We start from the raw sequence: 128,114 nt of genomic DNA on the forward strand, positions 1-128,114 counted from the left end.
TACCGTCCAACCATCGTCTAGTAATCTGATCATCTAATCCTGTAATGCTAATCATCAGACGTGAGCGGTCAGGTCGGAGTAATGATTCCTTTTGGATGGAGAGACCGGGAAGTGCTGGACTCCTCCGGGCTAAAGCTCAGCCAGCGGGAAAGCCCCAGAGGCTTCTGAGCTCACACTTGAGCTACTGCAGCAGTGGCTGTGAATGACGGAGCAGGAACCGAGCGATGGTGGTGGCAGCGCCGTGCCCACAGTGCCCAAAAATAAACCCTGTCATGATGTGAGGGGTTGGGGGGGGGGGGGGGTTGAGGTGGGGGGGGGGGCGAAGGTTTTTGAGAGAGAAAAAACAGAAAGGCAAAGAAAAAAAGCACAGAAAAGAGAGGAGTACCTGCAGTAATTTCCTGAGGGGTTCTATTTCCACCCTCTGAGTCAACAGTGGCGCACTAAATGAGGGCTGTGATCTGCTCTCACTGCTTCCTTTCAGCGTGCTGCGGGCGGCACTGGCGGGGTGGGTGGGTGTTGTGGGGGAGCGTTTGATGGGCACCCCTGCGGCCGCCCCTGTTTACCCCAACGTGCTAAAAATACCAGGCTAGACCCCCGCACTTCAGCACCGCGCTCCCTGGGCCCAGGCGCAACGGTGGAGACGTTTCCCCTCCCCCCCTGAACCCCCATCCCCCTCTCCACCCCTCCGCCCCGCTCTCTCTCCCTCCCTCACTTTTGGGTGACGTGGCTCCTCCGCTCCTGCTCCAGGCAGGAAGCAACAGGTGGCAGTGGGCTGCTCTGGCGGGGTGGCACACCCATAGCCCTACTGTACTCGCCCACCCCACACAGGCCTGCAGTGGCAGACACGTCTACCGGAGGCATCAGAGAAGGCTGTGGGCTTGAGAAGGAAAACTTGGGAATAAGAAATCTGACGTGTCCAGGGTCCACGTGGCTTGTGCTTCATGTCCAATCTTCAGCTCATTTTGAATTACAGTAGGATACTACAAACTGTAAACATCACAATTTGTCTACCAGGAGAAAATAGGTCAGAAAATATTCAGAGCGCTGTGTCGAAAACTAGTTCTGCTCGACACCCATATGTAACGGGCTTGAAAAGACATTTCATAGCATTGAAAATCATTCAAACGTAACAGAAAAGATTCTAATCAACAAATATGCATTCATTACACTGTTGTTTTGCATTCCGTGTGTACATCCCCGGCTGTCTGGACGCCTCGCGTCGACGTGCTGGCGTGCTGGCGTGCGTTTTAATGAACCTTATCCCGGCTCTTATCTCCGCCCCAGTGTAACTTTAGCCCACCTGAGCAGGCGCCCACGTGCCCTCTTGCACAACCTGACAAGGGGCAATGGCCCGTGCCCAAACACAGCGCTGCGGTGAGGAGTGACGGGTGCCACGGCGCCCGGGCCGGGAGCGAGCAGGGGGAATTCACTTCGCCGAGGCAGCTGTTTCCTGTAAATGGTAATGCATGGGTTGGGCATCGAGCGGAGAACATGTTTCTGATCGTGTGATTAAGAAAGGTTCTTCCTGTTTGTCTGGCCCGTGGCCTCAGGAGTAGGGGAATGCCAGACGTGGATTCAGTGACAGCAGCACACCTGAGAAATCTGTGTTGGTAAAAACGCAGATTTTTTTTTTCTTTCAGCAAAGGCCAGATTTCTTCCATGAATGCTTTAGAGTTCAAACACACTGCGTCTAAAACCCGACAGGAAAAGAAAAAAAAAATTGCACCGCTGGCTCCACATCTGTAGAGCAACAGAGACATTCCCCCGTTCGCAGTTTCCAAGAGGCGCTTTCGACGACAACAATAAACAAAAATGTTGCGGCGTCAGCATGTGGAGTTCCTATATTTGGAAAGGAGGCGTTCAGAGGCCCCGAGCGTGTCTCACTTCTCCCTTCCCTCCCAGACAGCTGAGCGCCACGGAGCCACGGGGCAGGAGAGGGCGGCGCTAGCGGATTTAACACTTCATACCGCACTGCCATCTGCTGTGACTGTGGATGTGGGAGATGAGGGTGGGGGGTGGCTCGGATGATGATGGTCAGAGGAGGAGGTGGAGGAGGTGGGGGTGGCTGGGATGATGGTCGGAGGAGGTGAAGGTTGGGGTGGGGGTGGCTGGGATGCTGGTCAGAGGAGGACATGGAGGAGGTGAGGGTGGGGGCGGCTGGGCTGATGATCGGAGGAGGAGGAGGTGGAGGTGGCAAGGGCGGAGCAGGGGAACTCGCTACCCTTCGCCACTCTTGGAATGCCAGAGATAAGTAGGCAGACAGCTGATAGGAACGCGGCCGCCAGGTCTTGTCGCAGTGCGCAGACATGGTGCAGCCAGTGAGGCCCCCTTGGCCACACACGTACACACACACACACACACACACACACACACACACACACACACACACACACACACACACACACACACACACACATGTAGGTCTGGGGCCTCAGGGCAAGAGGGGAGGTTATCAGCGATCCCTAAGCAGCAGATAATGGGGCCTGGGTTGAGAATCTCAAGAAAAACTTTGGGTTGTTCAGCTTGGCCAAAGTCTTCGCGAATAAACCAATCAATCATACTGTAGTAGTACTAGTAGTGGTAGTGAGAAATGACTGCAGTGCTGGCTTTAACCTTCCTTGTTTCTTCCTCATTTTTGCGATTCAGTCAAGGTCACTCGGTGAAGGTCATGGTCATCCATACCCTGGACACCGCAGCGCTCCCAGTCAGAGCAGCCCCATGGCCTTGTGTGGCGCTGGGGGTTTATAAGTGGGAGCAGCTGCTGGCCAAAGCCCTGGTTGGGCTGACTGGCCCGTTGACTCGCTGGGCCACTCAGCGCGGCCTCTCGGCCTCCTGGCCTCACAGACGAGAAGCATTTGTTCCCCTCCTGTCATGTTTATATGACACCTGTGGGCACGACGTGTGTGGGTTTAGGGTTTGCCGTTTGGGCGTGTCTGTCTGGACAGCCACAGACTGCTCTGGTCACTCCTGTGTATGGGCAGTTGCGCGAGATTATTTTTTTTTGTGTGCCCATTTGTGTGTGTGCGTGTGTGTGTGTGTGGCTGAGTGCGAGCATTGTCTAGTACATGCTTTTTTTAAAAGAGCGGTTGTCTGATTCAGTGCTGACTCGAAGGTGACTCAACAATTGGGACAAAGCGCAACAGCAGCTAAAAAGGAGGAAGTGATTTTTCACACCTTTGCCTGATGACGCAAAGCGCCCGAGCCAGACTCTCTTGACATGAAGCCTGTCTGAGGGGAAGAGCACGCACACACACACCTCTCGTGACCTGTGCACACACTCCTGCCAGCATGCGCTAAAGGCCCTTACTCCTGTTATCATGATGACGTCATGGCAGCTGAAGTCAAGCCATGTAGTGTAAACACACGCTCCTCAATGTCCCGGATGCTTGGAAGCGGCTGGGTTAGGCTGAACTGTTAGGGAGTTTACCAACAGCCAAAACACTATGACAGCTTTTGACACAAGTTTTTTTGTATAAATGTACACAAAAATAAATATATAAATAAATAAAATGGGTATACCTGAAAAAGGCTGTATATTTTGATATGTGTCTGTGTGAGTAAGTCTGTGTGTATGTGTGTGTGTGTGTGTGTTGGGGGGTTGGGGGCGTGTTAGTGCTTGTGTATGAGGGAGTGTCTGCGTGAGTGAAAGGGGGGCTTGTTGCCACCCCTGTTCACTTGGCCACCACAGGGGACCAGTGAAGAGAGACAGGCTCCCAGCTGTCACCCTGCACAAATGTCCACAATGGCAACTGGCTGAATGTTTATGGAGCCCTGGCTAAATAATAAAAAAAAGACGCAGTGTTGATGAAACTGATGCGGCCTGCAGTCACGATGCCACCAAACACCAAGAGTCGCAACCAGACGTGAAGCGCTACTGAGTCACTTGCCCACAGACACATTCATAAATTGTTATGGTCGCATTAATGGCAACAAAGGACACCGTGCTCTATATGATGTCAGTTCATTGCCAGTTATGGGGGCCTTTTGAGGATCTGTTTTATGCGTTGACGGGGGACCCTTGTCCCCTCACAAGAGATGATTGACCACCTGCTGCTAATGCTTTTACTCTTCGCCAGACTGAAGGAGCCCGTAGACGACAGTTCCCCGTAGACGACATTACGGGCGTCTTTCGCACGCCTTATTTATCTCAAGATTTATCCCGGGCTGAAGACTGTCTGTCTTGTCAAAGCCCCTGCTTTTAGCGGTGTCATTTTTCATGATTTGCTTTTTTTTTATTGGCTGGCATGAAATATGGGGGGATGCCTCGCCTTGACATCAAAGGCCGTCTGGGACGGTTCTCCTATTTGAAAATTTATGGGGCCTGCCTCCCTATGTGAAAAGCATCAGTGTTTCCCACGTACGCCCACACACCACGCTCACGCATGTTGCTCCCTCAGTGGAGCGCACACAGGCCCGGCCTGTCAACTCGCTCGCCCGGTGCCCCAAATCTCACGAACCAGTTCCTGGGGACCTGAAGCTTAGGCCCCCAGAGCACAATAGCAAGAGCAGAGGAGACCCAGAGAGAGAGAGAGAGAGAGAGAGAGAGAGAGAGAGATGAAGAAAAGGAGGGAAGGTTGTAGCACCAGGAGATTGTTCCTTCTCTCAGGAGCTGCTCTGAAACAAAAGCTGCTTTGAGCGCGTGTTCCCCCGCCACCACCACCCCCCCCCCCTCAGAAAGAGATTAGCCCACCTCCACCCAGCCACGCCACCCGACCCAGCCCACCACTCTCACTACCACTACACACACACACACACACACACACACTCACACACTCACACACACACGCACACGCGCCCTCCCCGGAAAGGCTTTGGCTACAGTTTGATGGCACGTGGCACAGGCCTCGATACTTATCATACACATCAGGTGCTCTCACTTGGTTTCCTGTTCTTTTAAACAGACCAGCCCCTGCCCCTCTCCCTGCCCCCACCGCAGCACCAGCTCCCGCACCACCACCACTGCCAGCGACCTCCTTCTCCTCCCCTTTAGCCAAATCCCTCAGCCCCACCCTTCTCTCTCCCTCCCTCCACCCTCCTTTCTCTTCTCCTTCTTTTTTTTCAAATACAAAGAACATATTGTATCTGCCAATGTTAAACTGAATCCATTCATCTTGGCAAAAGGGCAACTGGGCGAACCTGAGCCCTGCTCCACACACACACACACACACACACACACACACACACACACGCACACACACACACACGCACACACACACACACACACACACACACACACACACACACGCTCTGCTCCTCTTCCAATTGGCTGTGGCCAGACACAACTCTAGCTGCCCAGGCAAATTGATTCAGGATCCTTGCTTGTTTTTTTTTTAATTATTATTTTATTTTTCTCTTGGTCTCTCCACCTCCTTTGCTCTCTCCTCTGACATTGTTATCACATGGTGACACACACACACACACTGGCCTTGAACACAGGCTGGAGTCGGTTGCACAAACACACTGTACACACACACACACGGACCTGCATCTTTCAAAACAGCTCGCCTCCCAACCCCAGCCTCTGGCTCGGCTTCCGCCTCTGTGCAGCCCTGAAGCCCAGTTAGTATTAAACTCTGTCTGACACACACACACACACACACACACACGCACACACACACACACACGCACACACACACAGGCCTCCAGCTTGGGCTCACATCAACAACAGACATGACCTCAAATCTGGGCCTGCCCCAGAGGTTCCCAGCGGCTCCCAGCGGACTCCACGCTAGGCTAGCGTTACCCCAGATAACCCCGAGGAGCCCGTGCCGTCAAGCACGGCACATCCCACTCCTGCACTGGTACTCTCCCCTCCGCGCCGCTCCTCTCTCTGGTGATAAACACAGTGTCAGGAGGGCTCAGAGTGGGCTGGTTGTGCCCAGTGAGTTCCTCTTGTTCGTCTCTCCCGGCATCCCTCCCCAGACAGCCCACAGGCGGGACTCATTTTGGAGAGAGGGAAAGAGGAGACAGCCACTCTGTTCCAAGAATAATAGCGAGCTGTTGAAGTGAAATTGGCCTTTGAAGTGTGTGCCGGCTGTCCGGCCGCCTGCCTTGCCTTGCCTGGCCTGGCCTGCGCTTCTCTGATGCCGGTCCCGTGTTCCAGTTGAAGAGAGGCCACGAGGCTGTTCCTGTCTGTGCACCTCCACTCAGACACACTCTGTCTCTCGCTCCCTCTCGCTCTCTCTCTCTGTCTCTCTTGCTCACTCTCTCTATCTTTCTCTCGTTCTCTATCTCTCTCTGTCTCACTCTCTGTCTACTGTATCTTCTCCAGCTGTTTTTCAGAGAGATTGTTGTGTCTTACATGTACAACTTTCGATCACCTGTGTGTGTGTGTGTGTGTGTGTGTGTGTATGTGTGTGGGAGAGATAAAAAGCAGAGACAGAAGAATAAAATCTGCCTAAAATCATTCTGTTTTTTTGTTCAGGGGCCACTTGGTGTGAACTTTATGTTATCCATTGTGCTGAAAGAAACATGGAACAGAACTTCCTTTCCTATGTCTTAATCACCCCTGTCTCTCTCCCCCTTTCTCTCTCTCCCTATCTCTGTCTCTCTCTCTCTCTCGTGCTTTCCTCCTCGCTCTGTCATTTTTATTTTGTTCTAAAGCCAAACCTTCCATTTCTATTGTTCACTCAGGGAGATCTTGGAAGTTGTAATCTCTCTCCCTCCACACACTCACTTTTTCTGTCTTTTTTCCACCTCTTTTGTTGTCCCCTCTCTCACAATCATATTTTTTGTCTTTAGCCCCTCCCTCTCTCTTCCTCTCCTGTTTTCTCCAAGAGAGGAACAGAGAGAGAGAGAGAGAGAGCGAGGGAGGGAGGGAAGGAATGAGAGAAAGAGAGAGAGAGAGGGAGAGAGGGAGGGGAAGATAGAGAGAGACAGAGGGAGGGAGAGAGGAAAATGGAACACAATAATGCAGAGGCAGTGAGGGCCAGAGCAGGCCCAGGGCCCCAGCGCTCACCTGACCTGACCCTGAGTGTGTTGTTCTGCACAGAGACAGGAAGCCTCACACACTTGGTCAGCGCTCAGCACCTCATGCACAGAGAATCCGTGTGTGTGTGTGTGTCAATGAGTGCACATTCAAAACTGTGTTTGCATAGTGTTTAACGTAAGTGGTGTATAGTTCAGTGAGTATATATGTAGCGTGTATATGCGGTGTGTGTGTATGTTAAAGAGTGCACATGCAGAAGTGAATTTGAATTTGCATAGTGTACTTTGTCCAGTGTGTTCATGTATGCAGCATTTGTGTGTGTGTGTGTGTGTGTGTGTACACATGCATGTGTATGCCGACAGTATGAGTGTGCTGGGGGAGGTCAGGGCAGGACGCTGCGTGGCCATCTGCATCACAGATCACATTGCTGCTCACTGAGGGCTCAGTCACACGTTGCCCTCGTGCGCCCTCCAACTCTATTGTTGCTGTGTGATGGCCAACTACCGTCCCCAGCTTGTTCTCCATATAGTTTTACCGTGAACTGCGGCCAAGACATCCCGCTAGCTGGTAGTTTGTCTTTTCTGGGAGGCAACCTGTCATGCCAAACGTGACACGGAGAGAGAAAATGAGAGCATGCGAGCGTGGAGGAGAGAGCCTGCAACTGTGTGTGTGTGTGTGTGTGTGCGTGTGTGTGTGTGTGTGTGTGTGTGTGTGTGTGCGTGCGTGTATGTGAGAGAGACAGTGTTTATGTGTCTGTGAGAAACTGAGAGAGAAAGAGAGCGAGAGAAAGAGAGAGATTGAACGTGCGGTGGTTCAATCATCTGGTATCTATTCAGGGCTACTTCTCTGTTTACTTGGGGCAAGCCACATAAAAATGCACTGCACATGCTTGCTGTGTGAATGTCATAGAGTGTCTGTCCGTCACCTGAGTCCTGCTGGAAGAGTAACGCGTGTGCTTGGCCACAGATAGAGCTTTCACCTGCAACAGATCAGTGCAGTCGCTTTATCTCCAACAACAGCCTCACCGTGCCATTAACACCTTCGGCATACATTAGTTATGTCACACACTGTATGTACACAATTGAGTTATGGTCTCTAGAGACTCTAGAGACTGTCTCTTTCTCTGTCTCTATCTCACAGATACACCCCCACTCTCTCTTGCTTTCCCTCTCTCTCACACGCACACACGAGCTACCAGTACACATCCAGCTCATCTATCTTTTCCGTCTTCCAACAGATGGCAGTGTGAAACACAAGACTGCATGAGTTTTTACAATCCGCTATTTTTCACAGTCCCAATCACTGCAAGAGATCAGGGGAGACGTCCTCATTGATGATATCATGATAAGCAGTCTAGTAAACGCGAGGGCCTGGTCAGACTCCCTTTGACCTGACCTACAGTACACATACTGGTGCTGCAGTGATGATAAGATTTGGAATTTCAGTTTGCTACTGTACAGTGTGTATCATCATTATGTGCAAAATGATACAATGGGATGGGAAATGGCAACACCTTATCAGACTGAGGAAGAATGAGCTGCCCTAATGTTGATGTCAAGGTAACCAGTCATAGCTTGGGTAAAAAAAGAACAGAACTGTAGTGTTACACAGCAGCAGGCCAGTTGTAATTCCTTTCTCTTTCATACACACACACGCGTCGCGTCGCACGCCACACACATACACATAATGAGAGAGAAAGTGAAAAACGTTTTCTTAGAAATATCATCTGATTGATTGTGTGTGATAAGACCATGTCTCACCATGACTCAGCAACATTTGGTGACACCACGGGTACACCTATTCAGAAGAATGCAAAGCTGGGGACTTCACACGTGCATGAAAAGCGTTCCATGAAAATGGGAGTTCCATTTTCAACCATTCCTTTTTCACCTCCTTATATGTTTATCATCCACAGTGTGGGGAATCTTAGGTGTGTCCTAGGCAAAAAAAACAGCTGCTGGGAACATGTTGACCTATTCGACATTGTCAACAGACTCACAAACAAGCAGTGGGAGGGGTCAGCACATTCTGCAGGCAGGGGACGTTTTTGTTTTGTTGGGATACTCCGGAGGGTGGAGGGGGGCAGGAAGGGTGTTGTCCTGAGAACGCCACCATTGTCTGGCCAGTTGTTGTCCTCCTGGTTGTCGTCCCCGTTAAGCATCACCTGACCTGCTCTGTCCCCAGGAGAGCAGGCAGGCAGGCAAGGACAAGATGATGGTGGAGGAGGCTTCATCGCCAATGCCTCTCTCACCGATGCCAAAGACACCCAGGCCCCCGATCACGTCTGCTCAGGGGTCAGTCCCAGAATGAGCTCAGTTCACGTCGACAGAGGAATATGTCCGCACCTTAGAACACACTTTCTCCCATTCCTCTGTGGGCAGTGGTTGGTCTGTTTGGTTCTCGTTGGTTTGTCAGTGTGGCTAGATAGCGCCTGTGGCATAGCCAAATGAGTAAGAGGCGTGGGTGGAGGGGTGGAGGGGTGGGGCTGGGGGCAGGGCCTTTGGTGTACCCTCTGTGCCATGTGTCCCGGACAGCTGAGGAGTCACCTGTCCCTGTATCACATGTCCCCAAGCTGAAGACGAGGAGCCGGACAGCCTCGTCCCCCACAGACCCCCCCGTCCCCTGGGCACTCCCTCTCTAACGGCCCACTGACCACACTGGTGATGGGGAGACAGAGAGATTATTAATTAATTAATTTAGATGTTTAATCATAAAAACAGCTTAAAAAAAAAAATGTCTGGGTGTACATGTATTTTTGGAGCCCGACGCTTGGTGATAAAGAGTCGGAGGCGTGGGCTCGCACTGGGCATTTTTTGTTTTGTTTTGTTTTCCAGAGGTCTCCGAGGGTCAGGCCGTTCGGCGCGAGCACACGCAGGAATTTTCGGAGCCGTGCAAAAAGCCATGCTGCTGGAATGTTGATAACACTTCAGATTACTACAGACATGTTTATGATACAGATTTATATTTCCACCCAGACTGGGTAGTGAACGTTCTCCCGTTTTTGTGAAAATATATTTATGTCAGCTCTCTGGTAAGCCGCGGGGTCAAATGCAGTGCTTGGTGAACTCTCCGTCTCTGGGTCTTGGTTAGTTTTACTTGGTACTCATTTCTTTTGTTTATATCGCCTGTGTGCCAATTCTTTGACTGATGGCAAAGGGAGTTCACTCGTGTTATAAGAGGGCTCACAGTGTTATAAGAAGGCTCTTCAGAGTCTCGTATATCCTCTCCAATAAATATCCCGTGCAAACAGTAATATAAGTAAATGATAATATACATGCCACAAATCAGTCCCATTTAAACAAAGCGGCGCAGTGCGCATGGCGTTTCGTGGTTCCCTGCCTTTTAGAGATCCGTTTCAGCTGTGGGTTGAGATGGGAAGGCTGAGAATCGAGAGGGACTTTTTCACCGCTTGAGTGCAATGCCTCTCTCTGGCAAGCATCTGGCTCTTTTTACCCACCATTACCCAAGAGACCTCTATGGTGACCCCAGTGTTGTTCGAGTGGCAACTCGAACCAAGACCCTTTGACCCTGCTGCTGATATATTTATTTAATTTATTTCCATATATCTGTGTGTTGGTTTAGTCAATTTTTCATTTTTACTCGAGTGCGACCTTGGCATCGAATCAGGACATTTTTATTACATTTGTTTGAAAACTCTCCAGCTTCAGAGGTGAAATGAACGCCAGCAATTAATTTTGGAATTGTTCAGGAGGCATTTCGTTGAAGCTTTGAGTGTTTATTTTCAAACTGTGTATTTTTATCACAGACATACTGATCGTTGGGATATCTATAAACACTGCTGTGGGTGTGTTTGTGTCTACAGTATGTATGTGTGTGTGTGTGTGTGTGTGTGTGTGTGTGTGTGTGTGTGTGTGCATGTGTGCGCGTGCATGTGTTAGCGTGCTGCTCTCAGAGTTTTCGCTGTTTTATGGCCACCACAGGCTCTCAGTGTTATTGTCCTGTAATGAAAGCTCTGTGTAGATTGGGCTTGAGCAGAAACATGTCATTATCCAGGGTCAATCTGTCAGGCATTGGGGACTCACCGAGACAGACCAAAGCATAAACATGATGACATATTTACTGAGCTATCGTGTAAATCACTTCTCACGTTTTCAGATGTGGAGATACCAAAAGTGCCTCTGGTCCACTAGGGGGTTTTGTTTGTCTCACAGAGCCGGAGGAAGCCAGTTTAATTTCCGCCTCCCTTGTGTGCAGGTGCTGGACATGAACCAGAAGATGGAGGACATCCTGACGATCCTGGTGGAGCACTTCAAGCCCAAGCCTGAGCTCCTGCAGAAGCCGCCACACTACAGCTCCCGCGTCACCGTCATGAAACATATGGGCGTCAGCATGGACGAGGGCCACTGACCACCCCACCCAAGAAAAAAAAACCATCACCCGCACCGGAGATGGACGTGACGCCCTCAGCAGATTGTGGGAGGAGTAGCTGGAGGAGGGAGCCCACCTCCCAAAACCTTGAATCTTCAACCCCCCCCCCCCCCCCCCCCTACTCAATATCAACAATGACCCTTGACCTGGGAAGAGAAAGCCACCAACTGGACTCTGTGACTCTAACCATTCTCTTCCAGATTAGCAGAGGAGCTCAGGTGAAGTGTTCACCTCCACACCTTTTCAGAGGGCAGGTCAAAAGAGCAGAGGTGTTCATGTTCATAACAGAAAGAGGTTACAAGAGGTTGAATGGCAGGATGTGGTTTTCTCTCACACCTCCTTATGTTCTCTGCCACACAGCTCAGAGCACAGAGTTTTAGCACAACAAATAGTGAGACAAACACAATCTGGATCAGCTGAGTTCTTCTATTGTCTTTCAATGGGGATTTCTTCGAGGATTGAAACAGCCATACTAGTGATTGTAAACTCAAGTCTGTATATTCTACTGATGGTTTTGGCACCACTCGGGCAGATGTAAACAGCATAGCACTGGATAGTCTCCCCACATCCACATAGCCCATTATTGTGGATGTCCGCCGTGAGTTTGTTGCTACAGCTCAGGTGACATGGAGACAGAACAGTAAAGAATGTCCTCAGCCTCAGCCCCGACTGCAGGGGTGAAAATGGGCTCCAGCAAGTAATCTTCCCCTAATTTATGGCTACGGTTAAGCTAATAAAAATAGGAAAAAAGCCGTGACAGGGTTTAATGGAGTATTACAGGAATACAAGAGAGGAAGACTGAGACTTATGGTGTGTTGTGCAGTTTGTCCAGAGCCGAGTGCCAAGATTTTCACTAGGATATTCATTTAACGTTCCCCAAAGCTAAAACACTCTTATTTTCCTTCCTAGGTCCACACTAGCAGTGTGCAATTTGAAATAAATTTGCCCCATTAAATCCATGATTATTTTTCTCACTCTTGGTAATTAAAGTGGTGAATTCCTGGCAAGGCTAGATTACTGCGCGAGTGAGTAACCGAGTAGGCCTAATGAAAAGAAAAGTTGGAAAAATGTGTACAATTTAAACAGTAGGCAGCAGGAGCCTGGCCTCATCATGAGGTAAAAAAAACTGACTGAAATATCAATTCGCCAAAAAGAACAACTCTCTGTGCGTGAGGTTGTGGTCCACAGCTTCAGTTAATGTGTTTATCTTCTGTTGGTGTACTGCCAGCGACAAAAAAGCACCAACAATCACAAAGCCCCACTTTTTTTTTTTTTTTTTTTGCAATGTGTATTTAAGTCTTGCCATAATTATGGACTGTACAATCTCGAAGGCTGACAACCCAAAGAAAGGGGATGATTGAGGAAGAGGAGAGGATTTCAACTTACCATTTTCCTGCTTTTTCTTTTTGCTGTGGTTAATCCCAAGGTTAGTCGTAAATGTACCGAAAGGCAGTTTGAAGGAACCTGGGTTATTGTTTGAGAGGGGGTGGAATCATTTAAAGCTCACTCCTCTAACCATATATTTGTACAGTTTTGTAAGAAATGTAAATAGAATTGCCTTATATTCATTATTACCATGTGTTCAAGCTGTGATGGTCTATTGGGTTGTCTAAAAATATTTTAAAGATATATTTATTACGCTGTCAAAGGTTGTAAATAAAATCTACATTTAATCCTGTTGTTCATTTTCCCTACACTAACTCTTTAGCTGTCTTTATCTGAATGTTGCTTCATTCATTGTGAGTCACTTTTTCTAAGGAAATTCAGCCTATCAAGTCTTAAGGTAAGCACAACACACAGAGCCCACAAGGTTTATGTGTCTTTAGATTTCTTTCCATCCTGCCAAAGTTTTGTTAAAAACATAAATATATAATATAACAGTCTGCTCACTTCTAGATTTTAATATTCCATAAGTGACGAACAAAGAATGGAAGAAGTAGAGAGAAAGAGAGAGAGAGAGAGAGAGAATCCATCTCAAATTACCACTCAATTATATCGGCCTTCAAAGGCCAAAAACTCTGCTGGATGTCCCAAGAACAACAAGGGCTGAGCAGGAGTGAGATCCCAGGGGAGGGAGAGGGCGAGAGACGAGGCCACTGCTGAGGAGCCATGTTCAATTACAGAGGGCCAGGCTCCACACACACACACACACACACACACACACACACACACACACACACACACACAAACACACACAGGCACAGACACACACACACATACACACTCACACACACACATGATGTTATTCTGCTTTTGTCTCTCCTCTGTTTTATGTCACTAACGGGAGACCTTGAGACAGAACCGTGGCCCGCTGTTTACAGAGGCCGCTCTATGCGACCGAGACACTGTGCCGCTTTCATGTGGAGACTTGAGAGAGCCTCCCTACTTCAAAGGGGGTTTTTGATGTTGGAAACACTGGATCACAACCTAGCCGGGGGAAGAGAAGGAAAAAAAATATCAACCTCTTGAATAAAGTGCCAGATTGAAATAAATGCAAATAAATAATCATTAAATGAGACGTCGGTGGAGGTCAGTGAGAAGTTGCGTCCATGGGATTCATGTTGAGGACCGGTTCCCTTACAACTGCTGGAGCGCTCTCAATGGGTACTGTGTGATGTAGACTCTGGCCATGCCTGCTCTGAGTCCAAGAACCTTCTGCAAACTCACACAAAATCCTCCAGGCTCTTCACAGACCTGAGCCCTCCTAGCTTTGGCATAGTGTGCCATTAGAAGCGGAAGCCAATCCATTCACGGCTCCACCGACTACCATCCGATGCCTGTAAGGTTAAGGCTCTGACCTGATGACAAGCCCTGCCAGCCGGTGGCCCATTACGAGGGCCACGTTTAGCCCACTCCGGCCACCCCATGGGGCCACCTGTGCCACAGGGCTCCCATAGTGGCCCACTGGGCTCCTATGAAAGCAGATATGTGTGTGAACAGGTGTGGGGAGGGGGGAGTGGACGCAAACAGTGTTGTGGCCAGCAGCTGACACACAGCGCTCATTCTGAGGTCCCTAAATAGCGGAGGGCTTGTGACAGTTGGAGCAAAGCGGCTGTTGTTGTTTGCCATCTCTCTGGTCCCTCCGTGCGTCCGAAATTGTTTACCCTTATACGGTGTTTCTCACATGGAGGAGAATAGCACGGTGTATTTTTGGGTGGGGAGGGGAGACTTGCAGGCACAATACAATGGGTCTCCCCAGAGCACGGTGACTGCCAACCTAATCCTTTTTTGGATCCATTCAACAAAAAGGAGATACAGTGCCTGACCTCTGCCCTGGACCGTGGTCAGTTGGCTGTAGCGCTGTGTCACCCCAGGGAGACAAACAGCCATGAGGTTAGAAGGTTAGCTTGACCTCTCCCCTCCCCAACCCTGTTGACTTACTTCGGCCATATGCCCTCTCGTCTGCGAGTGAGGCCGCAAGCTCACGAGTCCACCACAACAACAATAAAAACGAGGCAAGCGAGGGCACACGGCGCAGGGCCCATTCAATCTTCAGCTACACCTCCAAGTCTAAGCGTGTGCGGGTGGAGTCCTTGGCCAGGATTGACTTGGCCTCTGGACAGCTGTAGAAGAGAGAGAGGTTTGGGGTCCATATGTTATATAAAAAAAAGAGAAGTGGTGGTGGAGGCGGGTGGTGGTGGTGGTGGTGGAGGCGGTGTGCTGAACTAGGTCACACTGCCGGGGACCTTACTCCCAGACAGTCTGAGAATTCCGGGCTGGAACTGGAAGGACTTCAGTGGTGCAGTTTGGTTTGGCCAGTTGGAGCAGTATGTGAGGCATGGGGGACAGCTGCGGGCCCGGCTACTGTAAAGCAGCGGATGACCACGCCAGGCACCGGGTGGGCTCTCTCACTGGCCATCCGCGGAACTACATACTGATGCCTGTATACATTAACACCCACATCTGAGGACACTCTCCCTGTGAGAGCTAGAAGAACATGACTTCTGACTAGCATTTGAGGTCAAGCATTAAATGTGAATGGGAACCTGTAGATGCATAGAACAACCTGATGTGTTATGAAAATGAGAAATACAAAAGGTTGTCCTGACCATGCATGCAAAAACCTGTAAAGATGGCACACAGGCATATTTGTCATAAAAAAATTAACTGACTTCAGTTGACTTAACAGGAGATCAAATACATTCAGGAAATCTTGACTGAATATTGACTGTTTATCATCAGACACGTTGGAATTCATTTTGTGAAAGGCAGGAAGTGTAACTTTCATGAAATGTTAGGCTTTGGTCTCAAATGTAACACACATGGCAATTTGTGGGTTGTGACTCTGGACATCTGACCCTGTGCAGTCCCTTTATCCATACGAACATGTTGGGTCTTTTTGATCAAGTCATCTTCATATTTGTAGTTGTTGAATGGAATTATGTTATTCCACCAGACACAGGGAAGTGCAATCAGTTTTAATTGTCTCGCAAGAGATTTGTCTTGTTCAATCTTCAAAGTGGAACGTAGGCTATATACTACAAAGCCAATGCTATCAGCGCAGCCAAGCTCAAGTGTTTGTGGGTCACAGATGAAAAATCCCCTCTTGGCTGCTGGACCGTTTCCATCCCTGACCCGTGCACCACTGTCCAACTTCTCAGACTTGTAGCCAGAGTTAGAACAGTAAGTTCTGGGCATGCAGCGTTTTCCTCATCAGGTTTTTTGTCCAGTTGCACAAAGATTTAGCTGTGTTGTTGTGATCAGATCAAGTCCTGATCGGAACTCCCACACATAGCAAAGTGAACTTTAGTATGGATGGATAGTATTGAGTATGGATGACTGGACATTTTGTTTTAGAGTGAAAGCTACAGTGGTGATATGTAAGAAAGAAGAAAATATAAGCAACCTAAAAAAAGATATCTGTAATAGTGCCATTTTAAGTTTGTGACTATTCTAGCCAACACTTTACTTGAATAGTCCGTAGAGACTTATCTGAGATAATCTGAGATTCAAGTTCAGTGTGTAAAAATGTTGTTAAACACTAACTGAACATCACCTTAACCAAGACCTTATTTTGACCATACATTTTAGTTAAAAGTTTGTCAACAGATGTTTAATTGATAATCTTCTGCATCTGTAGATCTTAAGGGGTCTATGCAAGCAAATTCTGATACATAAGTCTGTCTATGAATGAAGCCACTATAATTGATATACATTTTTGATAACAGTTTGTTTGTTGTACTTGCACTTTTTCAATAAGACTGGGGTAAATTATATTTATAATATATATTTATGGATATTTATGGATGGATATATTGAACTAAAACAAGCCATTTCTTAAACAGAAACAAGGATGTTAAATGTACTACAATGTGGAAATTTCATGAAATCCGCCTGTTTCATAATGGAATCTGTCATCAGGATGTGAATGACGCTCTTACGAGCTGAGTGCTAGGCGACTCTTATTGTCACATGAAACGTGTGTGTCACCAGATCTTTCCTACAACTTGGGACACTTTCAAGTGACAAGTCATGACACGCCATGTCCTGTGTCAGCAGCTTGGGAAATGGAGAAATGCATTAGCCGAAAGAAAATTGCAAAATCCTGCAAGCTTTGGAAAATGTAAAAACTTGATGCTTGCGTGCGAGTGGAATCCTCATGTACCAAATCAAAAATAACGTTGCTGAAGTGGCTACTATTTAATGGCATGGTAACATGCTATCAAAATGACATTAAATAAATGGGACATTTTTACTACCAGAGAAAAATAATAGTAGCACACCACATAAAGAAAGCTAACCATTTATTGCTACATGTATTTATGCATCTATTTATTTACATAGCATATATACATCATCACATGAGAAAACATAAGATTCATAAATCTATGCACATTTATAAATAGCCTAGCATTTATATCTTATATAAATATAAGAATAGCTTATTTATCCAAATACACACACACACACACACACACACACACACACACACACATAATAAATGTGGGGCCACTACACATAACTGACACAATTCAACAGTAATGTCTATGCAGGTTGAGCAGAAATCTAATGTGTGTGAATTTATATTATAGTTCAAATCACATCACTTGCAAACTTGAAACATCCTTTGGTGTGTATTTTCCTCTGTCTTGTTTATATTCATCCATTCAAACAGTTAAATCCCCACATATTTCCAAAGTGATAGCTCAAAATACGTGGAGAAAAGTCTCACACACCCGAGATAGACTGAACAGTAGCAGAACAGAACAAAAACCCTCAGTCTCTATTCGCCTTCCTTCGACTTCTCTGCTAAATGTGGGCCCATAATATTTTCCAACATAGATATTGTGGATTTAGCTAGGTAGAGGATAGGAGAAGAAGAGGGGGGGGGGGGGGGGAAAGCCAGAAATCCAAAACAAGACCCTGAAACGTCTCTCACTCTAAATGCATCCAGAGGCTTCCTCTGGCCCATCTGGAAGTCATCACTCCAGTCACGTCTCTTCACTCGAGATGACAGGGCGGCTCCGCACGACAGCGTCATCGAGGAGCACGACAGGATAAGCCTCGGCCGAGCCCTGCCCCTGCCCCTGCCGCATCCTCACGCAGCGCTGCGAAGACTGCAGCAGGTAGGGCTCAAGAGGAGCCGGGGCACTTGGGCTACGCCTATGCCGCGAGAGGGGCTTGTTTTCCTGCATGCTTAGGCAGATTTGCAGGCGATAACAGATAGAGGGCCTTTGACGGGGCTGCAGGTGCGCTCATCTAATGAGCGTTGACCATCAAACCCCCCCCCCCCCCTCCTCCTCAAAAAAAAAAGACAGTTTGTCATGCAGGCAGAGGCCCAAAAGAGATGTCTCAAGGCCTCATCACACTGCACACCACTTGTAACACAAAAGTCAAGGAGCTCTCGCCTCTTCACACCAACTCTGCTCTGTGGTTTACAGCCAAACATTTGCATATACTGTAACATACTACATTTGCATATGTTCCTTGGTAGATGGGTTGATGGTGTTAGATTTGGCTATTTATGGAATTCAAAAGAAAAGAATGCCGTGCCAAGGGGATTACTCATGACGTACGTTGTGGTTAGCGGAGGAAATATGTGGAGGAACTGCAGGGTTTCTATTAACTGCACGGGTTGCCCTTTACAGGAAAAAGCGTAACCTGCTGTGGTTGAACTCACAGTAAATTGTCAATTTGGGACAAGATAGTTAGGGAGAAAAAGTGTTTTATTACTCCTGTGCTCACCACACACACACACACACACACACACACACACACACACACACACACACACACACACACACACACACACACACACACACACACACACACACACACACACACACACACACACACACACACATATTAAATAAATAATCAGATAGCAAATACACAAAAAATAATCAATCAAAATACAACTGTAATCTAAATTGGTTGTTGCAACTATTTGAAAACCGAATCTATACACAATCAACCATTCATATCTGACTATCTGCATGTTTTCCACAGAATTGTAATAGTGACATGACAATGAACACAAAGATGACAACACACAGCAAACCAATTCTTGGAAGACTAATGCAGAAGTCCATTTCCTGAAAGGTCTGATTCTTGTCACATCTTGTGTGTGAAAGATATACTGTATATGCAAGCCTGTACTAATTCTGCAACATATCCTTCAATATCATGCAACATGCCCTGTGCTACAAAAGCGTGGGTCACAACAACACATTTCATTCTGTTCAAATTTTGTCAATGTCTGATAACAAACACAGTTACACTTCATTATACTTGCATCATGTGAAACATATAATAAAGTAAAATGCCTCTGCAAAAAGTCTGCATGGGTTCTGCAGGTAATTTAAGGAGATTGATAGTCCAAGGTCAATCCGAGATCACTCTATTAAGGAACACGGGCCGAACCACCTCCCCCCATGACCTATGTGAACACAGTCAGTGTGCTTAGCCTCTGGAGTGGTGACTTCTGCTGAAGCTCACAGGGGGTGCTTTATGAGGGTCTGTCCATTAGGGGCCACTGGTTTTGGAGAAAGGTGGGGGGTGGAGGGTAGAGAGGGGGGGGGGGATCCACCCAAACACGGTCCTCTCCTCTTTTCGAGCGGACTTCTCACTCTTTGGCCTCTTCTCTGTTTTCTGCTGGGTGGAGACTGGTAGACGCGGGCCTTTGTCTGCGGCGGAGGGCCAGACACAACAGTGCGCCGCTGCAGAGCCACACAATGGTGCGCAGCACAAAGCCACACACAGGAACAATGCGCTCGGCTCTGAGAAAGCACGGCACCGAGGAGCAGCCAGGGGGAGAGAGCGCTCTGAGGTCACACACCTGCACCCCAACAGCCCTCAAAGACATGCTGCAGGTGTCTTCCTGTTGCCCTTTTTCTTTTTCATTTGGAGGGGTGTGTGGGGGGCTCAGGAGCGAGACTCAATGTGTGCTATACTACACTTTATAAAATAAGTGCCCAAAACGATTAGAAAGAAAAACAGACACTAACTAATTTAGGTATATTTGTCAAGCAATATTTGTCTAACATAAGTGTTCCTTACTTTCACACTTGTGATATTTCACATTTCACTCAGACTAAAATCAGTCAGCAAGTGGAAAATTTGTCTATAGCTGTGGACAGAAAATGTGTCAACATAAGGTCCATTAATTACTAAAAATGACTCATTGCTGGATAATTAACCCTTTATAACAGGTTGTTAACTCGTATGATATCATCACACTAAAATGTGATAATAAAGATAATCAAATTCTACAACTCTAGTATTCTCAATCTGAGTTATCATGACAACACAGTCATGAACATCTAATAGATTTGTTATACATAAAGACAAGCCTATTTTCCTGATATGAAATTAACATAACAAGCAAGGGCAGAGGGATACTAAAATAAGAATACAATTTACACTGCCTACACTGCTTACACTGGTGGAGAGATCTGTGTTTTAAAGCTGTGCCAACAAACAAATGTCCTAACTCAAATATCCCCCCATTTGCATTAGCTGTGCCATCTGGTACTGTCTGATGTGCATTCTCCAAACATGGGTGGAAGTGATAAGAACCTGATTTTGACCTACTTTGCAGCATGGAAGCCTAATTACAAAGTGTTGTGATATCAGCCTGTGGCGAGTTCTAGTGTAGCTGGTTATTGTTGAGAAAAACACAATATCTTTGAAAATAAAAAAACAAGCATCTCGAAGGCATAAGCTTCCACCCTCAGTCACAGAGATTTTTAAACCCTGGGTGTGACATGAAACCCAGATGGTCAAGTCACCTTTTACACTTTATGCATTGTACATTAAAGTTTCTTTACCATAACACTATGTGTTATGCTTTATTTTAAACTATCATAATAATCACTTAGCACCACTTTCAGACCCTTTGTAAAATGGCTAATTCAAAGAGTAAAAATAGATAAAACTGAAATAGGGCCTCCAGTTTTTTTTAAGGGAACAAAAGTGTTTATGTAGGCTATAAATATATTATGTATTATAACATTAATTCATTTAGTCAAAAATAATAATAAAACCAGGCAATACATGCTATTACAATTATTTTCTATTTTTCTGAGATCTTTAGGCCTATCACAACAGTGATATTGACAAATCATCAATCGGTGTGCTGCTCAAATAATATAATAATTTTAAAAAATGTAAAAAAAAGTTAAATGAACCAAAATAACACAAACTGGAAATCAAGAGAAATACCAGACCAGAAGGAAGTAGCCTAGTAGCCCACATTTTAGGTCCAATGCCAAAACTTGGCACACCTGGCACATTCCACATCCACTCAATTTAATTTGCTGAAAACACTGAACAAATACAATATATTTAGTGGCCACAATAAGACAGTCATGACTGTATGGCTACATTAGATTTGGCTAATACTTATTCTAGGAAGAGATGTCCTGATGTGTGCTGTGTGTGTGTGTGTGTGTGTGTGTGTGTGTGTGTGTGTGTGTGTGTGTGTGTGTGTGTGTGTGTGTCTGTCTGTCTGTCTGTCTGTCTGTCTCTTTCTCTCACTCACTCACTCACTCTCTCACACACACACACACGCACAGGCACACGCACACGCACACACACACACACACACACACACACACACACACACACACACACACACACACACACACACACACACACACACACTTTCCTCTGTGAAATACAGGTTGACATCACAAACTGAGGATTTCATGTCAAGTTAAAAAGAGCGCTTCATATATGTTATTAGGGTATGCATAATTTGCTCTGATATAGGCTCATTATTCTTGTGACCGCCTACTCTTTTTGCTACATAGTGTTCAAAGCACTTCTCTCCACATTTGCCACATCAGTTTAAATGTAACATAACATGCGCTTCAGAGATCAAAGTTATGGACACTTGGGTTGTCGTTTACTCACCGAATTTCCACGCTTCACTCTTCACATGAAGATAGCCTACTTTTACCCAAAGAACACGGTAGAAAAACGATTTTGTTAGTCTACTCTTATAAATGACATCCCAACAAAGTAGCCTCAAAGATACAGCTTAACTCAGACGAACCACAACTGGCTTAGACCTCGGTTTTGTGAGGGATAATATCTTGCAGGAAAATGGCAATGCCACGGGTTTCACTTTTATTCATTCTCAACGGCAAAAATACAAACAAAACAAATGCAGTGAAGGGCAGAATCCTGCTTTGCGACATCTAGCTGTCTGATTTCAAATCTCCCGTCAGAATATGCCATTGGTTGCTAGAAGTAGTTTGCTCTCACTCATGAGTATATGATTGGACAATCTCAACGTCACTCAATGCGTCTGTTTTCATGCGACTAAAGGGTTCATCATGCGCGGTCTTTCCGTGCGAAACGTTAGGCTTTCAGATACAACTACAACCATATTTCCAATGTATCTGTGAGGCACGCATCTACAATCACCTGACGTTAATGTTGTTTTGCAGTAAACAGCATAAAACGGATTTGAGATTTAGCCTGGAAGGGGAAAAAACACACCGAATTGGAATAATAGGACTGAACAGCGTCGTTCTGCAGTAGGCTGAGACCAAAGCCAAAGGTACTGTAGTAGTATCTAGGCTGAACTCGGACCTGAAAATAATAGGTCTAGATACGTCTCAAAGTCCGAGAGGTATTTCAAACTATTTGTGAATGGTGTAACAGTTACCATGCTTGCATACATGAACATGACAATCTTTTCATAATTTAACTCTGTTTTAATTGATTGCAGCATATTTTAATACCACACATTACAAAATGCACATATCAAATATTTTGTCAGGCTCAGTTTGCAACCGTATGCAATTGTTTACAAAAAAAACTACCAAAAATAAGCATTTACAAAAAAATAATGACTCAATGCCACTTTGGATAACCATGATCAAACCCCATTTTTTTCTAGATAAAAGCTTGACATAAATAAGTTAGTTTAATTTCTCAGTGTTTTTACAAAGTTATGTACACAGGTACACTTCAATGTTTACACAAAATACACAGGCAGTGTTTTAATATAAGATGAACGTACTTTTGATAAATACAGTTAACTTGCAGAAAATAAATTCCATTTTATGAAACACTGCAGTTGCACACAGGTCAATTGATTGCTTCTGTAAGGGCAGCCCATTTTCAATGCAGTACATGCAGAACCTACAGCATGGTGGAAGTAGTGAAAATAACTATTTGATGTTCATGCTGTCAATAGGGCGCAAAGCCACCAATAACATGTAAAGGAATAGAAACAGACAAAACCGGTGCCCAATCCTGTGACTAATTAATACTGTTAAGACTATGGATTTTGACCTTGACTCTTAGACAGGAATCCCTATTCGAACAACCATTGTTTTTAAAGAGCTGACTGATGAATCTAAATGTTGGAGGAAAAAGTAGGTTTAACCATACTGAAGTCATGACAGTGTTTAAACATCTAAGGCCTCGTTACTGTTAAGTTCACCTCAATAAATTGTACATCACAGGGCCACCATTGTGTGCAGGGTCAACCTGCCTCTGTTTTGAAGGCCACAAATGTACCATGCTTTACCTGAACAATTTTAAGAGATGCAAAAATGCGCAAGTGATATTGCTCTTCTGAGAATTTATATTTAAATAAATAATACAAATAATAGGAATGTGGTTACTTTATGGCCATCAAAAAAAGTATGATGTGGGACACTGCCTTTCAAATAATAATAAAAAAAAAATAATAAAAAAATAAAACAAAACAGCATTTTGGAAACACTTAGGAAAAACTACACTGCAATTCAAGTCAAATCAAATTCACACCTTTTCCATAAAGGATTCTTTTTCATCATAATACGCATTATGTGCTACATATGAAAAGGAAATATATACACAGGTAGTAAGAGAATGAGCAACAAAGGAAATGAAACCTAATTGCACACTGCTACATTGACTGCTTTAGAGGCAGTTACTTTTTGAGTGCCAGAACTTAGTGTTTGTGTCAGTGCTTGAAGTGTCCCCTTCCTTAGGAGAGTTGATATGTTTTGCCTTTCTTCCTTCCATCTTTCTGTCTTTCTTGCAGATCTTCTTTGATTAGCCAAGCACTGAGGTTTTCGTGACTGGGTGGGGGTGTCTTCAGCTCTGTTTGGAAGATTCAAATGAAGTAATTAGGGCAAGTGTGTGATGTTCATTAAATAAGGTGAGAGAAAAAGTATCACAAGACAGTCATTCTGGAATGCAACACAGCTGTTTTCATTAAAGGTGGTGACATTTTTCTTTGTACAATGCACAGTGAACTTGGTGGACAGATGAATAATATCTCGTTTTAGTCTTTTTCTGATTTGTCTCACTTCTTCTGTCAACGCTTTCATTTCATAAAAACAAAAACATCGCATATGCACCGCTTGTGAATGCGGTAGGCTATATCTCGGCAGTTCCAGAGCGAGCGTAAAACATACCAGGGAACTGAACCCTCACAGAGGGTGCATTTGCTGACGTGTTACTTGACTGTTGTTCTCTCGACGCATGTTTTCAGTTGGTTGGAAATGTTAGCTTGCCTGCGTAAGGTGGTTGTAGTAAAACTTGTCGCGCGTGTGAATTTCATTTAAGGTTAACCCTTTCTACACAACGTTGTAAACCGTTTTAATCGCTGCCTATAGCCGTAGGCTAACCCTACTTCGAAGCAAGTCCTGACAACAGCGTTTACGCTTTCTTTGGACATAGGCACGTCGTGGTCTTAAGCTTGGGTCAGATAATTATTCGAAAACTTCTGGTGCGATTTAGAGCAGTTGCAAATCTAATCTACCCCCATATAACTCGTACTAGCATTACGTTTAAGAACACAACAGTAGCCTAATTGCAGTTACGGTTTAATAATCTGCTTGATGATTAAACGGCACACTAGCCTACATTCACGTCTGCTGTTCAATAAACACAGAGAACGACCTACTTTACAGCAGGTTAACGCGATATGACAATTAACCTGATTTCAGAATATTACACCACATCACCACCATAGGCTATATGTGTGAGAGAGTTTTCCTGATATGATATTAGGCTACATAGATCAAATCGCTTACCTTCATGTTCACGTTTGGTCGGGGATTGGTCTTCCTGGGTGTGTTTTCTACAGCTTGTGTCAGACCTGGACAACGAGAAACGTCATCCAAACTGTTGTGTGGCCTTTTATTCTGAGACGATGAATCTAATAAACAAAGAGAAAACTTTGTCAGAAACATAGATAATAGACCAAACTAGGCCTACACATCGGCTGATTCGCCGAGCAAATGTAAAGACATTTACGACTGGCAAAAGTAACAAGTTAACGCACTACGATAAACTGCAACAATGTAAACATGCTACCACGCTCATAGACCGAATCAGGCAAGTAGTTCCGATAGCCTCGTACTGGCTACAACGTTGCAATATCGGAACATGCAACGTAGCCTCATTTTGGACGTAGGCTACTCACTCTCAAATAAATGACATTTGCTGGGAAAAGCTAACAATCTCTAACTGAAATGTCCGTACCGTGACATGCTGGCCTTTTCCTCTGTCCATTGCATTGGTCTCTTAAATCCATTTGATTTTCAGACCTGTCAGTCTTCTCCTCAGAATGCTTGCAGGGTGTCACCACCACACAGTTATGATTCCCATTCAAATCCACATTTGTATTCCCTGAGGGGCAACTGTCCGTAACGTCACTCGTTTGTGATCTGTAAAAAATCGGACTGTCATCCACTGTCATCCAACTGTATCTCCCGTTAGGGAGCGGTCTGTGACTTGAAAAATCGAAATTCCATTTTGCCGAAGCCGCCTCTTCCATCTCTTGCAAACGTCCCTTTAAATCCTTCTTTAACTCTTCGTGATCCACCGGACCGAAAAGGTTTCTGCAGGCTGTAGATTTCGGGTTATCCGATAACCTAGCATCCATCCGTCCCAAAGTTGGACTCCCATTTGAAAGGCGAACATTGGACATTTTTCCTTCTTGAGAAAAATAGACAATACGATGATTTAACCTCAGCCCCACGCAAGTCCTCCGGGTTCACGTTCCAAAACAGGCGTAAAATAAGTGATCATCCAAAACACATGCATGCCATGCAAAAACCCAAATCGCTAGTAATAACGGCCAATGTGGAAACGCCAGAAGAAGTAATCTCCACGGATCATCAAAACAAAGTGCAGTTGCAAGAGCCACTCCTGTCAATTTCGTGTCGTAGTAAGAGGGGAGAGGGAAATAACAGACAAGCCTTTTCAGTGCCCAATATGGCGATTGAAGGAAAGGCTTACTGGAGAGAAAATGATTGACATGGCTATTTAAACCAAAGAAAGACGTTCATTGGGTGAAGTCTAAAAGCCCGCCCACAACAACTCTTAAGGTGTTACTTAACACATTCATTCCGTATGTATAACCGCGACAAGAAAGATGACCTTTGACTGTAAAGCCTTTTACGCTGAAAAGGATATATATATATACACACACACAAACAAATACTGGCGATAAAAATCGGAGAAAACAGGGTTACATTGGCTGAAGAATGGCGCAACTCTACAGTTGACACTGATTATACCCTCAAATAATAATCTTCTATTATTGCTCATTAATTATGTTTTAGGCTAGGGGCCTATATGAACCAAATGATCATCTGAGTCATTGTACTGTCCTTAACGCATGGCGAGAATTGTCTCATCTATCTTACAAAGTATACATTCAGTCAAAATTCCACCTTAATAGCCTATCCTATTTTGGAAAAATAAACTGAATGAGCTGCGACTCCAACCAACAGTGATGAAAAGTGTTTTGTTTACAAATGATCATGCGCTAGGGCGCCAATCGACGCTCAAGTGTGGACAATTTCTTACAGAATTAATACTGGGAAATTATCAATTCAAGTATAAAGGTGAAAAAACCAAATGCGACATGTAGGCAACACTTTGCTTAGGCCAGAAGATAATGCTTGTCAACACTGAAAACTACCCGCTGCAGTTGGTTAATAAAGTCCCGTAGAAGCGTGACATCACTCTGAACAAATTCTCTGCCAAGCTACTGATGATGTGACGATATGTCACTCTCAGACAAATAAGACCATATACCAAGTTATTTAACAATACAGGTGTGGTGAAACACATGCCAATAAAAACGAGCCCGGTAGCATCTGGTCAAGATTGTAAGCTCATTTGAGTTGGCAAGAGGCCTATCGTATTCCATTTCTATTATATGTGTCTATCTGTGCTCCGTGCCACTTGCATGTATGCCATTTCTATTATATGTGCCTATCTGTGCTCCGTGCCACTTGCATCCTCCATTAATGTTCATACTTCGTAATATAGGCTATTTATAAAACACATCCACAACAAATGTCATAAAATTGACAGAATTTGAACATATATGACTGTTATAGAGATGGATACCAAAACCTCAACTGTACGGCATATTGCAGCCAGTCCCTAAGCTCTCAATGTATTATCTTCTGGTGGAGAATTACAATTATAAAGGCTAGGCCTGCTGGAACAGGAAGACATGTCTAACATTAAATGCGAACTTAATGTGCAGTAAAACTGACTTAATATCAGGCCCTGGCGATATTTTGCTGTATTTAACTATAAGAAAATATGCAAAGGTGCGTCTCCATCCACTATTTTTTTTAACATTCGGCTAATCAAGGGAGAAGCTCTATGGGATCAATACGTAAAGTCAGGACAACGGCAAACATGCAATAAATGCAAATATGTGAATAAACCAAACACCAGTTTCCATCAATTTCATCCACGTTATTGCATATTCCATCCACCTCAAACGAATATTTTTTTTTGCGCATCAGATTATGCAAATTTCATGCGTTTCCAGTCAGGATTTCTATTTTGAATGGTCGACATGCGAATTTAAAAGTTTAATGATACTGATTGATTCTATTGTGGTGGTCATGGTTATTATGGTCACCAGACATATAACTGACAGCCTCGCACTTGAAGAGACTGAAGATACATACCAAATTCCCTCCAAAACAATGAAAATACATTATCAAAAAATAAAGAAATATATGTTTGAATTTGTAGACTTTTTGAAAAATAAAAAATAAAAGCAAAAGATTCCTAAAATTACTACTTCACTGCAAATGTCTTTTCCCTCCAAAAGTCTCATGACAAATAGGTTCAAGAGCCAATGAAAGGCCTCCACTGACTCCTGCTGGTAAAATGATTAAACTACAGAAATCTTCTTCTGTCATTGCTCCCAATTTATTTCCAGTCAGGTGCAGTCAAAGTACATTTAAACAGTACATATTGTCAACTGTAGGCACATTGTAACCTCTCATCACCACACAGTATATTTTAAACCTGAACAGCATTTTCTACCACTGACTGAAGCAAGTCCTCATTCAAGGTGTTTTCTGTATCTATGGCAAACATAATTCAGATAAAGGGTGTGGGTTGCTGTTTCACCTCAGGGTTTCATCAAAAGGGCTTTTACATCCCAGGGATGGCTGGTGGCTGCGTTTGGTTTCAAAGGTTTAGCCACTTGAGGATGTAGAAGTTTTTCTTGCCTACTCGGATGAGTGTAAGGCCGTTGGTCAGGATGTGGAGGCCTGGAGTGAGCACCTGCTCTGGACTGTCAGTGCGTTGATGGTTGATCCATACACCTCCATCTCGAACCATGCGATACCTGCTCAGAAGACAGACAAAAACAGGATATTAGGCTATTGAAACTTGGGGCTCATTGTCTGCAATTGATTTATCGGTGAAACACACATTTGAAAAACTTAGGCAATGCAGTGTAGAAAACACTCCAAAAATTCACTTTTCACTTTCATACATAAAGTACTGTTCCAAATGGCTGAACCCATAGCATTGGTGTTCTGTGATCCTTGCTCAAGCAGCTGAGCTATATATTTTAGTGTACACAGTATTTATATGTTTAAATGACTTCATTGTTAATGTTGTCTCTCTATATAATCAATCAACATAGATTGGAACCCTCCTCAATGGGGAAGCTGTCTTGGAGGAGACATACATATCTGCATGTTACAAAACCATGCATATCATATGCATGGCGATATGCAGCAGCTTGTGTAGGTGGGCAGGAAGTGGTCATGTACCCCAAGTGCTGAACAGAGTGATTACAAAAACAGATGTAGGAGAAAGAACAAACGTTCAGTTTCCATTTCGGGGGACACAACCTCCGTGCGTATCCACCTACCTTGTGTCTACAGGTGCGCAGGTTAAGAGGTGTAATGTAGGCTTTGGTAAATAATACCCAATTTTAGTGGATGTAGCCTAGTTATTTTAGATTTTCTAAAGTATGTTTCAGCAATTAAGTTACAAGGGAGTGTTTTTCTATGTAGCCTACAGAACAAGCTGTGCATGTTTATTTTAACAGTTTGAACATATGAGGGGAGGGTGGGTGGGGGTGTTGATGTACCTCGAGATACCATCAATAACCCACTCCCACTAGAAATGCACCTGCATTACAGAAATAAACAATCAAAGGAGGCCACAACTGAATTCAGAGCAACCTGTGCAAGAATGGAAACTTGATTCAGATTGCTGTGATAGCAATGATTAACTGTTACTTTACCAAAGCCATAGGAAGAATGAGCAGGCCGAGATGCATCATGGCCATATACTGTGCAGTCTGTTTTTGCTTTTTGGTCATATACTTTATTTTCCAGACTTGTAATTTTTAAGCTCCTAGGCAGTGCTTTTACTTATAAACTAAAGTGGCATATTTATCTATTACTCTTTTTCAGTAACACCCTCTTTCCTGTGATAATAACTTTTTTAAAAACTATTTCTAGTTCTAGTTATTTCTGTGACATCCTGAGGTTGTTTGTGAGAACTTGGTGATAATGACATTTTAATTAATTTCAAGGTCAAGAAATAATGTCTGTCTATAAACAGCTGTCTACAGCATCTTCCTGCTAAAGTTAAGTGTGCATCTCACAAGTATATACAGAAAGCTTTGATTCAATATTTTGATAGCATCCTAATCAATAGGGTTGAAAAGTTTAATTTAAGTTTAATGACAAAGGGTGCTTGAAACAAAAATATGAGCAGATAATTATGAATAAATCAATCAATACATATTTGTTTGGGTGGAAATAATACTAGACATTTTGTGAAATCTATACATAAACACACATCCGGAAAACCTTAGGCCATTGCTCATGAATGGGTGGAAGCATGGTGAAACTGCTTTCCTATGCTAATTTTAGACTATGACAGAATTTGTGGGCTTCATAGTCCTTAGCCTATTAGCCTGTTTGATGCTCATTGAGCTCAATGCAAATCAAACCAGCTAATAGGCTAACTGAACAAAACCGAACAAAACGCCATGCTTATCTCTAGGTATGGTGAAGGGTGTGTGATGATGTGCGCTATTTTAGTTCCAAAGGTCAAAGGAACTTTATCAGGATGCATAAAATGGATGCATGAATCCATGAAATAAGTGGCCTTTAAAAATAAAAAAACGGCCTGCCCCTATGTTAACCCTATGTGTTGAATTCCCATAGGGTTACATAGGGGTGCCAATATTTTTGACCCTAGTAATTTGGGAAGAACATTTATTCATTTATGATTAAATTGGTGTCCTTAAAGGTTGGATGTTTCCTCATTTTATTACTTAAGCCATTAAAATCAATTTCCAAAAGATGATTTTATATTCCTCTTTTCAGTCAACTTTAGCATGGGTGGCAACAATTTCAGCCATGGCTGTATATGAACACAATTACCTAATCACCAAAGTAAAAAATAATCTTGTTTATTTTGTCACATTTATGACTTTTATATTCATGTCATCCTCCTTGACTGTGCCACTTCTGGTTGGTGGGTGTGCCTAACGTGAGAGGTAGATACATTCTGATTGGAGAGCTTCGGGGTGCATCTTGTGCACTGGGTGTGCTCACCCATCAAGGGTGGCACAAATTAAAGAGACATTTGGAATAATTAACTCAATCAATTCACTGACATTAAAAAATCATATTGCAAAGTGCAATATCAGTCAGAAAAATTGTGATTCCCCAAAACCATACAGCTCTACCTGTATTTAGGGTAGCTTTGTGTGTTTTATTACCCTGTTTATGTTTATTATATATCTATGCAGGGATATATTACAGGTGAATAGGCTAAAAAACTCAGCTATATCACCAAAATGTCATTCAATGAATGAAACCCCCCCCCCCCAAAAAAATGTTGAAATGGTCACCTGCCTTGACCCACATATGAACTTCAGTCACATCCTATTGTTTATCTATAGGGCTTAATATGACATTGATCCACCCTTTGCAGCTATAACAGCTTCAACTCCTTTGGGTAGGCTTTCCACAAGGTTTAGGAGCGTGTTTATGGGCATTTTTGACCATTCTTTCAGAAGCGCATTTGTGAAGTCACACCCTGATGTTGGACGAGGAGACTGGCTCTAAGTCTCTGCTTTAATTCATCCCAAAGGTGTTCTGTTGGGTTGAGGTCATGACTCTGTGCAGGCCAGTCAAGTGCATCCACACCAAACTCTGTCATCCATGTCTGTATGGACCTTGCTTGATGCACTGGTCATTTTGGAACAGGAAGTAGCCATCCCCAAACTGTTCTACAAAGTTGGGAGCATGGAATTGTCCAAAATCTCTTGGTTAATGCTGAAGCATTCAGAGTTCCTTTCACCAGAACTAAGAGACCAAGCCCAGCTCGGGGATGTCCCCTTCCTGTTCAAACATGACAGTGCACCAGTGCACAATGCAAGGTCCATAAAGACATCTGGATGACAGAATTTGTTGTGGAGGAGCATGACTGGCCTGCACAGAGTCCTGACTTCAACCCAACAGAACACCTTTGAGATGAATTAGAGCGCAGACTGAGAGCCAGTCTCCTCGTCCAACATCAGTGTGTTACCTCACAAATGCGCTTCTGAAAGAATGCTCAAAGATTCACAAAACGTTACCAATGCAAAGCTATCACTTATTTTCTAACTCTAGGGCGGTATACCTTGGCAAAAATCACTGAAACTCTTTCCCCTCAAATGGTACCGGCCAACGCCTCTGGCTCGAGGACTACCACAGTCATTAGCGCTTACCCTCTGGGTCCATCTGGAATGGCTTGCATGTGGCGACAGGCATCTAGCACAGTGGTGCCTGGTTCCAGAAGCAGCTCCATGAATGGGGCTTCTCTAAAGAGCTCCTGCAGCTCCGAATCACTCATCTGCTCCAGTGCCTGCAGGTTGCTATGGTACAGAGCATTGGTGCACCTGCCAAACATACAAGCAGCCTGGAGTCAAAAAACAGCACCAAGGCTATCTGCTACTGAAAATAAAAACAATCTCCTATTTGTATCAAGATATTTAAATTGCATCCCCATGGTTAAATAGCACTTAAATATGTAACAGGCCTCTGCATTTAGCATTCTTCTTAGCCTGGCTAGCGCCTACCACTTCTCAAATGAGATGTGGTCTGGCAACCAGACGATCATTTTCTTGTATTTGCCGTTCATTGGGCGCCACGGATGTTTATCAAATGCGTCTGCATAGTAGTGCTGCCGCGATTAATCGACATAATCAAACTAATCGATTATGAGAATTAGTCAATGCCAATTTTTTTAGTCGACTAATCGTTTTGCTATTGACCCCCCTATTTATTTTTAGTCTCCTGTCTTTAACGGCTGTAATGTTATTAATTCTGTTATTAACTCTACAAAAGTAGGCTGATATTGATATGAGCATATCTATATCTATGGCTACATGTCATGTTTTGGCCCTTCAGTTGAGTTAAAAAAATAAAATGGATACAACAAAATAATGAAAACTTTTTTTTTTTTTTTTAAATAGTCGTTTAGATTAGTCGACTAATCAAAAAATTAGTCGAAAGATTAATTGTTTGAAAATTAGTCGTTAGTGGCAGCACTACTGCATAGCTCATCATGGTCTTGCTTTCTTCCCTGTTCTATGATTGGTCGCCAACATCAGGCGAAAATTTGTGTGTTAGTTTCCAGACTTTACCTTTTTGCACTCTCGAGGCCGTCTTTACCATGGACCAGCTTGGTGACCTCTGCAGCCAGACGTTTCTGAGCAGTCCTCTTTCCAGGGTCCTGCAAATGCACCTCCATCACCTTATCCACCTCTGCCAGGGGAAGAAAGGTGAAAAGTCTTAGATACCTGCAAGGCAAAAAGAGATACATTTAGAGCATTTGCTTAACCAATCAGATGAGACATCTGCATGTATGGAAAAGGAGGCATTTGAAATACCGTTCCAAACTGCTGTCTGGCTGTCTCAGGAAATACTGGTACAGTTCATAGGGGGATGTTCGGTTCCTGTTCAACCATACTGCATTTCCTGCACTCTTCCCCAGCTTGTCTCCCATAGATGTGGTTATGAGTGGAATAGTCAGTCCATATACATCTTCATTAGTCTTTCTACATGGGGAAAGATAGAAAGATATAGACATGTGTTTAGAAAGTTAGGATACTGTCTAGTCACTATCTACGCAGTGTTATTTGAATCAAGACAAAGGTTTTGCCATTTTACAGTGTGAAATACTCTGACTTAGTTACTTTTGGATAAACTCATAACCAGTCATCAAGTTGCCCAATTGGTCTGTTCCTCCAAGTTGAATCTTACAGTTGCATAGCTGGTGCAGATGAAAAAAATCGTAGGCTTGGAAAAGCTGATAAGAGAACTCTGTGAAACTCATCCCTTCCGCACTTTTGATTCGAGACTGCACGCTGTGTCTGCTTAGCATGGTGCCCATTCGAAAGTGTCTGCCTATCTCTGACAAAAACGTAACCACATTCCACCCTTTATACCACTTCGTATTGTTCATGATCGATATCGTGCCCAGTTTCTTGGGGTCGCTGCAATAGTACAGTTCATGGTTGGCAAATATTCTGTGCAAGCTCTCCCTTATGCCATTTTCATTGTGTTTAACCACATCACTAGACAGAGCTTCTCTTTCCGTCGTTTTGCCGCTCGGGTCCCCAATTTGAGCTGTCGCTCCACCGATAAGAGCGATGACATTGTGTCCAGCATTTCTGAAGTGAAGGAGGCCGATGATTGCGAGTAAATTCCCCGCGTGGAGGCTATCTGCTGTGGGGTCAAAGCCACAGTAAACAGTCTGAGACCCCGACTGGAGGAGCTGAGGAAGTTGAACCTGGCCGGCACCCTCAGGGAAGCAATCCTTTAAGACGCCGCGTTTGTTAAGTGATGTAAGAAGCCCGTTGTTATAGACTACTGAAAGATGAAAGTTAGCGCGGTTTGAATAACATTTCTTAAACGGATAACAGCTAAGTTTCCAGACGCGAGGACATCCCCTGACTATGGGGGTCGCCATCTTGGAACACAAGACATAAACGTCACATTTTCCCAACAGTCATCGAAGAAAACAGCGCCCTCTCTTGTTGAAGTGGGAAAATGTGAACGAATAGCCAGCCTGAGCATATTCATAATATAATAAAGATATATTCCGGAGGTAATCCATGTTATAGCAAGGCTATAGTCACGATATGTGTTCAGATATTTTGAAAGTAGGCCTATGTTGAATACAGCACATATATGTACAGTATATATTATGTCCACGACATATAGCCATTGACCATAAGTGCCAATGCGTAATGTGGCCAACAGATGGGGCTACAAGTACACATCTGAAATGCCTGTGAATTAAAAAGGACCTAGATATGAAGTTTGGGGATTTCCTTGGACTTAAGAAATATACAAAACAAAACAAACAAACAACAAAAATAGCACCAACTGGCATCTTTTCTTAAAATAATTAGCAATGTCAAGCTGTGAAAACTTTTGTTATAGTTTTGACCTAAGTCAACAGTGTGACTGACAGTGTGTAGCCTACTGTGTAGGTCTGTTCTTCATAAGACCACATAATCAGAAATACATTTGAGGACAACTAGTTAAAACATACTTCAAAAAGTGTTGCATGATTTAGAGAGAGAGAAACACATACATTTTGGACATTTTATTTTGAAATCCAGTTAAGGTCAGATTATTTAAAGTTTAAATGACTAGACATTACATTTGCCAAACATTTATTGTATGGTTACAAAACCATTACTATACATGAACATTACACTAATTGTGCAGTAGTTCTAACATGACAAGAGCTAGACAACCACCCAACCTGAAAGGGGATAATAAGAAAAAATATTAGGGATCATTCAGGAAAGAATATTGCTGGACTACAAGTCAGCATGAATTCATCAAAGGTAAAACAGTACCTCAATGTGACCTGAGCTAGTGCAAACTAGGGAAGACTGGTATATATTCCCTGATAATAATTATAATCCCTTCTAAATTCTTAAAATATAACCTACAATTCTAACTGAGAACTGTCTGCTCCCTGGATTTTGGCTCAACTTATTCAAACAACTTGACCCCCCCCCCCCCCCCCTTCCCCACATGCATGACTTTGCATCAGAAAATATGTGGGGATGACATTAACTTTATCACTACAGGCTGCAGAGTCAGCATTCCACTGAGACATAAATGTTGTAATATTTTGTTAAGAACAAATGTTCAACATGCAGTCTCAACTGTTTTATTGATCAGAATCCATCCTTGTGCCTTCTTAATGGTAAGGGAGACTGTTAAGGCACAGGCTGTGTTGAATCTCTCACATTAGCTGGAGAGGTTCACTTGTACTGCATTTTCTGGAGACTTCTGATATTTTCAATGAAATTAATGGGTTTCGGTAATGTGCAGCATTGGGTAAAATGATAAATATGTACTGTAAGTCAACACTCTACACTAAATCTTGTTTTCGGGTTCTTCTAGATCAGGGCCAGGTGTAGGACAGAAAACCATGTGTTGATCCATGTGATGTGTTGATCTGTGACTGATCTATAAGGGAGCACCCAGAGAGATGAGAACCATGCATCTGGCTCGACATGGCAGTTATGGTCAGTCCTCGGGAATCTCAGTGGTAACTTTAGGCATGAACCATCCCCTTCATAGCATGATCTTTTACCTGAGACCACAGCAGGGACAAAGGCCGCTATGCCCTGTGAGAGGACTTGGATAGCCAAGACAGACCGGTTTCTTTCAGATAACTAAGGAAAATGGTTAACCCTGACAAGTCCATTTGGTGGGACTGGCCCCAGGTCAAGTATGAATGGCAGCTAGGAGTATCTGTTATGTATGTCAAGGCAAGAACCTCTAGGCACAGAGCACATGGCTTAATCCCTCCTCTACAATGTGGAAATCACAAAAGGAATGTCCTCATGCCAATTCAACTCTAAGGTCATACAATCTGTTACAGAGTTAACCATGATTCTATTTACATTGCACTAACATCTCAGATAATCAAAACAAATGATATATTTATATATATTTTTTAGCTTTAGTATAAAAATATGATTCAACTCAATTAACAGCACAATCACAAAATTATGCATAAAGTGACAAAAACAAGACATACTTTAGCTAAATGTTTGTACAGTCATAAACAATGAAAATATTTTGCACAAAGAAAGAGAAGGGGAAAAGAAAGACAATAAAAGATAAACATACTGCAATGTCAGTGGAGCCATAGCATATCACAGGTTAAAGAGGGCAACACATTATTCATATTTACCTCTATGTACAGGATCACAAAGCAAGCTCTTCCCATCTACTGTATACAAACGGTATGTGAGCGCAGCCAGGTCAGACAATGTACATTCTCCAATTCAAAAAGTGGCATTGTAAGAATTACGGCGAATGTGGTGTTAACAGATGAAATTAATTAACATTGCTGACTTAATTAGCATTGCTGGCATCGGTTTTTGACTAAATGACTTGAAATAAACAAATCTTCAGATCATTTACACCCATATATTTCAACAGCAACATGCAAAAAGTAATAATGCCTTGGATCATGCCATTATTTTTCATTATCCTGACTGTTAGCTGGTGTTGGTGGAGGCAGATGACCTCCATATTCTCTCAGAGAGGATAATCAGGTCCAGATATACAGTAACCTGCTTTCATATGCATACTTCAGAGATGATATCTAAAGTCATTGGTAAAACAGTGATGTTCAGCATACTATCTAGCTTTTAAATGTACACTCCAGTCAAAATAGCATTTTTGACAACGACAGTGCATAACAGAGCTTTTTTTTTAATGGTGTAACACTTGGAGGCAAATTATTCATGAATTTCAAGGTGGTAGATTTTTAAAACAAAAGCTCAACAATTCAAACGTTTTGCCCTCCTCATGAAGTGAACTATTGTGATTACAAAATTCCTCAATCGTCCGAAACTGTAATCCGAAAGCCTGCAGTAACCTATCAGACTAGTCACACTGGAAAAAAAAACATTAACTACAGATCCTCCAGGATGACATCTTATGGAATAAGGAGCAAAGCATGGCTGGAGTGCAGCTACTACAGCTTATTGTAAAGAGGCAGGAATCTACTATGTGGAGGCAACTGAAGATCAGTCGAACCGGTGCGATTATAACCAGACAGTCGGACTCTGCATGGTAACCCATGCAGGGGAGGCACTGCGGCTAAGAGTATGACAGACAGAAGGGTGGGAGACCGTGAAAGAAGAGAGAGGTGGAGTATCAAAGAAGATAAGAGAGATATAGTAACAGCAAGGGAGAGAGAGAGCAAATCAATGACCTTAACCTGTTTTAATCTTTAAAATAGTGTTCTGTTTGTATTTCATCTAGCCCTTTAACACTAAATACACTTTCCCAAGCTGGAGTGTGAAGCATTGTTTAGTCAGAAGGCATCTGTAAAGTGAGGTATTAATGCGCACGGTTGTGTGCTGTGCTCGAGTACTGCATGCACTCAGTGAACCTATGTGCTGTTCAGTCATGTCGGCTGTCAGTCATTCTCATGTGATGTTATGATAGTGTTGCAAACCACCACTGCCTAAACAAGAAAATGATCTTACTCTGGTGAACGTAGCCCCAGAAAAAGGACTGTATGCGTTACCCAATTTGTGGTAACTACAGTTTTCTTGTGGACAGGATCTTGTGTATAAGGGATCATAACTTTTATTCTCTAGCATTACTTCTGTATAAATTGGACTTATTTTATACGTGTTCTGACATGAATCATTCACAAACACTCAGATTTGAGACGGTGACTGTACCAGTCACATCAGTCAGAACCCCTAGAAGAAAAAAAACACAAGCGAAAAAGAAATTTGGTGCAGTACGGCATGGCACATTTTGGCTTGGTTAAACCGTGCCGGTGGAGAACCGGTAGTAGAATCACAGGCGAGGGGGGGGGAAGTCCCCTACTCAGGAACCTGAGTTGAGCTTACGCGGGTGAATAGCATGCCTCCTTCGTGCCATGTTTCCATACGGCGTCAATGCCAGGGGGACAAAGTCACAGGACCTGACAGTCAGATTAGGACGCGCTGGAGTTCAATTAGACACAACAACTATATTTCATGAAAGCCAGCCTGTCAACAGGCCTTGAGTACAGTGGGGTTGTGTGTGCACTTGCACACTCCCCTACAGGCTTCATGGAGCAGTGAAATGATCAACACAGAGCTGTCCATGTCAGAACTCTCAACACCTCTAATGCAGTGAGTGACACAATTATTTCATTAGTAAACGGCAAATTAAGAGCATCAAAATATATAATTGAATTAATAAAATCTCTGGGTTATTGTCCACTTTCATACTCGCAATTCATTAAAATCAGACTATGTGTTTATGAGACTAATTATCATCATAAACATACTGCATCAGGTTAATAATAATATAGATTTGTGGACATCTCTGTGCCAGTAAACAGCCCTAGTAGCCCCATTCAGACTGTAAGAAATCAGGGACTAATATTGTGGTGGTAAGTATAAGATGTCCTTCGGCCTGCTCTGGACAAAGTCCAGGAAATGGCTTGCAGTGTTAAAAGGAGTGTCTAGGGACATCAACTCTGCGCACTTGACCTCAAACCAGGTTTTGCAAAGAAGGTTCAAGCAAAGAATGGTGGCACGCAACACAAACACACGGCACAGGCACTCAAACAGGCAAATCACGTTAGCAAAGAAAAGCACAGGGCATTGATTGATGGCTGAACCACAGGTTCACTCATGACCTTGACTGTTACTAAGACCAGACGAACAGACAGTGGTGGCTTTAACAGTGCATGGCTTGGTGTTACATGTTGCTAGGCGCTTCAGTGGCTGAACGTGGTGGAAGTCAGTTGCTGGTTAACAAATCGCTCCCATGGACTGTGGGGAGCAAACTGCCTGGGCCTGAGTATTTATTATTACACATAGTCAGTTGCATTGCATTGGATGGCGGCGCTCTATGCTGAAGTCACTTGGGTGTCACTGCTGTAAATCTAAAAAGGTGTCATCCTGACCATTGACATCCTGCTCTTTAGTAATAATACACTATGTAGGGAGATACAGCTGGTCACAGGGGAGCATGTCAGCCATTTTAGCTGCTACATGCTCTCTAGTGCCTCGATTAATGTCAAAACCATAGAATTCGAGTTAGCCAAGGGATAGTGTTGCTGAAAGTATGAAGGTCAAGGCTCTGCACTGAGTCCTCATTGCCGACATCAATCATGACATCAATCAACCCCCCCCCCCCCCCCATTTCACACCCGTCCAGTGGCACTCGTAGCTGCTGTTGCTGTGACCTTGGCGTTCCCCTTTAGACGGCTGTGAGTTCGCCGGACCCTAAAAGACCGAAGGTCCTCTGGAGTTGCGGCATGGAGCCGCTGACGTGGACGGGGTCAGTGTTCATGTCTGCATCCCTCATAACACACACACACACACACAGGGGCACACAGACTGGGCTCATTGTCTTCCTTTGCACAGTGTTTCAGTGGGGAACCACTTGCACACACACACACACACACACACACACACACATTCTCTCTCACACACACATGCTTGGAGTATCACAGTGCAAGTCTGCCAAAGAGGATGACATGAGGGGGGTGGTGGCGGTGGTGGTGGGGTCTGTTCAGCTTGACTTGACTTTGTCCCTCGTCTGAGGGCTGGTGGGACCTTCCTCCTCCTCCTCCTCCTCGTCCTCCTCAGTACATGTCCCTGTAGATCTCCTGCAGGAGCGGGTGCAGCGACATGTCCTCCGTCTTCTTGATCTCCTGCACCAGCTGCGCGTGCTCCGTCACCAGCTGCCGGAGGTCGGCCAGCTTCTGCAGCATCTTGGGGAAGAGGAAGGCGTCGTCCGGGTGGTTGGCCAGCAGGTGGAGCCGTAGCACGTGGACGATGCCCTCCTGCATGCGCTCGATGTGCGCAACGTTCACCAGGCCCGGCCGGTCTGGAGGGGGAAAGAGAGGGGGGGGGATGAGAGGTTGGAGTATTAGAATGTGTTGACATAACACACTTTACCTTGTGGACACCACTAGGTCATGCTTCTGAATTCAAACAATGTGAGTGGCTTTTCAACAGTGCTGGTTCTGTGTGGCCGCTTCTACAGTATGTGTCGGATTAAACTGATGTGAGTAAGATATTCATTTTCTTACTCTTTTTATATTTTTCTTTCTCTCCCCCTCTCTCTCTCTCTCTCTCTCTCTCTCCTCTCCCCAGCAGATAATGGCAGCCACTAACAGAGCCAGGTCACTGATTTCATCATTGATGAAATTGGCGTATTTGTGTTTGATTAGTCAATCAGCAATTTGATGTGTGTGCCTGCCTACAATATAGCCATTTTCTTGTTAAAATGAAGAACTCTGCACATCAATCCTAATCATCTGTTGTCACAGGTGCTTCTCAGTAGGACCAGGAGAATCACATAGGAAGGAGACTGGAGCACACTGATCTCACTTGCAGTCTTTTTTGCAGTCCCGTTTGCACCAATAAAAGACTGCAAGTGACATCAGTGTGCTCCAGTCTCCTTCCTATGTGATAGCCATTTTCTCTCCCTCTTCCTCTCTTCCCCCCTCGCCCCCTCACCTCCGCAGCAGATGATGGCGGCCACAAACAGGGCCAGGTCGCTGTCGTCCAGCTCCAGCGCGTTGAACTTCATGGCGAACTGGAACTTGGGCTCCATCATGTCGCTGAAGGGCCGGCGCAGGCTCTTGAGGAACTCGCGCGTGATGAAGCCGCTGCCGTAGGCCACCAGCAGCCCGTCCTTGTTCATGCACGACGCCAGCATGGCGAAGAGCGCCTCGTAAACGCCGTACTTGAGCAGCGTCACCTGGTCGTTCAGGTCCAGGCCCGAGAAGCCCGGCACGCACTTGGCGAACTCGGTCAGCTCGGTGACCGTCTCCACGGAGGTGCACTGGCAGCAGTGGAAGATGCGCACCTCGGCCTCCTTGTGCTGCAGGCTGCCCGCCGCCGAGCCCACCATCTTGGCCACCAGCGTCTTCTCGGCCAGCTGCAGGGTGTCCATGTCATGGATGACAAAGGGCTAGAGGGGGAGGGAACAGATGTCAGTTATGGCCTCCATTGACTTCCATCATCTGTGGGTGCCTCTCAACATCTCTCCTCGATCCTCGAGGGGCGTTCCCACTGATCTATAACTAAAACTGGATAGACTATGCCATTTTTGCCGCTCCATCATTCTTTATGTAGATCAGTGAGGATCGAGGCCCGAGGAGGAAGGGAGGATGTATAAAAGCCGAATGAGAGGCACCCTTTGTTGCCTATTCATGGGTCTCATCAGGTCCCTTTCTACAGGTGAATAAAATCATGCACCTTGATTATCATTCTAGACTGCATGGTGCTTGATTAATAAACCTGTGGAAACGGACCTGATGAAATCCATGAATAGCTGCACAATAGCTTTGGAAATGTATCATGTTGAAATGCATTTCATTTGAGCACGGTAGACACTCTCATTGTCTTACACTGACAATTTGACCCTTTCTATGAATGCCTGTGTTATAGCAAACAAATACATGTATGAGAATACATGAATCACATATGGCTAATTATGAAGATCTTGAACAGGGCAAGGCAGTGAGGTGATAGTGTGCGATGTTTACTGTGTGCAAACAAGACCAATGTAATCTAATCAGCAATGTGCTTTTAGCTGTGGGCCCATGACTTGCAGAAAACCTGACACTTTATTGAGCAAGTTGTGCAACTACACCGAATGCATAGTTATCTTAACACTTGCTATACTGCCACGCGAAATAGTGCTGCCGTTTTGTTCCACATGTGTCAATGAGATGGTACAGCGGCCAAAGCCGAGGGGCACAACACAAGTAGACTTTCTCACAGGCGTCATGGCTAGCACCTGCTGCTGTTTGTCTAGACAGGCGCAGAGTGACTCATTGTGACTAGGGAACAGAGGTATTATTCACAGATAAACAACAGCCAAGCTATAGGCTAACACTAGATAACTGAGATTCAACAGTCAGACTGGGAAATAATCAGAGCCGGGACTCTGTCAGTTCAGAGAGAGATTCATCTGCCTGCTAGCCTCTCCGCTGGTATAAAGTACGAATGAATGAGAGGTCTGTTTTCCCCTATGGGGGGAAAGGACTAATGTATGTCAAAAGGAAGAGGCTTCCCTGACTATCTGCCAAGGATTATTTATAGGTTACTCAGTAAGTACCACTGTAAGTCCACCCTGTTCATGTTACATAGTCTGAAGAGTAATCACTGGCTTTACAGAGTGAGTGCCTCTTGATGATAAAGTCTGTTTATGTGTTTAACCTCTCTTTAAGGTTAAACAATGGCTTACAAAGTTAGACTTAGATGGGGTCCAGAACTATATTGTAAGGTTAGAAGACCCAAGCGTTCAGACTCAGAGTAAGAACCATACAGTAATCTCTAGTATGGTTACAGTATTACGTCAGGCCCAGAATTGAAATGAATCGAATGGATTAATGTCATACTGTAAAGAAAGTGTGAATACAGCTGTCCAGCACATTACCAGAAATGTACAAATACCAGAACAGACACAGTCCGCTTGAAAACGGGGCTTCCCAACAGCTGTGCTGGACTCCAGGGAGCCGTGGCTAACCACTGGAAGTGAACAGTCAGAGACTGCAACAATCGCTCCAGTATTGCACACATAAGACGCTGTGGAGTCCAGTCAGCACTGACCCCTCCCCTTCGACCTCACATTCCGTCCACACCCCATAAAAGAATGGGCTGGACCTCGACACACCTCTCACATATGGCGCTCTGCGTGGTGACTAGAAGATAAGATTTCAAATGACTGACTGTAAATAATATAATGCGTCAACAGTGTACTGTCTTCAATAATGTCTGAATGTGAGATCATCACCATGGCAATGTGTGAGAACCGACTGTTGTGGGTGACTGATTGGAGGTTTGGGAGTATACAGTAGCTAACATACTCCTGTATTGGATATAGTACAAGTCAAGCCCTACTGGGTAAACAGGTTAAGATTACAACTATTCAAACCTATTCTTATGCCAACAGACGTGGGTTTCTCTAGCCATAACATGAAAACTCTCTCTCTCACAAACACACACACAAACACACACACACGCACACACACACGCACACACACACACACGCCGCGCTACATACATGCGCCCTTACAGCATCTCCACTTCCCCTTACCGGTGTGCTGGTCTTGCCCGTGAGAATGGTTCTTGCTTTGGACTTGTTCATGTTGAAGTTCTTCAGGTAGGCCTCGTAGATCTGCTTGGCCAGCGTCTTCTGGTCGGCTACCTGCGGGTCCTCCACGTCCCGATCCCCCGTCAGGATCTCCGCTTTCAGCTTCAGCTTCTCCGACTGGGGCATCCGGCCGAAACGGATAGCTGTCAGGAACAGTGCAGGTCAGCACAATGAGCACATCCCTCCCTCCCTAAAAGGCACCATTTACTGAAAGCTGCTGATTTGTTCTTCACTTGTAATGACTTCAACTTATAGCATCTATGTACAGATAGTCTGAGAAATGTCATGAATCCCCACCTCCCCCAATAACATACAAACATCAGGTATTTGACACATTCTCTCTTTCTCTCTCTCTCTCTCTCTTTCTCTCCCTCTCTCTCTCTCTCTCTCTGCTTTTTTTGGAGACTGGCTGAGCGGAGAAAAGGAAGTGTCGTGACCCTGCGTTGACCAGACAGATCACCAGACAGGCCGACGCAATCGACTCTATTTCAGCTGAGCCGTCGAGCGCCGAGGAAAGGGATGGCATGGGACACTGAGCTGGCAGAGTCAGCACCGCTGAGACCCTGGGATGTTCAAATCCCTCTTAAGCAAATCCCACTCGGGGAACTCCGGGAGGCATCGATTGGCCAGGCGCTGTTACAGCAGGGGCCTCGTCTGTTTGAACAGATTGCAGACACCCAGGGGGACAGGGTGAGTCAGATTACAAGTTGGAAGGGCCTTCAAAAGCGGACCCTCAATAGAGTCCCACTTCAAGGGAGCGGATGCAGGAACTGTAAGGATTCTGGACAACCGCGGTTAAGAATCCCCCCTTTCACGGGCCTCAGACATTAACTTGAAGCATTGCATGTCATGAAAGAGTTTCCAGTGCTTTAAGGAAAGTTTTAGTGTTCTGCTCAGAACACGCATGCTCTACTGTACTGACCCTGGATCAGAGGGAGAGTGAGGAGAGTGCTATAACTGACGAGCGACAGCAGGTTGCTCCCAGAGCGCGTTTCTCTTTTGCTGGCCAACCTCAGCATCCATACAGCACACACACACACACACACACACACACACACACACACACACACACACACACACACACACACACACACACACACACACACACACACACACACACACACACACACACACACACACACACACACACACACACACACACACACACACACATACTGAGCATAATACTAAGCAGGACAAACACTGATAAACACTGACCTAAATCTTTCCTTGTGTATAAACATGGACAGGACAGTATGCTGAAAGCCAAAGGGAACAACAGTTTTTACGACTGAGAGGCAAAGCAGGCTACGATTCGCCAGGCTCTGGAAGCTCCAACGCAAACCATACTCTTGACAGAAGATACGCTCAGGGGCTTTGGCATGCACGTTTCAAGGGTTTTGACTTCAGGAATATTAATCCTGTCACCAAGAAGGTGATCCTACATGGGTCTTACACACGGGGGAAAAAACCCTCCATACGGCACAGGTAATCGAGCCCCGTCTGCAGAATGTCATCCTCCACCCACACACGCCCCACCCCACCCCACTCCCTTCCGGTGGCACTCCAATAAGGCTGAGAGCGGCTCAAGCGCCTAAATATGCCAAGAGGAGACGCTCCCATCCAGCTCAGCCTAAGCACATCTCCTGAGCCAAATCTGAGAGGATGAGAGCCCTGAGCCCAGGCCCTCTGTGCAGGGTCAGTCCAGCGCTCGCCCCCCTCACCCTGCACCGTCTGCCAGAGCCCCGGGTCACAGCACACAAACAGCCGACAGGAGAGAGGAGTCGGAAAGGGAAGTCGCTAGAGAAAGGGAAGGGACACACACACACACACACACACACACACACACACACACTGAGAGTCTGCTTTCAGGAAATGCTGGCCTTCAGAAGAAGCATGGAGAACATGAGTAAATATGTCTGAAATGTGTGGAAGGGATGAGGACTATGGAAATCGTTTTGAGGTTCTTGTCAGGGAGATCGTCGGACTTGTTTGAGCAGCAGTAACTTCTGACAGTCTGAAGTCTCCAGGTTCGATTCCCGCCACTGAGAGTCTGTGTCGCTTTGGATGAACGTATCTGCTAAATATCAGTCAACTTTAACTCTAAATCGACATCTAACGGATTCATAGCTACTGAACGTGTGGTCAGCTTAACCGACCAGCTTGTCATCCTCCATGCCTGGTTCGGACTTCTGTTTATGCCTACTGACCTCTGTGAAGGACTGACACACTACCTGTAAAAGTATGGACAACAACAACAACAACACGCATCCACAGGATCAGTTAAAAACAAAGTCCACTCTCTTCTACCCTCCACGTGTGTGGAGACCCCCGTGCCACAGCCATGTAAACAGACGCAGCGCACATGACACTAGTCATTGACCTGGCCAGGCAGGGGCAGCATGCCACACGATGTGTTTACCCACAGAGGACACAGACACACACAGCCAAGTTTCCGACAGAAAGATGTTGACCACGACCCAGTCATGGATCGCCTCTGTGGGTTAAACCAACACACAGTGTAAGCAAATGCGGCAATCTACACATTGGCTCCGTCCACTGGCCTTCGGGTCGGACATTTCAAACGATGGCGTGATCTGACCAGCGCCCAACACCTGAGACCTTTACCCTGACACTCCGCGAAAACTAGAAAGGTAACGGCGTTATTAACCCCTCGTGGTCAACGGCTACAATCCCCTCACTCGATCGTCCCTGGCTGGACATTCTGACCTACAGTATTCTGAGTCTGCACATGCTTTTTCAAGTCACTTGCCTCGAGAGCTTTTCTAAGCAAACCGAGTGGTGAGAAAATTCCAAGTGTGGCTAAATCCCGCGCTTTGGATGAACATCAATTTGAGATTTAGGAATTAAACCTGACATGTCTGTAAGTTCCACCATGAGCTGGCTGGTATCGTTGGTACGGCCGGCACTGGAGCAAGCTGCAAAGGCTCCCGTCCGTGGCAGAGCGTGTAGCTGGTGATAAAGCACCACTCCCAGCCAGCCTACTCTCTGCTATACTCATGTTTCACGCAGGGCTCTTTCGCAATACCAATGCTGCAGGTGTCATTTACTCAAAAGACTGCGTTTGCCCCTCAGAGGTGCTGAAATACGATAGGGCACCATATAGCATCTGCACAGGACATGCTATTGAATGACAAATGCTCCTCTTCAGTTACCCAGGCCGTTGCAAGCAACCCTATAGTTAGTGTGTGTGTGTGTGTGTGTGTGTGTGTGTGTGTGTGTGTGTGTGTGTGTGTGTGTGTGTGTGTGTGTGCTGCGTGGTTGAATTGAACTGATCTTACCATTGTGGGACATGCCCACGGACAGGCACTTCTGGAAGCGGCAGTATTGGCACTTGTTTCGGTTCTTCTTTTGGATCTTGCAGTGCCGCTCACACTTCTCGTACTCCAGCTTGAGGCGAATGGTTCTCCTGAAGAAACCCTGTGGGGCGGCAGCGGGAAGAGCTCACGTGATTGGTCAGCTTCGGCTTCAACCCTACAGCTCCCTCGGGCATTCCATAGCGGAAGCCCTGAGTGAGCGTGTTTACTGTTTCATGGTATACTCACTGCATCTCAGCCTCCAGCCTTTTCAGAACGCCCCTGTGTTTGGGGTGCTCATATAAGCTGAGGCTGTTATTTGTGGTATTCGTGCCGTGACCAAAGATCAGTGGGTATTTAGTGAAAACATACCTCGCTGTTTGCATTGAGACTAAACCAGGCATAATGTAACCACTGTCTGCAAGCATGGTTTCACACCAAAAGGTACAACAAGACAACTAATAGCGTATAGCATGCGATGCGTTAATGTATGGTTGGTTATAAATGACCTATAATGCAAATACACAGCTCAATACTCTATATAACCTAGTCCATCATATGTGTCTATACCTCCTCGTCCAATATGCACCGCATAGCTAGCTGCTGTGTCTATAGAATCCATGAGGAGCTGTAAGCGGCAGTAAAGCGTATAGTGGAGGCTGTGAGCAGTAAGGGTGAGCTGATGTGTCCTGACATGTCCGTAGCTGTCAGAGGGAAGAGGAGAAAACAACCCCCCTCTACACTCTTGGCTCTCTCACTCGGCTCTTGCACACTGTAGACAGCCATTCCCAGCCAATGTCAAAGACGGGCAGTTTAGTGCGGGATAAACCGCGACTTCAACTTCCTTTAAATCAATAACGAGATGCTGGCGCAGGCATCCTGTGTCAGGTGACAAACGACACTGGGCGAGGAGCGGGGCTAGAGGGGGGGGGGGGTCTTGCGTTCGGAGACGACCCCTTTAACATCGGAGAGCGCGCCCCAGCGCCGCACACACAAGCAGGGAGCCCATCCAAGTCTGCTATCAATCCAGTTGTGCAAGTCTGGCGCAAAAGAACGGCGTGTCACCACCCGGAGCTGGCTGCCAGCTGTGTGGACAGGACGGGGGGCTGGCAGGCCAGAGCGGCGTTGCTTAAGAAGCTATTGGGCCACCACCCCGCGTCCCCTGACATTCCCCCCTGTGGGCCTGCAGGCCTGTGGACACAGCGCTGGGGCTGTGCGTGGAGGGTTCAAACCAGGGCATAAAAGCGTGTGTGTGTGTGTGTGTGTGTGTGTGTGTGTGTGTGTGTGTGTGTGTGTGTGTGTGTGTGTGTGTGTGTGTGTGTGTTGTGTTTTGTGTGTGTGTGTGTGTGTGTGTGTGTGTGTGTGTGTGTATGTGTGAGAGAGAGAAAGAGAGAGGGAGAGAGAGAGGGAGAGAGAGAGAGCAAGGGAGATACTTAGGGGTCTATTTGCAGCTGAGCGCCATGCTTCTGGCCGTGTCCACTGCTACAGGTCAGCGTGAGGACAGGGCAGGGTCATGCTCTGCCACTCAGGCCGCAGGACAGCTGGACCCGCGCGCACGTGTGGAAATGCATGTCTCTGTCTGCCTGTACTTCTCTTTGCCTTCCTGACATAGTTTCCATCAAGATCCATAATTCAAGAGGAAGAAGCAGCTGTAATGTGCTTTAAGGTGTGATGACCCACAATGTACGTGTGCTATTCAGCACGTATCTGGAAGACTTCAAGTCTCAATTTTCTGTGACTATTTCCCACTCCAATACCTGGCTACAAACTTTCAAGCAACTTACTTATTTGTCTAGTGAAAAATGGGGAAACAATTTATGACAAAACCAAGGTGCAAAAAAAAAACTCTCAGACTCAACTGACAATGACTGACAGCGGAAATGAACAAGACCTTTAGAGAAGTCTGAGAAACAGGCCTAACCCATTCCTAAATGTGAAGCTGGAATGCCTCCAGCCTGCTCTGCTGGTTGTTTTTGAAGGCCTCCGTCAGAGGAATGATGGAGCGATGAGTGTGGGGTCGTGACCTTTCCCTTCAGGCACAGCAGGGGCGGGGCCTTTTGAGAGTCGTCTCCACAGTCTGTGGAGTTCATCAGGTTTGCGTTCCGTGCAGCTCCTGCTGGCCTCTCGCTGTCCTGGCTTTGGACATCGAAAAAACAAAAGCTATCGCACAACGGCTCGGACTAGGCAGACAGTACGCCGTCCCTGCTCGGTGCTGGGTGAAAAAAAGGTCAGGAACAATCCAACCTGGCAACAAACGGCCGCCGTGGCAAAGCCGGCACCCATAACCACCTTAAAGTCGGATTCTTGTTAGTGACGCCAGGCTTCTTGGCAGAGAGGGAAAACAAAAAGCCTCAGAAAAGGTGCCGATGGAAAACAGGCAGCAAGTCCTGATTACACGGCCCTGTCCTACGAAGCAGCCTCTATCAACAGTAACTTACCACAGAGAGTGGAAGGACTGACTTTATCTCACTCGCAGGTAAAGGTTATATGGAGCAGTATGGAGGAGTAGTTCAAGTGTAATCAATCAAGAGTGTAAACAATGCTATGATTTCATCTCAGAAAATGGCTTTCAAATCAACGAAACCAACATCTCAAGCAGACTCCAGTGTGCACCAAAAGCTCTCAAGTGGAAGAACCCTCAACCAAGTGTTGAAGTATTAAAGTGGAGCAGTTATCCTCCCTAACCCTGCATACATTAAACGTCACAGATGCTGGACAAGGTCACTTCCATGGCCTAAACTAAGGTGTGATTATTTCCCCCCACGCCCATGTCAACTGCTGTTTTTTCCACATTATTTTATTGTGAACTAATGGTCCACTCATGTCATTAGATCAGGTGAACCGTAGGCCACGACATCCTTGTTGCCCAACTGAGTTTGGAAAACATCTTTCAAATCAACGAAACAAACCAAACTAACGGCTCAAGCAGACTCCAGTACACATCAAAAACTCTCGTGTCAAAGTACCCACAAACGGTCGGTCCATTCCAGAAGCATCTGTGACTACATCTCTGCTGTTCTGATTCATATGTGGGGGTATAGCTGCTGTTACGGTGTACTCACCTTGCAGCCCTCGCAGGCGTGGACGCCGTAGTGGTATCCCGAGGCGCGGTCGGCACACACGCGACACTCCAGGTTCAGCGAGGTCGAGGAGAACTCCTCTTGCCCGGGGACCGCTCCATACACACCTGAGGATGGACTGGACGCCGGCGTCAGGGCGTCTACAGAGAGAGAGGGCGAGAGACATAGAGAGAGACAGAGATGAAGAAGTATAGAGAGAGAGAGAAAAAAATAGTGAAAGAGAAAGAAAGACAAAACAGCAAGAAAGACACATTTTCATTTATGTGCACGGTATAGTAAACTATCACTCACAGAAAACAGCACCTGGGCCCTTTGCTTTTGAACAGACGGCTGATTAGCTGTTGTGACTGCCAAGTCTTGCCGTTGTCTGGCAGATGAGTAAGAGTGGAAATTCACTGATGGCAGAGGGAGGCTAACAGTCAGGCCTCTCTCCACTGAGCGCATGCACGCCTTGTGTTCCAGTCAAGCTCTATTAATACACTTTGCTAAACAACATACCGTATCCACCAACACGGCTCTTTATGGAATAACCAAACAGAAGCCTGGGCCGTTAATGGACCATCAATTGCAACTTGTATATCTGCATTTGAGATATGTTTTGTGTACATTTAGTTTTGGCATCTTCAAATTCGTTTAATGGCTGCCTGACTACAGGTTTGCGTTTCTATGTCCTTCTGGGTTGGACCAAAAGAGATTTCAAAATTGAGACACTGATGATGGGATAGGCCCGAAACGTTTATCGTGTTTTGTTTGTTATGGCCTGTAATGCTCTCTTGCCACTTTGAAAACAATTTTGCATAAATCTCAGCTCCGGAGTGCGGTCTCTACTTTTCCACTATCTGATTAGACCGAAAGAGACCAGATAGCATGCTATCAATCTTTTTTTCTTTTTTTTAAAAATCACATACAGTTATACTGTTGTTGGTGTTTGCATAGTGTTGCATGTCTTTTAGGAGTCACTAGATGTGATATCATCTATGTAGATCTACAAAGCCAGTAAGAAATGGTAAACAGTAAAATCATATTTCAACAGCTCACCCTCAAACCAGTGTACCAAATCTTTTCCTGGGAATCTATTCAGTGTGGCATATGCCATCCTACTGCAGAATAACACCTCAAAACCTTGACTTCTGTCTAAAGAATGAGACAGACATCAGAAAGGCAACACTTCTGTCATGTCCATTACTGTATTTTTTCTAAATGACTGAAAAAGAGAAAATGTTTCTCGGAAAAACATCTCAATCCAAATTTCCTCGAGGCACAAAAAAACAAGGTCAGACTGTCTGCTAGCATAACACAGATACCATCTGACTGAGGAATCCTCGCATCTTAGGACCTAAAGGGTCAGGGTCAATTGCTAACCCCCTAACAAGCTCACTAAGAACAATTAACAAGCAGAGGAAGACATATGTTTGGGGTTTTGAAAGAATCGTCAGAATGGACCAAAACATGTTTTGTGTGTTAGAACGTTCAACACTACACTACACTTGGACTCACTTATCCGGAACACTTTCATCAAGCTATTATGGGATTACTTTGATCATATAACAAAAACCTCTATGTATGTGGTTCAATGGGTCTTGATCCTAACTAATATACACATAGAATTCAAGAAATGCTTTGCTTTACTTTATTTGAGTTGAGTCTCAGTTGTCCAGTAAGCATAACTGTAGCTCCACAAACAATTCAAATCATACAGCTAATTGGCTACATTGCCACTTTTAACAGCAAACAGATGAGATAATGTACCCAAATGGACACCATTTGAACTCATGTGTCAAAGCTTCCAGCGCTTTCTGTTACTAGCTATGTCTTAACAAGTGTCAGAAGTGCTCTCATGTAAGACACAGCACACACAAGAAGCTCCAAAAGAATCATGTCTATTCAGTGTTATACATTTAGAACCATTTGAAACGTTTGTGACATACTGGCTGCCACATGGTGCAAAAGAAATGGCACAGCAGAGAGCCTGTGGTTTTCATGTTTTCTGTAGTTACAATGATCAACCTCATTATAGCGGTGAGTTCAACTTGGAGGAGCTTGAGAAAGTTTCACATGTTCTCTTTTCCTGAGAGTTCAAACAGACTCTTTGTCAACCTCAATCACAACACAGGAAGTTTGAACCTACATAAATCCTCTGTTCAGCCTTTATGAAGTGTGCTTGTGATTTACTTACAGACATTATGACAGTAAAACAGACAGATTATGGTAATGACATCTTATTATTAACTTATTATATGCATATTATAATAACTTATCATGACTTCATTAACAGAATGATTGTGGGTAATGATTGTGAGATGGTTTCTACTGCAGAATAGATTGCAGAATGGATGGATTTGTGTCTAGTCCTCTATGAGAGAGAGAGAGAAAGACAGGAAGAGATTGAGAAAGAGAGTGTGTGTGTGTGTGTGTTTGTGTGTGTGTGTGTATGAGTGTACTGTACGACGTGCAAGCCTGCGTGCGTGCGTGTGTGTGTGTGTGTGCGTGCATACTGTATGTGTGTGTGTGTGTGCTTGCTTTGGGCCAACTGCATGCGTGCGTGCGTGCGTGCGTGCGTGCATGCGTGCGTGCGTGCGTGCATGTATGAGTGTGCGTGCGTGTACGAGTGTACATGCATGCCTGCGTATGTGTGTGTGCTTGTGTGCTTGCTTTGGACCAACTGCATGCGTGCATGCGTGCGTGCGTGCATGTGTGTATTGAGTGTACATGCATGCCTGCGTATGTGTGTGTGCTTGTGTGCTTGCTTTGGCCCAGCTGCAGAAGGCACGTACCCAGCATGGTGGAGCTCTCAGAGCCGGAGCCCAGGCTGGAGGACTGGTACTCGGGCACGTCGAAGGAGCTGAGGGCGTCATCGTCAATGGACTGGGAGATGTCCTGCAGGTCCTCGATGCTGCCGATGAAGTCCCCACACAGTGGGCTGCCCAGCACCGACTCCTCCAGGGGAGAGGGGGGGCTGTAGTGGCTCTCCATGTCTACCATTATGGCGGACAGGGCCAGTGACTGACTCACTCATCAGACTACGAGAGAGAGCGAGAGAGAGAGAGAGAAAGAGAGAAAGAGAGAGAGAGACAAGAGAGATGGAGAGAGATAGTTGGAGATAAGTGTACACAGAAAACAAGAAAAAGCCTATGCAACAAAGACCAGGCTCAGCTGATTATTGGTACATCATAGAAAAAAAACACAATTCTGTCCCCAAACAACTTCTTGATTAATCGGCAATATCAGCAAAGTGGAACTGTTCCATCAAAGCTGTTTCCCATCACTGTAAGATAAACAGAAGGACGGCAGTCAGCAAAACTCCCACTGGAGCTGATAGAGGAAATGTTTAATCACGCTGAATTATTACTCCATTAAGACACGATAGCTGCAATCACACTTCAGTGACTGCCAGCACAATATTACGTGACCACTCCAAATGTATCGAGTTGCATGGAGGAGAATGCTCTGCCTTCACTTCACTAGTCCACAAGGCCTAGGCTTATTCATAGACCCCTCCCCGCGGCAGTTACAGACGAGCAAACACACACACACAAACACACATACGCACACACGCGCTCGGTGTGCGACACTGAGGTCCGCTAATTACTGTCATAATAGCCAGTGATCCTTGTGGTAATAACGTAACAGTGGGTCACAAGGACAGCGAAAACCTACAGCTCAGCACATAGCCTACGCCATCATGTCACAACACTGCACAGCATTCTACATACCAGAGCAAGTAACATGAGCCCCAGGCACCAGCCAGAAGGGGACGCAAAGCGACAACCCCCCCCCCCCCCCCCAACCCCCCCCCCCCATCGTCATCATCAACGGCCAAAACTGGGGCCAGCTGTAACCCTGCGCTCTTGACGGAAAGACTGCACTCTCTCTGGAAGGGAAAATCGTGGGAGTGTGCGGGGAGTTGACAGTGACACACCATGCTCGTTGATTATCATGTGCTTTTCAAATGATTCGCCGAAGCACCATTCTCTTCTGGCCGCTGGCTGATCAGTACTCCCATTAACAAGCATTCAAGCTGATGGAATGTCCAAAGTTAAATATTTATTCCACAAAGGACATGAATCATGAGCGTGATGCCGTAGCGGAGTGATGTGGACTCGGAGTTCTGAGGAACGCCCCTCAATCAGACTCTCCTGAAAGACGTGTCTGGAATGCAACGAGCGCCAAACCTTTTTTCCAATCGCTATTATCTTTTTTTTTTAAAAGCTCTTCTGCCCTAAACGCAAACAATCTCCACACGCAGAGCACAGGAGGCAAAATCTGTCTTCAGAAGCCAGTGACGAATACACAGGATGACCACTGAAAATTCCTGTAGAGAGCTGAGCTGTTGTATACCACAAAATAGAACACAGTGTGGAATATAATGTTGGCAAACATCTTTCTGGACAAGTGGACTGATTCTTGACATTATCAAACATTCCATCTCTATCTCTCTCTTTGTCCCTCTGTCTTTGCTCCTCAATGAAAAGTGCTTCTTTAATGGATGGGGAAGACAAGGAGAGAGAGAGAAAGGCTGTGCGTCTGACAGAATGATACAACGATAGACTGATAGAAGGATAGATAGATGTAGGCCTACAGATAGTGAGTGAGACGAGAGCGAGGGTATGTATGGGGCCTCCCGGAGAAACAGCCGGGCTTTGTCCTGCAGGGTCACTGCAGCTTGGTGGCGGGGGGGGGGGAGGCAGCATGCACTGACAAAAACATACAAACACACACACACACACACGCACGCACACACACACACACACACACGCATACATAGCAACACACACACCAGGACGCACAAGGTCACCCAGCAAGCCAGCGGAGCTCCTAGTAGGGGGAAGGGCTGAGTGGGGGCAGGGAGAGAACGCGCCGCATCGCGCCGTGCAGTGCGCACAGCCCACGATTAGACTGCCGGGATTAGACCACAGGCACAAGCTGCAATCCAGCACACGACCAAAGCCTCCTGCAGGCTGGCCGGCAGACACAGCAGACACAATGCAGAGCGGGGCTATCTGCCGCGAAAATCAGCAAACCACTCAGACGCCACCGCTGCTTAGAGATCACAATCTTTGAGTCTTTTTTTAACGACCAAAAGACGTCATTTGGCTTCTGCGCTGGCTGCCAGGGAAAGTGCTACAGAGTAGTTAGTTCCAAGGATCCCCCCAAGGAGAGTCTGTCCTCATTCGCGAGGGCGGCAGGGTGGGGGCGGGGAGGGAGGGAGGGGAGGGGGGGGGTGGTGGTCATTCATTCAGGCTCCGTGAGTCTCCACACACGGAGGACAACAGGGTTCTTGCATCAGCTCGTAAAGCAGTCAGCCGGCCCGGTGATGAACAGCCTCTTCTGGCCTGAGCCTAAACGTGACTTAAGAATGAAGAGGCCCCCCCTCCGGAGACCGATCAAAGAACCCCCACCCAAAACCCCCGGCAAAAAAAAAGCCCCACCGCCATGCCGACACGTCTCAGACACAACCGCGGCGTGACACTGCAGCGCAAACGCTGCTGCTGCCTCCCCTGCATACCAGCGGCAGGAACACCAACAGCCTAGTAACAAGAATAAACACACCGCGGCAGAGTGGCCCGACCGGCACACCACCTCACCTTCAGAAAGGAGCCGAGAGGCTTGTGCAATTCCTTACGTAAACACCGTCTGCTTTCTGCCATATTTAACATGACACGCTCACCAGGCCATATTTTCTTAAGCGCAGAACATGGATTCTACACAACAGCTTTGCAGAGCTGACAAGCACTGACTGACAGAGTGGTGACATGAGCAGAGCTACAGTACACTTGGCTCAAAAGCAATGCGTGAAGAATACCATATAATTAAACTTAATCTCCCTTGATCTCAGATTTCATCTGTAGGTACAACTCCTTTCTTTTTGGTGACTGCGGCTTACATGCTATTGGCTAGCACCTGTTAATTACAACACAGCTTTCTCGGAATCCCCAACAAGTGGGATCAAGTTAGGATCACTAGACTCATCACACTACCTGCAGTGACATTTCCAATCGCATTTGCACCTCCACACTAATGAGCGTGTCTCCGATCACTCCGTAAGCCCTTGGGAGTAGCGTCGCTCTGGCCGTCCAACGTGGTCCTCCTGGCCGGTGTGTCGATCGAGCCCAATCCCCCCCCCCTGCGGCGTGGTTCATTGAGTCTCTATGGCCTAGGGGAAGTGGGGGGGGCTCGGAGTCTGGGTTAATCTTTAACAGCTCTCTCACGGTGTGGTGGGGGGATGACTAAGGGCCCCAGTGGCTCCCAGACGAGTGGTCTGAGAGTTGGCCGTCCCCCACAGAGGAGGGGACAAGGTGGGCCGGCCGCACGACACAGCCCTTGCCTGCCTCAAGTTTCACCTGCCAGCTTTTCACAGCTGAAGCCCAAAAACACCTGTGGTGTGCACGCGCATGTGTGTGTGTGTGTGTGTGTGTGTGTGTGAGGTGCATCACACGCTATGCTCCGAAGGCAAACGAACACACCGAGAACCACACATAAACAAACACAATCACATTCTCAAAACAGGCACGGCAGGCCCACTAATCAAACACCGGCGCTACTCTTATCACAGCACTGCCACGGAGGCGACAGAGAACAAATCTGGCTCTTCAGCCTTCTTTATAACCACGGGTGCCACCCAATCCACAGGTTTACATCCCCAGCATGGGCTGGTGCAGCCTACCTGTCTTAGTTCTGTGTCCTGGTGCCTGGTTTAATGGCTAAATCTTCTAGCCTGCGCACAGAACAATCAAAATCTTCCGCTTTGTAGATTGCTTCACCTCCACTTGGAAACAAACAAAACCACAAGTCATGTTTTAAACTGACCACTTGATTTGATGAAGGTTTCAGAACTGATTGCTATTTTATTCAGCTGACTCACTGAACACGTACAGGACATTAGACATGCAGTGAATGTACAGTATTACGCAACAGGCACCCTGTGAGCTCCACTGTAGAGAGGACTTTAAATACTCCACAGGCTCAGGGTTGAGTGCTGATATCATATCACGACCACTACTTGCTATTGAAAGACAGCTCAGGTTCATGGACAGTGTCAACACACTGTATACCTTAAGAACACTGATGACTTGCACACTGTGGTGAAATTAGAATTTATATTTGAGCAGGCTGGGGCCCGGGTTCAATTCCCGCCCCGTGGTCCTTTCCGGATCCCACCCAAACTCTCTCTCTCTCTCCCACTCACTTCTTGTCTCTCTCTCTACTATCCTATCTGATTAAAGGCATAAAAGCCCCAAAAACTATACTTAAAAAACAAACAAAACATATATATATACAGTATATATATATATATATATACAGTATATATATATACAGAATATATCTGAGCAGTTAATCTGGATGAAAGACAGCCTGGAGGAGGACATTTACATCTCAGTGATGTATCTATGTGTCTTTGGGATTCATGAATATTGAATATCCACACATGAACATTGAAATTGCTGTCTGCATTCTCCATTAGACTACGGTCTTCACACTGGTGTTGTTACTACTGGACTTTTACAGGCATATTGGGAGGGAGCATCAATAGCCCAGGCGGTTCTGCAAATATGATTGCTGACTTTGCACAAACTCAAATTAAACAATAAAATGAGGGGGGAACCGAATGAAACACATCTTTCATCCGCATATCTGTCGCTTGAGCCCTGCATGACTTGAAATGAAAGCCCATATTAAGGAACAGACAGCCCAGTGCAGTGTGCCTCCAAACTCAGTTTCACAAGACTGCCCTTAGGGTTCCATTATTTCAGTTCAGGATCTTGACAGATGAGTGTTTCACAACACAACTAATTGAACTTGGACTAAAATGCAATATGCATATGACACACACACACACACACACACACACACACACACACACACACACACACACACACACACACACACACACACACACACACACACACACACACACACACACACACACACACACACACACACACACAACACAAAGGGGTGTAAAGTACACATGTCTTCATACCAAACTGTTTAGTTTACAGGATGTTAGGTTCAATACAGATGCGCACTGAATGTATCTTACGCCGTCTTCAACAGTAATCAACAGTACGCATGTTTTGACCTAGACACGCATTTTAAGTGGTGGATCATATGTCAGTTATCATCATTAACGTCAAAAATTGTTGTGATTTGATTTTTTGTGGACCGTTTCAACCCTAACACCCACCCACACACACACACACACACACTGAATGGACCTGATCTCACCTCTCTCTGACTTTCCTTGTTGCGGGCCAAATAACAAATTAGCCCTCATAACAACCTGCCAGAGCTGTTTACAATTGAACCAAAGACAGTCAGTCACTAAGCTGCTCTGTCTCTATTTGTCTCACCCACGACCACAACCATATCCACACAAACACACACACACACACACACACAAAAGACATGCATCTAATCTCAAGCGCTGTGCTTGTCTCCGACTGTGTCCTTGTATCCACATCTGAGCGGTCATTTTGGTTCTTTCATTTCGTTTACGCTTCTGCCCTACACACTGTGCCTCGGTCTCGGCCTCCTTTATGTCTAAAACTAAGCTGACTGACCGGCCACTGACCAGGACACCTGTGTCTCAACTCATCGCTGCAGAGCCCTTCCATGGCCAGCTCCCAGCGGCTGATTTCTAAACGGGTCATCGAGATCCAACATTAGACGAGCATTTCAACACTCTGTGGCCGGGTCCTGTCCTGCCGCTCCATTTGGGTAAAGTGATGGAGTGGTGGCGAGTTTTAAGGACTATTGCCTCACCTCGTGAAACCCCGCCAAGTTTCCTCACATGCAACTTTATGACTCACAGCGGAGCTGTAATGTACAGTAAGGCACTGCAGCCAAGCCCAACAGACGACCGGCAATACAGTGCTGTTCCAAAACCCCAAACCTCTCCTTTGGAGCTACAGGGTCAGCTGATTCGGGCGTGCGTCCTAAAACATTTGCCCCCATCGGTGGAATCTATGGGGCATCTGACAGACTCCGCTTCCCCACCAAAGACGTGCAGCTCTGCACCCCTCGCTTCCACAGCTGCCCCCTATTCTCAGCCGAGACGGACAGCTCTGGCACCAGACACCTCGGCCAGAGGGGCAAAGACGGGACAGGAGGGCAGCCAACGTTCCCTCCCGGCCCTGGGCCACTGCCAGCCCCTCGCAAGCGGCTAAAAGATCACCTCAGCTGCCGCCGGGCCCACACCGTGGCCGTGCCACTGACATTACGGTCTCACCGCGAGAGACGGACGATGGGTGGTGGGAACCCACCGGTGCCAACCACAACGAGGCTCAATTCTGTTTGTTCCATTGGTTTCTGATGCACAGAGAAAGTCACGCCGAATCAATACTTTGAATCAAGGTTCAAATCTAGAGCGGCATTCCCATTGGATAAGACAACTGTGTTGCAATAACATAATAATGCAGTTCACTTCTGCAAGGAGTCTTCACAGGGCGGCTTTGAGTTGTCATGGGGGTGTCACATATTTGAAGAACGTCTGACTTCTCCTTTTTAACAAAACAGCATTCCCACAGCCTGCACATAGAAAAACACACACTCGTAACACAACAAATGAGCTTTCCTTCCCCCAAAGAATTACAAGGGACTAGCATGCACATGTGAACATGCCAATCTATGAAAGTGTTTTTCTGTCTCATTCTGCGGCATTATTTAACGCTGCTCGTATCAGGAAACACGCTGTGAGGACAGAGCGAAGCGGCTCTGGCTTCTCTCTGAAAAACAGCTGCGCGGCCCCCGTTAGATTTTCCAGTGCGACATTACCCCGAGTTCAACCCCTCAGCCCCCACATCCCCCACCCCCACTGGCTTTGCCTGCCAAGTTAGGCCGAGCGTTGGAGTGGGAGGTATTTCAGACGACACCACTCGACCCCCGCGTGAGCATAGCCTGGAGAACAGCTTTGTTGCATCGCCACAGAAGAGGAGCTTTGCCCTTGATGCCAAGCAAGAGCTTCTGTTTATTCCCCCCCCCGTTTCCCACCAAAACAATCCCTTTCCTGTTACAGGGCAATACAACAGGTTGAAGTGAGAAAATCATGTGTGCATGTGGCGGTAAATCTAGGAAGGGAGAGCAGGTGAGAATGGCCCTGCTGCTACTGTTGACCAACCTCTAAGACTGATTTAACAGCGGGGGGTGGCACAGGTGGCGAAATCGAAGACCATTGTTACTTTGCTAGCTACACCGTGGAGAAGAGAAGAGCAGCCAACCTTTGGCATCAGAGAGCAAAAAAACCTAATTACCCCCCAAAGTCCTCAATGTCACAATTGTCAGCTGCCTAAACACCCGAGCTTGTTATACTCCACACTCTAGCAGATCATAACTGCAAGCACATGTGACACCATATGAAACGGTAAAAATAAAGGGGTGAATAGATGGTGGCAATTCAGCTATTATTGACCAATAAGTAAATCCTTTACCCAGTTCAAACTGTTACTTGCTGATGTTGTGCAGGAATGCATTCTTGAAGGTTGACCATCTGAAACAAACATGGAGTAAAGAAAGGAGAGGTTTGCATTCTGCGTTGTAGGCTCTCTTCTCCACTCGGTGATAATGTTACGGCTCGGATGTGTGCGAAGATTTTACGAGGCAAGCAGAAGAGCGAGAGACAGCCTGCCAGCTGACATGCGTGAGGCAGAGGGGGGGTGGGGGGAAGGGCTCCTCAAAGTACCACAGCCTTTCTCGAACAGTCAAACCCTCACTGGCCCGGCGACTTGGCCCGCGCCACCACTGAGTAGAGCCCTGGACCAAAGCTTCAAGGTCCAGGGTCAAAGGGCACTCACCCTGAGCCGATGGCACAAGACTGCAGCGAGTCACTCTTTTATCATTAGCTCTCCCACAATCTCCTCAGAGCTGATTAGCGTAAGTCTGCGACCAGGGCTCAGTCACTTACGCCAATGAAGAGGCCACAGACAGACGGCCAGAGTGGCTCAGGAGAACGTTCAAAGCTGAAGCATGGCAGTGTGTGTGTGCAGGCTTCATACAAGATGTACTGTAAATCAATGCTCAATACATCTGTGTTTACTTATGAACAAGGGCCCCTGTCCACTAACACCTGGGTCTGTTTGGGGTTGGATAGCCAGGGTCTATAGATCTGCCTCTCTAAACACACTTGACTGAACAAGGCAGTTGACTCAAATTCATGCCGGTGTACACAAACACACACACAAAACACAAAACACACACACACACACAGACATACAGGTGCTTCTCAAAAAACTTGAATATCATGGAAAAGTTTGAAAAAAGTTCGGAAAAAGTTTCATGTAATCTAGATTCATTATACATGAGGTAAAATATTTCAAGTTTTTTTTTTTTGTATTCATCTTGATGATTGCCGTACAGTTTATAGCTCATGGAAATAAAAAATACAGTATCTCAAAATATTAGAATAAAGAATTTATACAGAAAAGTTGACTTGAGAAGTGCTCTAATCAGCTAATTCACACACATACACACACAAATTACTATTCACCGTTACAACAACTATGCTAGATGTGTGAGAAGACTTTCCAACATCTAAGGTTAGGATTAGGGATTGGATTTGGGCGAGATACTACTGTGGTATCTCTCTAACTACACACCTGTGAAAGATTTGTGTTGCCAAAGGACTGTTACGAACCCTCTGCAGGAAGCAGGGCTGTTTGCTCTCACAGAGAGCAGCTAGGTGATAAACCCCGAAAGAAAGCAGTTGTTAACTCAACCTGAAAATCCTGTTTCAGGAAAAGCAACACCAGATAGCCCTCCCCCCAACTCCTGTGCATTTCTGAAAACGTTTTTTTTAAAAGCCAGACAGAGACTGATTAGAGGTGTCAGATTCCAATGCTTCTACAACTATAGCCTAACGCACACAGAAGCCAGGATGAAGCATGAAGCCACTGATTTCTAAAGTATACAGCCAGGAAATCTGTAGCGTCTGATGTGGTAGACATCTGCAGTTTCACACAGAGAATCAGGGACCTGTATTAGGTAAAAGAAGTCTAGACATACCAGTGCTGCAGAACTCACAAGTAAAGCCAATGTTATAGTATATGGTAAAGAATCCACCAGACATGCAGCAGGATGTGCCGCAGTCCGTCAACATATATACTGAATATATAGAATGTACTCCCAGTCAGTGTTTTGGGTGTCAATGCCCTCAGAAGCTCCCTCAGAACAGTTCATTTATCCGTTTAAGTGAGAATGTAGGGCACAATCACATACAAGTTGGGGAGCTGTGAGGAAATGAACCAAATTAAAATTCATGGCTGGGTTCCTCATTACTGCGCTCAACATTAATCCCCATTGAGTTGATGCTGGGTTTGGGTACATTCTAGACACTAGAAAAGAGCAACAGCTTTGTAAAGGATACTCTCTGGATCAGAGTTTTAAATTTACCCAGAAATCAAAGTGTGCAGATGTGTGCACAGCACTGAAACATCAACCTCTAAATATCTGCGTCATTCCTTTATTCTCTGGCTAGTACTGTAGCTAACCTAGTAGAGGAAATGACAAAAACTCACTTCTCTTCCTCGGCCTTTGTGTCTTTTGGCTAAAAGCGTTAGCCTTCAAATGCTAATGTAACAACTGAACATATCACCTGTTGTGTGAAATGGCTATGATTGCTCATATGAGTGTGAGTGTCCCAAAATGGCTGTGCTATCTGCTTGAAGTAAACAACTCAAAAATCACTGCTGCTCTCCGGATTAAAAAGAAATCAGCCCATATCTCGGCAGCTTGCCCTGACAGATTTGTCTGACTGACTGTGGGCCAAAACCAGAGTTAAAGTTGGACTTTTGAACTGTCTGCAAACTCCACGTCACCAGAGCCATGACAACATGAGAGAGAGAGAGTTGTCTTAGGCTCAGTTATGTAAGCCTGCATGGACTCCTAGCAGCCGAAGTGTCTGTTCAGGTTATTTAAACATGGAAAACCTTGCACAGATTATGATGGCACTATTTATCAAATTTCCCCATAATATCCTCTGGTCATGTTATTCAGCACCTCTGGTCAGCACCTCTGGTCATGCCTTCAGCACTTGTTGACACAAGTCCCCTCCACAATGTGCCAACCACTAAAACAGTCTCTTTCTCTAACCTGTCAATTCCCAGCGCAAAGCATGCTAGGCTAAGCTAATTCATGGAAATAGATCCCTGAATATGTTAATGGCAGCCTGTGGATTTTTTTTGGGGAAAGCTGAGGCATTCCCATAGCTGAAAGGACTAAGACAGGTAAGACAGGATATGGGTCATGTTTCAGTTCCCTAGATAAGACTGCATGCTTTAACATGGTTGTGCTGCCATACCTTACTACTCTTCCCTCACATTTAGAAGACAATCCCAGTCTCTACTGAAACACCATGGGCATAAGGCACATGTTTGCACAGGACATTTTTGGGATTGGGAAATATGAATGAGAGAGAGCGAGAGAGAGAGCTCCATGCATAACCGGTTAAGAGCGTTAAAAATAGGCTTGCTGCTTGCTCGGGGTTCACCAACTCTGCTGTGTTCCACTTCTCTGTGGAGCTTAGCTTTTTTTGCACAAGGAGCCAAAATGGCTAAATGTGTGACTGTTTTACACCATGCTCTTTGAGATGCTTGCAGAAGCTGCAGCTCTTTTGTGGCATCTTTCAAAACGCCCTCGTCGTGATGCTGCTCTTCAGCTTTATGGGAACATTAACGTCACAGAGATTCAAAGGGAAGATGTCTCTTGGATAAAACATTTACAATAGAATCAACAGGAAGTGCACTTCCATTGTGAAGCTGTCTTGTTCCAGAGCTCTTGAATGATGTATGACATGGATCTAAGGGTGGCCTTGGATGAAGGTGCAGTGGCGGAGTTCGCCTGCAGTCAGAAAAGCCTGGTCTGTGTAAAACATACTGGAGCAATTTGCAGTGTTTAGCGCCTGCCTATAAGAACAAGTAAACATCACAATAAACTCAGGCCTGCAAAAGAAAACAAGCATGAGAATTTGCAGCGCCAGTTCAAACCACTGAATAGTACAAAGACTCTATCGTCGCCACAGAGCTATCTCTTTAGAACACAACAGAAACACTAGAATAGCTGCCTAAACCTCACACCTAAAAAGTCAGACAGACAGTTCCATGAGGTCAAAAGGTTTCATTTTTCATATCTCACTCAAAGCTTAGGGTCACAGGTTAGGAAAAAATCCTGAAGCAGCTATTCATTGTTCTGGAGGACCAAGACAATAGAAGAGCAAACTAAGTTCTACAGCAACTATTCACAACCTGAAGGTCATCGATGACAAAGAGCAGCACATAGCATACTAGGTAAGGTCACCTAATTCCCCATGAACTCCAGACCCAGTCAGTGCACTCAGACACTGATGTGTGGTTGACTATGGGAAACTGATGACAGATTTGAAATGTTTAGATGCTTTATTCATCACACTTATTTCATGTGTCTATGAAAGCATCAGATTTTAAGATAGGAATGCTTATTACTTTAAGTGCTAGCCTGCTGTCCACTTCTGCATGCTTTCTGTGCTTAAAAGTATGAGAGTTTTATAGAAAGCTGTTGGTCAGTGACATACTTGAAGGTATCAGACTCTGATCTAAAATGACAAAAAAAAATGGCCAGCCTCCTAATAGCTTCTCTGCCCCATCCCAACACCTGACCATGACCTTAGGCTATGCAAGGGTAGAAACAGCCACACAAATGAACAACTTACAGTAGGCTACTATGAGTAGAGATCAGAACTCAATAACAAATGCATATTTCCTGCAGCATTTCTTTCAGTTGTTAGAAATAATATAGTTTAAAAAAAATGACAGCTCAACTGTCTGTCATCACCAGCCGCCTACTGAAAGAGAAAGTACACTACTGAAAAGAGAGAAAGTTAACATAGCCTATGCACCTGTTGAGAGTTGACTACAACATACTGTGCATGGGGTAGCCTACGGCAAACAGACCTGTTTCAATGCAGCAACATACATTCGTAAAGTTTCCAGATACTGTATAACCTGCTTAGATTCATTGTCAATTAATGTTTCTAAGCGGTGACTAGCAGGACTACATATAACAACAACGGACAGTAGGCTACAGGATATCGACAAGGCTACATGCGCAGGCGTGCATGCAAAAATAAACTGGACCATAACAATGCCCGAAGACACAGTAGCCCCAAACAGTACTGATCACAGATCAGAATCCTGAAGTGTTATTTCATCTCACGGCTCAATTTCTTTGTATGTCAATTTCTAGGCTATCTTCATGATGCCATTAGATCTGTGTAGCCATGCCACATACAATGAAAACAGTCGGTCAGTGATATGAATCAATAAATGCTAATTTACCTTGCATTGAACAGTCCAGACCGAAGCTACCATATCGCCGAGAAACTCGTCAGCCTATGAGACTGTCAAAGCTATGACCAGGGGGTGGGGGAACAAGAAGGTAAAAAAATCCCCTAACACACGTCCTTGTTTGTCTCCAATAGCACAGCTGCTGTCAAACTCCCTCTCCAGCCGCAGCAGGGCAGCAGCCGCGCAGCCCACCGCCCGGATGTGGCGTCATGAATGACAGGCGAGCAGAGAAAAACCCACACCCCCTGACACACCTATAGTTTCAACGAATAGAAACGCATCTTCTTTCCCTAGAGCAGGACGCCCCCTAACATTGAAATGACAGCAGCTTTTTTTCTCAGTCTTTGATATGATTAATTTGCAATGGAGGAATTAACATTAGTGCGAAGATTGTTTCAAAATCGGAATAGTCCACGTATGCCAAACGTTTCCACAGAGGTTTTTCACTATTTCAAAAGAGTATCAATGGTTCACCTCGCCTCCCAGTGTACATGCATCAGAACAATTTTCAATCTCAGAAAGGCCTATTAGCTAAATTGAATCCATCCGTTGGGATATTTTAATGACTATGAGTGATGTGAAGAGTTAAAAAGATTAGCTCTGGTGCTTTTCATTATGTTAATAAATGCTAGACCAATTATGGACCCCCATACTTGAACAATTACATCTGGCTTTAGGCTAGGAATGTTCTGTTAAATATCACAATATGAAAAATTTGAAATAACCTTATGTCCATGTGCCTTTGTTACATATTAAATCCATATTGCTGGTGAACTATTGGCTTATTAATAATTTAATACTGGTCATTAGCACTAGTCAAATTCTGTAACGCCACTTACACACTTCACGGCAGCATCTGTTGTACATACAAGGCCACTGGAAGATGACTGGTTTGTTTCTACCATTTCTGGGAGCAGGCCCAGGCATCCAGATGACTAAGCCGGCCATGTCCCTGTTTCATCCCAGCCAAGCACAACCCATGACAGGGTCGTGATCGGCTGTGTGCTCGGCATTCCCTGGAGCCACGTCAAGCGCATCGTCAGTGACCAGACGCGTATCTGGACAGTGGACCATTGCAACAGCACCCTCTGAGGTGGACAGAAGTTTGGACCACTATTGTGCTGAAGTCAGCATCCGTGCGACAAGAGAGAGGAAGCGAGAGAGAGAGAGAGAGAGAGAAGAGAGAGAGAGAGAGAAAAGAGAGGGCGGCATGAGACATGGTTGCACAATTCATGCATAACCCTGCACATGTCCTCACTGGACCTATCTGAGTCAAAAATCATCAACTTTTAGTGTTCTTCCTGGCCATGACACCATGGTGAAATGATGTGTCTTCATTTTGCAAATGGGAGTGAAATAGTGTGCCCATAGGGATGAATATATATTACATCAGGAGCAGCACAGGCAAGAGGAGGGAGGGAGGTGAGCCCTATATTGTTCAGCAAGAGAAGATGCATATTTGCAAAACACCAAATGAAAGACTGTAAGATAATTTAGTCTCTAGTCAAAAATCACAATCTTCCAGAAATGTTTGAATTTCACATTACTTTATGTTCATGATCCTGGTCAAGCTTTCATTAGATTGATGTAATGTGACACCTGTGTGGAAAATTGAGACACACCGGAGAAGGCAGTGTGATCTGGAAGGGAGATGATTTATCCTCAAAAAGGCTCTGGTAGGCTCTGGTATCAAATACCCAAAGACTGTACACTATAAGTTCACACATATTTATTCTTCAAGTCACAACTCCAATCTGTTGTCTTGTTTATGGATTGTTCTATATTAGAATCTTTTGGGTCGTGGAACGCTTTTGAAAAGTACAGGAAATGGGCTGTTGTTGCCATCCTGCCTGTTCTGTTTTTGCTCTAAATGATACTTGGTAGCCACTTGGTTGATACAATCAGCATTTCAGGAAGGGGAATGATATTTGTTGTCTTTTAGTCATCTCAATTTATTGGCTATGCTAACAGAAACGTGCCAACCTGCCATTTCCCAGCTAGTATTACTGCACCATATTTTGGATTGTGACAGATAGAAGTGACAGATAGTGGTTTAGACTGACCATGTTACATTGTCATAATCTGAAGTCTGGAAGGCATACGGTTAGCTTCCAGTAAGGTTTTGGCGGTGGGCAAGGTCAGGCATTCTCTGTGGGCCACAATAATTGCAGGCTTTTAGGAAAGACATTTCCTTCAAGTGCTAAATATGGCTTTAAACACCATGACTCAAGAAAACCTATTCTTCCCCTTGACCAATTCTGTGCTGGAGTAAAACGAATGTCTGTCTCGCTCTGCACACAAGCATCCACTGAGGTATACAGTTAGACAAAATAAACTACATTGTTGTGCCCTGCTGAATTATGCATGTAATAATAATTCAGCAGCAAAAAAAGCCTCTGTCTTTATCAGATAATTTCTGTATTATCATGTTTATCCCTCTAAATAAGCATCAGTGAATTTGGTGGAATTTCAGAGAACTAAATCCTACTCTCTAAGCACAACAGTAGCAGCACATAGCCACTAGGTGGTACTCCCCTCCCCTTCATGAGTCAAACCGTTGCCTGGGGGAGGAACTACCCCTCGCTGTGAGACAGACTATAAAACCGTGAGACTCCTTCCCTGTGACAAGCCAAACACAGCGCCATTGTCTCGCCAGTTTTTAGTATTCCACTCAACCGCCCCCATCCACAGGGCCAAGGTCCACGACAATTCAACTCCACTAATCTTCACAAAGTGAGTGGTGCTTTTAACTCAGTTTGAGCCACAGGAGGATCGCTAACAGCACAGCCTTTAATCTCACATTCAGCATTCTACAACAACGCCGCCACCAACAACAGGTCCCCACACTAGTCTCTTTGTGTGGGTCGTGGCAGAAAAATATTAGTGCTCATATAGCGTGCCATGCTAATCTGTACTCAGATCAGAAAGAGATTCTGTTGGTATCAAGCTACTGTAGTAAATAGATTAGCAGGACATGGGGGCTGCCTTGATTATGTGACTCCCCTGACCCATTTTTCATCTCACTTAATTACATTGTCCTCTTTGACCTGCAATGCCCCGAATTACACAACATTTAGAAGAATTTTGCCCCCCGCTGAGACAGGCATGTAAAATGTCTGGCTATGGCCAAAAAAACAGCCACTTCCTTCTTGCCAGTGATTAGAGCAGGATTTTCACTCGTTTACAATGCAAAGGATCTGCCACGAGGATGACTGTTGGCATACCTTTGTTCATAGACTGTTCACAGGGCAATTGAAGTGGCACAAACACAGTCCATTCCGTGTGACTGGGGGACAGTGATGAGGAGTGAAAAAAATTATTTGCCCCAAAGGCATTTTGTTCTTTGCCCTCAGTTCTTTGAGGTTATTTTAACCCTCACACTGACCAAATGACTGGAACAATCTACCAAGACAACATCCACATGAACCACATGCAGGTCTGGCATACAGAACTAGAAAAGAGACAGCGTATCTATATTAGACCCGTGTAGTTCTGCAGGGCTGAAGTTCGCTCATCGGATCATTCTGTCCAGTGACTCTGGCCCCCTCTGCTTCACCAGCGCCGCTAAGGTAAGACTCGCCGTTCCGCCTCAGTCAGCTGAGATCAGGAAGCCGTGGCCTGTTTCACGCCGTAGGCACGCATGGCTTGTCAGACCGGAGGCACTGGCGCAGGAAGCCCTGCGAAACCCCCTCTGTTCTTGTCTTGTCTGGCCGCCCGCATCCCACAGGCCTTGTAGCCATGCCGTGAACATTGCCTAATGGCCATGTGCCGTGCGGCGAAGCCCATGTTTTATTTATCCACAGGCTTTAGCTCGCTCCTTCTCTCTCTCCTTCAGCAGTTAGCAGAAGCCTCCGGGCTGAACCAGAGGCTCAGGCCATTGGGATCGATAACACAAAGGGCAAAAGGGAAATAAGAGCCAAAACCACGGTCTTAAGCAACAATCAATTGTTTTTATTCATCTCACATTGAACATGCAAGAGCAATTGTTGGGGACAGGCAAGCGAAGTGGAAAAATGAATTGAGTGTTCACCAATGTGAGGCTAACACAGAGAATTTGGAACTGTCCTACCTGAAGTAATGTCCCACTCATACTGTACATAGACATCCCAGGTGAGGTAGCTTTGGGTTTTTTTCTAGAATGGACTTGGCCTGCATCTGGTCTTTCTTTGGCCCTGATGGACTTGAACTGCTGTGTAATCTGGCGCTGTATCGCTGCCCTCCAGGGAAGGCAGTAGGTTGTATAGTTATCTCCTGATGGGGCAAAATCACTACCCTGAAACCACACAACCTACTACCTCACCCTGTGCGAACATCATTGGTTGCCATCAGGACAGAAAGTACCAGTGAAAGTCCATTGCTCTCAGTACTTTGAGATAGAGGACAGAAAGTCCATTGTTCGTGGGTTGTGGCTATCAAGTCAGTGAAGAAGTAGGATAGACATCATTTTTCAGATGTTTCTGCATATAATCATTATTATATAAAGGCAAAATACAGCCAGATTTATTCAACACTTAATATATCTTAACAGAAAATGTATATTGTACGTGTATTTACTGCACCAAAAAATGCAACTTTATTGACTGTCTGCAATACAGACATGCACACCATTTAATTTGACATCAAACCATCTCATACCATGTTTATGTATAAGTCTTGACTTTTGAGTATCACAAAGGCACTTGCACTGCTGTAAGGATTCCATGGTTGGTCCATTTGTGGAGGACGATGACATTACAGTCACTTCAGGAAAGACAGTAAGTTGTATAGTTATCTGACAGGAAGGGCATGACCCTAAAACTATACAACCTACTACCTCACCCCAAAGGACAGTCTTGGTTCTTGGGATTCGCAGTCCATTGGCCAGGTATAGGCTGCAGTTCAAATATATGATACAGTGACACAAATATTAAACATAAACCTTCACCTCAGATGTGCATCCATTTTTCCTCCTAGATGAAAACACTCATACAGCCCCTGTAGGATAAAAGAATTAAACAGGTCAATGCATGTGATATCACTCAGAGAAAGCATGCACAATGGTGAAGCTAACATGGAGAATGATGTACGAGTGCGCTAAAATGAGCTTTAGTATTGTTTTTGAACTCTACAAAATGAGAACTGTGGTCTGAATAAATGTGACATTTTGTATGCTGGTCAGATGTACAAGGATAAATGGAAACGTTTAATGTTAACAAAAATAAAAAAAATGGCACATTATGCTAAATTACAAATAACAATATAAAATGTGGAATGCACAGTTTAGTAATTATTTATCTTCATGCAAATACCAAAGCTTGGAACAATAAAATTTCTGTTTATAATTAACCTTTCCTACTAAGGCTATTAATAAATCCAAATATGATTAAAAACCCACATTCAGTGTGCAAAAGACCACAGCAGAGTAAAAATGCATTAATTCCTAACTTATTTCATGCCCCCTTCGGTCCCATATCCACATTAATACCCAAACCACGCTTCCTGTGCACCATATTACGCTAGATTACATCTCGGTGCCCCATGTGCACTGAGCACCACTGCCTTTGCTAATGATTCTCACCTGTTCTGCTCTCCTGCGTGCCAGGGGGGAGTAAACGCTCACAGATCACTCCGCTCCTCTGCTCTCCAGCTGCCCCCCCCCCCCCCTCCTCCTCCTCCTCCTCCTCCTCAGACGCTGTCCTCTGCACCTCTGCTTTGCTCAGGGATACTCTATCTGTGGACACACAAGGAAAGTTGGGTCAGTTACAATGCACAGGTGAGTTTCGGCCAAAGCAGAACTTGCTGTAAATCACAGAAGCACATCAACACCCAAACAGATGAATCACCGCCTTCTGCTACTGAGATGTTTGACGCAAAACAGGATGCTAAATTACTGCCCACCGCTCCCCGAATTGGCTGTCTACCTTCAGTGTTTCCTGAAATTCTGACATGTTGTCTGTTATGAAGAGGCAGTCATTACTGAGGTCCGTGACAAGCTACGGTGTCATATGATGACTACAGTGTTATGTGCCTGACCATAAATAGGACTTGATATGGCCTGGTGGGAGTCAGAGAAGACTGTGTGGGTTCATCTCTGTATATCACGCTGCTCTCTGTTTCATTTCTCGTCTTTCACCAGCTCTCACAACAGCACTGGCTCTCTGCGCTTTTCACACAACATGCCATTCAGCCACGGATGCTTTCGCTGAGATGTGACTTCTTGTCGATACCGGTTACTGTATAAACGGCAAAGCTCAACACCGGCTCGCCTACAGGAGCTTACGCAATCTGACAGCCCTCTTTTCCGGGCGCTCAGCGGACACCTGCTCCCTGATTGGGTGAGCACTTATTCTTTCCTAAATGCAGCATCTGCAACTGATATCACTTGCCGCCCGGCTCAGCCAGTCGTGGTGCAGGGCAGTGTCCCTGCATCCAATGGAGGCCTCGTGCTAGTGGCCTGGAGTCCGGCCCACTTATAGCACACACAATGCAGCCTTGGGCAAGGCTTTGCTAGCTGTACACAGTTCTCACTGCCTCATCTCCAACGGATTCGAGCAGAATAGGTCAATGATAGTAGAGAAAGTAAAACACTGTTTGGAAATTTGAACAATGTAGAAAAGCAGAAAATATACACATGAAATTCGGGAATAAGGAATGAATGGAAGTCTTTTTCCTGTCTATATACACATACATGAACATTTGACATGAAAATGCAAAAGAGTGAAGGATGTCTAAGCTGTAATGCATCAGAAAGTGTTACAATGCCTCTGAAAATGGGTCGTTTGGTTCACGTTTGGCTGGCAAGGCTCATTTGGTCAGTAAAAGATTAAAGTGCAGCTGAACTGGTTCACAGGGGTGAATGGGTGAAAGTTTACAGGCAGCAGATGAGTTGTTGGAGTGGCACAGCAAAAGGGCTTTTCACATAGCCGGGCGAACAGCAGCAGGTCCATTAGCTCCAAACCCCGCCCCCCAACACACACACACACACACACACACACACACACACACACACACACAGACACCCCCTGAGGTGCAACTGGCCCCCACCGCGCCACAGTGGCACCCTTCCTTGTGCCCCCTGGCTGTGTCATCAGTGGTGGCTGGCAGGCAGGCAGGCCCCCCGAGGCCAGAGGGCCGTGCAGACAGGAGGAATCCAGACAGACGCACGGCGACCGTGCTTAAATAGAGAGGCATGCCTCCTCCTGCACCCCCCCCCCACCCCCCACACACACAGGTCAGCGGAGCAGGCATGGCCGGCCGGCTATTTATACCCGAGCCCGAGGGGGTGAGCAGGTCCTGTTACACGTGTGAGGGGACGGCTGGGCCAGGCGAAGGGGGTATTCTGGTCAAAGTCAGACAGTGTGACCTCCCAACGACCTCTGGGGCTGATAGGGGGCCTTCATGGGGGATTACAGTATGTGCGCTGTGGAGGGTAGAGCAGTGAAGTTCCACTGCCTCACAGCCACATGTCTGTAGCACACACACACACACACACACACACACACACACAATCAAACATGTACAGTAGAGATAGTAGTGATATACTTATATTCCCATACATATAGCTTGATTTAACTAATGTTAATGCTAATGTTTTAAACATGCATGCACACAAAGACTCAAATTCATACAAAAAACACAATGCACACGCTACCAAATAATCATAAGGGACCATCCACATAAATACAGATATCCGAACTTGGCTCTGCATCCAATGGACTAAACAGGGACTCTAGCTTGGACTAAGGTAGATGATATTCAATCAGCACCATCTTTAGAGAAGAAAAATGACTCCAGTGCTGGCTGCAGTAGAGTGGACACTACTGTAAAATACCCCCTGAGGTGGGCAGAAACGACTGACTCCTCCGCCAGCTGCTTTCCATCTCAGACACACACACACACAAACAAACAAACACACACACACACACACACACACACACACACATATATATATGCATAATTTCATGGACAAACACACTCACAAACACGTCCATGCACACCCTTCTAATGCCACAAACTGGTGCTTTGACAGTCTGTACTCTCTTTTGCTGCTACTGCTAAATATTCGTTAAATATTCACCGAAACCCCATTGGGTCTGTGAGTGGCCTTGAGCAGTGTGGCTGAACGTCTACTAATCCACTGTGCGATCGACCGCTCTTCCAAACCAGCCCAGGATGACCTATCTCGGGCCCTTTAATTGACACTTGCGGGCTTGATGGCTGCCGGCAGTTCAAGCTAAAGTAAATATGTCAAGATCAATAGCACTCTGGCTGCAAGTCTCTTCGGAGCACAGATGGACAGAAGTGTCTCTGATAAAAGGATTATTTGAGGCCAGAGAAGGCTGGAGGAAAGGGGGCGGGGAGGGGGGGGGGGGGTTGAGGAGACAGCACATTTGGACATATAAAGACGTCCAGCACTCACATGTGAAATCACTCTTCAACATGGAGGAGATATTATCATCTCTGCTGGAAGGATTATTTCATGAGGTGCGCTATGATGTACATATGAAGCACTGGGCTATGAAACACATTTTGAAAACATATTGCTCACACACACACACACACACACACACACACACACACACACATATTGTACAAACACATACAGTATATTCCGACATACAGCACACATTAAATGTATGACCTGTTAAGTTGTTGTATAGTTGTTGGCAGCAGCCTGTTGTCAGCAGCAGAGTGTATTCATTTACCAGAGAATTAACGAATATTCCACTTTTCAGAAAATGATTGCTTGACCTATTGCAGAGTCTAAAGCCACATAATTCCACATTTGTATGTGTGTGTGTGTGTGTGTGGGGGGGGGGGGGGTGGAATCTAGGACCTAGGATATGTTTTGTTGGACTGACTTTGACAAGATGCCACAGTGCCAAGTGGAAGACAATCAGGCTCTGAGAACATGCCCATTTTCCCATCCAAATGCATTCAGAATCTTATCTAGATTCTTCCATAATCAACTTTCACCCGATCAACTAATAAAAGATCCCATTGAATGCTACTGTATTACTTACACTGAGTAAAACCCCATGGGATCACTTAACTGACAGTTAATGCTAAAAGACATTGTTTTCCATGAGTGGCCACATTTTCAATTTACAATAGCCAGAGCTGAGCCAAACTCATGCACCTGGCTGACGCTTGGCAGCTACCACCACAATTTCCCCTCGTCAGCGGCGTGGCATAAAAACGGAGAGCCCAGACCGTTGTGGGCCTGACGGGTTAGTCATACATGTCAAGCAGGTGCCAGTTCAGTGTGATGTACGGCTTCCGTATCACAGCTGCATCCTCTGTGGAGGTGTTTTTCGTCAGTGAGCTTGCAGCGTTGCCCCCTGTGCAGAGTAGCGCATATGGGCCGAGTCTTGGCACGGAGCGGCGGTTAGTGCTGGGCGCTTGGAGCCGAAGTGGCCAAAGTTGCCAGGGCCGAGGGGCAGGTGGGCGGACGCGTGGTCACGCCAACTCAGGAAGACAAACGCAGCTCTGCGGTGACCTGGAAGGCCCTGGCTGATTGAGACAAGTCATCAGTTCTGACATGTTCTCCTGCCACCACCCATCCCAACCCACCCACCCCCGGCACACCCCCAGTGGTCAAATCATACCCCCCCCCCCCTCACCCTGTGCCATCCAATGGCCCTTACACCAGAGAGAGCGAGAGAGAGAGAACAGCATCTGTTGCTGGGGGCTATTTATAGGAGGAGCAGGGCAGGACGCATAGCTCTCCTATCACTGAAAACCTCATCTGGAGGAGCGAGGGGATCGGCAACCTTGAGTGGCGCATTAGCAGCTGGGAGAGCCGCGGCCCCCGCTGCTCACCTGCCACCGTGGGGTGAGGGGCACAGCGCGAGCGTCGGCATGTGCCCGTCCCGCACTGTCAAACGCACCACGCCGAGAAAAGACTGCAAAAATCTCAACGCCAGCGTGAGCCTGGCGCAGCTGAACAGACGAGCGCTTACAGTATACAACGACAGACACAGGACTGCTGTTTTCAGTCGACACTTAACAATAAAAAAACGGAGCCGTGCGACGGGACACATTTCCCCTTTTTAAAATGTCTGCTTTGATGTGAGGACACGAGCGTCTTTTCGCTGCCAGGGTGCCCTGCGAGAGTGTGCGAGGGAGCGCTGGGACCACGCTGGGCTGCCATCTGGCTCTGGAGAGCCATAAGCAAACGTGGGCCCGCGGGAGGCCCAACTCAACAATATCACTTCCAAAAGAGCCCCGCGCTGGAAAATGTTTTGCTTGCTTTGGTCTCACGGAGGATGACATGGAAATAACTGTGTAACAGGCAGTCTTATGCAATGTCATTCATAATTCATTCCGCAAACACAATATGGAGTGGACGCCGTTTTTCTGCGCCATTGCTGGAGAGCATTGCGGAGGCATTGGGGATAAGAGCACGGCTGAAGGCCAGACCACAGAAAGCCGAGTCTGTCCCGAGCACAGAGAGTAACACCGCACGAAAAACGCATCTCGCATGTTTCCTTCAGGTGCGTGAGACTGGCTTGAGGAAGGTTCTTTTTTTCATTGTAGCACGTGCCCATTATTCCTAGCCGATATGGATAAAGTTAGCGGGGAAGTGGAGCAATGATGACATCACCACCTGAGAATCTGTCAACCCGAGATCGATCCTCGAACTTGCCGTTGCAAGAACGTGTCACTTTGGAAAAAGTGTCTGCTAAATAACAGCTAAATAACTTTACATTCAGATAATTGCCACAATCATACTAACACTACAGTCATAAGTAATGCATCACTGCAACTGGCAAATGGCAACAGGCTAGTATTTCTCAATTAAAAGGACTATACACAAGTCCCTTTGGCGTACTCTACTGCTGCTTCTTCTCTAGACCGTTCTTGAAATACGTCCACGTTTTCTGGCTTAACTTTTGCCGCTCGTAAAGGGCGTCGCAGAGCGCTACGTAGCTCACAAGCTAATCTCTCTGAAAGCAGCAGGTCTGCTGGGTGTCCAGGCCCCCCTGTTGCTAAGGCCTAGCGGCAGCCGCAGCGCCCTCCAGACCCCCTGCTCCCTACTCTTTTTTTGGGATCTATAAGCCATATGCCTGGGTAATCGAATGCTTGGCGCGGAGCTTGCGGCTGTGTGAGGCTGAAGGGGCTGGCCAGCCAGGCTCGGGGGCTCTTCTGCACTGTAAGCAGGTTAGGTTACCGGCCAGACTGCCGGGGGAGCCGGGGGCAGCGTGCACACGGTGGCTGTCGGTTGGGGGGGGTTAGAGGGGGGAGGTGAGTGGGGGTGCTCAGGTCTGTCCAGCCCCCGGGTCCTGCCAGCACATTTTGCGCCAGTGGAAAAGAACAGTTTGTGGCTCCCAACCAAGGTCAGCTCTTTGAGACGAGCATCTGGGAATGGTCCAGGGCACTGCAAAGCCGAGTTTTATATATATATATATATATATATATACTGTATATATATGCAAATCAGTCAGCAACAATTAAGGCTCCCAATAACAAAGACCAGATCCTATAGCTTGATCATCTTTTATTACTTACTGCACTCTCAGACTACCACCTTTTCCCTAAAGCCCAATTACCCTCCTATTACTTGCCTCCTTCTCATCCAGCTACCTGACAGGTCTGACAAAAATACACAAAATGGATGCCGAGTGAGTATCAGAATCCAGCAGAAATGAATATGCACACTCGTGGGACAGGCTGTGCAGAGCTATTGACAGCGAAAGGAAGTCCAGTCACTATTCACACATTTTCACATTCACACTGGCCAAGTCATTTCACTGAACAATTGACATTTTTTGACTGCCATTATTGCCTTTGGAATACTGGTTGTCTAATATGCCACCACTTGAATAAGTTGGCTATCTTCCCATCTGATTCCCTCTGTGGGTTCATGACAGGAAGAGTGAACATTACCTACACAATACTGAGGTAGTTAGCCTACACACCAAGTATGGGTACATTTAATGAAAAAAAACATGTTTTTTTAAGATTGCTGACAATGGCTGTCAATATAGGACACCGTAGGAGTGCTCACCGTTACTGGAAATCGTACCCGGGGAGCAAACCACAAAGCAGACTGTAGTGTCTATGCGCTGTGAGTCCATTAAATGCACAATAAATAGAAACAAACAAATAAATACATAGGATTATGCAGATATCTTTGCTATTAGAGAGCCAACATCGGCCATCGCCACGACACCTCAGTATTCAGAAATCCAGCTTTCTATTTCTGTCTGAAGATATTCTATTGATTTTAATATTGCGGTAGACAGTGGTTGACGTTTACTAAGCCATGTAAAAGCAGACTTTTATATTTTTCTGTCAGTCCTATATTATATAGAATATCCATATTGAGTGCAAAATTGTCAACATTTTGAAACAAATATAAGTTGAAGCAAATTCTAAGTAGCCTGTTGAGACTGCACTACGTTATGATGTAAACAAAATGGATGGAAGATATAAAAGCAGACAAAAGTAGGGTTTCATGAATAAGATGGATAGGCCAGTTAGATATCCACTCATCTGTTGCCAGAAAGGTCTACTTATTCTACATTTGAACAAGCAGAATGGCAAAGGAACTATCTTTTCACTAACCTGAATACTTGACAAATATGTTTTTGCAGAAGTGACATATAAAGATTACATCCATGGCCATGCTACTGAATCCCCATGTCAACTTGGCTGTGATCACTCTTGGCTCTTGGCCCATGGCCTTGTTCGTATCACCAATTTACAGTTGTGTTGACTGACACTACCGCATTCCTTTGCATGTGATATTATGAGAGGTGCAGCATCTAGCTAACTTGACAAAAATACAACCGTTCAAGTTCCAACAAAATGAATATTACCATATTGAGAAACAAAACAATAATGCATGATGCAAAGACATGCAGTAGAAAAATACTAAACTTTGGCGACACATTAATCACCTAAAAGCATTAATCATTAGCCCATGTCTGATAGCCATTTTATTTTTTGGCAACATAATCTATATAACTCCCATACTCCCATAACAGTAAATAGCATTTAGCGCTTCCAAACGCAGCTACTGTACCCACAGCTAAATCACTTCTCTTGATCAGACAGGAGGAAAATGAACACATCCATCATGCCTCTACTTACAGCAACAGCCCATTTACTCTTAGGGGGAACATCAGAATCAATGGTGCAAGCCCGTCTGGAGAGAATCAAAAGAATGAGAGAGAGAGAGAGAGAGAGAGAGAGAGAGAGAGAGAGCTGAAGGGCTCCACTGCACCCTGTTTACTGATCACCTTGCTCTGCCGTCTCACTTTGGCTCACAAGGAAACTCGTTAGAGGAGCATGTAGGGCACCACGCCCTCTCCGAGCTCCGAACCCCGCCAGTGCACGCTCAGCACCTGACACCAGACAAACTCACTGTCCTTGTGTATGTGTGTGTGTGTGTGTGTGTGTGTGTGTGTGTGTGAGAGAGAGAGAGAAAGTGCATTTGTAGAGTGTGTGCATGTTTGTGTATGTGTATGTGTGTGTGTGTGTGTGAGAGAGAGAGAGAGAGAAAGAGAGAGAGAGAGAGCGTTTGCAGAGTGTGTGTGTGTGTGTGTGTGTGTGTGTGTGTGTGTGTGTGTGTGTGTGTGTGTGTGTGTGTGTGTGTGTGTGGATGAGAGAGTCCAAACAAGTGGAGGGGTATGGACAGTTAATCATCATTAGTCGATCCGATTGGATATGTCCACAATTGCAGCATTAGGAGATGTGAAGGACTTGCATTTTCGACTCAACAAGGGCGCCAATTACCATTCGCCATTTAACACTTGTTCTGAAGGGTGTTAATTCTGCACAAGGACACTAATTGCAGACCAGAGGCTGGCCTTGCAGCGCAGGGGGTTTTATATATAGTTTTTGACATTTACATTACAGTATTAGACGCTGGCCTGGTGCCAGTGTATTTGCACAGCGAACGGCTCCTGACTTAGGAAGCAGTTTCTATGGACCAAAGGGTGTTTGGGATTTTGTTATCTTCTATGAGACAAGTTTGGCAGCACAACAGTCAGACGAACTATTGATAAACTAAATAAACTAAATAAACTACTGATTTTATTCAGCACTTACCGATCTATACTGTGCTCATATTTTTGCAGCTCTGTCAAAAATATGACACCACTTTTATTATCAAAATTATTTTTATTTCCCAATAAAATATATTTAAACATAATAGTGCATTGTAAAATAAGCTTCTCTAACAACACCTTTTTTTAAACTCCCCCACCCCCACCCCCACCATCCACCCACGCCACGTGTCAAAGCCAATGACTCCTTGACCTAATGAATGTGAAAATGAGGCAAACCAAAACCCGAGTCATTTCCGCTCAGCTGCTAACGGCTCATTAATGACATCCTGTCACATTAGCAAGACGCAGTATCCCCTCATGTCCCGGCCTTCTGACCCGTCGGACCAGGAACACTGGCCTGTTTTCCGCCCCTTCCTGAGGATCTGCCCTTCCTTAATGCACACTGAAGCAAGCCTAGCGAGCCCTCCTGGAAACGGAACCTGCTCACTAAAACTCTGAGACTGGTGGGAGGTGGCAGGTGGGATCCAAACACCATTTCTTGACCCTGCCATGCACTCAATGCCAAGCTTGCAGCCTTTTGATCCGTTCAAAATGGCCTCTTCCAATTCAAAGCTGTTGACTGTTGAGCACTGTGGGCTTGAGTACCTACCAATAATCCGACTCAGAGAGGACTTCAAGGCCACTTTGGGGAGTGCTGGCCTGGTGTGTTCAATAAGTCATTCAAACAAAAAGTCATCTTTTGCTCCTCAACAGACTTTTCAATCCTGGAGTTACTGCTTTTACAGTACAGTATGGCAGTAAATGCTATCAAAGAAATTGTTGACGGCATAGTTACTAAAAACACCTATTGATATAATGGCCTTCAAATCACTTAATAGGATTTTTACTGCAGCTACAAATCTGAGCAATTGATTGTATTGTCATGCGAGATAGGTGTCTAATCCACGGATGTGGTGGTCTATGTTCAGTTCCACACTCTGCTTAAGAGCTTACATTCAATGTACCTTGGTACAGCTGGCATGACATGCTGCCTGATTCCAATGACTTGGGCAATGCCATCTTTTCTGTTCCGGCAAACTGTTCCAGAAGGAAAACAGCCATCTTTTTTCAATTTCTCCATTATATGAAAAAGAGACAAAAGTACCAGTAAAGGTCTCAAACTCCAGATTTGGCATTTGCCCAATGCAATCTATTAAAGATCATCCATGTTATAATCTTCGGGATAGGACAGGAGGGTGCTCTTGGTGAACTATGGAGTTTTTAAGGCAACTACATCATCTAGCAGAAAGGTCCCCTGATCCAATATTATGTCATTATTATTAGCCAGCGCAGGGCTCTGCTTGAGCTGAGCTGCTTTTCATGGATAAATGGCGTCCCAGCTGATATCCCGATAAATGTGCACGGAATGAAAGGGCCCACAATTCTCAGTGGTCAGCAGCTCGGTGCTGATGGCTTCCATGTGTGGGAGAGCCCTGCATATGCTCCACTGCTCCAGTGCTGGCCTGAGCCAAACACTCATTTCGCCGAGGGACGGGGGCCGGGAAGGGGGGAGGATGGAGGGGGAGAGAGAGAGAGAAAGAGAGACAGAGAGAGACAGAAAAAAAGGAAAAGAGAGGGGGACAGAGAGTGAGGGAGAGAGAGAAAAAGAGAGGGGACTAGATGAGGGGAGAGAAAGAGAGATCTCTACACCCACCCATTATAGTACTTAAGGAGCCACACAAAGATCCAGAAAGTTGTCTCCTGCCACAAGGGCAAGAGAAATAAAAAATGGGAATGGATGAAGAAGTGAGCATTTAAAACACCACTCCTCTCTTAAACTTTAACTTCCCACCCATCCCCGATGGCCACTTCTTGTGGCTATCTCTAAACGTACAATAATTACAATAGTGAATACTCCTGCTCTATTATATACGGTCACTTGTAGAACGATGTAGCATTTACTCTACATATAGTATTGTATTCAAACATATTATTGCTGCAATAATAGAGGCATACCTGATTATCTAATTCTGAAGAATATCTCTCCTTCTTGGCAAAGTGGAGATGATTTCTTTCTATTTCTTTATCTTTTACTAAATAACGTATGTCTTTTCAATTCCTTGTATTTGTGTATACAAATACAAATATTTGCAATGTATTATTAGCTATCCAAAAATTTCTGATTTCTTAAATGTGTGTGTGTGTGTGTGTGTGTGTGCGCCCGAGCATGTGTGTGTGTGTGTGTGTGTGTGTATGATGTGTGTGTCACAGAGAGAGAGAGAGAGAGGGAGAGAGACATAGAAAGAGGCATTAGAGTGTAAGATTAAACTGAGTGTTAGGTCAAATTTGTGACTTTATGGCAGAGGGGGAGATTGCTGGGTGGGAACTGCTGGACTGGACCATTGCCACTACTCTGACCAAACAAAACAGCTCTTTTGATCAGACACGATGATAAGCCACAAACAGCCTGCATCCATGAGGACGAAACCAGCGGGACTCCCTGACATTTTAACATGTTTGGACTTAACTGGTTATGCTGGGTGGTGGTTTCACCTTACTTCAGCTCATTTCAAAGCCATGGACAATATATCATATTGTCACTGTTTTTCTTAGAAGAGAAGGAATGTGGAAAGTGACCGTGCGTGTATTTCAGGAATAATTTATCATGGTCTGCAGAGCAATGTTTCTGGCATGAAAGCTTAACAATGATATGGCAACAATTACTATTAAATCATAATCACTAACATAACTATACAAACTGTAACCAATATTCCTCTGCTATGCCAGGTAAGTCTTACAGATTCCTCTTGAGGTTGCATGTTACACAACCTCACTTTATTCATGATTTTGTTTATTTATTTGGGGGGAATGAAGTGGTCAGTCATTGCCCACACTACCCCGGTGAAAAATGCTTGTCCACTCCCGAACAGCTTCAAAACCCCAGCTGTCCTCCGAGGAGCATGGACAATGGTGAGACTGCAGTTGCCAGTGGGGCATTCGACTGAAGACATTTAATGATTTTCCCAACAAACACAAAGATAATCACCTGATTGTGAATGTGCAACTGCCATCTTTGTCCCCATGCCCTCTTTGTGCTGTGACATTGCATCACGGCACCCGGGTATCTCATGGAAAAACGGAAAATCTGTGGTCTGCCATCTTTCTGTGAAAAAGACAAATGAATCTAATAAGGGAGAGGGCATTTACACACATAATACACACAAGCCAAAACAAACATGCAATGACTCATACACACATACAGTAGGTCTGTAATGACACACACACACACACACACACACACACACACACACACACACACACACACACACACACACACACACACACACACGAACGCACGCACGCACGCATAACTGGTCACATGTACCACTCCAGGTTGCAGATCATGGCAGCTTATAACACATTCATAACACTACTGGCAGTATGTTCTTCTAATATATATATAAACATTTATAAATGCTTTATATATGTTAAAACATCTCACAGCTGACAGAGTGCATGAATGAATGAATAAATAATAACCTTGCTAAAAACATTACATGAATTCTATATGAATTCCTGTAAACTTCTGTTAATATTTGCATTTGCATGCGGATGACTCACTCTCTCTGCATCTGTATTTATTTCACACACACGTTGTGTGTGACATTTCGTCAGCACTTTGTGACTTTGAGGAGACCGAATGACTAAAGCTGCACCAGACATTCTGGCCTCCGGTCTGTTTGGTGCTTAGCAAAGGCCACAATGAATTGCATCCTACATCCCTGGAATGATCTGAACATCCCGAGCACGGTGGAAGTCAAGTAACTACAGCCACACTCTATGACATGACAACATTACGCACAGACACAGCTATACGCGAATAAATGAAGCCAGTCACGTTCAAGTTCAAGTTCAAGTTCAAGTTCAAGCTCAAGTTCAAGTTCATGATTAATGGGAAAGTCAGTTATTCAACAGCTCAACAAAATCTAACAGCAAGAATTTAAAAAGAATTTGAAAAAATAAATTGTATTTATTTGCACAACAATGTATTACACTGTTTATTATGTTTTTGCCAACAGTGTAATACATGCATTTTTACAATACATTTAAATTGTCTGTTATTTAATAAAATATATGCAATACAGGGGAATTAGCTATTATTTCAGTTTAGGCATTGCACAACATAAATACGTAGCACTTTGAAAATTTGCAGGATTCATTTGGCAGGATTAATTATTTCCTCTAGATTGCAATATATTCGATTTCATTTGTAATGACTAAAATTCTTATTCTAATCCGAGTAATAGAAAGGTCAGAGTAAATGTGTTAAATGTAGATATCACACACACACACACACACACACACACACACACACACACACACACAGAAAGAGAGAAAGGGAGAGAGAGGGTGGGGGGTAGAGACAGATATGCACATACAAGGATAGAAGTAAAAAAATAATTCAGCGAAAAATCTGATAAATACAGAGCCAAGCAAGACACAATTCCACCCTTGAAGTAAACATTGCTTTCTTGGTAATATAACATTTTCCTTGAATTATCGTCTAGAAAATGAATTACAAGCTGTAGCTATATAATCCACAATTGCGAACTGTTAATGTGCTGTTGATGTATATGAATGTGCGTGAGGAACAAAACCATCAAAAGTATCTGCATCAAATGAAAGTCTAATTATTTTAGTATTTAAACTCCACCTAAGGGAGAGCAAAGCTGATGGTGTCTATCTAACACAGCCTGAGCCCCATACACACACACACACATACACACACACACTCACACGCACGAAAGCACACACACACACACACACACACACACACACAAACACTAGCACATACACACACTCACACACACACACACACACACACACACACACACACACACACACACACACACACACACACACACACACACACACACACTACTGTCTGCAGAAACACTGGGAAAATGGCATATTTATTTCCTTTCAATATAACACTGCAATATTGCTTTGATAACTGAAATAATTGATTCAAAGGGGAAAAAAACTAGACTATTTGCACATACTACAAATCAATCCTAGCAGAGAAGATCTTTTAAAAAAACAGATTCTGGATGTCTCTAATAATTCAGGAAAAATAGGCTGGAGAATAGATTCTTAAGGCTGGAGAATAGATTCTACATCTGGCTAATATCGAAAGAAAACACATTAACCTGAAATTCTTTTTTTTTTTCTAATAATGCATCTGGCTATTTTTCTTCTGAACAATGTATACATTATCTGACTAAATTACAGCAATTATTTAAATATGTTACAAATATCCAATGTCCAATATGCTTGACCTGAAATTCAAATTTCCCACACCATGATAAAAAGGCAAAATACTATATTCAAAATATTTCATATGGAATTGTTTTGGATTATATTTACCTCTCTTCCGACATTTCTAAAAATACAAATACATATATATGTGTGCTTGATTTTTCTTTCTTCTACAGATGCTAATTCTTTTAGATACTATATCTAAAAAAGACCGGCTTGGTGAATTGTCAGAATAATCTTAAAAATCCAATTTAATCTAGAAGTGATCTAAAAATGAAGTAGAAAATGTAATTATGTTTAAGTTTAATTCTACACGCATAGTAACACTCTCAACGCATTTTACAAATGTATACATAAAATCGCAGAAATAAACAAGGAAAACCAAAGAATACTGTATAAGGAGTTTGATTACTATAACTACAGTATACTGAGAAAAAAGCGCTACACAATTACAAAATAAAGACTAAGATGATTGAAAAGGCGGTGGATAACAATGCTACAAGAACACTCAAAATGGCGGCTCAAGCCAGTCTAATGTACACTGCAGTTAAAGAGAGAGAGAGAGAGAGAGAGAGCGATAGAGTGTGTGTGTGTGTGTGTGTGTGTGTGTGTGTGTGTGTGTGTGTGTGTGTGTGTGTGTGTGAGTGTGTGTGTCTGCACGTGACTATGTGACTACTTGGATATTTGTGTGCCACTGTATGCAACATATGTAAGGGTGTGAGTGAGTGAATGAGTGAATGTGTGTGTGTGTGTTAATGTATGTGCGTAGAGATAACCTAAGCAAAAAGGAATAAAGAATGTCATGATTAATGCCAAGTGTTGGACAGTCTATACATTTGTGTTTGTGTGAGGTAAATGTTACTGATGTGTACTGTTGTGTGACTGTAAACACACTTATATCTGAGATGTTTGTGTGGTTGCCTGTGTCTGGATGTCTGTGTGCAAATTCATTTGTGTGTGAGTGAAAGAGAGAGAGAGAGAAAGAGAGAGAGAGTGTGTGTGTGTGTGTGTGTGTGTGTGTGTGTGTGTGTGTGTTCGCGCGTACGTGTGTGTGTGTGTGTGCACGCACGCGTAAATTGCGTATTTCAGAATATTTACGTATGTGTACGCATGCACAATTCATCTCTAGTTGTGTGTGTGTACGTGTGTGTGTGTGTGTGTGTGTGTGTGTGTGTGTGTGTATATGTGCATATTTGTGTGTCTGTGTGTCTGTGTGTGTCTGTGTGTTCCCGCGCATATGTGAGGGTGTGTCTCCGCACCACACCTCTCCTGCGCAGAAATGCAGCATTACGAGCACGCCTCTCGGTGCGGGGGGGTGGTGAGGGTGTGATAGGCTTGGGGAGTGCGGGCCCCGGCAACAGGAACCTCCCTTCGATCAGGCCATCTGCCTGCACTCGGGTGCCACCGCACACCTCGGGAGCAGCACTGCCCCTACAGGGTAGGGGTGCGGGGCTGAGGCCACTCAAAATGCCCCGTCAGCTGAACGCTGCGTTCACCAGAGAGGTAAGCTCTGCAAGGGCACATATCTACGGCAAAAAAAAAAAAAAAAAAAAATCGTCTGCCAGCTCACCGTGCCAGTGAGCCCGTGCCAAACCAGCTCTGTGCAGTGCAGTCTTTAGCATGAGCTCTCGGGATGGAGAAACCAGAGGCCATTGTGTGTGGCCTACTTTGTTGATACAAACTTGCACTAAAATGGGGTACATCTGAGTTAAATATGCCTCTTTGCTGGGCCCTCTCTCAATCAACAGTTTTATACAGAATATGAGCGATGGAATTAAAATATCGGACAGTTTGCCAGGAACGAATAATGTATTAAAGTTGGTGACAACCAAATGTGAAGATATACCATGATTAATGCTCTCATCATTTAGACAGCAGTCAGTAATAGAGGAAGGAAATTACACTGCAGATTCAAGACACTGAATGCTCCATTTTTATCGTTTTACTTCTCATTTCAATGCTACAGTTACAAATTCTCTGGCCATTTATATATGGCAACTTGAAAATATGTCGAAAATTGCGCGCGTAAATATGTACCGTCCCCTGAATTTGAGAAAATTCCAAAAAATAAGCACTGTTTAAGCACGGTTTAATAGCACGTTTATAAATACATTTGCAATCGTACCACACTACTAGCGACATTATTGAAATTTTCCTGAAATGTGCACAAATAAGGATTTAAACCTTTCTTTTCACGGACGAACACTGAAATAAAGCTTAAAGCAATGCTGCTGCAGCTTAATCAAGGAGCACTGCTCCAAACCGGAGCCATACTCCAAATATCTCAAATGGGCAGGCATTGAGTGCAGAGGAATGCAAGCTGTGCAAGAACCTTGAGCCTTGAACCTTGTGTGTGCTATCTCCGCATCAAAGTAAAGTGCACAGATGTCTCTGTACACATAAAATGTGGGGAAGAAATGCAACATCAGACTGCAAGAGGACAGTGAATACATGTGATTTTTCGTCTTTGTTTTAGCGTTCGTTAGATCCGATCCATTTTAGAAAGCAATGCAGTGCTATTTATACGAAGCTATGCAAAACTTCAACATGCATATACAAAATAATATGGTCAGGAGGATGATGTATTAAGGTTGGAAAAATATTGATATTATGTACTTATGGTATTAACACAGAATATTACCAGCAAACCAAACCAATATGCAATAATTTCATTTCTCAGTCTATAAAATGGCTCGGTGAAGTTATTGCATTATGAGCTAAGGATGCATTTGTTAAAAAATGAATGTTCTAGAACAGAGTTTGATGCACCTTCTTCATAACTTCGTCGATCTAAAGCTTGCATGTATAGTACCCAATTTCCTCCGCAAAATGGCGCACGTTTATACCTTCAGTATCAAACACGTACAGCATGCGCTTGCAATATACTGAGGAAAAAATACCCAACTTCACTATTTGCCAGTGCAACTCAATCTCGGACAAAAACTACAACCAAAGGCTGAACAAAAAACACACACACACACACACACACACACTTGAAGGACAGCGCAACTTACCCAAATGAAATGATTGCGGCGGGAGTCTCCCAAAGTGCAGCACTCGAAGGTGAAATCGGGGAAGGCCTGGCTCGTGCTCGTGCTTCACGCTCCACGCTCCGCGCTTTTCCCCCTTCCCTCCGCCGCTCTCCGCAGCTCTGCGTGGGGAAAGAGAGGGCGGTCAGCTCGGCAACCACAGAAAGCTGAGCGGGGCGGCTCGGCTCGGCGCGGCTCGGGCTCGACTCAGCGGCGCGGAGCCGAGCGAGACCAGCGCCGGCAGGCCCCGAGAATCCCGCATTTGTCCCCCCCTCCTCCCCCTCCCCTCCTCTTCCTCCCTTTCTACCCAGTCACGGCAGCACCCAGCACCCACGCTCCCCCTGATGGCTTCCCTGCCTGCCTTGTCTGTCTGTCTGTCTGTCTGTCCGTCTGCCTGCCTACTGCTTCCAGCAGGCCCTGGGTCTGAGTGGCGGGCTGCGTGCTAATGCTGACGGGCGGGAGGGCGACCAGGCGAGGTCTGGGCTGGAGCTGGAGCTGGGCGGGCAGTCTGGCTGGCTGGGATGGCAACAATGGGAGGCCATGAGAATGTCTGGAAGGTGTGAGCTGAGCCTGTCTGCCAGTTAGCATGTTTGAATGGACGAATGTTAGCAAACAGACGAGCAGCATGCCTGATGCATGCAAATAGCACAGCCAGCCCAGCTCGGCCCTGGCTTAGGCTTATGAATAATTTAGCAGACTGAAAGAGGACCCCCCCACACACACACTCCCACCCCACCTCACTCACTACTCCCCCCCCCCCCACACACACACACACAGCTCCCCCAGCAGCCCCATTACTTTCCCTCACTACTGTCTCCCCTCGATGCTGAAATGCCTTCACTACTGGGAGCCACAGCTACCTCCCCTAGCAGGGCCACGATACAGTACATGTAGCAGGGTAGCAACACAGAGGAAGCACACACACACACACACACACACACACACACATAGACAGACAGACACACACAGACAGGCTCACATAAAACACACATGCTCACATGAGTCCGTGAAACCTCTCTTAATTCATTCTGTGTGCTATCCTTTGCTTTACTCCCTTTTTTTCTGTCTTTTGTGCAGAATTGGCACCTGTCCCAGAAAGAGCTTCGGCACAGCAAAGCGGTGTCTCAGGGCAAAGTGAGAAAGAAAGGGAGAGAGCTAGCGAGAGAGAGAGAGAGAGAGAGAGAGAGAGAGACGGAGAGCAAGAGAGAGGGAGGGAGCGAGCGAAGGGGAAGACAGAAAGCAAAGGAGGAGGGAAGCACAACACTTCCAAACGTGTCGCTGGCACTCACAAAAGGCACGTCTTTTAACTCGCAGATGTGCGCGCCGTGCTCTGAGACAGAAACTCTTCCCGTCCTCGGCGGAGAGAAGACAAAAGGGAGGAAAGGGACCGAGCTGCCCGGAGTTCGCCTTCAGGAGCCCGGGCCGGGAGGCCGCCGACGGGGGCACAGCAAAGTCCAGGTGGCCAAACCTCCAAATGCCATCATGCAGCGCCACGGAAAAACCACACAGAGCTATCGCCTCCAAAAAAATAATAAACCCCGCAACATCGCCGACAAAAAAAAGAAGAAAATACAAAACACGAAGATGGATGCGAAGCGGGGGGAAAAAATAAAAAATAAAGCAGAAAAAGATCGTCGCGCGTACGCAAACGAGAACGCGAAAAACATGCCGCGGCGCCGCCGCCGACAACGTGCGTCGGAGACGATGGCGAAAACGAGCCGTGAAAAAAACATCCCAACCGTCAGATCTTGGCGCGCGAAAATGTCACGAAAATGCCCCACAAAAAGCAACTTGTTAGCAGGTTTCTGCGGGCTGCGATGCAGAGAGTTGCAGCCAGAGGGTTAAATCCAGTTAGTAGTAAAGAAACCCTCCCTCTCTGGCAGGGCCGGGCGGAGGGGAGGCCCTCTCTGTAGAAATAGCAGCAGATTTTTTTTCTCTCTCTCTCCCGCTCGCCCTCTCTTTCGTTCGCTCACTCTTTTTTTTTTTTTTTTCCTCCTGCAGAGCTCCAGTCTCCCCCTTGCGAGCGGCTGGGACTGAGAGAAGGGGAAGAGAGAGGAACGGAGCGAGGGAGACAGGGGGAAGTAGAAGAAACCGAGAAAAGAGAGAGAGAGAGAGAGAGAGAGAGAGAGGGAGAGAGAGCGCGCGCGCCAAGCAGCGAGAAAGAGTGCGCGGCAACTCAGGAAAAAGCAGGACGGGGAGAGACAGAGGGAGAGTGAAAGAGAGAGAGGGAGAGAGAGAGAGAGAAAAGAGAACGAGAGTGTGGAGGGCTAATGATGAAATAGGAGTGATCCGCTTCCTCATCATACATCCCACATGGCTTTGCACTTGAGAGAGAGAGAGAGAGAGACGGAGGGAGAGGGAGTGGGAGGGAGTAAAAAGCAGGAGAGAGAGAGGGTGGGAGGGCGTAAAGCAGTGAGGCCGGGAGGGAGGGAGGGAGGGAGGAGGAGGAGGAGGGGAAGAGTGACACAGAATCCCCTCCTCCTTCCCCCCACTGCGCAGACTCTGTGGTCTCTCTCACGCCATTCTAGCACACTACACCTTCATAATCCGAGACAGAGAAAAAGAGAAAGAGTGAGAGAGAGAGAGAAAGAGAAAGAGAGAGAGAGAGAGAGAGAAAACTTCCAGTGAAGCATGCGGCTGATGCAGTTTTCAAATATGCATGGGTGCTGAGAGCAGTTGGAAGTATTAACCCTATGTCTGGACTCTGCTCACGTTCACTGGGTACGGCAGGCTGAAAGAGGACATGTGCACAGCTACAGACCCCTGAAGCATATTCAGCGCCATGCTAAACTAGACGAGACCATCGGGGCTGAAAAAAGAAGAGCGATCGTAGCAACATGTGGTTTGCCTCTTTCTCTCTCCTTCTCTCTCTCTTTCTCTTGCTCTCTTTCTCTCTGTCTATTTGTCTTTCTCACTCTGTATTACTGACCCAAAGCCAGATATGGCCAGTTCCAGTAGCCCAGCTATTTTGGCTGGAATTCTGGCACAGTGAAACACCCGAGGCAGAAACTTTTGATTTGGATTCGACGGCCAATTCATGCAACTGGCTGGACCCATATGGTGACTGACAACAGCACAATTCAGCCCAAGTCCAAAAAATGTCAACAAATCATTTTTTTTTAATTGTTTGGACATGTAGAAAAGTGACCCCGTGTTGCAAAAAAAAGGTGGCTGCTATTGATCAACTCCCTAACACTATTATATACATGATAATACATACACTATACATTTTTGAAAATCCTACACACATCGGTGCCTCCCACTTCCCCCCCGCACGTCCATCTCCCGGGCCCCACCCACTCTAATCCCACCCCCCAGCAGTCTGCCATGTTGGAGGAGAGGAGACAAATGGCAAAAGGCAGGGAAACATTTGAATAAAAACGTCTATCAGTAAACCCTGAGACTGAGAACAGCACCGCGGCACACTACAGGAGTATTAAACCAAAGCACTAGATCGTCCTTCAGCTATCATGCTCCAAACCAGTAATTCATCTCTCTCCTCCTCCTCCTCCTCCTCCTCCTCCTCGTCTTTCCCTCTTTCTGTCCCCCTCTCTCTCTCTCTCTCCATCTCTCTCTCTTTCTCTCGCTCTCTCTTGCACACACTCTGTGTCTCCCGCCACCTTCCCTCTGTGACCAACATTTGGCTTTTTCCATTTGTGGCAGATTACTGTAACGCTATTGTAAAACAACTTCCTGCCTCTTTTGGCTTCAGCTCCAGAAAACCCATGAGGCTGGGCTCGCAGCTCAAACTTTTTTCCCCGCTCTCTCTCTCTCTCTCTCTCTCTCGCTCGCTCTCTCTTTCTCTTTCCGTCCTCAGCAAAAAATATCGGGAGTGCTAAATAAAAAGAGTGAAGGGATCTAGCAAATTGTAAAGTCTTAGTCTCCTCCTCCATTGGATTAATTTTGATTCCCATCCTCTTAACTGATTTTGCAGACAAGCGAAAAAAAAGAGGGACTGCATGCATAGCAGACAAAACAGAAAAAGAGGTGGGGGAAAACTTTCTTTGCTTTTTGATGCTTCAATCTCTTATTTCTCTACCTATCCTTTCTTCCTCTCTTTTGCTCTCTCTTTCTCTTTCTCCTGCAGTAGTGGGATACGATGCGATTGAGTCCCTGCACAGATTCATCTAACATGGCTGCCACAGGCTGTGCTTTGGGAGTGTGTGTGTGTGTGTGTGTGTGTGTGTGTGTGTGTGTGTGTGTGTGTGTGAGAGAGAGAGAGAGAGAGAGTGTGCGCACGCACTGAAAAAGCCTTTGCACTAAAATCCGTGCAGCTTCTACTTTCGGCCCGGGCGGTTCTGTTTCTCTCCCGGACTGGTGTGGGTGCTGGCCGGCACGGGAAGGCGGGAAGGACCCGAGGCCAGGCTCCACGCGCACTCGCTCTCGGCCGTTAAGGCATTGCAGGCAAAGCAATAACCTCAACAAAATGGCCACAAGTAAAATAACTCAAATGACTGTGATTTTTCTATCTGAATTGTCTGAGCCATACAATGCAAAGGGCGCACGAGCTCTGGAATGAGGAAGAACCTGACCAATGAAATGCTTTGTTAAAAACGTCACATCTCGCCACACATTTTTTAACCAATTACATCTTATTTTTAGGGGGAACAGGTTAACTATATATATATGCATATGTTGCATTGCATACATCTGGTGCATCTTTATATGTGCTTTTCAAATTTTCTCCAGGGTATCAGATTTCACAGTGGGCTCATTTCATTGTCTCTGTTCTACAACATCTTGGCTGTTTGCGCTCCATCCATTTTGAGTATGTAACCTTGCTGTGTATCCTGTTATGGTGCACTACAGTGGGTTCATCTGAGGACACAGTTTTGGTTTCAGGTTGAAAGCCAATGCCTAACAGCCTGTGCCAGCAAGATGCCCCTCTCGCTCTCGAGGACTGGCTCACATTAATACATGCTCTTTCGCTTGCTATGACAGCCCAGCTCAATGTTTAAATGACTCCAACAAGCCAAATGTATTCTTTTTTTATAAGCACAACCATGCAAACCACATAGCAATTATCAATAAGGCATTAAGGGGGCATTGATGTTGGGATGAAAAAGGGTCCAATCATAAATACAATAGAAAGGTCCAGAATAATTCATAAATGTGAGTCAGAAAATAGGTCTATACAGTAGGTGCACACAGATTCTTATGTGAGAAGAAAATCTTTCTGCAACGGCAGTCTTTGCATAAAGCAGAAGAGTAGACATATTGTTAACTGGTAAAAACCATGTGATTTCTAAACTGACTTTGAATCCTCTAAATAGACATAGCAAAAGAAATATGATGTAAGAGAAAGAAATAAACCTCGCCCGAGAGATATGGGGTTGATAGAGAGCCCCTGTTCCCTGTCCCCGTCTGTCCATGTCAGTTCATTCTTATGGAAGCCCAGATATAAAACAAAATGGCTACCCTCATCATGTGTCAGGCACACACAGCATAAGCAAAACTGCATTACCGTGTATTTATGCTATGAAACATGCAAACCTATTATGAAATAAACTGCATTCCATACCCAGATTTCTTTCATATGCTTTTTTTTTTGTTGCTGCTTTTTTTGTTTATCATAGGAAGATATTGTGAAATGCTTAAGATGCACTATAACAGTAAATATGACTATTGGGAAATAATAATAGTTTCTGTGTTATGTGCACTGATTTTGTAATATGTGGCAGTACTGTTCAAACAGTGGCATTTGACATATATTATATTACACATAGTACCGTGTAAAAGTACTTTATATACCAGCCCTCTTGTTTGTCACAAAACACCTGTCTATACAGTTATTTTTTATGTGTCAATAGGAAATATACAGAAATACACATTTCATAGTGTCCAGCACTTTGTTGTAAATAGTAAAGTATTGAGACATGTATGTCCTGTGAAAAACAGAAAATATCAAAGTAACGAACCACACTGCAGACTTCAAAACTAAAGGCCATCAACTCCCGAGTGCCAGAAGCCACTGATGAGAGGAGAATTAGAGGAGAGAGAATCGAGCCAGTCGAACTAGACCAAGGAGCTATGAGAACTGTGGTGAGCTCTCGAAAATGCTTGAAATAACATTCTTGCCGAGTTCTTTGTACAAGTGTACCTACATGTTAATTCATGCCGTTTTGAAGAGAAGGGGAGGTTACAATAATTTATTTAAATACTTGTTTTTGATTTGCTGCAATTATTGTTATTTGATAAGGGAAAACTAGGGCTTATTTTTCACAGAATCCTCACATTAGCACATTTTTTCAAAAGTAAAAATGTTGCTCGGTGGGTAGGAACTGTATTTATGTACATTCTAATCTGAATGGATTTGAATATTTTCCGTGTTCAAGGTCAAAATGAATGTCTTCATTATTATGCACCATTATTAAGTACCATTGTTTGAATGGCATTTCAATTATTCTGCTATTATTAAGCACATATTGCTAACCTTGTGCAAGATGTGCATTAAAAAATACTCCTTCTGCTGTGAAACATAAAAATATGAACAGAATGGAAATCAAGTGAGGATACTCTGTGGTCCTCTGCACCTCACCAATCGACATGATCAAAAACTTTGGACAGGAGATACAAAATGTGTTTGTACAGAGAACAACCTCTAGTAGAGGTTGAGAACAATCCAGAACAATCCAGAGAACAACCTGTTCCATTTCAATAAATCTGCACTGATCGTGTCTGGTGTTATGGAGTCAGCAATTTCAACATGCATACAACACAAAGATAGACTATATAATATAGTAAATTAATAGTATAATAATAGATTTTCATCTATTCGTTTCTATGCTAAATGAACGAACGGTGCTAGGACGTGCCGAGACAATGCTGAAGAGTGAGTGTTGGGCAGAGAGTGTTTACTTGTTTCTGCCGTGCCTCGTCCTTGCTCCGCATATTGTCTACCCGAGCAGAGGCGCCCTCAGAGCCGGGGACATTTGGGGAGAGCCAGGACACGTAACTGGGGATGCAGTTTGTTTATCTCCGAGTGGCCAGTGTTTGTAGCAACAGGAAGTGCAGAGGAAAAAGCCGGGGGAAGGAACCGCCAGGCGAGGCAGCCAGGCAGCCAGCCACCCGGCCCTGCCGAACAGAACAGAACAGAACAGAGCAGAACAGAACAGAGTGGAGGAGAGGAGAGGACAGAGGTGTCTGTTCTCACTCACTCACTCCCAAGCAAGGCTGGCGAGAAAAAGTCCATTTATCTAGTGGCCCAGGCCACAACGCTCATTTCTTTGGGTGAAACCCCCTCCACTGCCACCACCACCACACACACAACACAAACGCAGACACATACAGTATGACTTCCTTTTGTTTTTTTCCAGCTTACAGCTTTAAAGGGCCCCTATTAAGGGCTCTAAATGGGAGCTGCCGCACGACTTCAAGGAGAGGGACTGAGTCTTTGAGGTGGTCTTCCTAAACCCCCGCACGTGTCCAAACAACTACTCTATTACGCCCGAGACCCATGAGGGCTCTCCCCCATTGGAGCCTGGACAAAGGCCATGACCCCGGGGTCAAAAGTGTTACTTGGGAGGCCAGTTAGGTCTGGCGGAGAGACACAGCGGCTGTTTGCTTTGACAAGGTAAAGATTGCTAACAGATTAACTAGTGCCGATTAGGGGAGGGCGGCCTCCGTGGGAGTACCCTAAGGGCCCTGGGCAGCACTCCTTGTTAGGAACAGCGTAACCCTTGACCTCAGGAGTCAGCCGAGCATGACCACTCTCACTTGCTTGCTCCGCGAGCGCAGCCCGCTTAGGGACTGAACGGGCACAGGTTCCTCACACCCTGCCGACGACGCACATCACTGGCTGTGATTTCTCAGGTGTTTTTAAAATCAAATCAAACGGTCACCGTTTATTTATGCTTGACAGGGTATATCGACAAATATTTTGACAGCATTTTCATTCAAAGATAGTGGAAAGTAGAAGTAGTAATGCAGAGAGATTTATTTGTAAGGTCATACACTAAGCAATGAGACAGCATGACTGCTTTGGAAAGGCCAATGGGTCATATTACTAAATCAAGAGTTTTAAAACTTATGTAAATAATCCATAATAATTCAATATTTATAATTTAACAGAGAAGATTTATACATTTTCTCAACTTCCTACCTCCGGCTCCTCTGAGTAATGTATCCCAACTGAAATAATCACCATACAGAGACAAAAATTGTTCACAGTAAAATATGAATCATTTGCATTTGTAATTTAATTCTGAGCTGTAATAAGCAACACTAATAATTATAATTGTGGTCTGAACATTTTCAACGCGTATTGATTTTATTGGCCACCGAACTGCGCCTGCGCACATTTCATGAAATGGGGGAGCTGGATAACTTCAGCATCACAAAATGGAGGACAAAAGGCTAATGTAGTCTACTGTAGATACTGCAGCAGATGAGGATTTCCTTTTTATTGGCTTGGCTAAGTTATTTTGAGATACCAATCTTAAAATGGATCATACTGTTGTTTTGTGAGTGTTTTGTAATATCTGAAAAATCTATAAAAGCCCATAGAAATAAAACAGCTGCATAATGTTATCAGAAGTTTAGTTTGAACCGAACACATCAAAATTAACCCTTGACATGATATAAACATTGTATGTAAATTGTATTATGTATTTTGTCAAGACAAAATGTTTCAGCATATATTTTAATATACAACTGGTATTAAAAAAACCAACTCTACTCTAATTGTTATGTGCTATTGAATACATTAATAAGTGCATAGGGCAACTTTGAGATAAAATCTCCCTTCTTATAACTTTATATAGTGCCATAAGGTGAAGAAACATCTAAAGAGGGAATTCCTGACAAAACCTGGGATGAGAGGGAACTCTAGGGGGAACTCCCTGAAACGAATATAAGGACGTGGTAATGGTAAGACTCCATTTTAGCACAATTTGAAATAGGAAAAGAAATACATTTCAGTATTGACTTGTGTGGCATGTACAGGATATGACCAAAGGGCATCCCAAATCTTTATTACAATTTCTGCATGTTTCATATTTTTAGATCAGTCATTCAGTCCTACCATTGGCACTGATTTTATATTTCTTAACCAAAGTTTACATAATTATAACGAGCTCAAAATAATTCAAATTTTCTAATAATTCTAATTTGCCTATGTTTAGAAACATTTTAAGCTATCTTCTAAAATTTGCTGGTTTAAATTGCAAAGCAATCCCCATCCCCCCCACCCCCTACACATACACACACACACACACACACACACACACACACTTGTTATGCCATGGCTGGTTTAAATTGGTGACGAACGCAGAATAACCATTACTTTATATTATTTATTTATTTTGATTTTCTTTGATAATGTCTTCTTCTTTTCAATTAACAGCTTTATTTAATATACTATATAGAGTATAGAAACATTTGATATATCTTATAGGAGTTGAAAAGAATACATTTTATGAAACACTCTTTAAGTGTAAACTAATATTTATAACTGTTCTGTTATGTATTTATGTAAAACATAAAAGAATGAATTCCACAATAAGGATAACCAAAAATGCATTTCATTTAATCACCACTGGAAATTACCAAATGAAGTGATGACCTCATATATAATAATTGTATCTCAAATTATGCATTTATGTCATTTAAGTGATTTCGTAATATACACAACGCATGTACGTTGTTTTTTATGGAGGGTTTTGCTTTTTAAATTTATCTTCCTTTCTCTTTTTCTGTAAATGTATTTTCCTCTCCAGCATTGCTATTTCATATGGAGTATGTAGTGTGCTAAATACTTTTCAGCATCAGATTTATGGAACCATATTTCAAACACTTTATGTACCAAATTCATATCTGTATTTAATTAAAATGAAACATCTCAAGCTTTGTGTGTCTGTGTTACTGTATGTTGAGAGGAGAGGGGATGGAGAAGAGACAGAGGAAGAACAAGGAGTAAAAGGAGAAAAAGAGCAAGAAATTCAAACTGACCGAAATGCTGTGACGAGTCCCTAAAATATATATTGATCCACTTGAGCAGTACGCAAAACCAGCACACAAGCTACTACAATATGATAAACACTAAAGAAGACAATTTGGGGAATCTGCATTCATTACGTTACATTTTCAGCACTTCACAGTATTTCTCTATTTCATTTTTTCACTGTGTGCTTAATGTTATCATGAAGGGTGAAAATATCTATACTTTGTTCTGACAAAACGATCGAATGAAAATCTTTTCTTACCATTCCAACAAGTTGCTTCAGGTAACCCCGAACACTAAATATGTTTATACACAAAATCTGACAAGTGACAAGAGAGCATTTGGCCGAAACTCACCAGACAATTTCTGCAACTTAAAAAAAAAGAAGAAAAGAAATCTTGCATGGATGTGCGCAGCAAAAACGTTCTGAGAAGGAAAAATGTTGACTTGTGTGCGTCAGAGTGCCGAGAGTTGCTGTATGAGCAGGAGAGAGACCTCCGGGCACCTTTAGCAGGCTACTCGGGGACAGGACTGGAGCAGCAGACCAGCTGCAGCTCTGCCACCTCGTCCAGTACAGGACAGACAGACACACAGACAGACAGACAGACAGACAGAGAGGAGAAGAGGTAGGGGAGAGAAAACATAAGGGAGGAAGGGAAAAGGAAAAGCTTGACTAAAGACTGCCTGCTCACTTTACTAACTGATAATCAATAGCTTCACTTCTAGTTTCACCCCCCCCACACACACACACACACACACAAAGTAAACAGGCTTTCTTTCTCCGCCTAAACTTTTTAAAGTGCACAAGACATAATCAGTAGTCTGTGTATTCCATTTCATTACAAGCATTTGTAAAATACAGAAAACATTTAAGGCTGCCTTTTGCACCAATCATTTATATGATCAAAACTCAAATTCATACTAGCTTCAAAGGATGAACGTAAACTGTAAAATGTAAAATGATCAACTTGTTTCTCTTTTGTTAGGAATTCTGAACTTAATAACTATCGAAAGTGATTTGAATGTCTCTGGTCTTCTGGTCCTTCAACAACAAAGTGGTCACAACACCAATGTAATCTTATGAAGAAGATATAGCTGTGTGACTGCTATTCTGAGATGAAGACATGCCAGAATGTCACCTTAACACTGGAACACGGTACGCGTTCCAGTCGAACCCTGCACACCCAGATCTCCTCTAACCCTCTCTGTGCGCATGCTATAGTGCCAGACAAGACTAACATGTGCAAAGAAAACCAATGATGTCAGTTAATGGTAAATATCGATATGTATGTAACATCATAAATGCTATATTATCCCAGCACTCATCCTCCTCTCTCCAAAGTCTAAAGAAACTGTCACTTTGTCAATTCATGTTTGATTCAAATTTGTATTTAGTCAATCTGTGGCATCTTGAATTGCCAGGCCACATGACATTAACAGCCACATAAAATGTGGATGCAATTAACTATATCCGTTAAGTATTCTTCTTTTTAAAATGTCATCTTCCCATCTGAAAAAAAAAACATATTCTTTTCCAAGTATTTATGATGTACTTTATCTGTCAAGGAAAATGACAGAGCGTTTTGCAGTGTCTAAATAACAACCATTTTACAGAGAAATATTCTTTCATTACAAGCTTCCCCCACTGCTATTTATCACTGTGTGACAGTGGAAATCTCAAGAGTGCTGTGTTTCAAAGACTTTTCATGTGGTTAACAAGTAACTTCAACACGATTCTGTGGTTGTTGTCCATGGTGCATTTCTGAATGACAATATGTAGAGGCGAAACATATGAAATAAAAGAACCAGAATCATGATATATTGATTGAATACGAGAAATGTGCTGTTGATTTTATCTGCGCCTCTTTGTGTTATTGAACGAATATATTACTGTACAGACATGCATGCCTGATTATCGCAATGAGGGAATATTTTCCTTAACCTTTGAGCTCCCAGTACTAGTGTGAGTAGTGCTATGGTAAACATATCCTGCTTTACACAACTTTGTGCGTTCATCTGCAGACTTTAATGTGCATATATTTTTTTTACAGTATGTCTTTAATGGATGCTTTAGTTGCCTTTTCTTAATCGTTCAAGATAATGAAAGTCTTTCCTTATCAAAGACAACTTCGACTCTTCTTGGATGTTCAAATCATGTTAAGACTGAAATTAGGAAACTACACTGGCCGTGCAATGGTGCCTCTAGCGCATGTGGCTCTCTCACATCATTCATTCTGTTATGGTGTTCACAAAGTTGTGCGTTAAAGTGCATGTACTGCATTGTAATAAAGTGTTACTTTAAAACATCTGACAAGCCCAAAGTGGATTTTGGACTATCGTCCAGTCTGACAATGGTCTACATAAAAATGTTGTTTTAATCATTTTGTGATTTTATTGTGGTTTATTCGAGGCTCTATGTTTCACAAGAACACGAGTTATGGCAAACTCTACATTGTTATTATAGACCACAAGTACTAAAATAGATGTATAGAAAATAAAAAATATATATATAGATAGATAGATATACACTATCTTTTGTTTTTAATTAAAATACAGATACTCATTGTTTTAGAACTTGTGTACGGGCCGTGAGGCGCCACAGTCTCGGCACTGTGCTGCAGTTTTTCAGCATGGTGGTAAGGGTGGGGCAGCACGGTCAGCTGGTCCCTTCTCAAGCCTGATGCCGAGTTGAGACTGAGGTCACATGCGGTCAGATATGCTGATGTGACATATGACACTGGTCATATACTCTAGAACACTCCAAATTTAATTTGCTTTCACACACACACACACACACACATACACACACACACACACACACACAACCCAACAAATCACAACAAATCTTTGACCATGGCTGAAGAAGACGCGCTGCACTGTGCGTATTTATCCGGAATTACTAATAGGAGGATATAAATTCCTATATGAAAATATCACCCTAAAGTCTCAAATCAGTTTGGGGAGTATGCTGCACAATCTTCTGATCTGAACAACTCTACTGGGATCAAATGAGAGCGCATCTAGAAATTCCACCGTTGAACTTTTGCTGAAAAAATACCTGAGGTGCTTCTAAAGTGTTTTACAGACTCAACTGTGGTAAGCTGTAAAAGCCGTATGCCAGCCCCGACTGAAAGCGTATTGCATGTTCATAGTGCCCCAGCACAATGGAATGACCAGAGTGGCCTGGTCTTTGCGGACTGGACCCTGGGGTGCTGTGCTAATGTGCCAATAGGGGCCATGCCCTCTGACCCCTGTGCTCTCACTACCCCTGCCAAAGAGAATTGGGGCAGTCCTACTATCGGCCTCTCTCTCTCTCCTTCTCTCTCTCCTGCTCATTCTCCCAAGTAATCAAGCACACACACACACACACACACACACACACACACACACACACACACACACACACACACACACACACACACACACACACACACACACACTCCTCTTTTCTCTCGTCAAGAACATATTAACTCTTTCTCACATGCTTACAGCTCACTCTCTCTCTTTGTTTATGCCTCTTTCTTTCTCTCTCTCTCTCTCTCTCTCCCTTTCTCCCACCCAGTGTCTCCTTCTCTCCATCCATCTGCTCCTGGGGGCTGGCGCTCCTGTGGATGAGTGCGTGGGGAGCGGAGCGGGGAGGGTGGAGTAGGGTGGTGAGCTGGCACCGTGCCAATCACACTGCAGTGCCCCCTGCAAGTCACAGATCCGTCAAGGACAAACGGCAAGGGAGGAGGGGGGGGGGGGGCCCTCCGACAGACCGGTGGAGTAGGCTAACAGGCTACAACACACATGTCCTAAAGACTGAAACATGAACCCAGTGACCCCTGTGAGTTGTCCATATTTTTCAATTTGGTCGGGATTCCTGCCCCATCAGTGCTCTCTCTCTCTCTCTCTCTCCTTCTTTTATTAGATTTTTTTTCCCCCTTCTGTTTTCTGTTGTTGCTTTTCGTTGCTTTTTTGTACAGCGTTCATGGCGAGGGTTCACGGCCGACGGGACTGTGGCGTGAGATGCAGAGAGAGAGAGAGGGCTGCTGGGATTGAGAGGGTGTGCTGGCTGGGGGAGAGGGGATGGGGTGGAGCCAGGGCAAGGAGTGTGGACGGTCATGTGCGCCAAGCCCGTGACAAAAGGGCCTTTTATGTGCAGCGTATGCAGATAGAGCTGCCTCCTTTGTGTCCAGACTCGAGATCCCATGGCCGGGTCTGCGTCTGTTTCGGCAGAGGGGGGGAAAGAGGTGGAGGGGAGAGGAGAAGCAGTAGGAGCAGGAGCAGGAGCAGGAGCAGGAGGAGGAGGAGGAGGGGCAGGAGGTGGTGTGCCCCCCCCCCCCCCCCTTCTGACCACACATCTCTGGGACTGGCTGCCGAATCCAAGACCCATGGAACTAACAGCAACCAGCACAACTACCAACACCCATTTTTTTTTTTTTCTTTTTAAACCCTCCAAACCCGCACTAAATGTGATAATTCACTTCCAGCTGCTCATAACTGCGTTGGATGGTACAGAAAGGCACATAACGACAGTGAAATCTAACGTTTCCCACAATGAAAAAAAAATGAAAAATAAAAAATCCCAACTGCCAGCGGCGAGGGTGAACGAAATGGAAGACGCGAGCGTGCTACAGTATACTGCGGCCTGCCATCGCAGGCAGTCCTTGGGAGAGCGGGCCCGGGACTGCGGCACAAGTGCCACTGCTTGGGCCTGGCCTTGGCTGCTGCTCCCAGCTGGAGGAGGAAAAGCAGAGCTATTCATCAGAGCTGGCCTCGGCTCGCTCTGTTGGCCCATGTGTGCGGACCTCTCTCTCAGCCACAAGCTGATGTGGAAAAGATGGAGGATCCAACACTGCATCATCATTCCTCTCTCTCCCTCTCTCTCTCTCTCTCACGCTCACTCTCTCGCACTCTCTCTCTCTCTCACGCTCACTCTCTCGCACTCTCTCTCTCTGCTCTGTCCCTCTTTCTCTCCTGTTAACATTACACTGTCCAGTGTCCATTATTGGTTTCCTACTCATAAAATTATCATGGTTTTCAGGTTTTGCCACATCTGTGGCACAATTGCATTTAATGACGATCCCATGTATTAGAAGGAAATGATATGTGACGCCACAGACAATTTTTGGAGTTTTGCTATTGCCATTAATCTGTGTGAATATAATGACGTGACAGAGCCTGGACATGGAAAATAAGGAAATAGATAGTCATGTGTGGCAGCCATGGACTGGCAAAATACTGATCACAGGGGGACCAATTAGTCAGATACCGTGAGGTACTGTCTCTATGTAAATACTGCAAATGTGTCACTAGTTACTCTTTTAACTTAAAAGATGCTTAAAAGATGCACCTATTCTATTATCAGTGACGTCCACTAACACTTAGCCTTGTTCGAGTGAAGACACCTTTCATTGATCCTCCACATACAAACACATTTGTTGATCTGGAAACTATCACAAACTCTTTCTCTCTCTCTCTCTCACACACACACACACACACACACACACACACACACACACACACACATGATTAGAGGGACAAAGCGGAGGTTCAGTAGAGGTGATCGCTGCTGACTGTCAAAGCACCGCCTCTCTCCGTGCCAGGAGTAAGGACTTGGCACACATCACGCCGCCGCCATCTTAGCCAAAGCTTGCAGTCCATCTCACCAATGGAAGTGCTCTCGTCCTTAATGTTACGCATTCAGCCACAAACAAGACACAGAGAAAGAGAGCGGGAGAGCAAGAAGGGGTGAAATAAAGCATTTCTTTTTGGTTACGTTCGTTTTTTGTTTGGCCATTTGTGTGAGGTTTTTTTTTTTTGTCTGCAAGAAAGCGAAAAGCACCAGGAAGGAAAGTGGGGTATTGTGGGAGTTTGAGGGGAGATGGAGGTGGTCGTGCATAATGAGAGAGAGAAAGAAATAATGAATGAATGAATGAATGAATGAATGATTGAAAGAAAGAGAGAAGGAAAGAAAGTAAAGTGAGGGAGGAACGAACAAGGGAAAGACAGAAAAGGAGAGATGGAGGAGGTAAGTAAGAGAAAGAGAGAAATAAAGGAATGACAGAACATTCCTTGGCATGTAGGAGTTTTCCAGCCTACCTCAATTGACCTGTAAACCGTTGTGACTGGAAAAGATGCAAATGGCACAGACTGGCTCACACAAAACACTGCAAGCTATTCAAATGAGAACCCAACCAAATGACAATGGCAAGGGTGAATCTACAGTCTGGGGGCTCAGTGGATATCAGTAAAGGCCAAGAAAGTCATAAGCCTCCCAAGAAATCCACCAATGGGCCAGCTGCACTTTGACTGCATGCTCTTTTTTTATCAAATTATATACAACGCAGTGCCGTACACAGACATTTGTTTGTGTTGAATAACATAAATCAATGCCGAAGATTTATTGATTTCTGAGTAACATACGCTCTTGTTCAGTTCGTTTAGTCTTACACAGCAGTTTTAGGAGTAGTGAGTAGCCAACTTTGGTTGTTCTTTGGAAATGTCTTAGTTGACTGTCAAAGATCCAAGACATCCACCATGATGAGGACCTGATTTACTTACGCAAGGTTTGCAAAACCTAGACTCCGCAAAAAAAAAAAAAAAATACACATTTTGTCCTAATTTATTTTTAAGCACTCAAGGTAATGTCTACTTACAATTTACCTGAAATATAAGTGATATTTCGCAGTTTCCTGCTGAAGTATGTGTTTACTGTATTATGTTAGTCGAAAGTACAGTAAGAACTGAGCTGATAGCATTTCCTGCAGAGCAGAGGAGCTCAACTTGCCTCATGAGAGGGTAACTACACACCCAGGATATCAAAGCCCTTTGACAAATTTTAATGGGTGTACACTGCCTTTTCAGTTAGGCCCCAAAAAAACTTAAAAGATGAAAGAAGCTATTCACATAATCAGCAGACATAGTCACTCCTCTGTGCTGTGCTCTACAGTGACCTTGGAGCAGACTCTCAAAAAACCGAACCCAACCACAGAGTTGAGACAAACTCGGCACTCGAAGGATGTCAAAACAACACCACAGATTTCAAATGTATAAGGCATCATTTCAAATATCAACCATTAATCATAACCATCAATCAAAAGACAAATGTTGGATGGTCAGATATTGTTAGAGATGTGGGGCTTAACAGCGGCTTTGACTTCATCAGGTAGCCTAGATATATCCATCTGTGATGAGGCCTACTCCACCATTTTCATATTTCTATATCCTCTGCAACTGGCAAGGAGTGTGAACTGTTCAAGTGGACCATGTGGTGCAGTGCTGTTGACTGTATCTGGGGAACACGTGCCTGCCCACACACAGGGGGCCTCAGGTCACCTAAGGTACCAGGGATCATTCAGAACACAAGAGGGGTTGGCAGCACTGGAGAAAGACCGATCAAGGACAGTCTTGTCTGAAAGAAACGCACAGACACAGAGCACGAGCATTTCTCTTCAAGTAACCCGCCTGTGACAGCTACAGAAGTACCCCCCCCCCCTCCGCCCCCTCAAAAAAAAAAAAATCTAGTCCATCGCTTTTCAAAGCACACTGAGTAGAGTGTGACACATCTCATCTGTAATCAAATATGTACTGATGGTGGGCTCTGTAAAATCCTGTGTGTCACACACCGCATTCACAACTTGAATGATGCAAGGTACGAACAATTACGGAAAAGCGCAGGGCGGGGCATTTCTCATTCTGATAAATGTGACTGTTGGCCGACCGAGGCCGATCGACTTTCAAGGCCCTCAGGAAAAAAATGGTTACAGCAGGGTTGCTTGCCAAGCCTCACAAAATGAGGTAAATGTTGCATATCTAAAACTGTTCACAAAATGGAATAGGAATATGACACTATCATTAATCCGTCAGTTCACTACTCAAAAAATGAGACGAGATGAAGCAATATGAGAAACAAAATACGGCGATGAGCCTCTATATTGATGCAGAACATGATGTCATGACAGCTTTTAAAATGTCTCCAAGAGACAAACCCATCACCATAATCATCAGCAAAGTCAATAGAATACTGTGCGTTTCCATGAACAAGTCATTGCGTCTTCTAACACGAGACCGCTAGAAAAGGTACCCTGGCCTAATATTTTGATTTGATCAAAGTAAGACAGGCCATGTACCAGGCTGACTGAAGGAGTTGGTGCCACCTGATGGCTCAAGGCTAGCACACAAATAAAAGCTTACTTAGGACAGTATTACCTCAATCTCTCATCTCATGGGGCACATTTTGGCCCCATCTCTCAATGACCACTTCCAATGCTGCTATATTCTGCAGTGTCTAGACCGGCATGTTTCTTTCAACAGTGAAAGGCCTTTCAACAGATGCTTATTAAGTTCTGTGTAAGTCGATATGTTTACGGTTTTGGACATCATAATCATACGGGACTCGATGACATGTTGGACTAGATGACAGTATGGTAATTGTAAAATGCAATATACAAATACGGAAAAAGTTCTTTAAAGAAAATCTATATATTTGTATACCTTTATATAGTTTTATGTTCCCTCTCCTCTGGCTTTCCATAAAATTGGTACTGAAGTGTAAATTAATGAAATTAAATACTATCAACATTCCAACTAATAAACATCTAAAATTCAACTAACAAATGCCATAGATCAGCATAACACCTATAGGCCTAGATTCCCAAATATTCTCGACCTTCAAAAAAAAGTGAAAATGCAATTACTAAAAACTTTCACAATATCCACACAAATTTCATAAATTCAGTAACCCATATCAACACCAAAATAATATACTTATACTTCTACTGTAATAAACTACAATACAACTTTTTGTTAAACAATCCAGTCATGCTGCAGTAAACTCTCAGGATGTGATACAGTATGCTGAGGTCTATCAGGTAATTTCAGTCATTTCAGTTCATTTCAGTCAGTCCAGTTTATTATGGTGGTCTAGCCTAATCTCCCAATACAGGTGCATCTAAAAAAATAAATGTAAAAAAATACTGTGGAAAAGTCCATTGCCCTTCCCAGACAGAGAGATTTAAAGCTCAGGAAACCAATGACTGTATTTTGGCTTAATTACTGTAGCTGATCAGATCTCTTCTCAGATCGACATTTCTGTATTATAAATTCTTTATTCTAATATTTTCAGATGGCATTGTGTAACTCAACAAGATTTGAATAATAAAGATTCAAATTAAAAAAGCTTGTTTTTACTCATCACACTAGATGCATCATACTGTATATCTATGATGAATCTAGATTATATGAAAGTTTCACTTTTAAAAATAAAAATAAAAAACTTTTCCAAGATATTCTGGGGTTTTTTTTAGATGCACCTATAGCCAGTACAAAATAGGAGAGCAAAACATGTACACAAGAAATGACTCCCAATCTCTTGGGAACCTCCGCCTCCAATTAGATTTAGATATTCAAGCTGTTTACTATCACACATCCCTCATTCTAGCATATTGAACCCACTTACCCACTTGCTGCCCTCTGACGCACCATTATCAGCAGACAAATCCAGCACACTATTAGCCTTAGGGCTCACAGTTAGATATTGATGGCTCGCTTACCAGTTGGGCTTTGTTCCAGACCGTTTCTCTGTGTCTTTCACTATTCATCGCAGACATCCACAAAATATGCATAAATGACCACGAGTGACAGAATATAATATTCCAGGAGCTTTGTCTTTTGTTTTGCCCTCCCCATTCTTTTATCTATGATTTCGGAAAAACTCGTCCGTGGAAATATGCCACTATCATACTACTACTTGCTCTAGGGCAGTGGCAAACTCGGCAACAGAACAAAATAAAAAATTATGTAAATGCGGTTGATTAATTTCCCTTTTTTCCCGCTGTTTATTGGCTTTGGTTGGTTGGTCAGATCAGAACTGAATTCTCACTACAAATGCATTCATATTTTTTAAGGAAAAATCCTGTCCCACCTGCACCCCCACACCTATCATACAAATGGTATTGAAGATTGAATTACATATAGTAGTATAGCTTCATTTGACTTGCCAGTCATTCAAATACATCAAAGCACTTACTTTTCCCCTTTTCTGCTACTATTGACGTTACAAACACATTGGGGCCATGAAAAGAAAGGAATCATCCTTTCAATGCTTTTACCATACCCTCTCTGCTGTAATTGAACCCCTTTTGACCGGTCCAAGTCCCTTCTTCTTTCACTTTGACCGCAAGCAATACATTCGTCAGTCAGCCACTACCTCACACTTGACCTCTGTGCAGTGTATGCACAAAAGGCTGGGTGTTGGTCATTGTTTAGGGGAGGGTTCAAGCTATTTGCACTGCCTAGACATGTGCAACTTGAAGACTGTGGAAGTAGTTAAGACACTACAACGAAATTCATCACAAAACAGACAACTGAAAAACAGGCCCATTTTTGTAGATCTATGTCTATATACTGGTCAAACGATCTAAAAAGGTGCAAGTTAAATATTTTTACTGCTTTAGGCGTAGTCAGATAATACAAAATCCAGATTTAGTCACACCAAAAATATATCAGTCCTTGAAATGTTGCCCATGTGAAAAGCCCAGATGTTTTGTTAAGAACAGGTTAGTCTCTGGGCAATTGAGGAAACTGTAAACATATTTGAATGATTGATACTGTTTTGAACAAAAAAATGTACAATCTGAATATAAGTCAATTAGCCATTCAAGTAAAGTATTTATAATTACTGCTTAACAAATGTTATTTTAGAAGGCACTTTTTACAATGAACTCAATTGAGTGGTATTTGTTGCTGTCATGTGACCTACATTTTATTATTTTTAAAAAGTAGCTTGAAGCTTTTTCCTGGGTAGATTTACAGTAGTTGACCAAACTAGAATTTCCCCTAGTGTAGCTTTGCTAGCTCAACTTCTTTCAGTGTGAGGTGATAGCTTTCAAAGCAGCTTTCCCCGCACTAGCTATCAAGGCCAAGACCAATCACTGTAGCCCTGAGATTCACAGCTGGGGCAGAGGTCTCATGCGCACAGCCAGATCCCTGTTGGTTCTGGTGAGGTTGTCAGTGGGAGCACTGAACTTGCGCTGTGTGTGTAACCATGGCAACAGACAGGTGGTGTCTGGGTCATGGGGTATAAGCGACCAGGCCTTGGGGCGTTCTGTCAGTTGATAAATATCTGGCACGCTGCATGCACCTTCTGTCAGAGGTGGCCATGGCCACTTGAGCACCGGTCAAACATAAACACATGTGACACCCCTCTCCCCCCGTCCACCTGTTTGTTACTGTTTAAGAGTAGAATCTCTTTAGACTATGACACACTGAACACGGCAATCAAATATACCTAGCTTAGCAGCATGTCTGAAATGGTCATAAGAAACGGAGATACCTGCTGACTAATGGATGGAGAAGCATGCTTTGTCAAGAATGACGCCATACGCCATGCACGACATGCAATTAAATACGTTCAATCTAACATTTCATTTCAACCTTCTCCTAGAGAATATTAATGCATTTATACTGAATTAATCAATATAGCTTATGAACTTGAGGATAAATGATACATATTTGAGACATATCTGCTCTTAAATTTTCAGTGGAGTGGCTATACTCATCCTGCAATCTACATAGCCATGACAGATCAGGAATAAATGAACTGGGCAGGCTCTATTTCAGGCCACAGACCTAGAGAAGACTAGCAGTATTTGAACACCATCCAAGATGGGTCGGACAAATTAAAAAGAAATGACATTTTGACTTTACTAAAAAAAAATGACAAAAGATGAACTCAAAAACTGACACATCAAATATTAAATATTCTCATTATGATGGCACTCTCTTTTCAAAAGTCATCATATATGTAACTTCAAGGGGGCAGAGAGAAAAGACAAGGCAAAACTGTGTATTGCTTTTACTGCACACAGAGTTAAAGACCAAACCCCCAAAATCTGCACTTGATTATTTTGCCGTGTCTCTCCCTCCGTTTGCCAATGTCCTCCACAGTTGCTATGAGACACCACAGCTGAGGCCAAGGGTTTGACATTTCATTACAAGGGGAACAAAAGCAAACGCAGCACATTAGGCCAACCGAACCCAGCCGCCTCACACTTAACAGACAAATCACACCCTCTCAGATTGGAAATGGCTCCATCTGAGCCTTCCTATTCTCTACTTTTATGGGCCAGATGATACACATAGCCAAAACTGGGAAACAGAACAGCCAGAAGCCAATTGCTGGATAATTTAACACTTATTTTAATATCCTTCCCTGTCCCCCTTTTACCCCTTTCAGGGTTTTAAGAGTTTTCATATAAATTAGAGCAGCAAGTGTTATAGACATTAGTGGTTGACATATTGGGAGAAATTCCAGGGAATTTGAAGTCAGCACAAATACACATTACTCTTGCCTCTAGCATATCTGAAGGTAGCTTAGACATAAAGTAGGACTATCAAAGATTAAACATATAAACTCAGGTTTGTTTGAATGCAACAGAGCCTTTGATGTCAAAAAAGTTATATTATGACGAACATTTGGTTCAAACCTACAGCGCATTAACAAGGCCTTCTTGGGAGGGTGTTAACATTCTTTCAAAAACAAAAAAGTCATTTTTTTGTGGATTAAGTCCCAAACATCTGACGCTTAGACAGCATCTGCCTCTGATGATTTTAATAGCAGAGGGCATGCTGAGCCATTTTCAACCCATAAAATGGTGATTTTATAGTATTCAGTATTAACACCACTTGGGCTCTTTTTTTAAATATTTACTACAAAAACAATTGATCTGGTCCAATATTGAGTTAGAACACTATAAACAGCACTAGCAAAACAGCTATTCAATACAACCCTACAAGCATGCATATCAAAGTAAACCACTTGTTTTCACAACTGACAGTCCTAAAAGTTATCATAGGTGTCTGACAAATTGGAAAGTACAGTGATACACATGTGTCTGTTTACCTCAATATCTGTAAGGAAACTTTAGAAAATTACTGTTTGTACAGCATTCCCCAGAGGATTAACTAAAGTGAAGGAAGTAAACAGTAGTTTGATCCTCTTCACTGATGAACACCTGACCCCTAATGCATCTAATAAAAACATATTAGAGGCAACAGTGGGAAAAGCATCCCAGACCAATAACATCGAAACTACTGGTACAGACTAAACTATACTGTAATAGTGCACAAACTATAGTTCTAGTTCCATAGCCATAGTCAAAATCACTCATAAATTATGTATGTAAATGACACAGGTAATCCACTTAACACTCTAATTTGTGTAATCAGTAATCATAACACAATGCAGTTAAAGCCCATAGCATTAACGTTGGCCCCCAATAGTTACCAAATTGTCTGTACCCCTCGGCATCAGGCCCTTACCAATTTGGCCTACTGCAGACACCAATTTCATTACCACCTCTTTTGACCAACATAAGACCTCACTACAATGAATAGCTTCCTCAAAGTGTTTAATCACCACTTTATAAATGAAAATTGATACGTGGAAATCAAAGTTGTGTGCAACGTTGTGAAAGTCTTAACTTAGCAAGACCTCACAATAACCCCAAATCACATCCTAGTTCAGACTAGCCTTTACAATTCACACTTTACTACTGAATGTAAAAACATGCATTCCTGGCATTGTGTTGCTTTAAATTGCTACTGAAACTACTCACTCTGATGCTAATATTATTTTAATAGGGCATAACCTTCGAAGTCGAATACTAATGTATTATGGAAAGAAGGGGGAAGCAGTCATTCAGGGCACCAATGCCAGAGTGGTTGGTGAACTTCCGGTTTTTAAAGGGCCATTGCGGCAAACACAAAGGCAACGGCAGCCATAGCCGCCGTGGCCGCCGTGAAATTTCAGCCCTGGTTGCAGCAGTAAAAATGTATAAAAGTCGTTACATTGGTATAATGATAATCAGGCTAATCACTAACTAGCTATTCCCGAGTCTACTAGCTCATAATGTACACAGCCTACATGTACTTTAAACATTATTATGGCTAATGGTGGCTGAGAGGCTAACTTAATTTTCCTCATATGGTGGCAACACCATGCGGCGGGCACATTACACGCTGCTTTGCGGCATGTCAAGTTCAGCAGCATCCTGCATTAATTTAGACTTGACAATAGTACAATTCTTATAGTTTCATGGAAAGAGGGTTTTTTTTTCTTCACTGCCGAGTTCTGTATCTGGCTGTCACTAATTGACAGAGATATACTGTATCCCTCTGGCTTTCAGAATAGTTTATCAATATATAGTTTATTATAATTTAGTTTTAAAGGACAAAAAATGACAGCAACTTCAGACTGTTTTGCATTCCTATTTTGAGTTATGCTCATTGCAATAGCAGAGGGAGGTAGGATAGCTGTATGGTCCCATACCCCTATAGTATGACCAGCACTTTTCAACCAAACTGATGCCTGTGCCTGTTCTCACAAAATAATTTCCATGTGGGCATTGACACATTTGCTTTTGTGACTATTTGAAACAGAAATGGTGAGCAGAATGTACCACACCTTAAATGGGCGCTCCTCTGTTTGGAACTTTCTGCCTGTCTGAGTCGAAGCTACAAAATCACTTTTTTTGGAATTTAACCCAGTTTCACTAAATCCCTTCGGCCAAACGTAGAGGAGAAATCTTTGAAACCAAGCTCTGCAATCAGGACCAATCAGAACTGACTTTGTTGCTGCAACTCTATACACAAGGGAAGCAGCCAATAAAATGGCAGAACCACTTTCCCTACCCACCGACACACATAGCCCGCCTCTAAGGTGCCCTTTCCGCACATGAGACAATCAAAGCCTGTGAAAGGCTATCATGGAGGTAGTCATTCATTATAATTAGGCCTGTTGCCATCCCAGAGCTGTCATAATTCGGACGCTTACAGGCCAGCTGCTGCCGGAGTCCAGTGGCTCCTAATTGCGGAGGCCACTCCTCCCTTCTCCTCCCTACAGATGAGGCCACCACATTATTTGTGAGCGAGAGAGAGAGAGAGAGAGAGATGGCCACAAAATGAAACATGCTCACTCACTAGTTTGCGTTCCAATTTAGGTAAAACACATGCGAAATGAAACAAAGACACAAGAGAGCCGGTTGCTACCTTGACAAGAGACAGGGTTTTCTATTTATCTATTTTTTTTAAAAAAGGATGATAGTTGCATTTTATCAGGTATGGATATTATTGCCTTATGAAAAGAAACATGCTATCAAATATCTATTATGACCTCTACTATTATTTGTATGAATACTGCTATAAAAGTGAAAGTCCATACAATGCTGAAGTTATCTGGATTTATACTATACACCATGTAATCAGCAACACAAAAGGTTAAAGGGTTCAAGGTTATTTCCAAGTAACAGGCATCCTTGTTTTGTGAATTATTTTGAGTACACCACAGTGGGATTGTCTGGCAGAAGATCAGAAATGCTGCTAAATTAGCTTATAACATAACAGATGATTACTAAAATATGCAAAACCACAAAAACTCACATATACACAAGACAGTCGACTACAATTGAGTCGTGTACTTCCTAGTGAAATCTAGTGGAAAAAACTGTTCACACGACCCCCTTCAAACTATACCCCACCACGAGCTTCTATGCAGTGCAAACTCAACGCAGAGAAACAGCTCAGATCCCGGTGGGATTCAGAACTAAACAGGAAGGAATGGCAGAAATCTACAGAGATTTGTTTTATTTGCTTACAGGACATGGTTGACTCAGGAACTGGCTTTGCCTGCTGTATCTTTAAAGGACCTGAAGTTTTCTTGGCAGTTAAATGAAGAACTGCGAGTTCAGCCAAAATAGACAATAAAGCAGAAAGGGGTAACATGCCAAAATGCAAGGGCAATTCAGTCCAGCGGCTCATTTTTCCAAAATGATTCACACTGGAAAGAAAAGCATTTCCCTGTCCTCAGATGAACTCTGTGTGCTCTCCATCAACTCCTACAAGGAAACACTGAGGGAGGGGACAGCCCTCGCTCTCTCTCTCACGCGCGCGCTCTCTCTCTCTCTCTCGTGCTCTCTCTCTCTGTCTCTCTGTCTCTGTCTCTCTCTCTCTCTCTGTCTCTATCTCTCTCTCTCTCTCACACACACACACACACACACACACACACACTCACACACACTCACACACATAAACACACGCGCACGCGCACACACACACACACACACACACACAGTGAGGGCGACTGAGAGAGGGAGGGGAGACAGAAAAAGGGAGGGAGCCTTCACTGCAAATTCTTTGCTTTTGCTCTCTGCAGAATTAGGTCATGCACATAAAAGCCGTAAACGCAAAGATAAACATCCAGTCTATTCAAAAGACCATTTCAAAGAAAACAGGAAGAAAACACTGGGAATTTCAACGCGGGAGCGACGCACAGTAAAATACAGTAAAAGGTTGTTTTATATCACTGTAAAACAAGGTCATATTTGGCCTCTCTGCAATCATAACTTTGTGTACTCACTGACTCAATAGCCCAAACCAGCTCGGCTCAGCCCAGCCTGACCAGACCACATGACAGCCTTCTCAGGAACAGCTGGGCTCGACTCTGCTGCTCAGCAGAAATGGCAGCATTTGGAGCCGTTGGCAGCAGTTGGAGTCATTGTTATCATTGCCCTGTCACCTTAGCTAACACTGCCCAGAAGCTAGCAGGCTTACTGTACAAGTAGCAAGTTTACAAGCAGTGTGAAAAATAGAATGAAAAAATAATGGTACTAAGATTTCATTGCAGAGAGCAGAACAAACGTTGGTGTATCACAGTATCTTAATCAAATCAGTCTTGTTATCATATAAGACAATAATCAAGTCACAGTGTTTTGATACAGTATTTGGCAGATTTGGGGAACAACATACATCTATCAGTTGGCTGCAAAACTTCACATTAAGTAGAATAAGTACCAAAAGTAAGTATGTGTACAGTATATGAAAGTAGCCTATTAATTATTCTTAAGTATTCTTAAATCTACTCTGATCATATCACCTTGTAAACCTACACTGATTCAGTGGGTGAAGATGGGGAGGAAAGCACTATAGAAAGTTCTAGACTTTTGTAACTATCACAGAAGAGGGCCTGATTTTTTTCACTGCAACACATGTGGTGCATCTCCCAGCCTCCCAGCAAGACTCTAATTACACCACCACTACAGCAAGGACAAAACAAGGACTCCACATATAAAACAAATATATGAATATGTGTATTTTTTTGGTGTTTTTTGTTGGTGTTCTCTGACCATTTACTAGGCAGCTTATGTAGCGAGACTACATGTGATAGCTTATATCTGTTGTTTAAACAACTAGACAACAATACAAAAAATGGAGTGGATGCATTATCATTTTATCTTCACAGAGTCGGTCACAGTCGGTCAAGAAACAGCACTGATCACTCTTTAGAAAAATCAGACTTAAGATTTTTCAGTTTTGGTTTATAAAAGTGTGGCAACTGCCAAAATCCTATTCACATCCAACCTTATATGGTGACAAAGCAAAAGTATTATGATTCAGTGCTAGCACAAGACTATTCAAGGGTAAAAACATATAGCAACATGACCTACAATGGACTATTCAGCAGCATGAAAATAAATTAGTGACACCTCTACCTTGTCAATAAATAAATAATGATTAAAAACAAACAAACATGTATCTCCACCTCTGTTATAATATAGCCTTACTTCAGCCAAGTTCACACTTAAAGAATAGGCATTCCCATATGGCCCAACACTGTATTGTACACATATGGTTAGCCTACTGAATCGAGTTGAATATAGTTTTTTTTTTTAAAAAAGTTTATCAGAACACAAGACTCATTTGAAGACTATAAAAAGGGATGTCTATACCTTGTACTGATTGTCAGTGTAAGCTATCTGGGGTGTAGATAACAGCTATCTGTCGTCACGTTTGTTACAACTCAATAAATCATTTCTTTCAGTTCCATCACGAACTCAGCCGTCACCTATGTTTCACATAATTTGGCGTTTATTATTAATAATATTTGCCATTAAATATAATATCTTCGCTTCAGTTGTATTGTTGCAAACAAGACTCAAAACCCTCTTGGTGGTGTAGCTCTAGAGTAAAAGAGATAAGGAATGGATACTAGGTTAATCAATCAGAACACTCACCCTCAAAGGAGTATCGAAGTTTCTTCTGTTTAATTTCCTCCATGCGCGCGAATGAAGACTAGCCATTCGACATCTGAATGTGCCTCTTTAAAAATAGAAAGGGCAGTCTCTCTCCCAGGATTTGTCCAGTTTCAACTTCAAGTGTAAATCTTGCAGCGGGAGGTATTTTCACCATCCAAGACATCACAGCGAAAACAAAGCGTCTTGGCTAAAGACGTCTAACCCAGATTCGTGCCTCGGCCGTTGGTGCATAACGTGTGTGACAACTAGCCAGTTGAAGACATTTAGAGATCCGTGACATACAAAGAAATGTAGGTCCAATTCTGAAAGTTTAAATCCCGGATAAGCTTTTCATCTATTGTCTCATCTGCTACGTATCAACCCAGTAAACAGACAGAAGCAGCACGATATTGCGAAGGGTTCATTTAAGGTGAGCCGATAGGTGTTTGCATAGGCTGGAGGCACACGTGAAATAGACTTTAATTTCCCTTTCTCGTTGTTTTTAAAATGATTTATTCCTTTGGCGCTGAACGGCATGAACCACATCTTTTAGTGGTTTTAGACCGCAAAATGCGTAATGAATTGCACAGTCGCCAATACGTTTTACTGCGGATATTTTTTTTCTGTGAAAACTGAGGAAGTCTGTAGCCTACTGTATGTGTTGAGTCACACGAGCGTTTAATATTCACGTCCTCGTCTGAAATAGGCCTATTCAATGTTGTAGGCTAATGTTCTGATTTTGTTGATCGCCAGCACCATTTAGATTCATGTACATTCATGTGCCCCGGTTAACCATAAATTAGGTAACTTAGGTAAAGTAATGGGTAAGCATGGGCAAGACTAGCCTACATGTAGGCCCACATACATATATTTTCATTAAACTTACGTAGCAGACTTAAACCTGTGGCTTTGCTGTAGCCTATCACTTATTTGCCTGTCCCTATAACGCGTGCCTCAGTCTCTGCACGTGTTGGTAAAGTAAGGGGGGGTTAGTGGCAGATCTTACAGAGGCTTAGACATTTTGATTTGCAATGAATTTAACCTTTGTGCAGGAAACGTGTAATTCAGCAAGATGTAAGACTGATATGTTAAGCTATATCACTAAATGCAGACGTGTGTGTTAAACATTTAGCTTCCAGTTAATTCCAGGCACATTACTATGAAGATGGCATGTACAATATCATTCACAAGTTGTTTTATATGGGTTTATTAAAGGTGGTAGCTACTTTGACTCACAATAACACATTTTCAATAACAGTTACTTGGTAACAATTTCAGGGAAGATACATGATTGTTACAGTGATTGTCTAAGCTAGACTTTACCAGTGATCACAGTTGGATTGAATGATGTGATATGTGATGCTGTGAACATTCATCTAATATTGACCAAGATGGCATCATTGAATCTGAATATTTCTACATCAGAAGTCTTCTGTAAACTGCTGGTGATTGTACTGATGTGTAGTCTGTTGTGCTGCAAAAATGTGTGTCATTTTCTTCATACACCAATATCAAATTACTTGAACAGGCTGCATGCAAATACTGGCTTTTTAGTTTGATTTTGCTCACATGAATTAGGGTATATCAGTATGCTGCCATTTTGCTGCCAGAATTATCAGGTGTTTACATGATTATATTTACATGATTTACACTTATTAAAGCTGCTAATGCTCCCATTATGGATGTTGTTGGTGATGTTTCTGAGTACTCTTACTGTTAAGAATAAGCTCTAATATTAATACTATTCATGTGGACATGTCTGTAGTCATAAATAACCATGTGACATATGCACTTCATTATATAGAATCAATAAAGTTGAAGGTTGTGAAAATAGGTAGGTTTATCGGTTTTGAAGATTCATGGTAGTGCTCTTCTAGTAGCACTACAATTTCCAGTGTTGTAGCCTACTACAAGAAGAGCACCATCCAATGTCAAAATCACTGAACCCATTTTCTCAGATTCAAGCATAAAACTGCACAAAAGCCCCAGACTTTATTATTATTACTACTATTAGTGTTGACGTCTGTTTCCCCTTACATGCGTCTGAGGCGAAGTCAGTCACTCTCATGTCGGTGCATGCAGTTGTGGTGGTGCGGGACAACACAACCCTGCTGACCCCTGCTCTGCTCGGAGACAAGGGTAATGAGATTACAGGGCTGAAGTGTGACTGTCTGTGATGACGTCTTTTCTCCAGCCCCATAGTCATGTGGTGGGATCAGAGAGGTTAGAGGCGGGAGATTAGTGCTCGGGTGACAGGGTTCACGAGACCTTAGGATCTTAGTGTGTGCAGCAGTGGAATCATCTGGAGCTGCCTGCCTGCCTGCCTGCCTGCTGGGCCTGAGAGCGAGACTGGCACAATGCGTTGAGGGATGCCTCTGTTAGCCAGAGTCATGATAAAGAGATGACCTGTCACACATAGACTGAAACTATTCAGCTGTGTTGGTGCAATGGTGGAATATTTCACTGTGTTGGAGAAGTCCTTCATATAAGTTATGTCAGTTAGTTGATTTCTTTGTTGGATTTCTGTTTTTGTGTGTTGCAACAAACAATTCCCAGTTGCTAGTGGTGCTATTCAACCACAATCACTCTTCTAGGACAATAAGTGGATCCATGGATCACAAGTGAACACTGTTCACTCTGTTCCTTCGCTCGATGAGGGGAATTGTCCCAGCCCAAATATTTTGAGTAACAAATGTTGTAGAAAGCTTGGATTTACAGGCTGATGACATTGGCTCTATATGGGAAAGTCAGCTTTACAGTATCTACAAGGCCTTGACCGCTGCCTCTTGGCCCACTCATCTCCACTTGTCAGGGAGAGATGGAAAAAGGAAAACAGCTCAGCTCACGGACTAAAGAACTGCTGTCACCAACTAATCGATCACCGTGCTCCTCTCAATTTCCAACTCAATTACACAAACCTTAAACCGGCCTCAGCTGCAGTTAATCAAATAATGACTTCTGAACTCAACTGCATGTCAGAGCAAATATTTTTCCATGGGTTTAACAGAGATGTAGGACAAATATTTACAAAAATGAAAGTGTTCCTGTACAGGCACTTAAGATTATCAGTACATTATCATTTCTTGAAACGTACGTTTTGAAGTTATTGTTAATAATATTCTAACTCTAAAAAAGAAAAAATGTCAAATCCTAGTTAGTTGCAGATTCTCATTTTGTTCTACCAATTTATCCTCAGTTCTGTATATTCTACTGTAGACATAGGTGGATCTGGTGACCTAATAGGTGCTTTGTCTGATATTTGCTTGAATGAACACAAAAAGCAGACTGTCTGGAAGGCTTAATTAACTCCAAGCTATGCTTATTTGTAATCATATGTTCTCCTGCGGTTACCAAACTTTTTCCTTTAGAGTATGCACAGGGTATCAGAGTCAAACTCAGAAGCCAGAGTTTTTCCAGCCGACCTCTGACAGCATGGTACGTTGGTGGCCTATCAAGCCAAGGGACTGGGGACAAACATGGATATTAGCAGTGTCCTGGTAGACAGTAATGAAGTACGAGTGTGATGTTAACTCTGGTACTAATCACTGATTACTGACAAATGTGTGACAACTCTTAGCTAATAATTAGCTGTAATTTTCCCTGAGTCAGACTCGTTGGTATGTGTTGAATGAAGCACAGTCAGCAGACTCACAGTATCTTGATACCATGCCCTAGGGAAGGGCTCGCGTTGTTGATACAACTGGTTCCATTTATTAAAAGTAGATTAAAACCAGTGCTGTTGCCACTACACTAACGCATGCTTCAGTCCTGTCAGCAAAAAATAGCAATGCTGAAGTACTATCAGAAACTTCTACATTTGACTTCTAAGACCTTGTAGTTTGTATCCAATCAGCTCAAGTTCAAGTTCAAGTTTATTATCATTTCAACTTTATAAAAATACAGTTGATAGGAATGTGTTTTGGTATGCTCACATATAACACACATACTGACAACACAACATCACAAGACTTAAACTAAAACAGGCACACATAAATAGCAGGGGTAACAACACGTAATACACGAAGAAAAAGTGCATGGATTACAGAAAAAGCTGCAGTAAGGTTCAGTTGTGCAAAGTGCAAAGAGAGGTAAACCAGGTTATGAAGTAACCCACAAAGAGGTGCATCTTTTTAAACAGTTTCTTGTGTTTCAGATGTATGTCATGGCAATGGGGACTTAACCATTTGGTAGCACATCCCACCTGGTCCTGAGGGTACCACCAGTGGAGACTTCACATTGCCATTCAGGCTTTGTTTGAACTATGACGCATGGTCGTCGGGAGCATTCATACGGCTGTGTTTGGGTGAATCGATGCTTTTCTGCCTTTCCCATGACTCCCTAAGAGAAAAGGGAACGAGACAGAGAGAGAGAGAGAGAAAGAGAGAGTGCTGCCTCTTGCAGGGGCACAGATGGCAAACCTGGCCCTGCAGGCGAGTGCCGCCTCAGGACCATGCAGCACCACCCCTCGCCAGACAACAAAGCACCGGCGGCCGTGCCAACCCGGGCCCTCCCTGCACCTCGGCCTGCAACACAATCAGAGCAGAATGTCGAGTCGCGCTGCCCGAGTGTCGTGTTCGTGCAAAACTGTTGCGAGCCTACTTATTTCCCATTGATCAAATGGCCTGTGCATACACTTCTAATTTCCTGTAGTCCGTTTAGTTGACATGTGAGTGCTGTGTGTGAGTGGTAAGCTCGCGTGGAGCTGGAAGGCTTGTGTGGCTGCATTCCTGATTAATTTGCTGGCCATTGAATTTTAAAAAAAGAGAAAAAAGAAAACCCATATATGCATAACCATACTAATGATCGGTCTTTCAACAATCATCTCCTGTTCTGAGGTAGGGTATGTTAAGAGGAAGTTGAATCAGGGCTGTGCTTGTGAAGGAACACAATCTTTCATACGTTTCCTTTCCAGAAAATTCCTTTGAAGTTTTTGGATCGAGGACAGATCTGATATGTCATTTCAAGAATACATAAAGGGAAATATCTGTGTACTGTAGTTCACATAAGTATCAGAGTATACATGGGGTTGTTTTGCCACATACAGCAAAAGGTTTATATCATAACATACTGTATGTACTGTATGCATGCACATCTATGTCTGATTTGTGTCCATACCTTGTAAAGTATGGGTAAACAGGATTTTAAGAACTATACACGAAAAACAAAAGATTATATTTCATTGGAAATGTTAAGGCTGCTCCAGCTAATATCCTGATATATTCTAACATTCTCAACTTAAAATTGGTCATGGAAAATTTCCAGTAAGTTGTATAGCATTTATACTTATTTACCATTCCTGGAAGATTATCAATTCAGCCTAATAAACAGCAGTCCATGCTAATGATAAAGAAAAGGTATAATGTGATGTGAGTGGCCATTTTTAGAAGCAGACCTAAACTCAGTACTGATAATTGCCTATCTACAAGCCTTCCTGAATAATTCCAACTATTCCAACTAAAACATATTTTTAAAGGGTATCGGCTAGCTGTTCCTGTTAGTCTTCAAACACTCTCACTATATAGGAACAAAGACTGTTTGACCCCCAGTAATCAGATCCTGAAAGAGACTGGATAATCATGGACATCCACATAAGGTTATGTGTATTTGATGAAATTTGAAATGTGCCATTGGGCACAGATGTTGGCAGCAAGCCAAGAGGTTGGAGACCAAACAAAATCAAAACAGGTTGTGCATGATGATGTGCCCTGAGCATAATACTGCTATAGTGCAAGTTCCAGACGTCAAATGCTATAGTTAGTGTAGGTCCCTAACTCTTTTTATGTTCTTTAAGACAGTGTGTCATAGTTCTGGACAGTCTAAGCTCGCATGACATGAAAGTACAACTTGAGGGCATGCCTGAAGAGTTGAACTGTACTGTACAAAACTGGTCACAAATGGGTACTCTGTCCTTGATTGACTTGTTGTCTCCACCTATAAGAATAACGGTTGTCAGGGATATGTCCTCATAGTATTCTTCAGATGCATATGAATGACAGGGTAGGGTAAATAAAATGTCTGGGGTCCCATATGTTGAGCTAAGGAGTGTGACTGAACTGTTTGTCCTGAGACGTGATCTCAGGGCAGCTGAGACTATAGACACCAGCTTAAGGTGTGTCCTTACTGAGGTAAGAAAGCTGGATTGTGTACACCTGAAATGAGAGCTAAGAGCTATAGATCTAAAGGTGTGATACTATTTCTCTCAAAGCTTTATCTTTTTTGAGACATTTTCTAAGTGAATATGCTGGGTTAGATGTCAAAAAACAACCACGCCAACAGATAAACAACAAAACCAGGTGAGGTTGTCTGAGGTCATGTTGCTGAAATTCAGTGGGAAAACATGTGGTATTCACATTGTTTATTAATCATGAGAAATGCAGGAATTCTGTCATACTAGACAACATTCAACATTTACATTCAGGAGAGAAAAAAAGTAATTCCACTCCAGACACCCCACATTTGCATCAACATTAGCCATACTTCTCCAGCATTGTACACAACAAGTCAAAGAGTTGTGTTGGTGTGTCTGTGACCTATTTTGAGGATAACTCTGAACGGATGAGCCAGCAATCTGCCAACTGTCTCTGTGCCCTGTTTGTTTTCCCTTAAGCTGGATGTGTCTTAACAAGATACTTGCTCAACCCAGTGACACTCTGACATCAACTATTTGCTAACACCACCCGACAGGAGATGGAGATCTAGGCCATTTGGGTCTGCTGCAGATGCATATGCTTAGCCCTCGTGTATGCACTGAAATCAAGAGCTATGTGACCCCCACCACTCTCTGTGGTGACTGATGTTTTGCTTATAGGCCTTTCAGACCACACAACTTTTCACTCGGGGACTGTGAAGCGTTAGTTGGAGGCAGTTGGGGAAAATCATAGAGTGATTCCATTAGTTGTGTAGTGTGAATTGAAGTAAGCTATTAAGTCACAGATGATTAGAGACTGGTTGCTAGGACATCTGATGGGTTAGATTTCCAAACATGTTGGCAACTCCAGTGGGTTGTCTGACTTGTGTTATGATGGTGGTGGTAGTGCAAAACTGAAGAACAAAATATTGTAGTTGTCTTGTATCTGAACATAATAATTGGCTGGGCTGCCTCTACTGTCACTTGTTGCCGTGTTGACTTAATTCATAGGACAATTCTGACAAAACCTTTCTCTTACATTCCACGATGACCTAAATGCATATGACATTAAAATGACCTAATCAGTGTACTAATACAGTCCTGGTGAATAACACTACTTAACCAACAGTCATTGTGAACAGATGTCATCGCATAGCTTTTATTTTAAATAGTTTCTACAGTATTTGAGCTGTTAAACCATTTTAATTTCATCATGATCTCCCATCAACCATAGAGGCTGAGCGGTAGGCCCTGACAATATTGTCTAAAAATATGCACTGTAGGATTTACGGTAAGTGATCTATTAGCAGAAATGGAATAAAGTATTAGAACTAGAAAATGTAATTCCATGGAAGGAATTACCATTGCATGTAAAAAGGTTGCTGTGTAAAACATTGTATTAGTTAAAAAGACAACATGTATGACACAATAAGAATAGATGAATAACAATAACCCAATTACAGTTCCACATGCAATGTAATTATGGTTTAATCATTGTGTTTTTCTTTAGATGACTGTGTAGAAAACTGTGTAGGGCATAACATCTGCATTTCTGACTTCTTTGTTACCACTAGAGTTTGACAGGTGTGGCTATTTAAAATCCCCATGTTATTATTGCTAAGGAAAAAAATGCATGGACCCAGAGCTCCTTATATGGGCAAAGATGGCAGCTTTTTTGTAGATGTACTTCAGAGGTCTATAAAGGATGCATGGTTGTGGCCTACATGCATGGTTGTAGGTTTAAATCTAGTTTCATGTAAAGCTTTACTCCTACAAGTCTTTTTAACATACAGGCCATTATCTACCACAACACAGGAATGTCAAGCAATATCAACTGCAGTCTGCAGGTGTATGACTCATCCTGCAACTTTTCTGTAAATACAGTTGTACAGCGGTTAGTATTAATTGTCAACCAGCAATCTGAATGCTTTTATGTTTATTAATTTCAACACAAATAACTAACATTAGCAATGTTTCAGAGATATGCTTCAATTTAGGTCGAGAGCAGTAGTTCGAACTATACACAGATTAACAACAGTGTCTGCAAATGTTCATTGGAACTAGCTTTGGGAAACACCTGTGTCACTTAACGATGTATCGGATTGCGTAAATTGTAGCCTACCACCATAGTTTGAACCAGTATTTTGGGACAACACTTGCAACTGCATAGTTCCAACCATGTAAATTGTTAATAGTCAGCGACTGGGAAAGAAACCCCAAGTAAGTTACAGGTCAAAATCCTATAATATCAATGCCATACTTACTCTGTATTTGGTTGTTTAGGGTTATGGATAGTTCTTGCTCCACTTTTTGCCTTGTTGTATCACCCCTACCCACACTTTACAAACCATTACAACATGATAAATGCAATTGCAAGTATTTACGTAAGTAACAAGTGAAGAGATTAGTAACATAGCTATCTATCTATCTCCTGAAATAGCCAGCATAGTAAAGATGCTCCAACTGAACAAGTACTGTAGGCTATCTAATGGGGTTACTTTCCTAAAGGGAATTAGCTAGCTTCTTTTCTGAACATTACGGTTTAGCAGCATGGGGAGTTCCAACAATCCTCCCCATGCAACAGAAATGTTGTGTGTGGGATGTTCAGTCTCAATCAGTGGCCCCAAGTCACATGATCATAGATAATTGTGCAGTTACTGTAAAATGCCTGTTACCACTACTTTACTGTCGGCAACTAAAAAGTGTATTCTGAAAGGCTTAACTAAATATGCCAAAGAAACCACACTTTCCAACAGATAAACTCTACATAAAATCTGGTCTCCCTATAAGCTTACATGTGTATTACGCTCAGCCGTGGCACTGCTGTTTTAACCATCACAGCAGGAGAATTAGGTAGAGATGAAACTGATTCATAAAAACAGGTCTAAAATAAGCACCCTAATGGTCACTCACTGCCAAGCTCCACTTGTGCTGCCGTCAGAGTTTCCTCTCTTTGCCTGGCCTGGGGTGTGTGTGTGTGTGTGTGTGTGTGTGTGTACGTGCGTGTGTGTGTGTGTGTGTGTGTGTGTGTGTGTGTGTGTGTGTGTGTGTGTACGTGCGTGCTTGTGTGTGTGTGTGTGTGTGTGTGTGTGTGTGTGTGTGTGTGTGTGTGTACGTGCGTGCTTGTGCGTGCGCGCGTGTGTGTGTGTGTGTGTGTGTGTGTGTGTGTGTGTGTGTGCGTGTGTGCGTGTGACACCTGGAGTTTGCCTCAAATAACCTCAGCTTGGCGTCTCCAGAGGGAATGTCCTCTTGTGCTCTCCCTGCTCTGCTGGAGCAATATCCACCCCCCCTAATCTGAGGGTGCTGAGGGCTCCATGTGTGGCTCAGTTCACTTGGAGCACGAACCCACCGCTCTCGACATCAGATGAAAGTAAGGAAAAGAGAGGTCCTGACACCTGTGGATTAACATAGCGTGAGAAGTATAACCGTGATGAGAAAGAAATCATTCTGTGGGACAATTAAACATCGCCCAAAGACTGTTGAAACTCATGATGATAATAAATAACATGAAAAATAATTTGAATTGAAGAGCATGTGTGCTTCATGGGACTCCAGAGAATGACCCAGAATTTTCTGATCTTTGACGTCAAGAGTTTGTGAATGTGTTATACTTGGCCCCATGTTGTATCTGCAAGAACTGCTAATTTATTCGTGCACCTTAAATCACTGAGTGAACTCACGCAGGGCGAGGCTACATTGTCCTGAAAACACCAAAACTGTTTAAATCCTTCATTAATCACGTGAATACATGCAAATGTAGCTGAACCACAGTTATCAACACAGTGAAATGGTTTTGACATTTCCAATTTGGGTTTGATGAAAGGCAGCCTTTAGGTATAGTCCCTCTGGTCAGTTTTGCATTTTGCAGTTGTGGTGTTGAATAGGAATGCATCTCTTGCACACCTTTATTGTTTCAGATACGGAAATGCATTTGCAAGAGGTTGCAGATGACCATGAGGTGTTATAGGGCTTTGAAGAGGCACGTTGGAATGCTGATATGAGGGGGGGGGGGGCGGATTTCATACTTGGAGTTCTTGCCACATGTGTTCAAAAGAAGATGGTCCATTGACCATGATTACCATGGTTATAACAATATGTTAAACAAATAATGAAATCATGTATTTATACTGTAGCCTAAGTCGCTTACTACCATAAACATGAACATAATTTCATACTTTTTATTTCCCAACTCTGGAGGAACACTGCTTTCTTCAGGTAGAGCACTCTCTTACCTCCAATGTGTGTCATTATACTGTAAAATTGAATTCTCTGTTAACCTCCAACAGGAATACACCGTAAACTGCGAGACTTGATTACCTTGGAAGGGCTTGATTGGTGCGGCACAGAGGAATAATACATCTGGACAAAGACAGGAAACAGTTCTGAATTTGGGAACAAAAGTGGTATGAATAATTAGCCATTTAGCTGACCCCAATGGCAATTTGTATGATTAAAAGCAAACTCAATCAGTGAGGTCACTGCTTAAGTGATAGGGCTTAAATGTTTGCTCTCTGGAAAAATGCCCAAACCAGGAGAGGTTCATTATAAGAGACTTGTGTGTTCAGGGCAGGAGAATGTAATCTATTGTCAGACCTATGGGGGCAGTTCATCAAAAAAAGGGGCCACAGTTATTAGGTATATGTTACTGACATTTTGGAAAACTACTAATGTATCGCTTTAGAAAATGGACTGTGACTAGACTTTTGATTAAATGTAAATTCATGTTATGGTAAAAAAAAGGGTATGTTATGAGCTATAATCACTTACTGTATGTGTGCAAAACAGTATGATCTGAGCTTTAGCGTGGAACACTGGTGTGGTGGAGGACTCTGATACCTTCCAAATGAATGCTAGCTGTTTGTCCTACCAGACATACCATCACGATCAAACAAAATTCATTCGGTGATTGAAGTTTCCCCTCCAAATAAGAACTCTAAGAGGAATAAATTTACATGATTTAGGGGAATATTTCTGATAGCCGTTGTTCGATAGGGTGTTGTTACATGTTCGTAGCGCGACAGGAAAACATGATTGTACCGGGACATTGGGCAAGAGATTTTGTAAGCCCTGGACTCCTACGGCTTGATTTGAAATGATATTTGTCTTGATTGTTTGAGTTAGAGATGTAAACAGAGCATAACACACACCTTTGATCACACTGCCTTTCAACCAGGAGGAGACCTTGGTGCGCCGTTGCCCTCCGGAACCAGATTTCAGAATCTGTGTCTCACTACATCCCCCATCTCCGGCTTGGAAAGGAGCATGAGAGAGAGAGAGAGAGAGAGAGAAGAGAGAGAGAGGAAGAGGGGAGGAAGGATTGGAGGAGAAATGGTTTTGACCCCTGAAGGGTTCAGGCAATCAGAGAGAGCGCCTCCTTGCACCTGCAACCATCATCCCCCCCCCCTTCCTCCCCTCTGCCATTCTCTCACACACAAACACAAACACACACACATGGGCATACTGTATGCACGCGCACACACACACACACACACACACAACACACACACAGAGAGAGAGAGGAGATACACACATACACAGATACAGACAGACAGGCTTATACACACACACACACACACACACACACACACACACACACACACACACACACACAACACACACACACACACACACACACACACACACACACACACACACACACACACACACACACACACGCACACACACAAAAACTCCTTTCTCATTCATCACTGCAATCTAGCAGAGCATCAGGCAGGCAGGGTGAATGAACATATTAATGATATGCATGTGTTCAGAGCCATGTCAGCCTGCTCCATCTCTCACTCTCTCTCTTTCTCTCCCTGCTCCAGCTAGAGCCTGGCTGCTGGACCGATCAGGGGTGAGAGCAGCTGGAGATGAAGAAGTAGCTACATTGGGATTTGCATATGTGATGTTGGATTTGTTTATTTAAGCAAACCTTGCTTTAGTTGTTTTATTCTATTTTATTTTATTTTATTTTGGAAGATAGACGGTCTAAGTGAACCATCACAGCCCACTAAGGACACTATTATTTGGTGAATATTTCAGTGAAACATTGTTACAAACCTATTCATTTAAAGGCACACAAGTCTGTGTGGAAAAAGTCCACTATATGGGTAAATGATGAGCAATGGAATGAAACAAAAACTGAAGGTAAACGGTATTTAGCAGATGCATTTTTCCAAAGTGACACAAAGCCTCGCAGAGTTAAGGAATCAGATCTGGGCAGACCTGGACTGTTGCTCCACCACATGCAGAACAGCACACTGCTGTTACACACTGCAGTCTGTTATGCTCATTATGCACCCTAATCTCAAGCCTGCCCCTAACCGCAGTGCAAAAACAAGGTTCTAGTGTATTTTTGCTCTGTAACAAACGCTTACCTATTGTTACAGTACATGAATCCTTAAATTGAATCAAATTCCACTCTCTTAATGGTGTATTTTGTACTTTTACTTGTAAATATTGGATTAGATTTACAGTAAGTGCACGGCACAGAATATAATGTGACTCAGCAAAAATGCAGAATTCATGTATCAATATTTAATGAATAAAAATGAAATAATGTATGATCATTGTTTAAGTGCAAGTTGCCACCTACCAGAGGAGATTTACAGTAAAGTGCTCATCTCATTTCTGTCAATAAATTGATACATACTTGAAAGGATTATATGTTTACATCTAATTTTCTTGACCTATCAAAACTCTATATTTTAAAACTAGAAATGTCCAACTGCT

At 44.1% G+C, this 128,114-nt stretch overlaps 4 protein-coding genes and 1 long non-coding RNA gene across 8 annotated transcripts in view; 1 reads left to right on the forward strand and 4 right to left on the reverse strand.

The window, feature by feature from the left end:
* The window catches only part of kcnq1.2 (potassium voltage-gated channel, KQT-like subfamily, member 1.2), a 138,682-nt gene extending 125,710 nt beyond the window's left edge, over positions 1-12,972 (forward strand). The window contains exon 18 of the mRNA XM_062547918.1: positions 11,144-12,972. Within this exon, the coding sequence (XP_062403902.1) occupies positions 11,144-11,296 (153 nt within the window). The 3' untranslated portion in view covers positions 11,297-12,972. The remainder of the gene's footprint in view (positions 1-11,143) is intronic.
* A 9,495-nt stretch (positions 12,973-22,467) lies between these two features.
* LOC134094174 (cyclin-dependent kinase inhibitor 1B-like) lies at positions 22,468-26,029 on the reverse strand. The gene is made up of 3 exons (XM_062547590.1): positions 25,253-26,029; positions 24,802-24,926; positions 22,468-23,863 (listed from the first exon to the last, which is right to left on the reverse strand). Exons 1-3 carry the CDS (start codon positions 25,698-25,700, stop codon positions 23,858-23,860), a joined length of 579 nt encoding a protein of 192 aa, XP_062403574.1. The 5' UTR covers positions 25,701-26,029; the 3' UTR covers positions 22,468-23,857.
* Positions 26,030-27,958: 1,929 nt separating this feature from the next.
* Positions 27,959-34,039, reverse strand: LOC134093768 (tyrosine--tRNA ligase, mitochondrial-like). The gene is made up of 5 exons (XM_062547004.1): positions 33,252-34,039; positions 32,946-33,113; positions 32,700-32,855; positions 31,782-31,952; positions 27,959-28,382 (listed from the first exon to the last, which is right to left on the reverse strand). Exons 1-5 carry the CDS (start codon positions 34,025-34,027, stop codon positions 28,223-28,225), a joined length of 1,431 nt encoding a protein of 476 aa, XP_062402988.1. The 5' UTR covers positions 34,028-34,039; the 3' UTR covers positions 27,959-28,222.
* A 5,204-nt stretch (positions 34,040-39,243) lies between these two features.
* Positions 39,244-70,545, reverse strand: LOC134094481 (peroxisome proliferator-activated receptor alpha-like). Of its 3 annotated transcripts, XM_062548009.1 has the most exons (8): positions 70,493-70,545; positions 69,860-69,909; positions 52,399-52,644; positions 49,607-49,764; positions 46,530-46,668; positions 43,171-43,370; positions 40,581-41,037; positions 39,244-39,945 (listed from the first exon to the last, which is right to left on the reverse strand). In XM_062548009.1, the coding sequence occupies exons 3-8, from the start codon at positions 52,604-52,606 to the stop codon at positions 39,701-39,703; spliced, it is 1,407 nt and encodes a 468-aa protein (XP_062403993.1). In that variant the 5' UTR covers positions 52,607-52,644; positions 69,860-69,909; positions 70,493-70,545; the 3' UTR covers positions 39,244-39,700. The 3 variants fall into 3 exon arrangements, with proteins under 3 accessions (XP_062403993.1, XP_062403991.1, XP_062403992.1); XM_062548007.1 differs by lacking the exons at positions 69,860-69,909; positions 70,493-70,545 and adding an exon at positions 64,927-65,118; XM_062548008.1 differs by lacking the exons at positions 69,860-69,909; positions 70,493-70,545 and adding an exon at positions 55,603-55,751.
* A 53-nt stretch (positions 70,546-70,598) lies between these two features.
* On the reverse strand, positions 70,599-115,448 carry LOC134094482 (uncharacterized). Of its 2 annotated transcripts, none has more exons than XR_009940444.1 (4): positions 115,253-115,448; positions 87,245-87,381; positions 81,958-82,074; positions 70,599-70,645 (listed from the first exon to the last, which is right to left on the reverse strand). It is a non-coding gene; the product is annotated as an uncharacterized LOC134094482 (long non-coding RNA). The 2 variants fall into 2 exon arrangements; XR_009940443.1 differs by lacking the exon at positions 115,253-115,448 and adding an exon at positions 88,549-89,573.
* Between the last annotated feature and the right edge of the window lie 12,666 nt (positions 115,449-128,114).

This window comes from Sardina pilchardus, chromosome 10 (genome assembly GCF_963854185.1).
Source record: "Sardina pilchardus chromosome 10, fSarPil1.1, whole genome shotgun sequence".
In the NCBI taxonomy this organism is placed as follows: Eukaryota; Metazoa; Chordata; class Actinopteri; order Clupeiformes; family Clupeidae; genus Sardina; species Sardina pilchardus.

Excerpts from the sequence above, each read along its gene's own strand:
- LOC134094174 (XM_062547590.1), bottom strand. The coding sequence starts at position 25,700 with ATGTCCAATGTTCGCCTTTCAAATGGGAGTCCAACTTTGGGACGGATG. Across the intron at positions 24,927-25,252 it reads GAAAAGGCCAGCATGTCACG|ATTCATCGTCTCAGAATAAA; the intron begins GTACGGACATTT and ends TTTGTTTATTAG.
- LOC134093768 (XM_062547004.1), bottom strand. The coding sequence starts at position 34,027 with ATGGCGACCCCCATAGTCAGGGGATGTCCTCGCGTCTGGAAACTTAGC. Across the intron at positions 33,114-33,251 it reads GGTTATGAGTTTATCCAAAA|AAAGACTAATGAAGATGTAT; the intron begins GTAACTAAGTCA and ends TTCCCCATGTAG. Across the intron at positions 32,856-32,945 it reads CCAGACAGCAGTTTGGAACG|GTATCTAAGACTTTTCACCT; the intron begins GTATTTCAAATG and ends TTTGCCTTGCAG.
- LOC134094481 (XM_062548009.1), bottom strand. The coding sequence starts at position 52,606 with ATGGTAGACATGGAGAGCCACTACAGCCCCCCCTCTCCCCTGGAGGAG. Across the intron at positions 41,038-43,170 it reads CGGGCAAGACCAGCACACCG|CCCTTTGTCATCCATGACAT; the intron begins GTAAGGGGAAGT and ends CTCCCCCTCTAG. Across the intron at positions 39,946-40,580 it reads CGCCATCATCTGCTGCGGAG|ACCGGCCGGGCCTGGTGAAC; the intron begins GTGAGGGGGCGA and ends TTCCCCCTCCAG.